The 144,179-nt window shown below is 43.4% G+C and overlaps 2 protein-coding genes across 4 annotated transcripts in view; both read right to left on the bottom strand.

The window, feature by feature from the left end:
* LOC144692972 (alpha-1-antitrypsin-like) overlaps positions 1-6,220 on the bottom strand; it is a 16,796-nt gene extending 10,576 nt beyond the window's left edge. Inside the window, exons 1-2 of the mRNA XM_078562177.1 lie at positions 6,121-6,220; positions 5,241-5,917 (exon numbers count right to left, since the gene is read on the bottom strand). Of these exons, the coding sequence (XP_078418303.1) occupies positions 5,241-5,910 (670 nt within the window). The 5' untranslated portion in view covers positions 5,911-5,917; positions 6,121-6,220. The remainder of the gene's footprint in view (positions 1-5,240; positions 5,918-6,120) is intronic.
* A 36,952-nt stretch (positions 6,221-43,172) lies between these two features.
* Positions 43,173-106,166, bottom strand: LOC144692974 (galactocerebrosidase-like). 3 transcript variants are annotated; one of them, XM_078562182.1, is made up of 17 exons: positions 105,923-106,166; positions 102,657-102,725; positions 100,908-100,971; positions 98,382-98,495; positions 96,294-96,433; positions 90,376-90,414; positions 85,899-86,026; positions 74,146-74,301; positions 73,398-73,522; positions 62,087-62,214; positions 60,124-60,213; positions 58,461-58,550; positions 54,856-55,000; positions 50,779-50,959; positions 48,709-48,872; positions 44,996-45,072; positions 43,173-43,942 (listed from the first exon to the last, which is right to left on the bottom strand). In XM_078562182.1, exons 1-17 carry the CDS (start codon positions 106,100-106,102, stop codon positions 43,799-43,801), a joined length of 2,034 nt encoding a protein of 677 aa, XP_078418308.1. In that variant the 5' UTR covers positions 106,103-106,166; the 3' UTR covers positions 43,173-43,798. The 3 variants fall into 3 exon arrangements, with proteins under 3 accessions (XP_078418308.1, XP_078418307.1, XP_078418309.1); XM_078562181.1 differs by lacking the exon at positions 85,899-86,026 and adding an exon at positions 74,906-75,036; XM_078562183.1 differs by lacking the exons at positions 90,376-90,414; positions 96,294-96,433; positions 98,382-98,495; ... (1 more) ...; positions 102,657-102,725; positions 105,923-106,166 and adding an exon at positions 74,906-75,036.
* Between the last annotated feature and the right edge of the window lie 38,013 nt (positions 106,167-144,179).

The following is a 144,179-nucleotide window of genomic DNA, read 5'->3' as shown; positions in this document are numbered from 1 at the left end:
TTTTGAGGCAGAATGAGAAATGCCTTGGTCTGCTGTCATCTATACACCACCTGACCTCAGATTGCTTGACATAATAACAAACAGTGACCATCTCAAACAAGAGGGAATCTAACCATCTCCCCTTGAGATTCAACAGCATTACTATCACCGAATCCTGCACCATCAATATTCTGGGGGTTACCATTGACCAGAACCTTAACTGGACCAGTCATATAAATACTGTGGCTACAAGAGCAGGTCAGAGGCTGGGAATTCTTGTCGAGTAACTCATCCCCTGACTTCCCAAAGCCTATCAATCATCGATAAGGCACAAGTCAGGAATGTAATGGAATACTCTCCACTTGCCAGGATGTATGCAGTTACAACACTCAAGAAGCTTAGCACCATTGTCACGATTATGTGACTTGTGCATAAATGATATTAACTGTAATTTCATCGGCTGATCAAATATATATTAAACTGTTTAAAATGGACTTTTTAAAAGCAAGAAAGGACACTGACTTAAGATGGCTGCTACAAGTCACCTGATGTCTGGCATTACAAGTTGACCAATTTCTGGAAAGTTCCAATATGAATCACAATTTAGACATGTCTTGGCATCCTTTTATGGAATTTCTCAGCTGCTGACATCAAGGACAACTTCAAAAGACTTACTGAAACTGTACCAGACCTCATATTTGTACTTCTATAAGGCTACCTCTCAAGTGTAGATAGGAAGTCTACCTAGACAATAGCTACATGGAAAGGTTTTTTTTCCTATCTCATCAAGATGGATAATAAACTATTCAGAAGATAATGGCTGGGGCATTATAGGCCATGGACAATAGCCACAGTTGGTTCAGACATCAGCTAAGCAAAGACTTTCTGAAATCATTATGGGGAGAGAGGTCATGTGATTGGAGTAACCGTTCTTGAAATCGCTTTTAATATAGCAGGCAAGCTGCTAAAACAAGAGTAGTCCTGCCAGAGGGGCAGTAATACCTTTCCCCTCCCTTTGTACCTCAAGTGAAGGCCCTATCTCTATTCAAGTTTAAAATCCAGCACAGAGATATAGAAGTTTTCATCAAAAGAAGCTTCAGGCGCAAAAAGCATTGACTTTTTGGCAAAGATTTAAAAAGGGACTATCTCCAGAAATTGCAGTCTACATGGACTTCAACTCCATTGAATTTTCAAAACCAGCATGATGAAGAATCTGCTGCAGCCACAGATACCAGCAAAGGACTCATAAACAGTGAACTCTCTTGTTTTACTTTTTGTATTGAACTTGTATGGGCTAAGAAAGTAACTACCTTCTGAATAGTTTTCAATTTTGCATGCTTGTGTGTGTGGATGAGTGGGTTGTTAAGGTCGGGCATGAATTTACCTTTTTAAATATTTTTATATCTTTACCCATGTGGGTTTTTTACTCAATACAACCTAACCTCTTATTGTTTTAAACTGAAGAAAGCCAGCCAGACTAGTTTGATCAGCACATAAATGGTTAAGCACAGACATTCATCCTTATAATTCACAAAAAAATCCTGTTATAGTCAGACTGGAAGTGGTAGAATAGGGGAATCATTTTTACCCCTCCTCATGTGGCCGCAACACCATCTTGGACAAAATAGCCCACTTGATCGGTACACTATCCGCCCCCTTAAACATTCACTCTTTCCACCACCAATGCAGAATGGCAGCATCGTATGCCATCTGAAAGGCACACTACTGAAATTCATCAAGCCTCTTTCGACAGCACCTTCCAAACCCGCGACTGCTACCATCGAGAAGAACCACAGCAACAGACGTATGGGAGCACCACCACCTACAAATTCCCCTCCAAGCCACACACCATCTTGACTTGGAAATATGGCCTGGATTTTATGGAGCACTGTATTCCCTGCCCTCCCCACCGACCAAAAAGTCAGTCATCAGCCCAGCCACCCAAAACCCAGCTGCCTCACCATGATATTACACTGGGAACAGCCTTAATTGTTTCCGCCCCCAATCTGTGGTGAAGTCCCACTCTGGAGAGCAGCCGACCAATCTGACTGGCCAGCAGCTTTGTTGAACCAGCAGCGCCAGTATCGAGCGGTGGCCACCGCTGGCACTACAGGCAGTCCCCGAGGAAGACGACTGATGGAGCCTGGACTTGGTAAGTTTGGGATTTTGGATGGGCCTGTCTGGCAGACCCCAGTTAGGGGTAGGGAGCTGAGTTTGACGGGCCGGGAGGGAGGGTTAAAGAGGAGGGAATATAACCTTGTCAGGGACCCCACCACACCCCCCAGCAAAGGAGTTACTCTCACTTCCTGTCCCTCAGCAACCTGCACAGTGAAAGCTGCCAGGCTACCCACCTTGCCTCTGGCTTCCCTTGCCACATGCAAAATAGTGGTGGAGACAGAATGAGGTCCTTAAGTGGCAATTAATTGGCCACTTAAGGGCCTCAATGGGCCTGGGGGCGGCTGGGCTGCCTGCTTTTCCCATCCACCGTAATATGAGAGACAGATTGGGGGTGGGCAGGAAGGTGATTGGAAGGCCACCTGCTTTACTTTACCAGCCTCCACTGCCTTCAAATACACCAACATTGAGCGGGGGGGGGGGAGGGGGGAAGAGGAGATGGGAGTGGTGGCTGGTGGTGTTGCTGTAAAATCCAGCCCTATATCGCCATTCCTTCACTGACGCTGGGACAAAATCTCGGAAACCCCTTCCTTACAGCACTGTGGGCGTACCCACACCAGGTAAACTATAATGGTTCAAGAAGGTGGCACACCATCTTCTCAAGAGCAATTATAGGGCTGGGCAATAAAAGAGTTTTTAAAAAACTGGAAAAGCAAGATGGAAAATGTTCCAATCCCCAGCACTTTGTCACCAACATTCTGAAATGAACAAAATTCCCATTTACTAAAAAAAACTGACTTTCTGTCTTTTTAAGTGAGACTGCTATTGAATAGCTGAATAATGGATAGATTTGTGTTGTAGACAAACACCTTCTAAGAATTAAGTCAAGGCTGGTTAAATTCACTTTGCTCTGGATCACTAAACTGAACGGACAGGTGAGGTTTTTAATCATAACTCGTCTTGGTCAAGTTTTAAACAGATACCGATGGTAAAACTCTGCTTTGTATTAAATACTTGCTGCATTTTTTCACATGTTAGACTGCAAAGCATGGGAAACTCAAAGCAACAATAACCTAATGCTAGAATATCATTTGGAGGACTACCTCTTGGAATATAATTTTAAAAATAGTCAGGGAATAAATTCTGAAATTATATATATTTGTTAACAAAATATGAAATAAAAGATAATTACGAGGATTTTTAAAAAAAGTTTGTTGTTGATACAAATTTAGGGTCAGCCTTAGATATTCTTTCGAGTTAGCGATTTTTTTCTGCTGACAAACCATCATCCATATCACAACCAGGAATTTGCTTTTGCAAGCCAGTATCTAATTGACCTTTCATGACCTGGGGTATAACAGTGTTATAAGAATTGGATATCGTGATTCTTTCACAAGTGTTCCTTTGTTCTTCAGCAATTTTCTGGAAGGTGGTCTTTAATGAGTTGAGGTTGGATGTCGATTTTGCAATTGTCAGATGAGAAACTCAATAAATATTTGAAGCAATTTTCAAACTTGATGTTGTATTCCTTTTCCAAAAACAAAATAATAACTTGCGCCACACTGGCACTTTTAGCTGCCTAAATAAACTTTCACTCTTTGGTAATAGCACCTTTATTCAGAAATTTGACCAATTGGCTAAGCCTACTGCTGTAGGCTGGTTTTCTTTTAAAAGCAGCCATAGGGCCTTATTTTACGTGTCCCCACTGGGTGGGTGGGTTTTGGGCAGGAGTGGCACCTAAAATAGGGTGTGTGCCCAGTCCTTCACACCCACCCCCCCGAACTCACCCCCCGTAAAATTGGGAGGCGGGGGGCGGTGGCGGGAGTCAGGCGCTGAAATTGGCAGCCCACCCACCATATTTAAATAAATAATCAAGGGTCAATTAGTCTTGTTACCAAACCCTTTGACCCTGATAATGCGCTACCCATGCCGTAAAACATTTGGCGTGGGCAGTCAGGCGGGCAGCCCGATTTTAAAAATAAGTTCTTCAAAGTTCGGGAAGGAAGCGGCTGCCCTATGCTTATTGGGGCGTGGTCCCCCAAAGGTGGAACCACCCCTTTCTTCCTACTTGCCTGCAGCCTTAAATCCAACCCCTACCCCCCTGCCCCCTTCCACCCCCGTCCCTGACCTTCCCAAGCTCTCCCTGCCCAAGACCCCAGGCTTACTTGCTCCAGGGATCTGTGGGCCTTCTTTCTTCTTTGCTTGCAGTCCCAGCAGCAGCCATTGGCGCGTTCTTGGCACTGCTGGGACTGATGAAGCAGCAAGCCAATTTAGGTTGATTGGCAGCTCCAGTGAGGGGCGGAAGTCCTACTTAGCCCATTTAGTCAGCCTGCAGCGCGTACTTTGCTTCTGGGGGTGGGTGGGGAGGGGGCTCGGTGGTTGGGGGGGCGGGGGGTGAGCCATTGGCCCCTCCCACCAACCCCTCTCATTCCTGTATCATTCAGCCCATGCCTTCTTCCTCAGTCCCTATTAACTAACGTAGAAGTTGAGTTTAATTCTCCACAGGAAGCTCGACTTCCAATCACTCCCCTCCCCAGTTGGTTGGTCAGTAGAGCTGGCAGTCGAATTGTCTATAGCCTTATTCACCCCACCCACTCACGTCCTCATTCAGTTTGGGCTCTTTTAGAACTAACTAGAGTGAAAACACGACTTTCCAATCCTAATGATGCATGTGTTTGCTTGGAATTTGTTTTTAATAAGTGACATGTCCCTTCAATTTAACCCCTTGAAAGCAAACTTTACCTTAAAAACACATTTTGAGTGAAGTTACACCAAAACCATCCTGCCCCATTCCCCGCCATTTTGTGGTTAATTGGTTGAAAGTATCAAACCTGTCAGAGATTAATTCATCTGTGTACATTTATTAACAATATGTTACAGCACTAAAGTTCACAAGATAGCTTTGATGGAAAAAATGTATTTTGTTCTGTTTCAACCAGTTTAATAGATTAATATTTCACCAAAACAACTTAACTTGGATTAAATTTCCCTTTATATTACCAATCCTCAAATGACAATATTATTAAATGTTCTATCCCTGATGATATTAAATTAAATTAAGAGATTTTCCTTCCTGAAATGTAAAAGCGACACCTTTGTTTTAAAAATGCTTTATATGTGTATACAACCTACAAAAGACTTCTTACCTTTGAACAAGACATAATTGAGAAGTATCATCAAAGTGTTCCGATTAAGGGTTTTAATAAATTCTTGAATTTTGCCATTCGTTTGCTTCCTCACATAAGTGTTGATCTTTTTTTTTGCTTTGTCCACTGCTTTGAAATCAACACCAATTGCCTCTGCGTTATAAAATTGCCTTGTGTCCTCAAGGAATTTCTTTTGAAGGTTTAATCCCTGCTGGATGTGCAGAGAGCTCCCCATCGTCAAATGCAGTTCACTCTTTTCACTGGTTAGCTCTTGAAGGAGGTACTTGAATGCTACATGCACCTCGGCTGCATCATTCTTTGACATATTGTAGTACCCAAGAACCCGTAGAAGCTGATCTCGAGTGTTATGTTTTGCACCCAGTGACAACATGGCCAGGCTGGAAGAGATGCTTACTGGAGAGAAGAAAATATTCTTGGCAGTTGCGCTTGGCTGAGAGGCAATCTGTCTGTAGAGACGCAAGGCAAAATCTATATTTGCAGCTGAAAGTTTGAGTACAGACAGTTGTCTAACTAGATCGTTTTTAGATCTTGAACCAGTATGAGCTTGCAGAGTTGTAGCTTTCAATGCAGAAACCTTTCCATTATCACCGGCTATTCCACTGTAGAGCACAGTGATGAGTAACAAAGCCACAGGAATCAGTTTCCCCATCTTTAACCTGCAAAGGAAAGAACAAACTTGTTTTGCAGTGCTTTGAGATTGTTCAAAATCTGCGCTGTATTCATCTAATTCAAGCTGAGGAACTGTACAACCTTAATGCTGATGTTTCATTACACATAGCAAGCAAACTGAGTTCTAAAGAGGTTCAAATATTGTCAACTGAATTCCTAAGACAAGTCCATTTAGTAAGCAGCTTCTTACTTGATGCCTGACTGTAGTTTTAAGTCCTTTTGCCTGAAATGAAGCAGACTGTTCTTACTGTGGTTTTCTTCTTCCTTCTACATGGTCTTTTGTGTTTAATGCCAATTTATACCCGCAGAAAGTGCAAACAGATCTGTTATGCATTAATCAGTAAACTGACCTTCGGTCTGATGGTCAACATTGCTATACAATGGCATTTGGGTTGCAAATACGATTCATGCAGCTTCTATAAGCTTCAAAATATGTGACAAAATTGTTTTGTAACATTCCGTTTGTCTGGGGAATTATTCATTCAAAAGAGGAGCATGTCAATTCTTTTATCACCTCCTCCCTGTGACTTCCTCCGAGCTGCAGCTCTTCTCAGTAAATTTTGGTTACTTTATCACCAGATAATGTCTTAGATTAATTGTTAATTCCCACCATCCTACTCAATTTATCCTTGTCAATAAATACCCAATATTGCAGTTGCAATTAATACTTTACAGATAACTCTCATTTTGATTTTTCCAGAGGATAATATGAGGAGTGAACATTGAAAAATAGACCAATTGTAAAATTCATTTGTTAAGTTTCATAATATTATTATGGTTTATTGTAAAATAGGTTTATGGGTGTGAGTGTGGATGGTTCTGTCTGTGTGATTTCATTAAATTAAAGTCAGATAGACTGCAAGCTTGAAATTATCAAAATAAGTTAGGGATAAAAGGCATTTGAAATGCTAATGAGTAAACATGGGTGAAGTCTTAGCATGTAGGGTGTGAATGAAATTTGCATTTTTAGATAAGTGAAGGAGTTGTTTGGGTTTTAAAGGGATGATAGGATGTTTACAACTAACAAGGTAAATAAGGCAAGGCTAATATGTTTATTTTTCCCAAAAGGTACTGACCATATTGGCAACATGAAAGATTTTTATATTATGGGAAAAGCATATTTCCAAAGACAAGGAGAACAATGGAATTTATAGATTAAAGAGAGCGAAACACAGGAAAAAGGAAGGAAGGTGATGTCGTGGGGCACTTGTAAGAACTAAAAGGAGTGTATAAAACAGCTTTGGGGAAGCCTCCAGCCATCTTTGCAGAAGTCTGCTGCATCCAGTAACTAAAGTTGGAGAAAAGTCTTTGGAATTCCACTGTTGTGTGGGTGCTGTGGTAAATCTGCTGGCTTGCTATTTAAATTTAAAATATATTTTGGTCTTAAAGGGGGTGTATAGTTGAGAGTCAGTTTAATTAAGAATTTTGGGATTTATTATAATATTAAGTAACTGTAATCTTATGTATGTGCTTGAAATCCTTTCTTTTGTTAATAAATGTTTTAATTTAGTTTTTAAAATCTCTAAATGTGTTAGTGGACTCATTACTTCTGAATTCAGTACCCAAATCTTCTTGCAATAAGTACAAATTGCAAAACCATTGTGATAGCGTGGCCAAGTTTCCCTTGTGAATTTGATCTGCCTGGCACACATCACCTGCCATGTCATAACAAAATATTTACTAAACATGTAGCCACCCTAACTTGGCAGCATTCCAACTTGTGAGATGAGTCAACTGTGTGAGAATTGCTGATAAAAGATATTTTGTTGAAGCCTTTTGTCTTGCACTCTTCAGGACAATCACAAGAATACCAATGTCACAGGAAGCAACAACTTTAAGAAGAGAGTGCTGATTGGTTGGAAAGTGGACTCCAGTTGATCGAGGCATTGCCATGGAGAATGCACCAGTTAATGGTGACTGACATTTAACTGTCAAGCATTGTTTGAAATTTAAACCAGGCAGCTTGACTGTGATTGGTCAAGGCATCCAAGTGTTCGTTCCTTCCTCTCAACGAGTCAGGCCAGGGCCCTCGGGCAGCTGAAGGGAGGAGGAGCGGCAGCTGGATACCCCTGGGCCATCCACTCAGTCTTGAAGGCTGACCATTCCCACCAAGTCCCCTTTGTCTGTGACCCTCTCAACCTCGTCCTCTGTCACCACAGAGGGAGCCAATGAATAATTCTGGGGAGAAGTGTGTGTGTGTGTGTGGGGCAGGGTCTTTGGGAGCCTCGTGCAAGCACTTTCCCACAGACATCGATCATCCCGTATCGCACTCATCTAAATGTCCTGAGCATTTTGAATGCTGCCTGCTGGGGTTCACTTTCAGTTGTCCATCTGAGCTGACCTGTACCTCTGCCCACCCAGTGATCACTCTCCCATGCAGCATCTGATCTCGCCCACCACTACTCTCGTTTCACTTTCAATTTTGACAGCATGGTGCTAATTCAGTTCACTTTCGCTCCCCTGTCCTTTATATCCCCCAGTCACACATTTTCCTTCCCCCATCACCACTGACCCCACTGGCATCACCTTCCACCTTCTCTCCATGACCTACCAGCCACAACCCTTTTCCTTTGGGGATGCCCCAGTGAACATATACGTTCCCTTCCTTCCCAAAAATCCCACCCCCATTACATTAACCTCCCCGGCCTCCTCCTTCCCACCCCTCAGTGTCTGTGTCTGCCTCCAAGTGCCCACCAACCACCCTCGCCGTCCCTCCTACTGCTACTGTTGAACCTTCACCCTCCCATCCTACCACCTCACTCTGCACTCGGTCATTCTGGCCATTCCCTAATACCACACTCACCCTCAGTTCGCACCCCGGGAGGCAGTCATGGACCCATAGACCCCTTCTTTGCACATTGACCTGGAAATCCCTCCTCTGGACCCCTTCCTCCCCTGGAACCCACTCCCCCCTCCGGACCCCTTACTCTGGAACCCCTCCCCCCACTTAGTCCTCCCTGCTCCCCACCTCCCTCCCTGGACTCCCCCCGCTTTGTCACTCCCCCTTCCTGACTCCTTCAGACTTACCTCTTCCACCACCCTTAGACCTCCCCACCGACTCCTTCCTCCAGCCTTACCTCTTCCTCCAGCCTTACCTCTTCCTCCAGCTTTACACCTTCCCCCTTTCCGAATCCTTCCTCCAACCTTACTTCTTCCTCCAACCTTACTTCTTCCTCCACCTTTACTCCCTCCCCTCTCCGCACTCCTTCCTCCCTGCACTCCCTCCCCTCACTGCATTCCTTCCTCCCCCTGGACGCACTCGCCTCTCCGCAACCCTTCTCCCCTCCAAACTCCTTCCATTTCACATTCCACCGCCCTTACAACTAGCTCCCCAGTTGCCATCTTTTCCCCCGTTATCCCCCTCCTCCCCTGGACTCTCACCTCCCCAACATCACCCCCCTGACACCTTCCTCCCCCACCAACCTCACCCCCCCAATACCTTCATTTCCCCCCTCACAACCTGACCCCCTTAACAGCTCTTCCTCTCCCAGTCGATCCGAGGATCTGAGACATTCTTCTCCCACCCACTCAACCATCATCCATTGTGAACATCTACAGTGACTTTCCAGCTTCCGTGAACTGCTTCGCAGCAGAGCCATGTCCATGAGAATCCACCCAGCATGCCATGGATGCTCCTCCAGGGTCCTGTTGCTGTCGGGCTCCAGCATCTTCTGCTCCAGGGATGTCCATGACGTGTGAAAGGCCCTGGCAGTAAGTCCCGACTTCTGCACGTCACACTTATCAAGTCGTGTTCTGAACTGGCGATGTGGGCGTACGAACCAGCAAGGTGGCGGGGGCATGAGTCCGGTGGGCTGGGCTTATAATGATATGCTGATGTATTACAATGAGGTTCCCCACGTCAGATGGCGGAGAATTTGGCCCACCGTCGGCAGGCTGAGCGGACGATTGCAAACTGCTTTCACAACATCGTGAAACCGATTCCTGGCCTTCTCATCATATTGCCTGCTCATGCCACCGAACGCTATTGGACATGGATGATTCCACCCTCTGTGTTAAGCATCTCAGGTCCCGGCTGCATTTGTTATAAATGAAGATAATGGACTGTCACAATCATACTAACAAGCACTAGGCCCCTTATTTGTATATGCGAAGGAGTTACCTCCTGCTTCAGGCATGGGCAAGAGTCACCAATTACTTGACCTTACCTAACATGGCAGATTGCATCCTTACAGTTAGAAGTGTGCTCACTATTTTGGGGACTTAAGAGACCACTTGGTGCCTTAAATACAAACCTTAAATAGAATTAAATAATTCTAGGCAAAGAATTTCTTTTCATGTAAGGTTACTCCAATTTTCAAAGGAAGTTGAATTTGAAGCCGACCAATTACTGAACCTGTATTCTAATGACAGTTAAAATTAGACACAGAGAGAGAGAGGGAGAGAGAGTCAGAATGAAAAACAGAAATGTGTATGTATTTTATGGCCTGAATTTTAACTGTGGCGGACCTGGGAGCAGTTGGGAAAGGATCAGCCAGTGTGAAACGCACGCTGAAATGCTCAGCATTGCCGGGGTGGGAAGAGGGTGAGCAATGACGTCACCATGGGCGCGGTTGAGTGCTGGCGAGAAAGCTCCCTCAGGGAGCTGCAGACCTGAAAATGCCCAAATAAAGCTTTTAAAAGCTGAAAAAAAGGCCATTCAATCACCTGAAAATATAGCTGATAAAATGCTGCCCACAGACATTTATTTTTATTTTATTTGATCACAGAAATGTCATCCCGCCCTTGGATGAGGTTTGATGAAAAGTGCAATGCCGCCTGGCTGATTTGCCTGTCTGCCAGCCGTAAGGTTGGATGGGCCACGCAAGATTGGAGCCGTTAATGAGAGCTTAATTGTCGGCGGGCGTACTTCCGACTTCTGTGCGCGCCTGCCGAGCGAAATATCGCGTGAGTGCGCTATGACGTTGGGACCCTCGCCCAACATCTTCTCGCGCAATTTTACGCCCAATCGGGTTGGGTGTGCGCCTGCCCATGGGATGTAAAATTCATCCCTATGTGTGTGTCCGGGTCTGTGTGTGTATTCATGAGTCTAGATATACCTAGAGTGCTTACCTGAGGACCATTCTGCATGATTGGTTTGCCCCAAGTCAGCGGCACCTTTGGTAATCTAATTTATGGATAAATGACGTAGGTGAAAATAAGGGTTATAAATAGCACATTGAGGATTGTCTTGAAACTCAAAAATGAAGGTGCAAAGTAGTGCTCTCTGGTATGTTTCTGTTATTTGGGGAAGAAGAGATCACCAATAAAACTGATGATGTAAATGAACTATTGTAAACCTGGTATCAAAAGAATAGTTCTAGCATAAATAACTAGAAGTATTTTCTGAATAAAGGGGATTGGTACAGGAGAGATGGGCTGCAAGTAAATCAAATGGGAGCAAAACAATAAAAGAGGGAGGGATAAGCAGGAATCAAAAAATAATTATATAAGAAAGCATTGTATTTATACAGCATCTTTCATGACTCCAGGGCATCCCAAAGCACTTTACAGCCAATAAAGTACTTTTGAAGTGCAGAACGGTTGTAATTGAGGGGATTTAAATTAGATAGATGCCTGTCGGAGTGTGGAGTGGGGGGAATTGCAGTGGTTTAACTGGATTTTAAATAGGATAGATCATAGGATAGAATGTGGTTAATAGATGTATTGCATTCAGAAATCCCAGAGAGATGGACTGGAGTCCAGGAAAATCAATCACCAGCAAACATGAAAGGAGGCTAATCTAGTTGTATACACAAATGGCAGAAGCATTAGAGCTAAAATACTGGAACATGAAAACAGTTGTGGCAGTGGGGAATATGTGCTGGGAATAGCAAAAACAAGGCTAAATGCAGAGGATGGAAATGAATTTAGCATTTGGGTGTCTAGAGTGTTCATAAAGACCTGAGTGTACAAAGAAGGAAGTGGTATAGCCGCGTACATCAGGGATAGCTGGAAAATAACTGAAGTTAATCCTGTGGGGTCGACACCCCTTGTAAAAAAATCCAAGTTAACACAAGGGGGAGAATTTTACGATTGCCGCGTGGGCACGTGGAAGGCCTGACCCTTCGTGAAATGGGGCGCGAGTTGAGGATCCTTATGGGAGGCAGAGGGAGCGGGGAGGCCTTCATTCAGAGGACTTTCAGTTAGGACTCCAAAGCATGGAGTCAATATGGTGGGAAGAGATGCACCACCTTAATGATGGGTGCTGATGAGGCACTCCTGTCCCTACCTCTGAAATAAACTTTGCAGCCCATTATATGTGTGATACACGACTCCCAGGCCTCTTCCCTAACAATTGCATGAAGCACACTAAAGCCATTATAAATGATCTCACATTTTAATAGTGAAGTGTGAGATATCCATAACACCATTACACATGTGTCAATGAAAAATTATTCACCCATCAGACCCCTTACACGATCACAGTGACTTAAATTTCTGCTTACGAGTGCTACATCTCGGTGCTTCCCCTTCACTGGCAGCTGCATTGGACGCACGTTGCCAACTCTGATACCCTATTGGCCTTGATGGTTTTTATGGCTGTCCTCAGGTTACCGTGGCCTGTATGGGCCCTGGCAGGGCGGGAGAGTCCTGTGCGATGGCTGGGCACTACTCAGTTGTCGCGGTGTCCTCAGATACGATGGTCACTGGCAGAGAGGTGGAGGAGCTGCTGTCATCATTAGGAGCCCCCCGGATGCATGGAGCTGCAGGTCATCCACCAACATGAGATTTTTTTGAACCTCCCTACTCACCAGAGGTGGACGGAACAGCAGCAGAGTCATTAGGTGCCTCATCCATCTCTCACACCGGCAGTGACCCGCTGAGGTCACTGCCAGTGTGTGGGCTCCAAGGTCTGAATGCAACACCAGAAATCCCTGATTGAGTTCCTGGAGCTGCCTTTCTATGAGAGTCGCCACTCTCTATGGAGGAACTCTCTATGTGCGTTCAGAGCTCTGGGCCGATGTAGTGCTCATGTTCCACATGGACTCCTCCAAAACAAAGACCATAGCACGTGGACCCTCAGGGGTCTCTGTCAGATCTTCACGTGCATCCTGCTGGGCATCCAGCGTCTGCTGCCTAATAGACAACTCCAAAGGCTCATTTACCTCAGCCTCAGCATTGTCTTGGTCTCCAGCAATCCTCTGACTGCCGGCGCCCTGGGACCTCTCTGCCTCTGCCAGCTCCTCAGGCGAGTGTGACATGCCTTCCCCAGCATCGCCGTGCCTTCACTGTCGCTGGGTCAAAATCCTGGAACTCCCTCCCTAACAGCACTGTGGGTGTACCTACACCACATGAACTGCAACGGTTCAAGGAGGCAGCTCACCATCACCTTCTCAAGGGCCACTTGGGATGGGCAATAAATGCTGGCCCAGCCAGTGAAGCCCACATCCCAAGAATGAATTTTAAAAAAAGAATGCATTTTACAATTTTAGTTGAGTTATCTTTATTTAAAATTAAATTAGCTGCTCGTGAAAACTCAGAACATTGTTCACAATGATCAATAATTAATTCAACCTGAAATAGAGCACAAATTGTGAATCCTTGTTAATGGCTATCAAGTGGATCAGGAATCGAATTAAGGTCAACTTTGATAAGATTTAATTTATCATAGGTAATCCAAGACCACCTCAAATAGTTAGTCTCACACTTCAACGGATACAAGTGTTTCAAACTTTGAAATGTTTGCAGGTGGTCTTCAGTACTGTTGTTACAATCTTAACATTAAAGTGAAGAGTTGTAATAGGGCAGCTTGTTCCTCAAGCAATTTTTAAAATTTCCATTTAGACTGGGCTATTCATTGCTACTAGTATGCATGGTAAGGAAGAACTTACATTTACAGTGCCTTTCAGATCTCAGGATGTTCTGATATGCTTCACATATGTATACGAAGCACTTATGTGGTGTAGTTATTGTTTGTTATGTAGGTGAAAGTGACAGTCAATTTGTGCATAGCAAGGCCCGACAAACAGTAATGAGGTAACTACCTAGATAATCAGTGGCATTGGTTGGGGGATTAATATTGCCTAAGGTTGAGAAGAAGCTGCCAAAGCGGGTATTGGCGTAATCTGTATGTACAGTATAATGGCAGTACAATGACTGCTGCAAAACAAGCCCATTTTTCACTCAGTAAAAAGGCACAGTATTATCACGCCAGGCTATACACTCTCACTTAGACGGCTAAAAAGGGTTGGACATCTCTGCAGCTCAGCACCAGACTGGGGAAACAAGAATTGCTTTCCCAATATGTTGCTAAGTCAACAGCCACAAACACCTTTTGTTCTTTTACATATAGTCAAATAAAAGGGTGTGCATATTTTGGTTCAAGAGATGGGCACATCTGAACTCAAAATCCAACTTCACAAATAGGTTAGGATTTCTCAATAAACCTGAAAACCTGGTCAGCTAAAGTTGCAAATTCAGTTCTGTTGCTATCGTGAGCAAATTGTAATTTAAAATGTAATCAGAACACTGTACAATCGTTATAGAATCATCCAATTGTAGGATGGCTGCAGCACAGATGGAGGCCATTTAGCCCATCTTGTCCCTGCTGGCTCTCTGTAAGAGCAACTCAGTTAGTGCCACTCCCCATCCATTCCTCAAAGCCCTGCATTGTTTTACTCTTACCAGTTGCCCTTTCAAAAGCCGCGATTGAACCTACCTCCACCGCACTCTCAGGTAATGCATTCCAGAATCTAACCTCTTACTGTGTAAAAAGATTTCCTTATAGAAACATAGAAAATAAGAGCAGGAGTAGGCCATTTGGCCCTTCAAGCCTGCTCCGCCCTTCATTATGATCATGGCTGATCAATCAACCCAATAGCCTGCTCCTTCTTTCTCCCCATATCCCTTGGTCCCCTTTGCTCCAAGAGCTATATCTAACTCCTTCTTGAAAACATACAATGTTTTGGCCTCAACTACTTTCTGTGGTAGCGAATTCCACAGGCTCACCATTCTCTGGGTGAAGAAATTTCTCCTCATCTTAGTCCTAAATGGTCTACCCTGTATCCTCAGACTGTGACCCCTGGTTCTGGACTCTCCCACCATCGAGAACATCCTTCCTGAATATACCCTGTCTAGTCCTGTTAGAATTTTATAGGTTTCTATGAGATCCCCCCTCTTTCTTCTGAACTCCAGTAAATATAATCCTAACCGACTCAATCTCTCCTCAGATGTCAGTCCCGCTATCCCAGGAATCAGTCTGGTAAACCTTCGCTGCACTCTCTCTATAGCAAGTACATCCTTCCTCAGATAAGGAGACCAAAACTGCACACAATATTCCAGGTGTGGTCTCACCAAGGCCCTGTATAAAAAGTGTTGAGTTGAGCTGAATGTACACGAACTCAGACTTTGTCTTTACAGATCACAAGTGTTAAGAAATAACAGATAAATTCCTTGAACTTTGTTCATGGGGTGAACTAGATGATTAGATACTGCGCCAAATTATTGTTGGACTTGCCTTAGACTACATAAAATGAGCAATCTATTTGCTCCAAACAGATCAATCGAAATATGCATATAGACAGCACTCCGTCTACTGGCACAAGTGACCTTGCCTACATTCAAATATTTATACTAACAAAATATCTATGCCACTTTTGAATAACACTAAACTAGCATCCCATAATACACAAATTGATCACAAAATCAAAATGGAAATATCAATTGATCTGTCTCATCGGGTGGTGGTGGTGGTGGGGTTGCAAGGGATGGGATGGATGTTGCCTTCAGCTCTTTGGCGAAGTCTTGTCAAAGTGTCCCAGGAAGTCTCCCAATGTGTTTCACAGTGCCAACAGTCCATGAAATAGTGAGCATCTCTACAAAAAAACACTGTGTTTACTCTAAAGCAGCTAGTTGCTGTTAGGAGAGGGCGTTAGTTCAAGTGTTGGCCACCAGAATGCTAAGCAGCCTCTTCAATGAGCAGAAGTAAACATTTTAAAAAGCAATCAGCTGCTAACAAGCCTCTAGGTCATGTTCTTGTTGCTGGCTTCAATCGCTTTACCAAAGGGGCATCCTGCGTTAAAAGTGCACTACACCGGCATTTCCATTTAAGACCTCATCTTGTCAAACTCTTTATCCTTTAGCACCGAAAGTATTTGATGAAAATTGCCCCCCCCAAAGTGTATAAAACAATGCAATGCGCAACTCACACTTTTCACAAAATACCACCAAGTGCTTTTTACATCTGCAGTAGACTATATGACAAAACAGTTAGCCAGTTTTAAAAAAAATATTAAACATTAAAAACCATGATTAGGCCACCACATTTCCCTCTGCATATGATGCAGATTCAGGAGCAAAATTGCCTCAGGACATAAAGAAAGTTCTTGTGTCTGAACATATGCAAAACTTGCAATGGCATCTCTGTACCCACCTGTCCATCGGTAGGGGCATATTAAAATCATCTTTATATCAGATAAAGTGAATTCTTTAGGAAACATCAGTAATCTAACAAAAGCAGGAGACTGAAAATGGCAGAGTAAAAGCGTGAAGTCAAAATTAGATCCTTAAACAGGCAATTTACATATTCATGAGAGGCCTTTATTTTTACCCCACAAATAACCCCATGAACTTCAATATAGCTAAGTGTGAGATGGTAGACAGAGTGGGGAGGCCACATGCAGCTTGGAAAATAGATGCCTGAGTGGGATAGAGAAGCGGAAGGAGCTAGGGGTACATATACCTAAATCACTACAAGTAGTGAGGCTGGTTAATAGGTGCATAAAAAATCAAACAAAGCACTGGGGTTCATTTCTAAAGGGATAGGATTGAAAAACAGATATGCTAAACTTGCATGGAACCTTTGTCAAACCATAGTTGGAGTATAGCAAGCAGGAGTTATGGTCTCCATATTATAATTAGGACATAGAGACAAGTGGAGAAGGTACAAAAAATGATTTACTGGAATTATACTAAAATTGAGAGGTCACATCTATTAGGAAAGATTGAACGGTCTTTTCTATGGAAATGAGAAGACCGAGAGGCGATATAATAGCGGTCTTTAAGATTATGAGAAGGTTTGATAGGGTAGATGTAGAGAAGATGTTGTCACATGTAGACAAGGCACAATTAGGAATCATAAGTGGACGATTGTCACCAATATATCTAACAGGAAATTCAGGATAAACATCTTTACCCAGAGAGTGGCTAGAATGTAGAAATCACTACCACAAGGACAGGGCCAATGCAAGCGTATTAGGAGCCCTAGATGAACCTTCAGCCTTGCGCCTCCACCACCAACAATTAACTTTTGAAATGAATAATATGCATTAGTATGAATAAAAATACTGTATTTATAATTATTGACTTATTTTAGAAAAAAAAGGAGAATCTTATGATACTGATTGTATATTCTCATTGTTCTACCCTTTTCACAGGATATGTACTCGACAAAATGCACATTATATGTGGCTTACATGATGTGATATGATGTGTTCTACAATAGTTACTAGATGATTTTATGTTCTTTGATTTTATTTACTGGTTCATAGCTTTGGAATAGGCATGTAGATGTCTAAATTTGTAAAACTGTTGCATTAACAGAATGAGGAATGTAATTTAAAATTTTGGGAAAGACTGCAATATAAATACATGGAATTCTATATGTATGTCAATATATGTGGATGTACATTAGTAGATCCAGACCTTTCACTCCCACTGCTGAAATCTGTTTGCTTACTTATGTAGTTTCATGAATATTTCATTCGGTTTTTTGCTATCCCCCCTGAAATTTCACCGCTCTAGGCATAGTTTGCCTAGCACACACGAGCATACAAATTAGGAGCAGGAGTAGGCCATTCAGCCCCTCAAGCCTGTTCCACCCTTCAATAAGATCATGGTTAATCTAATGGTGGCCTCAACTCCATATTCCACTTACCCCCGATAACCTTTGACTCCCTTGGTAGTCAAGAATCTATCTACCTCTGCTCTAAAAGTATTCATTGGATAACTCTCTGGGGAAGAGAATACCAAAGATTCATAACCCTCTGAGAGAAAAAAAATTCTTCTCATCTCCATCTTAAATGGGAGATCCATTATTTTGAAACTGTCTCCCCTGGTTCTCGTCTCCCCCAGAAGGGGAAACATCTTTTCAGCATCCACCCTGTCAGGTTCCCTTAGGATCTTATATGTTTCAATAAGATCACCTCCAAATCTTCTAAACTCCAATGGATAGAGGCCCAACCGGCCCAACCTTTCCTTGTGCGATAACTCCCTCATCCCAGGTATCAGTTGAGTGAACCTTCTCTGAACTGCTTCTAAAACATTTATATCCTTTCTTAAATAAGGAGAACAAAACTGTACATAGTACTCTAGATGTGGTCTCACCAATGCCCTGTACAACTGTAGCAAAACATCCATGCTTTTATATTCCATTCCTCTTGCAATAATCGACAACATTTCATTTGCCTTCCTAATCACTTGCTGCAGCTGTATATTAACATTTTGTGATTCATATGCAGGACACCCAGATTCCTCTGTACTGCAGAGTGGTTGCACTGATCCTGCACAAGAAATAGTTGAAGTGGCTAGCATTGATGCATTTAAGGGAGGGCTTGAGGGAGAAAGGAATAGAAGGATACATTGAGAAAGATTGGAGAAGACGTGTGTAGCATGTGCTGCAAATATTTTGTAATATTTAAAATTATTTCACTCAGGAAATGAACTCAACAGGAGAAAGTAAGGGGAGTATGTTGGTGGCATAGTGATATTGTCACTAGACTAGTATTCTAGAGGACAGGGTAATGCTTTGGGGACCCAGGTTTGAATCACACCACAGAAGATGGTGAAATTTGAATTCAGTACAACAAATCTGGAATTAAACCATTGCTGATTGTTGTAAAAACCCATCTGGTTCACTACTGTCCTTTAGGGAAGGAAATCTGTTGTCCTTATCTGGTCTGGCCTACGTGTGACTCCAGACCCACAGCAATGTGGTTGACTCTTAAAATGCCCTTTGAACAAGGGCAATAACTGCTGACCTAGCCAGCAACGCCCACATCCCGTGAACAAATTTTTAAAAATCCTTTTGGGGAAAATGACTTGTATTTATATAATGCCTTATCATGTCTGAGAAATATTTCCAAATGCATCATACAAATTACTTTTAAAAAGTAAATTAGGCACTGTTATTATGTCCCAGGTGAAATTATTCTAGAGAGATGGGAGAATTGTTAAGATTGTGAGATGATAGTGGTTTGGAAACTCCCTGTCTTTGATTCCTAAAAGTATATTTTTTCACAGAGAAATGTGTTTGTACACAAATGAAAATATGAACTAGTTCATGAATCCAGTATTATGCAAAGGAAATTGTGAAAAGGAAAGGAGGGTAAAATTTTGAAAGATCAGAAGTTCTTTAATGGTTATAGAAAACAAGGAAAACTTTGGGTTGGTTTAGAATTGAAAGGCAGGTGGTTACCATATTGGCTATATTCCAGGCAGAGGGTTCTTAGATCAGTCAGAAGAAGCACCCTCTCCAGATACAGTAGAATATTGGGCGCCGGAATAAGTTAGATGTTGTCATGGATAATCTATCCAAGTGCAAAGTTCAGTTTAGTCACCCCCTTCTTCAAGCTCCTACATAGACTTATCAGAGCTTGGAATAGGTACCCATCCATTTCGACTGGATCATTCCTTGTCATGCTGCTGTACCCTAGAGTCTGAAAAAGCTGCTCTCAAGATTTTTTCATCCAGATGATTGGAAAGAAGTGGATTTGACCAGTTTACAACATGTTTTTAGAGTTTAGAGAAGCTAAGGGCCTGGTCCCTTTATTTGACCTTACTGAAGACTAGTCACCATTCCCAAGAACGATCTTGAGTGAATCATTACATTAATGGGCCACATGCTTTCAGTGATTAAACTGCTTAATTCTTTTAGCCTGTCATCCAAAGCAGTTCCAGACTATATGTAAAAATCTGGCCTATCATTGTGAGAGCTTTCTTTTGTTGTGAGGATGCATTTCTTGGATAATACTGATATTGTGCACCGACTGTGTAAACTTCCCTTTAATCTCTGAATTCACATGAACCATTTATGCTATCACTACCTAGTTTATTCAGAAAACTAAATATCATTATTTAAGATTATTTTCCTCCACTGAGCTATTTATTTTCTGCATAGCCTGTTGATTATTAAAATTTTATCACATTTTATCACATACTCACATTTTATCTGCTAACTACACTAAGTAATAAATAATATCTCATTTAGGGTTAATATAGTGGCTATTATAATCTTTTGCTGATCTACTTTGTTTATAAAACCCTGATAGAAGACCTCTATTTAAAGTGAAGCTTGTTTACCTTTCGTGGATGATATTCATTTACTTGTGGTTGCAAGACAGGTTGGATATGTGTTAGCTTAGAAAAATATTTTTATTGCCAACAGACATCATTTTGCTTGGACTTACCAGTTTAACTTGCTCATCAGTTTTACTTACTACCAAACAAAAATGCTTGTTCCACAAACCACGACAAAGTCCATGAATAAAATCAAATATTAACTAAAAACAATCACTGGAATGTGTATGAGCTCTATTTGTTGGGAATTCTCAGTGTAACAGAAAAATATTTAGCAAATGGCACATTCAGATAGCAATTTCTTCACACGAGGTTAACTTGCAAAAGGCGTCTTCTGTGATTGAAATTAATGTGTTGTTTTGGAAAAATTGCAAAACTACAATAAAGGATTATGCAAACGTTCGTTCTTTTATAAGCAATCTTCCGTAGGCTATCCTTCCTGACATTGTCAAGGTCACAATATGTTTCACTTTTCTAGTGTATGACATCTTAAAAAAATCTTCAAGTGTTTCACAAAGAAACGGATAAATCATAACATCATTAGATCATGAGAAATAGGAGCAGGAGTGCCATTTGGCCCATTGAGTCTGCTCTGCCATTTCATGTTTGATCTGACTGTGGTCTTAAGTCCACTTTCCTGTGTACCTCCACATAACCATTGACTTCCTACAGATCAAAAATGCACAGCTTATGGGAGGTAACTAAAACATGGGGCCAGATTTTGCTGTCCTAGCCTGGAGCTGAATTGGGCGGGCAAAGAAAAAGGTGGGTGGGACCCGGATCCAGAATTCCTGCCCCCATTTCCAGCACTGGTCATTTTCAGCAGTGCAGGCAGGTTGGGAGCCAACACACACAGTGAGGGAATTGAAAAGACGGTTGAAGCAGTCATTTAGCAATTTTCAGGGAGTCGTGGGAGCTTCAGAAGACTGCATAATCCCTGCCAGCTCAGTGCAGTTGGGAACATAGTGGGAGGCCCTTCAGAAGTGCGGGAAAGTTCTGAAAAGTGTGCAAGCCAAGGATACTTTCTCTGTACTTTGAGCAGAAAGGCCTCAGGGAAGGTTCTGCATTTGCACCAGGAAAAGTGGGGAGGAGGCAGGAGTGGTTCTCCTTGAAAAATCAGGGCCTGGACTAAAATCTGCCACCAATGGGACATCAATCCATTTAGCCAGGCTTGCTACCCAAGCAAGGAAGTCTCCCAAGGGACATGGATGCAGCTACCTCACACCTGTAGGCCACTCAAGCATAGCAACTTCAGCAGAAGCAGCATCGCACCCCACGAGGAAGGGTCTCCAGGCAGCAAGAAGAACAACTTCAGCAACCAGTACTGAGGCAGAGAAAGAGCTTAGAATACCCTAAACACCACATCTTCTTCAACAGGATCACTACATGTATGTCAGTATATGTATGTCAATGGCTACTTTGCAAATTTGGGCGCGATACATCCGAGAGGGGAGACAGAGAGGGCAAACAGCGTCAGCTGCCTGTTTCAGTGCAGCACTGCCCTTGATCACTCTCCTGCTTGTTAAACAGTCTGCTGGCTGTATATTCTGGGGAAATTCTATTAGTCCATGTCTGCTGCAGCCATTATTTCTGAACAGGGAATTGCATTTTGATGTCTCATCTCAGAAACATTTGCAAAGTTTCAGGATAGTGTAAAGCCAACAGGAGATGGGGTTGGGCGGTGGTGGTGGTGGTGGTGGTGGGGGTGCGGAATTGTCCCAGATTTGCACTAAGCGTGTTAGTGGGTGAGAAAAAGGATGGTTTACCCGCCGGCCACCGTGGCAGCTTTTCACACTGTATTGTCCCAATTCATTAATGATGCATTCCCGGGAAACACACCGTTTCCATGGTGGGCGGGCCCTCCTTCGCCTGCCACACCGTCACCTCGCCGCTTCCTCGCGCCGGGTGCCATGTATGCAGTACAGCTGCGCGCGCGCCTCTCAGTGTTTCCAGCCCACAACTGCTGCACAGAGGACATGACCCCAAAAGGCAAGAAGACTGCAGCCCCCCCCCCCACCCCCCCCCCCCGCATTAATGACGCATCCCTTGAGCGCATTTAGGTTGCAGTGGAGGTCCGCTGTGATGTCCTCTATCCCCGTTCTGGCTGCAGGAGGAGCAGAAACATCACTAACCCAGCATGAGAGGTGGTGGCAGTGGTGATCAGCAGCAACGCCCTGCAAAAGAGGACAGCCACCCAGTGCCAAAAAGAAGACAAACGATCTCCTCCGTTCCGCCAGGGTGAGTCACTCTTCTCATCACTCTCAACTCACGCACTCACTAACCCATCACACATCCACAGGGCCCTCACTCACTGCCAGTTCAAATGACATCACCATTCACTCTCTCACACTCACCTTCATTGTCCTCATCTCATGAATGGGACCACTTGTCATCCACACATGCCAGGCATACTTATCATTTGGCCTGGCAGGCATCCTGCTTACACTCTCTCTCCATCCCTATTCATACGGGTCAAGCTGGCACACAACAAGAGGGAGAGGTCGCAGACTGGTGGAGGAATGCCTGAAATCAAGTCTTCACGGAGTTTGAAAACAGAGCCATCCAGCTGGCCGGCGAGGATCTGGACCGGACCTGTGCTGACAGTGAGGTCGGCGGTGCTCTACCAAGTGAGGATCCAGCAGTGCAACATCCATCAGCCAACCGTGCTGTGAGTGATGTGTCCTGTTTCACAGGCCACTGCCATGCAATAATTATCTCCCCTTGCTTCCGCAGATACATCTACAAAGCAGCCGATGGAGTCCACGACCCAGGGCCTCCAATGAAGCCCTGAAGAAACCTCTGAAGAGGAATCTGAAGGCACCTCCATTGAAGTCACGTTACAGCGCTCACCCATACCCTCCACCCGCGCAGAGACACACGCCTCTGTGGGACCTAGCTTTAGAGTAGACTCGGGATCACAATCTGGTGAGCACATTGCGCAGTCTGATCCACAGCAGCTGGGGGCAGGGACTTCGCAGGTCTACAGCAGGACTGATGGGGGCCATAAATCTGCTGAGTCCAAGTCAGATGAAGAGCCTCTGGACTCGATCATGTCTCAGTTGCTGGAGCTGTAAAGGCAAGCTCAGGAACATCAGGAAGGGATGTCCGCTGCACTCCTCAGATTGCAAGGCATGATGGAAGAGTCCGTCCGCCTTCAGGCTGAGGTGATAGTGGCGGCATGCCAATGCACTGAGGTCAACACTGGTAGGATGGCAGCTGCAATGGAGACCTTGGCCCAGGACATTGATCCTGCGCTGCTGCGTGGGTTGAACTCCATCACTGATGCCATAGTTGGCTTCCAACAGTATGTACGCGAGAGGGGTGTGGGGCAGCTTGATCTCACTCCAGCCTCCCCTTCTCCTCAAGGAGTCAGCCAGGGGCCCTCGGGCACCAATAGGGAGGAGGATCAGCAGGGTCACACCCTGCAGCCATACACCCAGGTGACTCCAGGAGTGCCCAGCCCATCCAAATCCCATCTTCCTGTGAACCCAGCAGCTCCAGCTCCACAGGCCGAGGATAGTGTCACTGCCACACCGCAGGACCCCGAAAGCAGGCCAGGGCCCAACAGGATTTGGACCTCTAGAGGATGCCCACCAAGGTCATCACAGACAGCAGTCTGCTTTCACCTCCGCTGTGGATGTTCGAGGAGCACTAAATCGTAGCAGCAGGGTTAGGAAGGTTAAGAAGATGGAGTTGCACAGCCTGGGCACAGGCGTTAATCACTTGCACATAATGTTAACTATTGCCAAGAATCTCTCCCTGCCTATGCTGCTTGTTCTGATGAGCAGTGTTTGTGTCACTCAGATGTGAAACCTTGGTTCCTGCACAAGCTAAAGGCAGGTGTCTCAGTCCAGGGCCTCTTCCCTGTGCTTTGTGCAGCCTTCAGACCAAAGTGATGGTCCGGCCTCACATTCCCTGGAAACATTACCGATGCCGGCACCTCGATGGTGCTTGTCATTGCTGCCAGAATGTTGTGGGCAGGCGCCACAAAGTTCCATCATTCTCTCTGTGTGCTCTCGGCACCTTTAAGGTGGGGCTGGCCCCATCTCTTCAGCATCTGTGACCCATGATGCCTTGCTCCTGGAGGGGTCAGGCGCTGAAGGTTGACAAAAGATCAGATGTTTTAAAAGTTTCATGGCTGCGTCTCCATGATATGACCCTGATCACAGAGCGCAAGTGAGCTGCCCTCAGCCAGACAGGAGTCAGACATTCACAGAGGCTATGTGAAGATCTATGGAGTATCCTCACTGCATGTCGTCATCATCTTCCTACAATCGAGCGACTATTAGGGCCTCTGCTATGTTTCCATGACAGGAGCATTGTCCACAGAGGTTATGTGCGCTACCATCAGTCAGACTGGAGTCAAACATTTACAGGTGCAATGTGAGGATCTATGGTGTCTCCTCACTGTATGTCGTCATCATCCTCTACAAATCTAGTAGCTATGAGGGCCTCCTGAGCATGCCTGCCTGGTCTGGTCAGTGCGAGGGCCTCATCGCTGGCATCATCAACTTCGAGGACCTTCTCACCCTCACCACCGTTGACGTCCTCCTCATTGGAGGAGATGTCTAGCTGCTCCATCCCCTCCTCAACCAGCTCCTCTCCACAGTGCAGCGCCAGGTTATGACATGTACAATCTCTGTGGACTATATTGCAGGAACCCCATTTTCAGCATCCCGATGGTTTACTCCACCAAGTTGCGAGTTGCAGCAAGAGCCTCGTTATACCTTCGCTCTGCTGCAGTCTGAGGCCACCGCACGGGTGTCATCAGCCACAGCCTCTGCGGGTAGCCCTTGTGCTTGAGAAGACATCCCTGCAGCCTCTGTGGACCCTGGAAGACTTCAGGGATCTGAGACTGACTGAGAACGTAGGAGTCGTAGACACTCCCTGGGAACTGTGCGCAGCCCTGCAGGATGCGTTTATGGTGGTCGCACACCTGCTAAACATTCAGTGAATGGAAGCTCTTGCGATTGACACACTTGACTGCTTGTTACAATGGAGATCTGAGCACCATCGCTGGCACCCTGCACCTGTGGGAAACCTGAGTTATGGGAAAATCCCAGAGTCCTTGCGTCGTGGCTTTCTTGGTCCCAGGCAAAATGCACAAAGTTGTGTGCCTCCGTGAAGATGACATCTGTGACCTCATGGATGCACTTGTGGGTAGAGGCTTGCTATATCCCACAGAGGTCACCTGTGGATCTCTGAGGGGAGTCACTGGCGTAGAAATTGAGCATCGTGGTCACTTTCATGACCACCTCCATGTCCCCGTAGCATCAAATCCTGCAGCAGCTGGCAGATGTGACTGGCCAGTTCCCTAGACATGCACAGTCTTCAGTGACATTGGTTCTCGGTCATTTGCAGGAATGAAAGGAGTCATCTATAGATCCTAGGTCGAGCTAGGCACTGACCAGCATCGGCTCACTGTGGCTCTTCAGCAGTGTGTGCAGGAGCCCCACCCGTCCCTTTTTCCTGAGGTGCTGCTCCTCCCTCTGCCCAGCCAGCCACCTCTGTTGCTCTTTTCTCCTTCGTCTCCGCTCTCTGTATGCCATGAGGCATACAGTTAGGTCACCAGGCTCCATGCTCCTGATGTACTCCTCCTGAAGGGTGAAAGAGAAAGACGCGTGGTTTAGCATGGGTGTACTAAGAACCTCTCTTGGTTAAGTCTGAAGGCCCCTTTATGCATCCCGGAGAGTGCTGGCCACCACTTGGATAGCCAGAGATTAGTGCGCTTCTTGGCTGCCCGAAACCCCACCTTCCTCTGCCTCACTCCACCTGACCGATTGGTGGCAGTTCCACCCACTGGACTGCAAGCTGTGCTCTCAGCTCAGGCACAGGCATTCTCCTAACCCACGCTGCAAGGCTGCCCTGTTAGCTTGAACCATGGGGGAGACTGGTCCAAACCAGGGTGATGACATTGCAAGGAGCTGTGAGCATCTCCACCAGTGACAGCTTCATGGCCAGCTTTAGCAAGGATATTGTACAACGTGCCCAGTCGTCCAACTGTTCTGCAGTCCACTAAAACGATTATTAGTTTTCAGTGTGTGCCCAAGGGGTGAAAAGTTCAGGAGAACTAGGTGGCACTTTGATGCCTCTGCATTGCATGAGTGGGCAGATGAGCTAGAGGTTCGACTCCAAGCATGTCAATGTGGCTGCATCTGAACTGTCTCAGCTTTATACTTTATACAAAATTTCCCTGATGCATGGCCGCTTCCCTCCCTACCCTGTACATTCTTGTGCTCTACCAGCCCTTGCCCCCACCACCCACCCAAGTTGCCTCAGCCTTGAAGTCCAACAGGCGAGCCTGGTGAGCACTGTGTAACCTTACTGTGCACTCACTCTGAGTTCCCCTCAAAGTGCAGTGTGCCAAGTGCATGCCTTATAAATGCTGTTGTGAAACATGACAGTGTGCAATCATGCCGAAATGCTCGGATGATCCAGTATTAGTGGATGATTCTGGTGGTCTGGGCTTATAATGATACGCAGATGTATTACCATGAGGTTCCCGATGTCCGACAGCAGGAAACGTGGCCCGTCATTGACAGGCAGGGCGGACGATTGCAAACTGGTTTCACAATGCTGTGAAACTGATGTTTGGCCTTCTTGCCATATTGTCCGCTCACGCCACCAATCACGCCCAACACCAGCAGGCACGAAAAATTCCATCCGTATTCTGTCAAGGTGCTTTGTTTCACAGCAAGTGATCATACAGAAGAACAGTTATAATCAGGTTCATTTCATTCAATCAGTTGAACATGCTATGCTTCCCCGCATTGTTAGGCTGTCTTCAATAATTAACTTCCAACTCTGACCTCAAGCATAGTGAAAGCTTGCATTGAAAGTCTAGTAATTGTACGTTATGCCAATTTAATTCAACACTGTAAGTGGTCATCATTAAATTCATATGAAATTATGTACAGTAATGAAACCATACCAAGATGTTTACAAGCTAATTTTTCTTTGTCTTGAAAAATAACCCATCCATCATTTAATCTCTTAGGTTAATAAATTGCCTGGTTCAGGAATGCTCTCTTCATAGGTAACAACGAATAGTTACGGTAGCATATTGCATATGCCTTAAACTTCTACTGAAGAACTAAAGATGAGTATTGAAAGAGGTTGCAAAATCTGTGTTTCCATCAGCTTTATCATTGGTGAATGTCATGATGGAATGACAGATTAAAGGGGATAATTGCAAAGAAGCTTATGATAATTGTCAATCTTAGTTCATGATGTAAAACACACAATTGGTGACTCTTGAACTTTATTTTACTATAACATTTGTACATGTAAAATTGTTTAGATATCTATGCAAGAAATGCATTAAAATGCAACCTCTGTTGTGTGTCGCATGTGAAAGCAAATTGCATTGTTACGATTCCTATTGCTGCTTGGCAGTGCTTTCAAATAACTATTCAATCTTAACTGTAAGAGACATATTTATATAGTATTTTAGTCACAGCTCAAAACATTTCACATACAGTGAATTACCTCGGTGTATAATAACTTTGTAGCAGGTGCTGCAGCTTTTAAAAGCACAGCAAGGTCCCATAAATGCAATAAAATGAATAAATCTTGTTTTCTTTTGGTGCTGCTGATTGAAGAAACAGTGACTATGACTCCCTGCTCTTTAAATGGAATCTTTAATATTCATCACGAAAAGCAGATGGGCCCTCAGATTATTTTCGTTCTTAAAACATGGCACCTCCAAAACTTCAGTCGACCTTCAGCATTGCACCTGAGTGTCAGCCTAGCCTGTATGTTCAAGTGTTGTGTGATGGTTGAGTCATTTGTTGCAAGTTTAGTGTTGAGTGTTTCATCAATTATTTGGATAAGTGTTATATACTTCAGCACTGCAATTTTTTCTCACCACAGAATTTATTACCTACTGTACAATTAACAACTGCATCATGTTATCTTTCCTCACAAGGTCTTGCAGGCAGTTGAAAACTTTGTCTATACCTGACCATATTAGAGCCACTCAGGCCTCATAGAACCTGCTCTAAAGTCTTGTATGCAGGGTTGGTAAAGCCAGGGTACAGCGAGTAGAAAAAGTACATTTTTAGTCCCTCTGTAGAGATTGTAACAGTTTATCGAGTGCAAGCTAACCACTCATTGGTGTGCTGACGATGGGGATAGGTATAAAGAAAGAAAGACTAGCATTTATATAGTGCCTTTCATGATGTCAGGGCATCCTAAAGTGCATTACAGTTAATTAAGTACTTTTGAAAATTTTGAAGCGCTGTAGGAAACAGAGCAGCTAATTTATGCACGGCAAGGTCCCACAAATAACAATGAAATGGTGATCAGATAATCTGTTTTAATGATGTTGTTTTAGGGATATATATGGTGGGGACACCAGGGAGAACTCCCCTGCTGTTTTTTTTTTCAAAATAGTGCCATGGGACTTTTTATGTTCACCTGAGGGTGAACGGGACCTGAGTTAAACAATTCTTCCTAGGATTGCCCATCGACAGTGCAGCACTCCCACAGTACTGCATTAGGTGTGCCAGCTGAAATACTTGGCATGGAACCTGAACCGACATCCTTCAGACTCGGAGGCAAGAATGCTACCAACTGAACCAAGGCTGACATGAGAGTTTATAGAAACAGATTTAGCATTGCATAGTGCAACAGTTAATAGAAAACAGCAGGATTAGTGAATGAAAGACAGCACAGATTTGTTAAAGGCAAATCAATGATTGAACAACTTGAATACATTTTCTGTTGAAGAGGATGGGCGTTTTGTAATTGGACTTTCAAAAGACTTTTGATGAAGTACCACATATTGGACTTGTTAGCACAATCAAAACCCATGGGATAAAAGGGACAATGGCAGTATAAAATTGGTCAAAGGATGGAAAGAACATAGAGTGGTGGTGAAAGGTTGTTTTTTTGACTGGAGGGCAGTATATAGGCATGTTCCATTGGGGTTGGTATTAGCACCACTGCTCTTTTCGATACGTATTAACAACCTGGACTTGACTACGCAGGGCACAATTTCAAACTTTGCAGATGTTACTAAACTCAGAAATGTAGTGATCAACGAGGAGGATGGTCAGAGACTTCAGGAGAAAGTGGACAGGTTGGTGAAACGGGCAAAGTTGTGACAGGTGAAATTTGATGCAAAGATGTGTGAAGTGATACATTTTGATCAGAAGAATGAAGACAGGCGAAATATGCCAAATGATACAATTTCAAAGGAGGTGCAGGAACACAAAAGAATGCATTTCCACAAATCATTGAAGTGGTATGACAAGTTGAGAAGGTTGTTTAAAAAAGCAGAAGGGATCATTGGCTTTATAAATAAGGTACAAAAGTGAGGAAGTAATGCTAAACCTTTAATTACCGTGTGATAAGTTTAAACTCAAAGTTTCCATTATAAATGTGGAGTTTGGAACTTGTACTGAAGGTTAACAGTAAGTGTGAGCAGACAGGATTTTAAATATTAGTCGATCTCCCATGGTATTGCATAAGGTAACTCCGAAAACATGACCTCAAACCCATCTGTGTTTTCTTCATGCTTCTGTTCCTCCTTTCTACTTCTCTATCCTCAATTCTTCTTGTTTATCTTTCTTTCTCTTTAGTTTTGAGCTGGTGGGTGGCAGAAAGAGCCAAAGACTGCAGACTAACTGTGTGGTGTGGATTGTGGGGAAAATGGGGCCTTTTCCAGTTCCTTGCCACCATGCTCCACACTTTCTTCTTACCAGCTCCTCAGTCCCATCACTACCGCTTGCTCCTTCCCTCTAAAATACATTCCTACCCCCATTATTCTCACTTTTGCCTTGTTACTCATCTTACCCTTAATCACTCTCCTCAAAGCGCAGGCTTCAAGAGGACAGAGGGCTCTTAATTGTCATAAAGCTTGCCTGTACCCTACCTTTGTATCTGCTATCAAAGTGGTTGTTTGCTTTCAAAGCACAACTTCATAATTCAAATGAGAATGAGGAAAGAAAATGCTTGTTTAGCTTTCTTATTCCTTCCAATTCAAAGGTTGTGTGAATTGGAGTCTCAGGCTTGCTGGGGCTTTAATACACCAGTGTTAGTTACTGCCCATGTCCTAGTTAAGAGATGCCATCCCAAATCAAACAGTTGTTTGCTTAGGTGGGGCAGGCTGTTGACAACTACAAGGTCACATTAATGATGGCCACCCGGACCCAATTAACCTTCTGAGGCAGAAACTCCTGGAGATCCGAAGAGACCAATGAAAAGGCCTTTTTCTTTATAAAGGTTTTTCTTTTGCTATTGGCACTATTCTGACTAGAGCAGATAGTCAACCCCCTCAATGATTGCAAGAGTAAAATATTGCTTATGCTGGAAATCTAAAATAAAAACAAAAATGCTGGTAAAACTCAGCAGGTCAGGCAAAATCCATGGAGAGAAACAGAGTTAACATTTCATCAGAACTGATCCTCAATGATTGATTGCCTTATTCCATTACCTTGGGTCCTTCAGAGGCTGCGAAATGGTGCACACAATACATTTTGGCCTTTAAAGTGTGTAAAGGGGAAAAACTTTTGAGGAACACCCAGGAACTCCCCCTGAATAGGCCACTTGAAGTTCAGGGACAGGTGAATGACCTACACATAGTATCTTGCCCAAAGTTTGAAAGGTCTTGTCTAAATGGGGTGGAATTATTTTCCAGCTAAAATGGCTAAGAGCAAGAGAAAAGTAATTCTCTCCATATAGTTGAATGAATGGCACTGATGTGCCCTGGGAAATATGATAAACTGTACACGCTCAGCCTGCTCACTCTAAATTTAGTTCGTAACAACAGGGGTCTTGGCAAAAATATCAACTCTAAAGCCAGGCTTTTGGGAGGAACTCCAGCCTCAAATAAAAAGTTAAATAAAGGCATCAGAATACAAATAACAATCTACTCAATAAATGCAACCCTGTTATTGTGATTCTTTATTCATTATGGTAAAACCTTTCCTTTGGGCAATAGAAATTTCAGTTTATGAAGAAAAAGTGGCAAAAGAAATTTCAAAGCATTTCTGAAAACTGGAAAAATCCAATATGAGTAATCTAGCCACTGGCTTGCACAGTGACATGTTTGCGGAGTAATATTCCATTACAAGAGTGGACATAGAAATGGAAAATGTTAACAAAAATATGACAACAGGATGTCAAGTGGCATGGGCAGCAAGTGCACATGGATGTAAGATAGATATAGATTCAGAATTCTGAAATATTAATTCTCGTCTATTAAATACGTGCACATTTACAAGAGTGGGCTTGTCACCTCCACCTGCTATGTTTCACAGATTCCTATTCCCAGCAAGGAATGTGTGTGGACTAATATATTGCCACGGCTTTTTAATCTTCAATCATGATATCAACCAAAAAGAGCTCAATTTCATTATGCCTATTTGTAACTCTTGCTCTGGGTGCATCAAAAACAGATGAGTGAACATTTTGAAATATATTGATTAAATGCTAAATAACCTTGCTCTTTTAGTTAAACATTGATGTGAAATGATGTCTATATTTCTTCCATTTTGCAACCCGGTTAACCCATATGTAGACAGAGCCATAGATCATGAAGGAAACTCATCAGCTGGAATCACAAAAATATCCCAAAGATCTCAAAAAAGGTGATTAACTTCCCCTCTCCTCCTTTCCTGTCACACAACACAGGATTCATTCACTAACCCTAGCCCTAGCCCCTAACCCTAATCCTAACAGAACAAAGAGTTGGCCTGTTCCTAAATCCTTCAATATCACTCAGAGGTTAAGACATTGTTTAATGCGAACGAGTATATGGGCAGGATTTTATGTTCACTGGGCGGGAGCGTGCCTGACCCGATCAGGTGTAAAATCATGTGCGATGACGTTGTGTGAGCGTCCCGACGTCATCGTGCACTCGTGATCTTTCAGTCGACTGGTGCGCGCGAGAGTCAGCACAATTAAAAGGCCTGTTAAGGCCCTTAAGTGATTAATTAAGTTGTATATTTTGCTGCCCGCTCAACTGTTCGGTTGGTAGGCAGGCGAATAGGCCAGGCAGCCTTTGCATTTTTTATGAAACCTCATCCACGGGTGAGATGAGGTTTCCAATGGTAAGTAAAACACGCAAAAAAACTTTTCCACTTCATTTTAAACATGTTCCTTTTCATGTGACTAAGTCACATGTGGGGGACATGTTTATATCATTTATTAAATCTTCACTTTCCTTTGTCCAAATCTTCAGCTCCCTGAGGCAGCTCTGTGCCCTCAGGAAGCTGTCAGCGCGCGCTCCCCCACGCATGCGCAGACTTCAGCGCTCACCCTCTTCCTGCCCCCACTCCGGCAACGCTGAGCCTTTCAGCGCACGTTTCACGCTGGCTGCCTGCTGATTGGCCAGCCAGCACGAAATCACGGTTGGGGCCTGATCGCGGGCAGCTGTCCGTTTCGTGGCCCTTCCCGAGCCCACTCGACGAAGGGAAAATCCTGCCCTATGAATTTGAATCATCAGTCCACTTTCTTCCAGCACAGCTTTCATTTTGTGTCCAAGATGACAAGGGCTTCAAATCCAGTATATTGCAAATCATAGGTACCCATCTGTAATGAAATTTATGTCCTATAAAATCTGCTGAAAATTGGGAACTCTTAACTTATTCCATAGTAAACCAACATAAGGTGAAAATGTAAGTGCATCTCACGAAAGAATTTTGGCCTGAACAATAATGTCCAAGAGCCTGATTCATTCTGCTTTTGTTTACCAGCATCCTCAGGCTTGGATGCAGTGGGAAGGATGCTGAATTATGTAAAAGATCGTTTTTAGACCATCTATGGTCCAGCCCTTTTGCACGGGGGTCCATTTTCTTTCTCACTCGAGGGGCTGTTGAGCAAATTTCAGAAAGATACATGAATTTAAAGCAAAAAAGTTGAGTAAGAAGAAAAGAAACAGCTTGCTAAGCAAGAACAAAGCAGTGTCAGAGCGATACATTGATAGTATTAAAAAAGTAATTTCTGAAGATGATGGTTAGAGTGTGAGAGGGTCAGAGTGTCTGTGTCTAAATCACGGTCAGCCTCAGGGTGCTCACTCGCTCACACTCACCCACTGGGTGGAATTGTCCCAGATGTACGGTAGGGGGTGGGTGAAACGACGTTTTACCCGTCGGCTGTGATGGCGGGTTTTCACGCTGTATCATGCCAAACCTGCTGTATTATTTATGCATTCCCGGGAAACACGCCGTTTACATGGCGGGTGGGCGGGCGGGCTCTCACTTGCCCGCCCACCATCGCGTTGCCACTTCATCACGCTGGGCACCGTATTTAAAGTCAGGCTGCACGCGCCACACATCAATGCTTCCAGCTCCATGACTGCTGCAGAGAAGATGTTCATGAAAGGCAAAAAGACTGCAGCTCCCAGGTTTAGTGAAATGTCACTGGAATGGCTTTTGGATGTTGTGGAGTCCTGCTGGGATGTCCTGTACCCCTGCTCTGGCTGCAGGATGGGCAGCAGCCTGACCAGCCAGGCTTGGGAGGTGGTGGCAGCGGCGGTCAGCGCCAACGCCCTACAAAAGAGGACAGCCACCCAATGCCACAAGAGGATGAGTGATCTCCTCCGTTCTGCCAGGGTGAGTCAAGGGAGGTCAGGGTAAGTCAGGGTAAGTCAAAGTAAGCAAGGCAAGGGAGGCGGTGGCATAGTGGTATTGTCACTGGATTGGTAATCCAGAGACTCAGGGATAATGCTCTGGGGACCTGGATTCAAATCCATGGCAAATGGTGGAATTTGAGTTCAATAAATATCTGGAATTAAAAGTCTAATGATGACCGTGAAACGATTGTCATAAAAACCCATCTGGTTCACTAATGTCTTTTAGGGAAGGAAATCTGCCGTCCTTACCTGGTCTGGCCTACATGTGACTCTAGGTCTGCAGCAATGTGGTTGACTCTTTATAAAAAAAATTCCCTCTGAACAAGGGCAATTAGGGATGGGCAATAAATGCTGGCCTGGACAGCAATGCCCACATCCCACAAACAAAAAAAAATCATCACTCTCAACTCACAAAGCTATCACATATCCACAAGACCCTCACGCACTGCCAGTGCAAGGGACATCATCATTCACTCTCTCACAATCACCATCACTGTCCTCATCCCATACATGGGACCGCTCACCACCCACACATGCCAGGCTTACGTATCATCTGGCCTGGCAGGTAACTTGGTAACACTTTCTCCATCTCTATTCATGCAGGACAAGCTGGCACACAACAAGAGGGAGAGGTCGCAGACTGGTGGAGGAATGCCTGAAATCAAGGTCCTCACGGACTTTGAAAACAGGGCCATCCAGCTGGCCGGCGACAATCTGGACCAGTTCTGTGCTGATGGTGTGGTCGGTGGTGCTCTACAGAGTGAGGATCCAGCAGTGCAACATCCATCAGACAAGCATGCTGTGAGTGATGTGTCCTGTTTCACAGGCCACTGCCATGCACTAATTATCTCCCCTTGCTTCCGCAGGGACATCTGAGAAACAGCCGATGGAGTCCATAGCCCAGGGCCCCCGATCAAGCCCTGAAGAAACCTCTGAAGAGGAATTTGAAAGCACCCTCCTTGAAGTCCCATCACTGCGCTCACCCACACCCTCCACCAGCGCAGGATCTAGCTTTAGAATAGCCTCAGGATCACAATCTGGTGAGCACATCACACTGTCTGAGCTACAGCAGGCGTTAGCAGGGACTTCCCAGATGTCTGGCACTCAGAGGGCTGCTGGAGGCTAGAAACTTTCTGAGTCCGAGTCAGGTGATGAGCCTCTGGACTCAGTCATGTCACAGTTGCTGGAACTGCAAAGGCAAGCTCGAGAACATCAGGAAGGGATGTCTGCTGTACTCCTCAGATTGCAAGGCACGATGGAGGAGTCTGTCCGCCTTCAGTCTGAGATGATAACACTAGCGTGCCAATGCACCGAGGTCAACACTGGTAGGATGGCAGTCGCCATGGAGACCTTGGTCCAGGACGATGCTCCTGCACTGCTGCATGGGTTCAACTCCATGATGCCATAGTTGGCCTCCAACACTGTGTATGCAAGAGGGGTGCCCGGCAGCTCGATCTCACTCCAGCTACCTCTTCTCCTCAAGGAGTAAGTCTGGGGTTTCCGGGCACCCATAGGGAGGAGGATCAGCAGCTGCACACTTGGGCCCATCCATCCAGGTGACTCCGAGAGTGTCCTGCCCATCCGATTCCCCTCTTCCTGTGACCTCAGCAGCTTCGGCTCCACAGGCCGAGGAGCGTGCCACTGCCACACAGCAGGACCCTGAAAGCAGATCAGGGCCCTCCATGTCTTGGCCCTCTGGAGGATGCCCACCAAGGTCATTACAGACAGGGCATAGCAGTCAACAGGCTGCCTCCACCTCTGTTGTGGATGTCCGGGGAGCACCAAGACGTAGCGGGAGAGTTAGGAAAATTAAAAAGAATTAGTTGCACAGCCTGGGCACGGGTATTAATCACTTGTATATACTGTTTGCTATTGCCAATAAACTCCCAAGAATGTCTCCCTGCCTGTGGCTCCTTGTTCTGATGAGCAGTGTTCATGTCACTCAGATGTGAAACCTTTCTGCACAAGATAAAGGCAGGTGTCTCAGTCCAGGGCCCCTTCCCTGTGCTTTGTACAGCCTTCAGACCAATGTGATGGTCCAGCCTCACACTCCCAGACACATTACTGATGCCTGCACCACGGCAATGCTTGTCATTGCTGCCAGAAAGTTTTGGGCAGGTGTCACAGAGTTCCGTCATTCTCTCTGTGTGCTCTCAGCATCTTTAAGATGGGGCTGGCCCCCATCTCCTCAGCATCTGTGACCAGTGATGCTGTGCTCCTGTAGGGCTCAGGTGTTGAAGGCAAAGCATCAGACGCTTCTCAAATTTCATGACTGTGTCTCTATGATCTGACCCTGATCACAGAGTGCAAGTGAACAGCCCTTGGCCAGACAGGAGTCAGACATTCTCAGAGGCTATGTGAAGATCTATGGAGTGTCCTCACTGCATGTCATCATCATCCTTTCCTGCAATTGCATGACTATTAGGGCCTCCACGGCGTCTCCATGACAGGAGTGTTAACACAGAGGGTACGCGTGCTGCCATAAGCCAGGCTGGAGTCAAACGTTCATAGATGCAGTGTGAGGATCTATGGGGTCTCTCACTGCATGTCGTCATCATCCTGCACAAATCTAGCAGCTGTGAGGGCCTCCCGAGCACGTCTGCCTCATCTAGCCAATGCGAGGGCCTCATCCCTGTGTTTGTCACCTTCGTGGACCTCCTCACCCTCATCCCCATCAGCATCCTCCTCATTGGAGGATACACCCAGATCCTCCGACTCCTCCTCAGCCAGCTCCTCTCCCCATTGCAGCGCCAGGTTGTAAAGGGCGCAGCAGACGACGATGATGCGTGACACCTTCTGCGGACTGTATTGCAGGGCTCCGGTCCAGGTCCCGAAACCTCATTCTCAGCATTCTGATGGTTTGCTCCACCAAGTTGCGAGCTGCTGCATAAGCCTCATTATACCATTGCTCTGCTGCAGCCTGAGGCCGCCGCATGGGTGTCATCAGGCACGGCCTCTAGCCCTTGTCCCCGAGGAGCCATCCCTGCAGCTTCTGTGGACCTTGGAAGATTTCTGGAATCTGTGACCAACTGAGGACATAGGAGTCATGCACATCCCCTGGAAACTGTGCGAACTCCTGCAGGATGCATTTCTGGTGGTTGCACATTCAGCAAATGGAATCCCTTGTGGTTGATGTTATTGACTGTGTGTTGCCATGGAAACCCGAGCACCACGTGAGTGCAATCCAATTGCTCTTGCATCCTGGCTGTCCTGGTTCCAGGTGTACTAAGAACCTGTCCTGGTTCAGTGCGACTGCCCCTTAACGCTTCCCGGAGAGTGCTGGCCACCACTCAGATGGCCAGAGATTAGCGCGCTGCATGGCTGCCCGAAACCCCACCCATCTCCTTGACCCGGCCGATTGGCTGCAGCTTTGCCTATTGGACTGCTTTCTGGCAGCACTGTTAGCTCGAACCATGGGGGAGGCTGTTTTAAACGGGGATGATGACATTGCAAAGAGTTGTGAGTGCCTCCTGCAGTGACTACTCCATGACCAGCTTGAACAAGAAGACTGTACACCGTGTGCTTTCGTACAACTGTTCTGCAGCCCACTAAAATGCTCATCACTTTGCAGTCTGTGCCTGAAAACCTCTGGAGCACTTGGTGGCACTTTGATGCCTCTGTGTTGCTTGAGTGGGCAGATGAGCTAGGATAAAAGCAAAATACAGCGGATGCTGGAAATCTGAAACAAAAACAAAAACTGCTGGAAAAACTCAGCAGGTCCGACAGCATCTGTGGAGATGCCGCCTCCACAGATAAGCTAGAAGCCTGACTCCAATCATGTTAATGGCTATGCTCCAACTGTCTCAGTTGCAGAGGAATGGTCACTTTATTTAAAGCTGCCCCTAATGCCTGGCTGCTTCCCTTGCCCACCCCGAATGCTTGTGCGCTATGTTCAACCACAAGGCAGCCCTTGCCCCCCCCACCCCTCAATACAAGTCACCTCAACGGCAGGGCTGCCCTTTGCCCATCCCCCCGCCACAAGTTGCCTCAACTGCAAGGCAGCCGTTGACCACCGCCCCCCGCCACCCCCACCCCCACCTCCCCCAACAACGTGCCTCAAGCTTGAAGTCCAACAGGTGACCCTGGCAAGCGCTGCACAACGTTACTGTGCACTCACCTCCAAGCTCCCCTCAAAGTGCAGCCTGCCAAGTTCACGCGCCTTTTATATGCTGGACCATTCCGTTGGCGGGCTGAGTGGACGATTGCAAACTGGTTTTACGCCGTTGTGAAAGTGATCGCACCATATCGCCTGCTCATGCCACCAAACACACCCGACCCCGGCGGGCACAGGAAATCCCGGCCACTGTGTGAGTCGGTATGAATACCTGTTGGTGTGTGGGATGCGCGTGCATGAGACTGGGACTGGGACAGGGACAGGGACAGGGACACACACGCGCGCATGCACACGTCAGCCTCTCCCCCCACCCCTTTCCCCCTGGCCCCAGCAGACACTCTCTCCTTCCCCAGTGGCCCCGGCAGTCTGTCCCTACTTCCCCCAAAACCCACACACGTCATGGATATTATGTGATTTTGCATGGCTTGTCTATTCATTGGTTGCAATGTAGATTGAACCATGATCTGATCGCCAGCAGAGGAGCTGGTTTAAAGTTTGCCACTGTGCTTTACAAGGAGTGACATTTCTTGAAATCCTTTAATTTCCAGCTTCCGCAGAAACCTTTCATTGACGATGCTTCCAATCACACAACAAAGACCGAATAATATTGTCACCACTGACTGACTACTTGCTCATTTGTTCATGTTTGAGGAGGCTGGGTGACCACTTTCATAGTAATGTTTGGGTTTGTCACTTTTGAAGTACTTCATGAATCTGCTTATGCTTGCAAGAGAAAGATACCAATAATTTAAGGGAGAATCTGAAGCCCTTATCCCACACAGAGAAAATTATCCCTTGTATTGATGGTTGGAAAATGTTGGTGACATTGGTGGGAGTCATGCAGGAGAACATCTATAGGTTAGTACCCGTAAATACTGCTACTTCCTTCCCAATATCATAGCAGTGCGTGGCTTGGCATGTCACCTTTGTTAGAAGAGGTGTTGCTGCTATCATTCTAAGGCCTGCTCCTCTTTTTCTCTTGGTATCTCCAAGAAACAAGTTTCAGTCAAGAGGATGCTAATCCTACCACTTCACAACACACAACTCCATTCACATCACTTGCAGTGAGCTCCTGCTTATTGGCTTTGACTATTCCAATTCAGATTGTGGGCTGACAGGACCAAGTGAAACACATACTAAGCAGGGTGCCAGCAGAGGAACAGGAAGGAATTGGACATAAAATAAGCTTCAGGGTGCCTTCAGCTGAACAGGCAGGTGTTCTGAGAATTTCATAGTGTGTGAAGCATCCTGCAAGGTAGTTCAGCTAGTATTGAGGAATCCACATTTCAGTGCAATAGTATTTCCTTCAGCAAAACTGACAACTCCAGCAAGGTGAGGACAACCTCAGACAGCCACAAAGAGTACAGTGTTTCCTCCCAGTCCCAAAGCTCTCTCCTACTCCGGATCAGCATGCCCGCCTGAGATCTGACCAGCATCTCACAAGGTCGGGCTTGGAATTACCTAATATTACAGCCTCTTCTCCAATGTTCTCCGTCATAGTGGAAGCCAAGCCCGCCATTCAGACTGACTTCCGGGAGGGGAACCTGTCTGTGTCATCACACGCATACTGGGGAGCTAAAATTACAAATAGCATCTCCCTAAACACTTTAGTGGCAGAAAACCCGGACTTCCAGCTCTCCCATGCACTACCAAGCTCGTCCGCCATGCTCCTGGCTAGTCCCAAGGTTAAAATTCCCTCTTTGAACTTCAACATCTGTGAGTCTGCCCTGCCGTCATTGGGGAGAATCAGCTAGACAGTACGCTGATGCAGGGCAGCCCTGTGTCTGTTCTGATGCAGATGACAGGGCGTGTTGAGGAAGTGTCAAACAAGAGGGGTATGGCATAACTAGGTAAACATGAGGGAGCTGTTTCTCAGACATTATCCAAACTGACCAGCTGCTAGTTATCAGATAGCTCACACAGAACCAAAAAAAAGAGGACAGATTAATCAAGCACCTCGATATCAGCTGGCACCAGCAATGGTGCAGTCGTGTAAAGGATTCAGCAAAGAACCACCACAGGTACATCCAGAATCCAGCTCATTTTTTCCTCCCTACGACAGCACTAGAAAGAACTGCAGGCCACGTTGTAGGCTATTCTCACCACTGCTGCTCCTCCTGTGATTTGCAAGGGTACAAGCATAGACAACACACTCAAGAAACTGGAGAAAAATGGCTAGTTTGACTGACTGTAAAAGAGTGCCACCTAGTGCCAAGAATCCATAGTTACCTTGCAATAGGCAACAGGTTTATATACAAAAGCAAAATATTGTAGATGCTGGAAATTTGAAATAAAAACAGGGAATTCTGGAAAATGCTCAGCATGTCAGGCAGCATCTGTGGAGGAGAAACAGAGCTAACGCTTCAGGTCAATGATGTTTTTTCAGAACTGGTGTGAGGCAAATGACGATAGTAATGGAATAAGAAACAAAAGATGGGTCTAGAAGAGGCGTAAACAGTGTTACCACCAGGTGAGAAGTGGTAGAATGGCTCCCCTCACTTCCTGCCTCTCGGTTGACCACAACAGGTTATTTTTTTAAAATACTTTTTTAAACAGTTTTTTTTTAATTGCTTGCCAATTTTGTGAGTATTGATCTTTTAAAATGGTGTGGCTGTAAAAGACACACACAGGCAGGTAGGGAATCGTGTTTATTGTCGCTAACACCCCACAGATAAAAAATAATAAAAGCACTCCAACTCATACATGCATCCAAGATATTCACATGCACAGATGCAGGTTACAAGGAGGGAGGTTAAGTTAAATTGTTTGAGTGTCCAAAATAAAGATAATTATACCCTGTGGGTTGACGCATCAGTTGATTTCAAGCTGCGTTCAGTAATTTTTTTCCAGATTTTGTAGAGAGGGGAATAAACTCTTGACAGTCTATCTTGGTCTTTTCTTCTGAAGTCAGCAGCTGTTTGCTTTATGTTGAAGATGCTGCTTGCAGTGTTTGGCTGGTCATATACAGGCAGGGCACACACTTGCAGAATGGTTGGAGAAAGAGGGACCGTGAGCTCTCTTCTCACTGTTACCCTCTCATGGTGTCTGTCTCTGGACAAGCACTGTCTTTTTTAACACAAAAGGGTTAGCTTACTATCGCATGAACCCCATTCATAAACTAGCCAGTTACCAATATGGTCATAGCAAGCTGGGGATTCCTCATTACAGGTCAGCGGAGTCCTCTCCTCAGCTGGGGTCCATTGTCCAAAGTGATTTGAGTTTAACAGCTCGATTCGCACCCACCTGAATAAACTGATTATATCTAGATGTCTGTGAATAGTTCAGGGGGTGAGCCATTCATTCTCGTTTAAACTGATTATCCTAATGGGCCACTTCTAGACAGCATAACTTCTTCTGATAGATTTGTAATTTGCAGGGTAAATTGTAATTTGTTATGTAAATATTCAGCCATTTTGAGAATTGCTGTTTAGGTCACTTAAAAATACTGTTGCCAGTCTTTTAAAAACTTACCCTATGGTTTCATCCCATTGAATAAATAGCCATTTTTCATATTAAACATGGTTTTATAACAATGGGTGTAGCTGAATCATTACTAATAGCTGTTGTCTGTAAAAGTGGGGAGGGGGGAAAAAAGAGGTTAAAATACTAGTCTTGGATCCATTCCTTTCTCCCTCAAACTGAATGTAAAATTCAATCATATTATGATTGCTGCTACCTAGCGGTGCCTTCAGTATGAGGTTATCAATTAATCCCATCTCGTTGCACAGTACCAGGTCAAGTATAACCTGCTCTCTGGTTGGCTCGAGAATGTGCTGCTCCAAAAAACTATCCTGAAGACATTCTATGAACTCCTTATCTAGGCTACCTTTGCCCATCTGATTTTTCCAGTCTATATGTAGATTAAAATTCCCCATGATTATTCCTGTATCTTTCTGACAAGCTCTCATTATCTCTTCCTTTATACTCTGTCCTACCATGTAGTTACAATTAGGGGGCCTATACACCACTCTCGCAAGTGACTTTTTGCCTGTATCATTTCTCATTTCGACCCAAACTGCTTCTACATTCTGGTTTCTTGAACTTAGGCCATCCCTCTCTAATGTGTTAATACCATCATTTACTGTACTTAGATTTCCAGAAGGTATTTGATAAGGTGCCATATCAAACATTATTGTGGAAAATAAAAGCTTATGGTGTAGGGGTTAACATATTGGCATGGATAGAAGATTGGCTAGCCAACAGGAAACAGAAAGTAGCCATAAATGGGCCATTTTCTGGTTGGTGGGATGCAACGAGTGGTGTGCCACAGGGATCAGTGCTGGGCCTCAACTTTTTACAATTTATAAAAATTAGTTAGATGAAGGTACAGATGGTATGGTTGCTAAATTTGCTGATAACTTACTTTCCTACCTATTTACGTGTTATGAAGAGGATGCAAGGAGGCTACAAAGTGGCAAACCTGGCAAATGGAGCATAATGTAGGCAGATGTGGAATTGTCCATTTTAGGAGGAAGAATAAAAAGAAGCATATTATCTAAATGGTGAGATCGCAGAGCTCAGGGGGATCTGGATGTCCTAGTGCATGAATCACAAAAGGCTAGTATGCAGGTACAGCAAGTAATTAGGACAGCTAATAGAACGTTATCGTTTATTATGAGGTGAATTGAATACAAAAGTAAGGAAGTTATGCTTCAGTTGTCCAAGGCACTGGTGAGAGCACACCTGGAATGCTGTGTATAGTATTGGTCTCCTTATTTAAGGAAAGATGTAAATATGTTAGCAGTTGAGTGAATGTTTACTAGAATACCAGGAATGGGCGGGTTGTCTTATGAGGAAAGGTTGGACAGGTTAGGCTTGTATCCACTGAAGTTTAGAAGAGTAAGAGGTGACTTGATCGAAATCTTTAACACCCTGAAGGTCTTGACGGAGTGGATGTGGAGAGGATGTTTCCCCTTGTAGGAGAATCTAGTACTAGGGGTCACTGTTTAAAAATACGGGGTCACTCATTTAAGACAGAGATGAGAATTTTTTTTCTCTCAGAGGGTCGTGAGTCTTTTGAAATTTCCTCAAGAGAACACCACCAAGCCCAAGCTGGGGCGAGGGTACAAGGGAAGTAAATCTAAGCCAAATTACTCGGCGATGACAAGTGCAACACTCAAAGGCCCCATCTCCCATAAAATACAGAACTGTTGGGCTATTGGGATATACTTCAACTTCAGGCATAAAATTAAAATGTGTCAGATCAGAAAAAAATCAAAACCAAGCACTATAAACAAAAAACACGCTGCAAGAGTTATATCAAGGTATTTTTATTGGTTGGAGGAAAATCAGTTTAAATAAAGTGATTGGAAGATCTATATCTTCATCGTTGAGCATCAGTATGCTACGTTTGCATTAGAAAATCAAAGTTGGAAATCCAGAAATAGGCCAGATTTAAAACATAGAATTGAAAAGAAATGACAAGCATTAAGACGTTAATGTGAACAAAGGAATTACCAATTCCATCTTGTAAACTGAGTTCCTGTAACAAGGAAGTACCATCCCATTGTTTTGCTGAATTTCATTCTCAGTAGACACTTCAGATAGTTGCATTACATATCTAACCAGAAACATTTGGTTGAAATACAGCTTTTTTTTAAAGTTGGATTCCATTGGTCATAGCAGCATGTGTTTTGCAACAGTTATCAGTATTGATTACAATATTGATAACAGAATATTAAATTTTAGAATTTTTAAAAGAAGAAATATTTATGCACCCTGTTAAGCTTAATTAAGTTACCCTCCACTGGAATATTTAACTGTACAATAGCAGAGAAACTTAATTGAATGTTGTTCATTTAAGGCACTTCAAAATTACAAATGGAGCAAATAGCTGATTTATCACATGCTTAGGATTTGTAGGAATGAATTTATTTGTAGTTAACTAGCCTGTATGTGAAAATTATCAAACTGAGCCAGTTCAAAGGTACGTGTTCCAATAGCTGCCCAGCCATTGTGTGGTTTGAGCACACGAACACCCTTCCACAGTGGATAGCCATTCAATAGTCCATATGCTACATTGTCCTGAAAGAGAATGAAATTAAAGGTGAATTACTGCCTTAAAATAGTTCTCTTCACAGCAACCTGATATAGTTGTATATACAATTTCTGGTTCTTCATAAATATTGGTGATTCACTTTACAAATGTTTAATATTTGATTTAAAATGTAAGTAGAATCCCTCAAATACTTCAAATTTAAACTTAAAAATTATGATGATTTATTTCCTGCCAGAATAGCTCCAGATCTCTCCGTGTTTATATCCTATTTTCATTGAACTATTATGGCAGCATCTGCAAAATCACCCAATGACAGTAAATATACAAATATCTCCAGAATGAAAGAAAAAAAATTGCTTAACTACTTTGACCAGATAGGAACATAGGGGGATTTGCAATATTATTAACTGCATTAGATTTGGCTACAAGGTTTCTACCAGCAATTGCTTAAACTGGAAAAGAGTTTCTAGGATTTGCTAATAGGAGAAAGTAAATCACATTTAAAAAGCTTTCTTTTTAACCTTCTCTCTTCCCCTCTATGCAATTTATGAATCACATTAAATTGTGCAAAGTTTAACAAACTAAAAAGGTATCATGGGTGATAGCAACCATGGAAACCCAAGCAAGATCTGGGGTGGGGGTAGCAATGCTGCCACTTTGACCAAAGAATCCCTTTAACAACTATTAAACTTGGCTGCTTAGAAATGTTAAAGCCTTAATGTTCTTCATTGCAAATGTAACTTTGGTTATTAGATTGTAATTTTCAGTTTATAAGTAGAGAAGCGGTTAGAGAACGTCTGTATTGAAAGTGATAAACTAGAATTTTAAAGATGCTTAACAATGGTAAGTCACCTCAAAATACCAAACATATGGGCTTCGTGTTACTAAGATTCTGCAAATTCTTCAGGATAATTCTTAAAGATTGGAGAATTAAAAAAACAAATCAGTATTCTGCTCATCAGCCAGAAATTTCCTGTGTTTAATTTTCCTTTGAAAGACAAATAAAATTTGAAGTTGTGTATCTGAATTCCATAAAGAAACAAGCTTATTTAAAAAAAAATAAACTATACCACACTCACCTTAATGCTAAGAGTGAGAGTATGCCATTTTCCTGCACGTGTACCCGACTGACCTGAAGCCAACACAATTTTACCAGCTGCAAGATAAAAGTCATTTATTAACTGCTGCAAGAATGAAGCAATTGCCAGATATTAGTCTGCAGACAGTTCTGAAACACAAGTTTTACTTTTGAAAATGTTTCTTGTTAATATTTCAATTAAATAATGCTCACAGAAAGGCCTTTCAACTTGGGATGAAGATCATTTGAATGAAAAGGGAAGTATGCCCATTTTTCTCTTCATTAAAGGTCAATGATACAATTGCATGTTTTACTTCCATGCTTTTGTTAGTGGATCATTACTAATGGAGGGGATAATTAGGGCACTTTAATTTTGTTAAAACGGAAAATCATTGCTTTAGTTCCATTGCCAGTCAGCAGCACTTAAAATGTAACAGTGCGACAAAATTTCTCAGTAAATTAGAAATATCCTTTCGCCTCTTGGAGTTAGGATCTAATCTAACTCAGATTGAAAAGGTAAATGCATGTAGTCCCAGATATTTTAAGAATTTTAAAATAAATTGTGCGAATGAGAGGTCACCTAATCAGTTGAGTCCCTCAGTAAATGAAATTATAGGCCACAATAATGGCTGGTGGAGTAAATGGAAGCATTTCATTGATGTAAGTAGGTGGTGTGAAAAGTTGTGAAGGTTGTGTGAAAACATGTTGCTCAGGCATTGTATACAGACTTTTACTCTCTCAGAACCTGTATTATACCTGACCTGGGATTGTTTATGGAGGACAGAATATTTTAAAAAATGCCGAAAGAAACTGCTTGATAAACATATCTTTGGTACATATTTGTTCTTTAAATGTAATTCAACCTCGATCTGGGGAAACTCTCCATTTCAGCATACTACAGAGTACAGCATACTCTCCATTTCAGAATATGATCCTCAAAAGCCACACAAGATATTTCTCTATCATGTGATGTCTTATTTCTACAAAAGCCAGATCTTTTTTGAAGAAAATTGGAGGGCAAACAACTCACACATAGAAGCAAGAAAAGGCCCCTTCTACCCAAGATGAACTTTACAGCTGGACGCTGAAAACATTTTATAATATGAGCAAAATCATACTGTCTTCTGAAAACTATCATGGTTGGCAAAACTGTTTGATCTTATATGGAGTCCTTATATGGAGATCTGGAGGTCAAGGAGGGCCTAAATTTAGAAACATTAATGCAATTATAGTCAAATACAGGTGGAATCACAGGAATTATTTTTCTCCTCAAGCCAGGAAATGTTCCTCAATGCCTCCTCATTTGTTTTTTTTATTCATTCGTGGGATGTGGGTGTCGCTGGCTAGGCCAGCATTTATTGCCCATCCCTAATTGCCTTGGTGGTGAGCCGCCTTCTTGAACCGCTACAGTCCATGTGGTGTAGGTTCTGGGCATTTAAGAATCAATTACATTGTGGGTCTGGAGTCACATGTAGGCCAGACCGGTAAGGACAGCAGGTTTCCTGTCTGATGACAGCTGACATAGAAAATCTATAAATTGTTCAGGCGAGAATCTACATTGCTGCTAAAGCTTAGTGCAACTCACGTAGCTGCCCGGGCTGAATGATTAACAGTCTCACCAGATAATGATATCTTACAAACTGAACCAAGTTCAATGTTCCTTTATAAAGTTTCTCAGACAAGCTTCTTTTACTGATTTAGTGTTGCAGCATTTTTGAGAGCCTTTATTGAGTGTCCTGTGTTCATATTGTTAAGGAAGTTTGTTGATGTCAAATACTAAATTCTAATTTCATCTGCTGGATTCACATTTGCAAGATTTTTAAAAGGCAGTTTCAACTGTTAAAAACAAAGACACTGACTTAAGATGGCTACCACAGGTCACCTGACATTTGGGACTGCAAGCTGGCCAAGCTTCTGGAAGTTTCTCAAAGGTAGATTACCACGGACATGCCTAGATGACATCCTTATGGAATGTTACACCTACCTTTGTTAGGACTTACCCCAAAACAGCAAGGACCATAAGGCCTCAGACTTTGTCTCCAGGCAACAGGCTGCCAGGTAACAAAGGAAAACTAACAAAACTGATTATTGATACATTTGGAAATGAAAACTGATTATGCACAAGGGGAATGTGATGCTAAGGACCACTGTCTGCCTCTGTTGTATGTCGATGGTTCTGACCATGGGAGGCAGAAATTCCTCTGTTAGCATGAATAGGCTGTTGATTATTTTCCGTTGTGTATCAATGGCTAGTCATCACAAGACCAAAACTCTGATTTTTGAAAGTCTTTGATTACAAAAGCCCTGCTGGCTTTGGGCAGGCTGGAGAAGGAACACCTTAAAATAGCAAAAAAGCTGCTTGCCTCTCTCTCAACTAAAGTGAACCCTGCCTGCTAATATCATTCAATGGACAGCATACAGAGAAATTCTAAAGAAGACTTCAAATTCCAAAGCAGTGATTCCAAGGGGGAAAAAAAACCAATGATTAGTTTTATTTCTTTTATAATTTATTCACGGGATGTGGGTGTCACTGGCTAGGCCAGCATTTATTGCCCATCCCTAATTGCTCTTGAGAAGGTAGTGGTGAGAATTGCCTCAGCCACAAACAACAGTGAAGGATTCATAATCAGTGAACTCTTTATATCTTTGCCTTTTATTGTTGAATCCTAATTTAGCCAACGGTTAACCTCCTCTACTTTGTAACTTGTATGTTTGCATGCTTGTGTGTGTTGCAACGGTCAGGATGTTTTTACCTTTTTTAATACTTTAATATATCTTTACCTGGCTGGATTTTTAGCAAATAAAAATATCTCGTTAGATTTTATTGTTGAAGTAGTTGGTCAGGTGCTTAAAGTTGCAATTACCAACAGATAACAATGCCAATAATAAAGAAAATGATGAGATTGTTGCTGTAGAATTACTTCCATGTTCCACACAAGATTCTCATTCTAATACAAATCATTTTTACTTTGATTTTGTAGAGGAACTGGACTCAGATGTCATTGGTTTGTGCAAGATTGAATAATTTCATTCTATCAAGTTCACTTTCTAGCAGCTCTAGCATTTATAATGATCCCTCGAACAGACAGTTGGGAGATAAGTACAGATTATCTGATGTTAAAAAAGCTCTAGAGCAGAATTAGATGTCCCGAATTTAGCAGCTATCACTAACATCAAAAAAATCTTTAAATAAATGAATCGTCGAAGTATGAGAGAAATAAAAATACTCCCTGAAGCCAGAAAACATTGGTAACAGCTGTTTGAAAATAAAGCAAGAGAATTAAAAGTAGCCAAAAAAAAAGGACCACGCAGACATTAAAAAACAACTAATTGGCATCACGACGTTAACATACTACCTTTGCTTCAGATATGCTGCTGGACCTGCTTTGCATTGCTAGTATTTTCTGAGTTGTGATTTTAAATCTTTTTTTGGGAGCTGCAACTGATTATGGGAGAAAAAGGTGGCCAAGATGTCACAAATAAAAATGGTCTGAAATGTAATGGCAAACTGAGGTGAAAAAAATTACATTCTTTTCTGGCTACAGCAGGCACCACTAAAAAAATCAGAATACTGCTTTCTTAGCCTTACGGATTATGGCCTATTTATTTATCGATGGAAAGTGTACGAACAGGGAAGCAATTTTCTTGATGAAGTAATGAGGAATATAAAAAAGCCCAACTATACAAGAAGTTATAATGAAAAAAATGACTTACGGAGATCATTTGTAACTTTATATTTCCCGTCTGCAAAGATCCAGAAGAATAAGCCTTCAGCATGACGAATATCTTGACCTCCTTTGTTCACCCTTCCAGCAATAAACACACCTCCAGTGTTGGCTTTCTCAATGAATACGTCACAAATTATATTCAGATCTTTCCTAGAAAAAAAGCTTGGAGTTAGCACGTCAACTAAATAAACAAGGTCTCTGATTGCCACAACACTGCACTCGGTTTAAAGATGCATACCAGTCATGGTTGTATCAAGGACACAAACTATTATTGATACAGATTCTCTCTCAAGTACATCAGCATTTTAAAAAATCATTAATGCAATTCTGGCATCACTTCAAACATATGCAGCTTTATATAGCTGCATACATACATCTTAGTATTTTCAGTGCTTTTAAAAATAGTAATAAGCAGACCATAATTTTTTTTTTATATATAAGTATCAGGCCAAAAATCAAGTTGTACATGCTGTGGTAGTTTATTGTGCTTATTTATTGGACTCTTTTCTCGTTATTCACAGGATATGCAGGGTTAAAAATGGTCACTTTGGCTATTTCTGCAGGCTGCAGAGAATACATTGTCATGAGCTGAAGTTTGCTCCTGTGGACAACAGGTTTGTTTAATAAGCTGTCTGTTGGGTGCAGAGTCATTGGTGTAACTTCGTCTATCAATGTCCCTGATGGAAGGCTGGGCAATGCTAATTTTCTGCAAACACAATTTGATGAAAGTTATTGGAACAGATCAAAGGGTCAATTCAATTACAAACACTCTGTGGGACAATTTACAGTACCAATTTGACAGCAATATTTAAGTAATACAATTTTCAATCCTGCAAATGGCTGACTACCCAAATGCAGTTTTGAGAAATATTTTCATTCTGATGTATATATTGGATGAATTACAGGCAGAAAGCAGTCAGTCTGAGGCCTTTAGGGATTAAAATCTAATCACATTCATTCCAATAAACCAGAGGGCAGTTAAGAAATTGTCCGTTTGATTTTTATGCCCTGCTACATTTAACTTGATTTAGGGCAGGTAAAAGAACATAGGTCATAAGGGATCGGAGGCTGGTTTACACGAATGACCAATTAAGAAACCTAAGGAAATAACGAGTGCATGAATCCAAATACATAAATGATCAAATGTTTAAAAAATAATTCCCAGTATTTAAATCGCAGGTTTCAAATACTGCCTCCCATTACAATGGATTTGAGTGTGCAAGCCCTTGGGGAGAAAAAGGTACAAATTACATCAACTAGTTATTCTTCTCTGCCCCATCCAGCCCTAATATGCTACTTGCTGTGCATGCTGCAAAAAGACAACACCATAATGTTCTTCTCTACCCGTATGTTATAACGGACATTCAAGGACCTCAATTTTTTTCATCCATCAAGTCTGAGATTTAATTTACTGAATAGGTCCAGTGTACTACAAGTAACAGCACATATTATCCTCCAATACTACTGTAATTCAATTTTACTACAATCACTTAACTGAGGTTTATCTGACAGATGGTATCCTCAATTCACGTAATTCATGATAGGTCATAAGTGGTTATTTTATAATTGATTGAAAAACGATGGCGTTTACCACAAATACTGAAAACATGTCACAGATGTAAATCAACTTTACTGTCAGTAGAAGCTGCTTTATCAATGGAAAATAAATTTGAACCTACAAATATTTAAAAATTAAGTTTTAACATCGAGGCTACTTTTTCTTGCTCACCCTTTCTTCCCAATTTTTTAACCCACTTTTTTTCTATTTAACCTATGCCTTTTCTCTTAGGCAAACATCTCTTAAGCTTTCTTTGATACATTTAAGAATTGGTTTGTAACTAAAAGCTGCTTCTTAAATGCATTACCTTTTAAAATAAACTAATTGATAAAATTGTCAAGGTCGACATCGTGGCAAATGGTTGATAAATAAGTAAAACCTCTGACCCTTCATTGCATCAGAGCAAGTCACCTCACTGAGACAGTGTGAGGCTTAAAAATTTTGTACAGTAATTGGAGTGCAACGAAAAGTTTAAGTGTCAATAAAATGAAGCCTTACCAATTGTAGTCACCAATAATACTAATTGTTTGGTCAGCATCACTTGCCCAAGTTATAGGTCGCTCTGTTATGACCTGGCGCAAGGTAAACACATGGTCACCAGGGTCGTTGTAGTTTACGAAGTATTCAAACACTCCAGTCTGGTCAGCAAAATTAGATGCTTCACTGAATGGTGGAACTGCTATATCACAGGTAATTTGAACACAAGATTAGGTTTATTTTTGAAACACCATCCATATCAACCTTCAGCATTTCTAAACCATACCAACTTAAACCAATTGAAAATTGATATTATAATTACTTGAAAGAAATAAAACAAAAAGCACAAAACACTGGCCTAAGCTCTGTAGCATCTCATATAGGTTTAGGACGTTAAACTGTTAAATATATTAGACCACTAGTCACACAAACAAGTTTTGTTAAACTTTTCACTATCACCAACTTGTTAACATTAATTTCTGTGGCAAGTCCAGTCTCCATGTTTAAAAACAGTTTACTGAGTTCAGCCTCCAAGTTCCTCATGCTTTTCTCAGTTGGATTGATAAAACCAGGTATTCATTTTAATAAAATTATAGTGGGATAAACTGCATGGGGAGGTGTAAACATAATGGGTTAAATTTTGCAATGGTTTCCATAAGTGCAGAATGATGAAGCAATAGGTTACTTACTGTTATTACTTAAAAAATAGCAATAGGCAATTTTCTATTTGCATTATCTATTCAAATAAACTGTTTCAACCTACTTATATACGTGAACCTATAGTAAAAATTCTATTTCATTTATAGTTAAAAAATTCTTCCAAGATATCACACTGCAACATAATTAGTTACTTGCTGCTGTAACTAAGTTTCTGATCCATTGTGGCAATTTAGTAAGCCTAAATCTCAATAAACATTGAAAAGCTGGATGCAAACACTTCTGAGCATTTAACCCCAATGGAAATGAAACGTTAGGATGCTGAATTCTACAAGCTGATGAAAAAATAAAGGGCTCGATTGCCTATTCATCATTAACTGCTTTTTAACAAGATTTGTGAATTAGGCAACTGGGCAAGTTTGGCACTAGATTTAATATTTAGCAGTCTTACAAAATTAATTTGAAGTAGGTGAAAAGTCAGACACCAGTGCCTTAGTATGGCTGGATTTTACAGGGTACAAACTTAATTTCTCTGTTCTTGACCACAGGGATCGCGATTTGCAATTAGCTCCCACGTGGTCCCATTGAGGCGGGCAGCATTTAAACTTTGTGCTGCTTCCTCATTTCGCTGATATCAGTCTGCAGCCCAGCACTAAATGTACTGCTGGCGAGCTGCACGTTCAACAGAATACTCAGCAGTGTGTGTGGCTGACATGCATTTTAGTTAGTCTGCACCTCTTGAAGGCACCCTCCTCCATGCTCACTCCTCTGAGAGGGTCCTTGTATGCCTGGTAGCAAGAGCTACGCCCTGATGATAGCGAGGATGTGGAGGATGCAGCAAATTATGATGAACTTGGACACCCAATCTGATGCATACTAGAGCCCTAAGCAGTCCGGGCAGAAGAACAGTTGCTTCAGTGCTCTGATAGTCTGCTGCACAACATTGCTTCTGCCTGCATGACTCCCATTATAGGCACATTGTCCTTGTGTGGTTGGGAGCCAGAAAGAAATCATCCCCTATATGTAGAGACGCTAATCCTTGTTTCCAAGTAGATAGCCTCTGGTTTGTTGTGGTGGCCCAAAGAAGGTGGGATTGCCTGTCTGTCCCAGAATGTAGGCATTGTGGCTGCTGCCAGGTTTGCAGGTATTTATTAACATGATGATCTGGGCATGGTTGCACACCAACAGTAAATTGATGGAGTGGTAGCTCTTGTGGTTCCTCTATCTCTCCCCAGTTACATGTGGGGCCTGAAAAGTGTACACAGTCGGTTTCCTGAAAAGTTGGAAATTTTGCTATCCTGGCAAAGCCACATGCTTGCTCATTCTGTTTCTCTTGGGTAACAGAGATGATGAAACCCTCTCTCCTGGCTTTCACAGCTCCATGATGCAGCAATGAACAGCAAGCTAAGAAATGTTGGTTACGTTGCCTCTCCCACCTAGAAGGATTCACTTCCATAGAAGTTAATAGCAATGGTGACATTGATGGCCACTATATGAGGCTGTATGTGTTGTTGACAGAGGTGTCACAACTTAGTAACTACCTTCTCGCTGAATCATAAGCACCTCAAACATTGTTCCCAGCTGAGATGGAGGTAGTGTTATGAACAATGTATAATTTTAAGTTATATGTACATTTGTGTGTAAAGAAATAAAGCAATGTTTTCAGTTTCATTTAGGTTTTATGAACCTTGGTGCCTAGCAGTCTGGATAGAATTGTCACTAAAAGGTCAGGTTTTTTGGTCTTGTTTGTATATAAACATGTTTAATGAGGTCTCAACCCCCTGAAGTGAAAAAGAGATGGCTTAAAAGGGGTTGAAAGCTCAGTGATTCTGGAAACAAAACACAAAGTAGAAAGGCTTTACTGTTGCCTTGCGACAGAGATCCAGTGAAAGACACAGAAAAGATGGGAGTTAAAAGGGGGGAGTTCAAAGTGTGTGTCAGAGAGAAGACATGGATTCTGAGAAGAAAAGCTGAAAGGGTAATGGGACAGTAGTTAACTGAATAATTGGTTATGGGACTCAGTAAAGTGATCAGTTTAATGGAAGTGCTCCTGGAACACTGAGTTTAGGTAACTTATTTATTTGCTCTGCAGTTGAAGAAAGAGTTAGTTGAAGAAAGTTTAGGGTGCAGTTTCTGGGAATCTTGGGGAGAGAAATTAGTTGGGTGAGAAGCATCAAGTGAATGCTTAGGAATTCACTGGAAGAAAACCATTTGCAACTGTGCCAACCCCAAGCCAGATGCCTTTGTGTTAAGCTAGTGGTAACTCTTCACTGGTTTGCGCGTCTGTAAAGATATTGCTGGGGTAAAGGAATAGTGGGAATTTGAATCGTCTCCTTGTGTTTGTATTGAGATCTTTCCAACCTTTTTGTCTAGTGTAATATAGTTCATTTTTCTTGTTTTAATAATTAGTTCAGTAACTTTCCTCCACAGTTCCTTAAAAAAAAGTCAGGATCTATTAAGCCAGGTTTCATTCTGGGATCTGACTTGTCCAGTATTAACAGCAGCTAGAATTGTAACAGTAGGACCAATGCTTCCTGAAGGTGCTTGGCGGGTGGGGCCTTCTGCAAGAACCCTCCTCCTTCACTGTGCGCACAGCTTCCCCTCTTTGCAGCCTGTGCTCCTTGTCCTGTCATGCTGCAGTCTAAGAGCAACTACAACTATAGCTCCTACAACTCGCGCAGCCTTTCTGTTGCCAGGGCAGGAAACTCCTCTGAAACCCCTATGAGAAAGCAACAAAACTCCCTTCAAAATACAGGTCACCAATATGCCTCCAAGAACTCATTGCAGTAATTCTATAAACTTGCAAAAGAAAGTCAAAAGCATCTCACCTACAGGTAGGATAACTGACCCTTGAAATAATGCTATTGGATTCCTCATGTAGCTGACACATGTTTAGCTGGGAGTGATTGAGAGGAGTTAACTGGACCACCATGATCCAAATTGGCAGAACGTGCACCAAATCAGGTAAAGAGACTGTCTGACATGACAATCTCCATACACTACATGCTTTCGGCACCAATCCTAGCATCCTCACACACATGGTATGCTGCACAGGCTATGCCAGTGGTGTCCAGAAGCAGTGGTGTACCTGCGATTTCATCTCCTCTGGCTTCTACAGCACTGGCTCCAGTGAATTTTGCAGCCTCTGTTCCAAACTTTGGCAAAGAGAGAGAAACCCATGCCAAGAACAAAGACCCTTAAGCTGGGGAAGAAAACAAATGTTCACAACTGTATTGATCGTGCAACTTTATGTGGAGTGCTGGAAGTGTGTGTATTTAGTATCAGGTTTCCTTAGAAACTACCAAAATATGTTTCACTCTTAAAGTGTGCAGAGTACAAAATACTTTAAATGTTGTGGTAATTGTACTTATCTTACTATACCCAAGTTGGGCACATGCAACAATTTATGCTTGTTTAAAGTCTTATTAAATGCTCACTTACCAACATTAAAATCATCTTTATACTCTTTGGGAAATGACTTAGAGGCTGGGGGCTTAGGAAAATTGCCTCGATTTCCTGTACTGATGGTGGTTATAGTGCATATTTCATCCAACTTTAATTGCAGTGAAAATGATCCATTGACTAGCTGTAGGATTAGAATAATCAATTTTAAAATCAAGAATTTCCCCAATTTGCAGCAAGTCTTAAAAAAAAGAAAGCAGGATTCGGAGGCTCAACTTTTCACTTGTCCCAGATTCTAGAAGGTAGGCTGCTGAATATTTAGCAAAATAAAATCCAATGAAAGCCAGCAAGTTTTTTTTTAAAGACATATGAAAGAACAAAGTACACAATGAATTTTTATCCATTTCATAATGTACTTCATAACATAATATAATGAAACATGCGCTCTGTTAGTGAGCAAAATTAATTTTACTGATGAGAAAAATCTCTGAAATGACTTGGTGCTAACCTTAAGGAGAGCTCTCTCTCAATGTATTTGGCTTCCACTGAAGATTGCTGGAGACTGAGTTGCGGTCCAATTAGAAATGAGGCTCAAGATTTGACCTTTAATCTCCCAGCAGTTCTCTGGCCTGGGAATTAGTCAGTCACAAACCTTTAAGTGTAGACTACTAGCAGTCACCCAACACTGGACCCGAATGAAAGAGGCCATTGCAACAGGATGCTGGAAAAAATGTTTCAAGCTTTTGTGGTATGAGTGACACACCAACTAAAAAGACACTTTGGGTAGAATTTTTCATTTGGCATGCGGGCATGCAGCCAACATGCTCGAGCGTAAAATGGCAAGTGATGACGTTGGGTGAGCATCCTGACGTTATCGTGCACTCACACCATATTTCGGTCTGCGGGTGCGCGCGGGTGCCAGAGCTGAACCCACCATTAATTAAGAGGCCAATTAAGGCCATTAAAATTGATGCTGATTTTTAGTTGCCCGTGCAATTTCACATTCGTCACATGGGCAAAACGGCCAGCTGACAATTTCAGAAACCTCATCCATGAGCGGGATAAAAAAGTGTCAGCAGCATTGCCAGTGTGAGTAGTGAGGAGTTTGGTAGATAATTTGCTTCTGGTGACTTACTGATACATGGCAACTTCATCTCCGTTTGGGGCTTCATTGTTAGCTTTCCCAGGCTTCATTTCAGGACTCATTGGTGTCTCCAAGGATCCTGGAGAATTCAGACCTTGTGGACCCTTCCAGGTATCAGACAGCCTTCTGTTACCCTGGTAATGGGGATGGATTGTGGTCTCCGCTGGTGGCATCTCCTCTGAGAAATAAGAAGGGCAGAAGGGAGGGGAGGCCAAGTGTGCCTAAGCAGCTTCCAGGGGAGCAACTTGTGGGAGGAGAGTGCAGGCACAAGTGGCGCAGGGCCAGCTGGCAGTCCAAGGTGTTAGCAGCTGCAGAAGATGCCACTATCCTGCTGCCAGGGTTTACCGGCAGCAATGCACCTTGGACATATTGAGGTGGCTGCAGTGCTGAAGGAGGCTCCACCTCTCAAGGGAGACAGTGATGTCCATCTGTCAGATGATTGGGCCTGAGATCACCTCTGGCTGTGTGGGTAGGCACCCCATGCCAGTGGCTCTGAAGGTTACAGTGGCCCTCAACTTCTAAGCATCTGGCTCTTTCCAGGGGTCAGTGGGGGATCCTTGTGGAGTCTCCCAGTCAGCTGTTCATAGCTGTATCAAATTGGTGACAGAAGCAGGTATTGACTTTCATTTATTTCCGTATGGATGAGGCCAGCCAAGCTGAGCTAGCCAGAGGCTTTGCAACAATTGCTGGGTTCCAGGATGCAATTGACTATACACAAGTAGCCATCAAGGTGCCAGTGGGTCAGCCAGATGCCTTTGTTAACAGGAAAGGATTCCACTCCATGAACGTGCAGATAGTGTGTGACCATAGGGTGCATAATCTGCAAGTCTGTGCAACGTACCCTGGCAGCTCCCATGACACTTACATCCTTAGACACTCCTAGGTGCTGAGGCTCTTCAGTGCTCCAGCCCGACTGGATGGATGGTTGCAGGGTGACAAGAGCTATCCCTTGAACAAGAGCAGAGCAGCGATATAACAGGAGCCATGCCTCCACAAGGGCGGTGATGGAGAGAACTGTAGGTCTTCTGAAGATTGCTTCCGATGTCTGGACCATTTGGGGGAGCACTACAATACTCCCCAGAGCAGGTGTCACTGATCATGGTCGCATGCTGCACTCTCCACAATCTTGCACTGGCAAGGGGAGACCTAATGGAGGAAGAGGATGTTGACGCAGCTGCACAGACGATGAATCCAATAGTGAGTCAGAAAAGGAGCATGGTGAGGAGAATGCTGAGGGCTTGGAGGCAGACCTCTGTAACCTCCAGGGAGGCAGGGACACCAGAGAGACCTTAATCCAACGCTCCTTCAGCTAGGCTGCCAAATAAGTGCTACCACTTCATGCCAGGGCTGCCACCTCCATCCCAGATGTCTGAAATGATCCTTTTTCTTTGACCCCAAAGTCCACTCTCTGCATGTGCAATAAAGTTTCAAGCCACCCATGTCCAGCATTACATACTGGCTTACCCTGCACCACATTAAATAAAAAATGTGAAGCATATTCAGGCCATTACGACAAAAGAAAATTCTCATGCTGACAGTCAAAACAAATTAACAGAACCTTCTCTGATCTTCAATCCCAGACCAGTTAAAATACTCAAAACATTACACAACAGAAGATCATCAGTGACCAGTTCCTCTTGTGCTCATGGTGCCTTAAGCTTACGTTTGCAAGTGCCAAGTCTTGGTGCTCCCCCGTCGCTGGCATCAGCATTGGAGACAGCCTGCTGACTTGTTGACCTTGGCAGTTGTCCTCTGGAAGGGAGCGGCCAGTTCCACAGCTGGCATCTCCCCAGTTGCCACCAGCCTCATCAGATGCATGGTCACTGGCAGATGGGCGGAGGAGCTGCTACTGTCATCTACAGCAGCCTGAGAGGGTTCCACAGAGACGACAGACAGCTCGTGCATCAATGCGAGATCGCTTTGGGCCTCCCTGCTCACCATTGATGGACGGGCACCTAGCTGGGATACTGGGTGCCTCATCCATCTCCTACACAGACACTGACCACCAGTTATGTGAAGAAAGTAGGGAAGATTAAGCAGATAATTAGAGGCATTCTAAACTATAATGGAGTTGGATAGAGTAAATAAGTAGCATTTGTTTTCACTGGTGGGTGAACTAATAACTAGCTTACCAGACAGAGGTGACTTACATTTCTAATAATTCAGAAACAAAACAAGGACAGGTGAGAAGTCAAGTAATTCTTTGCACAACTCTGAAAAGGTAGCAAAAATAGACCTGGGAGGTGGTGGTCCGGTCATTACTCAGTTAATAGGAGTGATAAAGGGAAGAGGGGCATCAGTAATAATTTGATAGCTTGAATCAGTAAATTCTTGAGAAACCCTAACAGATTCAAAAGTGTAATGAGGGCTATAAATGATGATGTACTGGTTCAAATTCACCTTACGCATTCCTAATCTTTTTAGCATAAAATACAATGCCTAAAATCAGAATTTAAAAGTCTAGTAGTAACTGTTCAAGAAGATCAAAGACATGAATTACCTTGATTTCAGACAGCTGGGTAAAAAAATTTGACGAATTCTTGACAAAGTCAAATTTCGAATGCCATACTTTCAAAGTTTCAATGTGCTTCTGAAGAAACAGTTACACATATGTTTAAATATAAATGTAAAGGTTAATAACCTCACACAGAAACACCGCAGGGGAAAAAAAAGACATTTTTAAACCTACGAATACAGGATCTCTCAATGTTGTTACCACAATCCCAGCAAAACTATCTTAAAACAAGTGTTCCAATGCAAATCCAATAAGCGATATGGGTTTAGGTCATTCCTTAGCTATGCCCATTTGCCTTCCTAATTGCTTGGTGCACCTGCATGCTAATTTCTGCACTCCTTGTACGAGCGCACCCAAGTCTTTTTGAACATCAACACTTACAAGTTTCACACCTTTTAAAAAATATTCCGCTCTTCTATTGTTACAACCAAAGTGAATAACTTCTCTATACTTCATGTGCCATCCTGTTGTCCACTCATTTAACCTATTTCTTTTGCAGCCTCTCGGAGTCTGTCCCACAGCTTCCCTTCCCACCTAGCTTGGTATCAACAGCAAACTTTGATAAATTACTTTGTCTCTTCATCCTAGTGATTAACATTGATTGTAAATGTCTGAGGGCCCAGCACTGACCCTTGCAGCACTCCACTATTCACTGTCTGCTGACTTGAAAAAGCCCTATTTATAGCCACTCTGTACTTTCTGTTTACCAATCCTCTATCCATGCTAATATGTTACCCCCAACTCCATGAGCCCTTATTTTGCCTATTAACCTTTTGTGAGGCACCTGTTCGAATGCCTTTTGGAAATCCAGGGTCTACTACATCTATTTGCTCCCCTCCATCTACCCTACTAGTTACATCCTCAAAAAACTCTAATAAATTTGTCAGGCAGGACTTCCCTTTAGTAAAACCATGTTGACTTGTTCTAATCATCCTATGCTTTTCTATAACTAGGGGGGTCACTGTTTAAAAATAAGGGGTTGCTCATTTAAGACAGATACGAGGAGAAATTTTTTTCACTCAGAGGGTCACGAGTCTTTGGAACTCTCTTCCTCAAAAGGCAGTGGGAGAAGATTCCTTCAATATTTTTTAAGGCAGAGGTAGATAGATTCTTGATTAACAAATGAGTGAAAGGTTATTGGGGGTAGGTGGGAATATGAAAATGAGATTACAATCAGATCAGCCATGATCTTATTGAATGGAGGAGCAGGCTCGAGGGGCCTACTCCTGCTCCTAATTCGTATGTTCATATGATTTAATTGCATTTTTATGACTTCCTTACTAATAGATTCCAGAATTTTCCCAATAACGGATGTTAGACAATCTGGCCTATAGTTCAATAGATTAGGAGTACTTTTCAGTAACATTTGTGACTGTGACAGCAGAGGGGAAAAAGTAATACTTAACATTGACACATATAAGCAGTGAGAGAGGGGTCTCAATAGACTTTTGGCACAAGTATATTGAATTAGAGTATTGCTCTATACTCCAACTCACATTATTGTGTCACTTTCTCACAATAAAGATTTTCTACATCTCACTTATGACTATTATTTCTGGTAATGACAAAGTAACTATAAAATAATTTCCACTCTCTCCTTTACATACACAAAACCAAAAACATGCAGTGATTAACTATTCGTACTTACAAATGACCCTTGCAACTTAAAAGTCACATTTTGCTGAAAGACATCGAAAGGTGGTAGTGGTGGCCGGATACATATTGAATGATCATGGGTCTAAATTTAGAAAAAACAGCTTTAAGAATGTTAAAATGTACCGATTACATAAATGAGTCAATCTGCAATGCAATGGCAGTGGGGTTTCTGAAAATTTACTGAAATCAAGGAATCTAAATGCAGATTTCTGAAGTGATCTCTATTATAAACTCAGTTACTTAATTGTACATTATTAACAACACAGAAACAGGTCATTCAACCCAACAATTCTCTGCGTGCAGTCCAACATATCCATGCCAATGGTCATGCTCCAACTGAGCATCCTCCTTCATCTAACCTCATCAAAGTATCCTTCTGTTTCTTTCTCCCTCATATTTTTATTTAGCTTCCCCTTAAAAGCATCTATGCTAGTTACCTCAACCACCCCTTGTGGCTCAGTTCCACATTCTAACCATTGTCTGGGTAAATAAATTTCTCCCAAATTCCCTATTGGTTTTATTAATGATTATCTTACATTTATGGCCTCAAGTTCTGATCTCCTCCGCAAGGGGAAGCATCTTGTCTACATCCACCCAAGGAAACCTTTTAGTAGTCTAACATCCACATATCTAACATCTACATATCTAACATCCTCAGCCTTCTCTTTTCTACAAGAGAAGAGTGCTAACCTGTTCAGTATTTCCTGGTAAGCATAATCTTTCAGTTCTGGTATCATCCTAGTTAATCATTTTTGTACCTTTTTCAGGGCCCCTAAAGCCTTTTTGTAACATGGAGATCAGATCTGTTCAGAATACTGTGACTATGATTGAACCAAGGTTTTGTAGAAGCTTAATTTTTCTCTGCTTTTCAATTCAATCCCTCTAGAAGTTATCAACAATGTTTTGTTTACATTTTTTAATGTGTTTATTAATCTGTGACACTACCTTCTGTGACGTGTGCATCTGTACCTCCAGATTGTTCTGCTCCTCTACCCCATTTAAACACTTATTATTCAAAGAATATGTGGTCTCCTTATTCTTTCCAAAGTTTTAAATGAAAATCAAACCACCTCAATTAGACATGTTAAATTGAGATCAAACATACTAAATGAAACAGACAGTCAGGTTCCAATTCATTTCAATCTGTAGAAAATGGATTCTGATTTTAAAGTAGCACCCTGATAAATGTTTACAATTTCTACAATGTGAAATTTCTATTTCCAGTGGCAGGTCCTCTCAAGTCTTGACACCATCTAAACTTTACAAACTATTTCAACTATTCACATAAATATGTCTATATCTGCTGTTGTCTCCTCGTTACCCTTCAGACGTTAACATTGCCACCACTTGCTAGTGCGTAGAATGAGAAGTGGACTCACCATAAGAAATTTAAATACAAATCTCAGTTTGAAAAAAAGTAAAATGTAATCTTGAATATAGCCTAGTCAAAAATTACAGCTCAGATTTAAATACCCGTTTGCTTGAAGTAATTTTGTATCGTGGTACAAGAAAAAGTTTGGAGACAAGGTTTACACAAATAATTTTTAAATAAGTATAGGTAAAAAGTAGAATCATCCTCTTAGATATTCTAAAAGAAAGTTTAAAGCAAACGCTATCCGAGAAGAAAATCTTAATACTTGCTCATGCCACTCTTGTATCATTGGATAGACACAAATACAGTTAATGAGCAGCTTCATAGAATCAGCAATGTTTTGACTCCAGATGCTGATCAGCAGCTGTTAGTTGCTACTGAATTTCAAAATGGCTCAGTACATTCAGCAGCATTGCTCTGTCAATTCTCTGTGTGGAGGAAAACAACCAGAAATAGAAAAAGTGGAGCGAAAGGAGATGTGCGATTACGGTGCCAGAGCAATGAATATGTAAAGATTCATACAAGAATATGCAGTCTGAGACCAGAAAACAGTATGCTATGTAACATGATGAAATGTAGATACCATAGTTTCTATGATAATGGTGATGTTTCCCTTCCCATCAGTAAGGGCCACATAACTGCCACCCTTCTGCAAGTGACCAACAGTCTTCAGGTAATGCCATCCTGGCTGAGTGAACTGTGTGGTGTGTGCTGCAAAAGACAAAAATGAGTTTAGATAGCACTTCACACACTCAGTCCTGTTTCTTCAAGCTAACCAGGGAATTCAGAATGAACATGCTTAATTCTGACAATGCAACGCGTCACTTTTGAAATCCAGTGTTTAGTACATGGAATTTAGCTACTCATTGTCAAAATAAGTTGTTCCTCTCTATTTTGATAAACGTTGCAAAGGAATGATATAATAGATTGAACAGCTAACACATGGTTCATGCCAACAATAGAAGCGTAGATGTGACTAATCACATTTGTCAGGGATTTGTTCTGGGGTGTCAGATTTTCACTACGTTAATAAATGACTTGGCCGAATGGGGAGAGCCACTTATCAATGCTTGCTGATGACACAAAGTTAGGTAGCACAGTGACTAGCACAGATGTGAGCAGAAAGTTACAAAGACAGATTGATAGACTGAATAAGTGGGCGTAACTGTGGCAGGCAGATTTCAGCACGGAGAAGTATTGGCCTATCGAAGGTTGATGAGGGCATACAGTCGATGTGGTGTACATGAACTTCCAAAAGGCATTTGATATGGTGCTGCATAACAGGCTTGAGAATAAAGTTACAGCTCATGCAATAAAAGGGACAGTAGCAACATGTATACAGAATTGATTGTGTGGTAGGAAACAGTAGTGGTTAATAGATGTTTTGCAGGCTGGATGAAAGTTTGTAGTGTAGTTCCCCAGGGGTCAGTGTTGACACCTTTGCTTTTCCTGATATATATTAATGACCTAGATCTTGGTATGCAGGGCACAATTTCAAAGATGATACAAAACTCAGAAGCATTGCGAACTTTGAGGAGGATAGTGTAGAACTTCAAAAGGGCATAGATAAATTGGTGGGATAGGCGGACAGATGGCAGATGACGTTTAATGCAAAGAAATGTGAAGTGACTCATTTTGGTAGAGAGAACATGGAGAGACAGTGCAAAATAGGGGGTACAGGAGCAGTGGGGCCTGGGTGTATGTGTGCATAAGTCATTGAAAGTGCCAGGATAAGTTGAGAGAGCAGTTAACAAAGCATACAGTTTCCTAGGTTTTATTAACAGGACCATAGAGTACAAGGGCAAGGAGGAGGAGATGGTATAATAGTATTGTCACTGGACTAGTAATCCAGAGACCTAGGGTAATGCTCTGGGGACCCGGGTTCAGATCTTTAATTTGAATTCAATAAAAATCTGGAATTAGAAGTCTAATGATGACCATGAAACCATTGTCGATTGTTGTAAAAACCCATCTAAAGGAACAATGTTCTTTAGGGAAGGAAATCTGTTGTCCTCACCTGGTCTGGCCTGCATGTGACTCCAGACACACAGCAATGTGGTTGACTCTTAAATAGCCTAGCAAGCCACTCAGTTGTATCAAACCACTACAAAGTCACAAAAAAGGAATGAAACTGGACGGACCACTCAGCATTGACCTAGGCACTGGAAACGACAGTGGCAATCTCAGCCCTATCAACCCTGAAAGGTCCTCCTTACTAACATCTGGGGGATAGTGCCAAAATTGGGAGAGCTGTCTCACAGACTAGTCAAGCAACAGCCTGACATAGTCATCCTCTTACCTTACAGATAATGTCCCAGACACCACCATCACCATCCCTGGGTAAGCCCTGTCCCACCAGCAGGACAGACGCAGCAGAGATGGCAGCACAGTGGTATACAGGTCAGATGGGAGTTGCCCTGGGAATCCTCATCGACTCCGGACCCCATGAAGTCTCATGGCATCAGGTCAAACATAGGCAAGGAAACCTCCTGCTGATTACCACGTACTGCCTTCCCTCAGCTGATGAATCAGTGCTCCTCCATGTTGAACACCACGTGGAGGAAGCAAGGGCACAGCATGTACTCTGGGTGGGGGACATCAATGTCCATCATCAAGAATGGCTCAGCAGCACCACTACTGACCGAGTTGGTAGAGTCCTGAGGGAACCAACAAGAGGGAAAAACATACTTGACCTCATCAACTTGCCTGCCGCAGATGCATCTGTCCTGATAGTATCGGTAGGAGTGACCACCGTATGAGACGAAGGCGGAACTTCACATTGAGGATACCCTCCATTGTGTTGTGTGGCACTACTGCCGTGCTAAATGGGATAGATTTCGAACAGATCTAGCAACTCAAGACAGGGCATCCATGAGGCGCTGTGGGCCATCAGCAGCAGCAGAATTGCACTCAAACACAATCTGTAACCTCATGGCCCAGCATATCCCCTACTCCACCATTCCCATCAAGCCAGGGGATCAATCCCAGTTCAATGATGAGTGCAGGTGGGCATGCCAGGAGCTGCACCAGGCATATCTAAAAATTAGGTGTCAACCTGGTGAAGCTATAACACAGGAATACTTGTGTGCCAAACAGCAAAAGCAAAGTAATCATCAGGGCTAAGTGATCCCACAACCAACGGATCAGATCGAAGCTCTGCAGTCCTGCCACATCCAGTCATGAATGGTGGTGGACAATTAAACAACTCACTGGAGGAAGAGGCCCCATAAATATCCCCATCTTCAATGATGGAGGAGCCCAGCAGAGCAGTGCAAAAGATAAGGCTGAAGCACTTGCTACAATCTTCAGCCAGAAGTGCTGAGTGGATGATCCATCTCAGCCTCCTCCAGAGGTCCCCAGCATCACAGATGCCAGTCTTCAGTCAATTTAATTCACTCCACGTGACATCAAGAAATGGCTGAAGGCACTGGATACTGCAAAGGCTATGGGCCCTGACAATATCCCAGCAATAGTACTGAAGACTTGTGCTCCAGAACTTGCCACACCCCTAGCCAAGCTGTTACAGTACTGCTACAACACTGGCATTTACCCGGCAATGTGGAAAATTGCTTAGGTATGTTCTGTACACACAAAGGACAAATCCAACACGGCCAGTTACCGTCCCATCAGGCTACTCTCCATCATCATTACAGTAATGGAAGGGGTCATCAACAGTGCTATCGAGCAGCACTCGCTTAGCAATAGCCTGCTCACTGACTCCCAGTTTGGGTGCCTCCAGGGCCTCTCAACTCCTGACCTCATTACAGCCTTGGTTCAAACATGGAGAAAAGAGCTGAACTCCAGAGGTGAGGTGAAAGTGACTGCCCTTGACATCAAGGCAGCATTTGACTGAGTGTGGCATCAAGGGGCCCTAGCAAAACTGGAGTCAATGGGAATCAGGGGGGGAACTCTCTGCTGGTTGGACTCATACCTAGTGCAAAGGAAGGTGTGGTTGTGGTTGTTGGAGGTCGGTCATCTCAGCTCCAGAACATTATTGCAGGAGCTCCTCAGGGTAGTGTCCTCGGCCCAAACATCTTCAGCTGCTTCATCAATTACCTTCCTTCCATCATAAGGTCAGACGTGGGGATGTTCGCTGATGATTACACAGTGTTCAGCACCATTCGCGACACCTCAGATATTGAAGCAGCCCAAGTCGATATACAGCAAGACCTGGACAATATCCAGGCTTGGGCTGACAAGTGGCAAGTAACATTCGCGCCACACAAGTGTCAGGCAACGACCATCTCCAACAAGAGAGAATCCAACCATTGCCCCATTATGTTCAATGGCATTACCATCACTGAATCCCCCCCAATCAATATCCTGGGGGGGGGGGGGGGGGGGGTTACCATTGACCAGAAACTGAACTGGACTAGCCATATAAATACTGTGGCCACAAGAGCAGGTCAGAGGCTAGGAATAATGCAATGAGCAGCTCACCTCCTGACTCCCCAGAGCCTATCCACCATCTTCAAGGCACAGGTCAGGAGTGTGATAGAATACTTTCCACTTTCCTGGATAAGTACAGCTCCCACAACGTTGACACCATCCAGGACAAAGTAGCCCTCTTGATTGGCACCACATCCACATACATTCACTCCCTCCACCGCAGACACACAGTAGCAGTGACGTGTACCATCTACAAGATGCACTGCAGGAATTCACCAAGGTTCCTTCGACAGCACCTTCCAAACCCACAGCCACTACCATCTAGAAGGACAAGGGCAGCAGATAGATAGGAACATCACCACCTGCAAGTTCCCCTTCAAGTCACTCACCGTCCTGACTTGGAAATATATTGCCGTTCCTTCACTGTCATTGGGTCAAAATCCTGGAACTCTCTTCCTAACAGCACTGTGGGTGTTCCTACACCACATGGACTGCAGTGGTTCAAGAGGGCAGCTCACCACCACCTTCTCAAGGGTAACTAAGGCTGAGCAATAAGTGCTGGCCCAGCCAGTGAAGCCCACATCCCGTGAATGAACAAAGAAAAAAATGGTTATGATGAATTTGTAGAAGTCTCTACTTGGCCTCAGCTATTGCATCCAGTTCTTGATGCTGCACTTTAGGAAGGATGGTAAAACATTAGAGCGAGTGCAAAAAAGGATCACGAGAATGGATCAGGAACTTCAGTTATGAAGAGAAATTGGAGAAGTTTGGGCTGTTTTCCTTAGAGAGAAGATGGCTGACAGGAGATTTTATGGAGGTATTCAAAATTGTGAGGGGTCTGGACAGAGTAGATAGGGAGAAATTGTGCCGACTAGTGAAAGAATCAAGAATGAAGGGGCACAGATTTAAAGTGATTAGTAAAAGAAGCAACTGTGATAGGAGGAAAAACCTTTTCACGCAGCTGTGTGAAGAAGTTTTTCATGGGCTGAATTGTACACTCTGGGTGCGCCTGAAGTTGGCACGGCTGGAAGCGAATGTAAAATCCGCTCCCAGCCAAGATTTTGGTCAGCCAGTGTGAAATGTGCCCGGACAAAGGCTCAGCACTGCTGGTGGCGGCGGGAAGAGGGTGGGCGCCGATGTTACCATGGATGCTGGTGAGCACCTCCACTGAGTTCCCTGAAGGCAGACAGATGCCCCAGGAAGCTGCAGACCTCCAAACAATAAAAACACAAAAATGCTGTAAAAAATGTCCATGCAGCACAATCAAGCACTTGAAAGCATACCTCAAAAAATACCTCAAAAAAGTCCTCACATATTTCTTTTTATTTTAAATCCTAATGGAGATTTTCATCCCGCCCTTGGATGAGGTCTCAAAAATGTAAAGCTCACCTAGCCGATTGGCCCATCCGCCAACTATGAGGTTGGACGGGCCATGAAAAATTGCTTACAATTGGGCCGTTAAGGAGCTTAATTGCCGGTGGGTGCTCTTCCTACTTTTGTGTGCGCCCGCCGAGCGAAATATTGCACTAGTGCGTGATGATGCCAGGATATCATTTCGTGCGATTTTACACCCATTCAGGCTGGGCACACGCCCACCTGCAGAACGCAAAATTCTGGCCCATGTCTCCATTCTTCTTTTACCAATTACCCTAAATCTGTGCCCTCTCATTCTCAATACTTCTACCAGTGTGAGCAGTTTTTCCCTATCTACTCTGCTCAGGCCCCTTATGATTTTGAATGCCTCTATCAAATCTCCTCTCAACCTTCTTTTCTTCAAGGAAAACAATCCCAACTTCTCCGATCTAAGTTCCTCATACCTGGAACCATTCTCATGATTTTTTTCTGCACTATTTCTAATGTCTTCACTTCATTCCTAAAGTGTCACGCCCAGAATATGACCTAATACTCCAGTTGAGGCCAAACCAGTGTTCTAAGCAATTTTAACGTCACCTTCCTTGCTCTTTTAGTCTATTAATAAAGCCTAGGATACTTAATGCTTTATTAATCACTGTCTTAATCTGTCCTGCCACTTTCAATGACTTACGCACATATACACACAGCTCCCCCTGCTTCCACACACCCTTCAGAACTGTACCCCTCATTTTATATTGTCTCTCCAGGTACCCAAGAGAGGAGAATCGAAAGGAGGCATGAGAAGGATCTAGGAGGGGCAGAGAGAACAGAAGTAAAAAGATGTTGGAAAATAATAAAGCGGAAATGGAAATGGTGGGCTAGGTTCGCACTGGCAGCCAAACTATGTACATGAGAGGACACGAGAAAACAGGCCTATGTAACTTAAGTTATGTAGCATTAATTAGGATATATATATATATCCTGTTAGTGTAGAATGAAGAGAGAAGAATGAATAGAGAAGAGACAGTAGGATAGAGTCCACAGTTAAAGTCATAAGTCCTGTAGTTGACCTAGGAAGGTGGCATCAGCATGGATCATGTTTGCCCATTTCTTAGTTAGGCCCGATTTTTCAGCTCAGCAGGTGGGCGGGATTGGTGGGCCCAGGATCAGCTAGGAAATGCAATTGGCCCCAACCACAATTTCACATTGGCTGGCCAATTAACAGCAAGCCAGTGTGAAATGCGCACTGAAAAGCTCAGCGCTGCCGGGGTGGGGGTGGGAAGGCGGCGGGCGATGACGTCAACGCGAGCACAGGTCACTGCTGACAGAAAGCTCCCTGAAGGCAGAGAGCTGCCTCAGGAGCTGAAGAAGCAAAAATAAAAGTTTCAAAAGCTGGAAAAAAAAGAGTCCATGCATCATAATCAATCACCTGAAAATTTAGCTAATTTAGCTAATGCTGTCCACAGAAACTTATTTATATTTTATTTCATCACGGAAATCCCATCCTGCCCATGGATGAGGTTTGATGAAAAATGCAAAGGCCGCCTGGCTAATTCGCCCGTCCGCCAACCGTAGGGTTGGATGGGCAACGAAGAATCAGAGTCAATTGTGCCAATAATGGGCTTAATTGCTCTCTTAATTGTCGGTGAGCGTGATTTCGACTATTGCGCGTGCACATCAACCGAAATATCGTGCTATTTTACGCCCGATTAGATCAGGCGCGTGCCCGCCTGCGAGGCATAAAATTCAGCCCTTAAAGTAATTATATCTCCCAGATGTCTTTCTGACTGGCGTCTCGTCCTAAAACATTAATTTTACTTTTTTTCAGGTGCTGACAGACTTGCTCTGTATTTTGAACAATTTTTAATCTGAGACTTTGTATTTAGCTTCAGATCAGGGACAGTGCATCACGCACATTGCTGGGTCGCTGTCGCTGGGTCAAAATGCTGGAATTCCGTTCCTAACAGCACTGTGCGTGTACCTACTTCTGGAGCGGTTCAAGAAGGCAGCTCATGACCGCCTTCTCAAGGGCAACTAGGGATGGGTAATAAATGCTGGCCTAGCCAGTGAAGCCCACATCCCATGAAAGAATTAAAAAAAAATTGCAAACAATAGAAACATTTACAAAAAATTAGCTTCTATTTGTAAATTCAAGCACGTTTGCAGCCTGTGCTAATTTTTGAACTAATCTTTCATACACATGGCTGGAATTTCCTGGCCCCTTTGGTGTCAGGTGTCATGGCAGGTGGTGGGGGGGGGGGGGGGGGGGGGTGTGTGTGTGTGTGTGTGTGTGTGTGTGTGGTGGGGTAAGCAATATGGTGCGAAAGCCAAATATCGGTTTTACACTGTCATGAAACCAGTTTGCATTCATCTGCTCCACCCGTCAAAGGCAGCCTGCATTTCCCGCCACTGCATGTTGGGAACAACATTTTAATGCACTTGCATCTAATTAGAAGCCCTGCTTGCCAGAATCAACCCCCTCCACGTCAAATTTACCATCCATGTTGGTGTGACTTCAGAACGGTGTGCTTCACTACTGCCTTTAAAAAGCACGTGACGACCTGAACTTTGAGGGAAAATCGGAAGCGAGTGCACACAACCTTGTGCCATGCCCGCAAGCATTGCCTGTAGGACATCAAGGAAGAGGCACCATGCATCCGTGGGGGACACAGGCAAGACGCTTTTTCCCGACTGGCTTTCAGTGTGGTTCCGGGGCAAGGGCTCTAGTGCAGGTCAGGCCTGGTGGTGGGAGGGCAAAGCAGCACAGACTGAAGAAAGTACACAAGCACATGCCGGGAAAGGGTGGGGGGTGCGGTAAGAGAAGCGGCCACACACTTAGAAAAGATTGTCAAAAGTGAATATTCTTCTGCTGCCAAGACTGTTCAGCTGCAGCTCCACTGACATGCTTGGAATCGGGACTCTGAAGCTTTAGTGCCCACTCATGCAACACGAAAGCATGAAAGTGCCACCAATGCTCCAGAACTTTTTACCCATCGGGCACAGACTGCAAATTAATGTGCGTTTTAGGGGGCAGCAGAGCAATTGGCCAACTGGGCAAGTTGCAGAATCCCCTTGCGGAAGAAGGTGGCCATGGCACAGTCACTGGTGGAGATGCTCACAGCCCCTTGCAATGTCTTTATTAAGGCTTGGACCAGTATCCATTATGGTTCAAGCTGAAAGCGCAGCCTTGCAGTGTGGGTTAGGAGAATGGCTGCAGCTGAGCTGAGAGCACAGCACGCAGTCCAGTGGCCGAAGCTGCTGCCAATTGGTCATGTGGAGTGGGGCAGAAGTGGGTGGGGTTTCGGACAGCCAATGAGCATACTACACACTGGCCATTTAAAATGAGGTTCCGTTGCCTCGACAGGTCGGGCGGAGCACTGCAATACAGTCCTAGAGGGTGTTGCACATCATCATCGCTTGCTGTGTGTTCCACATCCTGGAGCTGCAACACAGGGGGTGGGGAAGGACCTTGCTGAGGACATGGAGGAGCTACACGTATCCTCCGATGAGGAGTATGTTGAAGGGGATGACGATGAGGAGGTTCTGGAAGGCAAGGATGCTGGCGATGAGGCCATCGCACTGGCCAGACGAGGCAGACACTTGGGAGGCTCTCATAGCCACAAGATTCGTGGGAGATGATGACAAGATGCAGTGAGGACAGTCCTGACATCCTCACCTTGCATCTTTGAACGTTTGGCTCCAGTCTGGCTGATGGCAGCGTACTTACCCGCAGTGCTAAGGCTCATTTCATGGAGATGCAGCGAAGGACCTTAACAGTCACTAGATTCCAGGAGGATGATGACGACATGCAGTGAGGATATTCCACAGATCTTCACATTGCCTCTGTGAATGTCTGACTCCTGTCTGGCTGAGGGCAACTCGCTTGCGCTCTGTGATCAGGGTCATATCATGGAGATGTAGTCGTGTAACTTTAAATGTACCTAATCCTTTGTCTGCCTTCAGCACCTGACTCCTTGGAGCACAGCGTCACCGGTCACAGATGCTGAAGAGTTGTGGGGCCAGTCCCACCTCAAAAAGGTGCTAAGAGCACAAAGAGAATGACAAAACTCTGACGCCTGCCCACGACATTCTGGCAGCAATGACAAGCATCATTGAGGTGCAGACATCACTAATGTATCCAGTGAGTGTGAAGCCACACCATCACTTTGGTCTGAAGGTTACACATGGCACAGAGAAGAGTGAGTTGGTGAGGCCACATCTCGAATATCATATGCAGTTTAGGTCTCCTTATTTAACGAAGGATGTTAATGCATTAGAAGCGGTTGAGGAGGTTTATTAGATTGATACCTGGAATGAGTAGGTTGTCATATGAGGAAAGGTTAGACAGACTGGGCTTGTTTCCACTGGAATTTAGAAGAGCGAGGGGTGACTTGATTGATATGAGATCCTGAACGGTCTTAACAAGTTGGACGTGGGGATGATGTTTCCTCTTGTGGGCGAGTCCAGAACTAGGGGGCACTGCTTTGAAATTAGGGGGTGCCCTTTTAGGACAGGGATGAGGGGAATTTTTTTCTCTCAGAGGGTTGTGTGACTTTAGAACTCTGCCTCAGAAGGCAGTGGAGGCGGAGTCATTGAATATCTTTACGACAGAGGCAGATAGATTCTTGTTAGGCAAGGAAATCAAAGGTTAATCGGGCGTAGATGGGAATGTAGAATTAGTAATACAAACAGATCAGCCATGATCATATTTAATGGCAGAGCAGGCTTGACAGGCCGAATGGCCTACTTCTGCTCCTATTTCAAATGTTTATAGGCCGTGGACTGAGTCACCTGCCTTTATCTTGTGTAGGAACCAAGGTTTCACATATGAGGGTCATGAACGCTGCTCATCATAACAAGGAGCTATAGACAAGGAAACATTCTTGGGAGTTTATTTGCAATAGTGAACATTAAGTACAAGTGATTAACACTTGTGCCCAGGCTGTCCAACTACATTTTCTTAACCTTCCTAACCCTGCTGCTACGCCTTGGTGTGAATCAGAGGGCAGTGATCTGGCGCGTTTCCCTGGAATGCTTATTAATGGGGCGGGACACACTAGGAATGGGATCGTAAGGCGCGAAAAACCCATCATTGCAGCCGGCGGGTAAAACGTCCTGTTTCCCGCCTACTATCGCATTTTGTGCAAACATGGGACGATTCCACCCCATGTCAACATAATGCACACAGACACAGAGACACATTCAAAATATACAGTCAGACTTGTTATGGCATTGACATATTTAAGGGCTAGTTAAGTAAGCACAAAGAAGAAAATATGTTACTCGAGTTAGATGAAAAGGGTAGAAGGAAGCTTGTGTAGAGCATAAACACTGGCCTGTCGGGCCAAATGGCTTGTTTCTCTGCTGTAAATGCTACATAGTTGATGACTAGGTATGATTAAAGCTTGTTGTTTGTCAGACCACCTACCCTGCGATGGCATTATTTGGTATACTGAGGACCTATGGCACATGCATAACTGCTCCATTATTGTTGCAGCTCCCACGTGCCACTGGGAACTCAGTGAGCTGTATAAATGTTTTGTTTAATGTCAGTTATCTTGACCTTTGATGACAAAGTTCTAACAGTATAATTAACATAACTTGCACATACGAGTTAAAATCTGAAGAAATGTAGCTTTTAACATCTCATTTAACAATTTCCCTGTGACCAAATGGTTTTTCCAAAACAAGTTACATGATAAAGCATGTTCAACCAGCTAATAATCACCAACTGATGCCTTTAGATCTAAGCGAGGAACAAGAAATGACAGCATTAGCACCAACTTCACAAATTGGCAAATGCGGCTTACTAAAAAAGAGAATTGAAGACTTAGGAAATATGTTTCTACGGAATATGCAGAAAATTTATAACTAAATGTACTGATATATGTTAATTCAGTTATGGGGAAAAGGTAATGAGTGGCACAGATGTGTGCCAGCGCAGACACAGTGGGCTGAATGGCCTCTTTTCGCACCATAACTTTTCTGTGGTTCTACGGCACCAGGTAAATTGCTCCTACAGAGAGCTGGCACAGACTCAATAGGCCGAACAGCCCCTTTCTGTGCTGGAACAATTCTGTGATTAGTGGAATATGCAGGGTGTACAATTTTTGGAGCACATGAAGTTTGAATTTTAATGAATATTTATTTACCTGTAATCCAAATAGGTGACTGAACTTCATAATGTCCACTCCATGGTTCATCTGCAGTCATCAGTCCATCCTGACCAAATGGTAGATCTTTATAGTAACTTGCCACCAAGTTCCATGAGATAGTACTAGCAGTGGAAAAGTAATGCAGTGGAGAATGAATTTACAACAGAGTAAAATTTACCACCACAATGAACACTGATTAAATTTTAACCTTATGAGATATTGCCACCTCTTTTAGTCTGCATATAGGCAACATCATAGGTTGTATAGCAGGTATTAGAGATGAAAACTGCAAAGCTCAGGCAGTTTAAGAATATGCAAAAAGCAGTTTGCTTATTTGATGTCCCTGCTAATGTATGCAGTACCCACTTCTCCAAAACTGGTACACACTGACAGAAATTTATATGAACTATGGCATACATTGCAGCAACTCATCAAGATTACTTCAATAGCACCTCTCTCCTTGCAACTCGTGCTACTGATAGGGACAGGAGAGCGAATGTCATGGGAACACATCAGTTCCAAGTTCCCCTCCAAAATGACATACCATCCTGATCTGGACATATATTGCCATTCTGTCATTGTCATTGGGTCAAACTCCCTACGTAACAGCATTGTGGGAGAACCATCATCCCAAGAATTGCAATAGTTCAAGATCTTTCAGATCCCAAGAACCAAGTTTGTTTTAGAATACTGCTCAGGGATGTATGTTTGGATTTCTATTAACTATATCATGCTTAGTACTTACGAAGTAATATTGCCATTGATGTAATTCTGGTTAAGTATACGAGCCCAGCAGCCTCCTCCAACATTATTGTTAACAGTACTGTAGTCTTCAGATGACCATAGCTTCTTCCGAGTCTTCTTAGCATTAGGGCTTGAAAATGTTCCAGGATAATGGGCTCTTAAGATATAAAAAGAAACATTCACAATAAACCCAAAAAGTTTGTATTTCATTATTCATCCAGTAAGTCTTCTAATTTACTTTAAGTCGTCGGGAAACACAAACTATTTTAAAAACTAATGACAATGGTAGTGTGCTATGAAAATCATGTCCAATCCCATCAATTGCAACTTGAGGGCTAAACATTAACAGCAAAACATGAAAACTCTAGTAAAACCATAAGGAGTTAGTCTCAAACTTAAGCAAGTCAGTATCCTATATAGAAGAATTAAATATGTATGGATCAACATATAATTTGGATTGGATTTACCACATTAAAAGGACAAAAACATTGACCTGCTCACTTATCCTGTTTTCCATTTCTTCCCATTTCAGGTGTTGACTGACACGTATAACCCAGCCAGGAGGATGTATAGTTGGACAGCAGATGCCTCCACAGCTGAACAAATGTGGGATAATTCAAATGTCATATTTCAAATTCCAATATCAAGACAAGGACCATACAAGCGCAAAAGGCCTGGCTGTAATTTTCTTCTTCCCCAAAGAAGTATTGCACTAACATTGTAAACCTAATAATTTTTAACGCCATGTGAGAAATGCCTACCCTATAATGTCGACCACATCATATAGTTCAGTATCGTGAAGCACAGACCAAGATATTGGTTCCCAAAGATTATCGCTGGCTATGATTTTCACCTGCTCTAGACCCATTTTGTCCATGGTGTATCTCAGCAGCTTGGCAGAAAAAGACAGAGAAAGTCATAGGAAATGTTAGCATTTTAGTTATCCTGGTGTAATGCAGTTAAAGTTAAGAGTGAAGAAAACAAGCTTCTAAGGCAGAAACTACAATTAGGAAGTGTCTGTAGATAATGGACTGTCATACATAGCAGCATCCATCTTTCAGAAATGTTTCAAAGATGTGACTTTTTAAATAACAATAAGAGTAGCTTGAAGGTGCAATGTTCTCCTACAAATTGATTACAATCCCTGTATAATTCCCTGCACAGATAACTTGCTTTCACCCTTCTAATTTCAAGCAAAACTGCAAGCTGGTGCATAAGTGAAACATTACAAACAGCCTGAGGACAGGCATGTTTTCATACTGCAGCATACAGAACACATCAGCACAGAGACAACAGATTAATTATAGCTGAAAAAAAGAGACGTGCTGTCAAAGCTTTTTGTATTGCACTCATCAGGGAAGACACAAGAATGCCAAATTTAATAGGGAACAACAATTTATACTGCATGAGAAAAGGGGTGCAGATTAGTTGGCAAGTCAGCTCTGATTGGTTGAGACATCGGCATGGCAAATGGCATTGGCATGGCTATTGTTCCCCATGCTTTTGATTATTCAAAAGGGCAATATCTGGATATATTCATTTTGCCTGCAGAGGACAGCATATGCAGCTTCTAGCAAGTGTAATTGAGCTACATTGAGAGCATGACTGTCTTGAATTTGTTGTTAGTATAATTATCAGCCGGGTTCATAATGTAACTCACTTTTTTATTATGCTTGCTAGGAGGTACATATATTCATATGCCGGGACCTGTCCTGTACAGGCTAAAGGAATATGTCTGGACACTGCACTTTTTATGAACAAAAAAGCATGGGGCCAATAGCTCCCTGGTGTATTCACCGTGGCAACGTCTTGAACAATCACAAATCAACTTGCCAAACAATTAGCACCCCTTTTCTCATGTAGTATAAACTGTTGTTCCCTTTGAAGTATGGCATTCTTGCGTCTGTCCTGATGAGTGCAAGATAAAAAGCTTTAACAACATGTCTCTTCTCTTTTTAGCAATACTCAAGTTCTGTACTGCAAGTGACTAAATCAATTATAGAAAATTGAAAGTTATAAACTTAGCTGATGTTGAACAAAGGCCTCAAATTGTTAAGCTGAATTTGAGAGTTCACATTTTACAATTCTGTCAACTTCTGTCACAACAGTAGGAACAGGATATGAAAAGGAGCAACTTACTTCTCCAAGTTGCTTGCTATGTCAAAAGTGTTTAGTTACTGAAGAATATTTCTAAGTGCAGTACCCTGGCAAGCTTTCACTGAAAATAGTCAGTGTTAAAAAATAAGCCTTAACGTGAATGGAGCTATGAGGTTTAGTAGTACATGACATATGCGGATCTTGAACTGAACTTTACTGTAAAACTATTGGCTAAGTCACTTGATGGGGGCAAAAGTTAGTGAATCAATGCTGCACTGTTGTATTCCTATCTGCCCTCCATTTAAGTGTGAGGTTGAAGAATTGACTTTTATATGCAAAAGGGGAGCAGGACAGAGCTAGAGATGCAAGCCATTTTCCCCAAATTCAGTGCTGAAAGAAATCTTAAAGATAGTCCTGTCACTCTTGGCATGATACAAGGCAGCACACAGGCCAAAAACAAGGGAGGACAGGGAGGAAACATTAATGGCAATTCTTGGCCTCGGTATTAATAACTGAAATAATTTAGAAATGAACAGGAAACCTGCATGTCATGTTGAGCAGCAGGTCCAATGGATATGAATTTGGACCAGTCATTAAGAATGGTGTGCATTTTGTTGATATAGTCACTCTTGTTAAGGATGACTATTCCCGTCCCTTTGTCAGGTTTACTGATGTGTATATCTGGGTTGGTCTTAAGGCCTTGCAACGCTTTAAAACATTCGCATTACATGTGAAAATCTGACAGGTCGTTCAGAATCCCAAAACATGTGCGCACTAGATCAGCTATGCACCCTTTCAAGGATTCAGAGTCTTCAGTGGACCCTGGTTTGTGGCAGGATAGTTGGGAGTACAGGAGTTCCAACTCAGCAAATACCTTTTCTCTTTTGATTTGGGGTGAAACCATACCAAAATTGAAACCATGTGCAAGAACAAATTCCTTGCATTCTGACAATACACGGTCAGAGATTTGTTACCTGTTATGTGTTTGTTATGTGATCTGTTTATGCTGCTATATCGCTTCAATAGATGACTGCACCATAAACAATATTCATTGAACTTATGAAGTCGGCAACTCATGCAGTTGAATAGGGCTTAAATGACAACATGTAGGTTCAAATAAGATGGTGTTGTCATGGAATCCCCTCTAGGCCCAGCACTCGCAAACATCTTTATTGGGTTCCATGAGAAACATGTCATTGATGGAATGACACTCAACCTCTTAGCCCTTGCATATTTCCGATCTGTGGACGATACGTTTACTATATTTAAATTCGCAGCTGCATGTAGTAATTTCCTTGCATGTCTTAATGCATTCCATCCTCTGCTCAAATTCACCTATGAAATGGAACAGTCAAATGAACACCTTTTCCTTGATGTACCAGTTGAGAAATCTGCCAGAGGATTCTCTACCACAGTCTACCGCAAGCCTACCTTCACTGGTCAATACATGCATTGGGACTTATAAAGTTCCACGTGCTATAAGATTGGCAACCTTGTAAATAGTGCCCAGCCATTTGCTCACCTTGCAAACTTGATGTTGAAATGGGATGCAAAGACATCCTGTGGGATAATGGCTACCCTGATCAGATCATTTCGCACTGTATATCGTGCAATGTCATGAATGGGCCTAGGGCCATCACTTTTGTCTCTGAAAAGTGCCCGGTCTATCCCAGATTATCCTGGAAGGGGAAGGTATCTCAAAAATTTGAGCAACAGGTGAAGCTAGCAGTTTCACACTGCTACTATGCAGTAGCAACACGAGTGGTAGTCGCCATTAACAGGATGCTGCCATCAAGCCAAAAAGGCGTTCTGCCTATCACACAAATGAGTCATGTGGTGTATAAATTTCAGTGCCAGTGTGATGCTAGGCATGCCATACCTCCCAAAGGCTGGCGGATCATATCAAACAGCATGTCTCTTCCGCTGCTTGCAATGGGCAAGGTATGGACCATATCCAACCAGCCTGTGCTTGCAAAACTCAAACAGTGTCCAACATCAGATGTGATTCCGCAATTGGACAACACTTACTAAATAACCCTCAGTGTGCTAAGAATTATGCTGACAACCAATTTAACATTGTCAGTTGGGCTCGCAGTCTGGCGCATTTGCATTTACTGGAAGCTACATCACAGAATTGTTACGGTGTAGGAGGAGGCCGTTCAGCCCATTGTGTCTACACCGGCTCGCTAAATGAGCATTATGACTTAGTGCCATTCTCCTGCCTTTTCCCCATACCTTTGCACATGATTTGAATAGAAACAATCATCTAATGCCCTCTTGAATGCCTTGATTGAACCTGCCTCTATCACCCTTCCATGCAGTGCATTTCAGACTCGAAACGCTTGCTGTGTGAAAAAGTTTTTCTCACATCACATTTGCCTCACATCACATATTAATACACAGGGCCCTGTTCTTTGCAGACAGAAAGAACACGTATACACATTGTGCCTGTTTCAGCTAAACAAAATAAGCGACAGCCATTCACTGATTCATTCCCCAGGACAATGTCTTGACCAGAGTCAAGCTGCCTGGTTTAAATTTCCAAACAATGCTTGGCAGTTAACTGTTGGTCCTAATCAACTGGTGCATTCTCCAGGGCAATGCCTCTACTAATCAGAGTCCACTTGCCAACCAATCAGCACTCTCTTCTCATACAGTATGTTATTTCCCCTGACATTGGTATTTTCTTGCGAATTGTCCTGATGAATGCAAAACAAAAAGCTTTGACAAAAAATGTCTCTTTTTTTCAAGCAATGCTCAAGTTCTGTACTACCAAATGATTAAAAAATACATTTTACTTTAAAAAAAATTGCTAAGTAGAGAAATCTAAAAGCTTCATAACATAGGCCTAACTCTATAGTTTTTTTAAACTGTAGGTCACAAAGTTTCAACTATCTTGTTACATGCAAGGGAGATGGTGGTGTAGTGGTAATGTCACTGGACTAGTAATCCAGAGACCCCCAGGCTATTGTTCTGGGGACAAGCGTTCAAACTGGTGGAATTTAAATTTAATTAATAAAATCTGGAATTGAAAGCTAATTTCAGTAACAGTGACCATGAAACGATCATCGATTGTCATAAAAACCTATCTGGTTCACTAAAGGCCTTTAGGGAAGGTAATCTGCTGACTTACCTGGTCTGGCCTACAAGTAACTTCAGACTCAGTGACGTGGATGACTCTTAACTGCCCTCTGAAATGGCCTAGTAAGCTGCTCACTTCAAAAGGCAATTAGGAATTGGCAACAAATGCTAGTCTTGCCAGCGAAGCCAACATCCTATCAAAGGATGAAAAAAAAGTTGGCAGAAACCACAACTACTCTCATTTGAGAATATTAATCTAGAATGTTTAACTCGGATTTTGTAGTCTGTGGCAATGGTACAGCGCATTCCACCGACCTCAAAAAAGTTGCCCACAAAGATTTAGCGGGTTCTAGAGTGTTAAATTTCACATCCAGCATGACTTTGAAACTGACACCATCTATAGGAGATCTGTGGCATCCAGCAAGAATGAAATTATCAAACAGGCTGATCAGCCATTCAGAATGAAGAATTCTCACTATCAGCAAACCAAGAGGTAAAAAGCAGAGATTATAATTTAGTTTTTAATCATTTTACAGGAAGCAAAATTAAATTATTGGGACATAGACTAGGCATTAAGATAGAAGCTGCAATATGAAAAAAACTTAAAAATAATGGAACTTTTAAATATTATGACTGAATAATTCTTCACGATTGTAAAACTGGTTGTTCAGGGCCAGAAAGGTTGTACAGCATTAATTATGACCAAGTTCACCTTTAAAAACTCGATTACGCTCAATGAGGTTTAACATTTTCAATAATTTTTACAATGAGAAACATGTGTACAGTGATTAAGTTCAGGTAAACTTCAGTGATTGTGTGTTGATTGCACTTGTAAAGATTGCAACAGCGTACCCTGTGGAGAAGCAGGACAACACCACTGGCATCTTCCAGATTTTCACATGTGGGAACACCAAAATCTGCTGTCACTTTTACAAAGTAATGATGGCAGTTTCGCTGTCATAATTGTAAATTCCAGGCCATTGGCATATTGAATAAAACTTGTACAACAAAGGCTGCTTGCAGCCATTTCCATTCATAAAACTCAAAATTCTTATCCTACATTTTCCAATAAGGTGATGCAGGTAGAAGTGCTACTGTAATCTCATGGGACCAGTTATAGTGACATAACCACAATATGTGTTAACTTGAAGTTATATATAATGACTTAGTGGCATTGTCCAGTAATTAGTTAAGCCATATGGATGAGAAGGTTCCTGGTTCAATCCTTGGTCTGTGTTAACTTAATCAATCTCAGCCGGGCCAGTGATGGACCTCAACATTCTTCAGCTTGGAGTGGAAAATTGTTCCTCATCAAAAGCTAGCCATCGTGGAAATGCTCACAATTTGACAGGGTAGCAAGAACAGATACAAGGATCAGCTGTAATACTAGTGAGTTAATAACCTGTTGATGCCCATTACTGAGGTTCACATACAAAGAATGGCCATTAGGCAAGTAGGCACCTGTAGAAATACTCTCCATCAAGAGGTCAATGGCCTTCATAACAACTGTCAGGTAGGATGGAAGGGTTTGCTGCCAGGAAATCCTGATGTACAGATTCTTCGCAGGCCACTCTGAATTAATGGCAGGGTCAGTTTTAAATGTTTTCCACAGATTTCCTGGTTGCAGCCAGCAAATTTATGGTTTGGTTGGTTATCGATTGGGAAAGCAGCCAGAGAGCAGAGCTGCAATAAGTCCAATCAAGTGGAGGCAAGTTTGGTTCGCTAGAAGTGATGCACTTGTGGCTCTCCTGGCCCACAAGCACTGGCTGGCCAATAATCCATCTAAAAGGTTATGAGAAATAGGAGCAGTAGATCATTTTTCCTATCAAGTCAGCTCCGTCATTGGATAAGATCATGGCTAATCTGACTGTGGCCTTAACTCCATGTAACTGTCTGTCCCCAATAGCCCTAACTCCCTTGATGATCAAAAATCTGTCTATCTCAGCCTTGAATGTATTCAATAACCCAGCCTCCACTGCTCTCTGGGGAAGAGAATTACATAGACTAACAATCCTCTGAGAGAAGCAATTTCTCCTCATCTCAGTCTTAAATGGGAGACTCCTTATTTTCAAACTGTGGCCCCAGTTCTAGAATCTCCCACGAGAGGAAACATGCTCTCAACATCTCCCTGTCGAGTCCCCTCCAAATCTTATACACCTCAATAAGATCACCTCTCATTCTTCTAAACTCCAAACAGGTATAGGTCCATCTGCTCAATTTTTACTCATAAGGCAACTCCTTCATTCCAGGAATCAGCCTAGTGAACCTTCGTTGAACTGCTTCCAACGTATGGAAATCCCTCAAGCCCTTTGGCATTTTTTCTTGGACAAAGATTTTTGGAAGGTTGTATTTTTCTTCTCATCGGTTGCAGACCCACAGGTGGCTAATCAGGCCTATCCATGACTGGCAGTTTCTCCCACAGCGGGTGCAGGCAAAAGTGCAGTCATTGCTAAGGACAATAGGATCTATCCTCTTCTCCTTCATGCTGGCTCTTCGCTCAGTCTCAAAGCCATCTGTAGCACTCCTGATGTGGCAATTCCAGGTGTCACAATCTGCAGCTTGCACTTCCCACTAGTGGTGGCTGATGTGACACACAGAGGGGGACTTCTTCAGGGAGTTCTTGAATAGTTTGTGTGGGGCTCCTCTGTTCCGTTTACCAGTGGTCAGCTCTCTGTACAACACGATCTTGGACAGATGAGTGTCGTCCTTCTGGGCAACGTGACCCACCCAATACAGTTGGCTTTGCAGGAAGATGGCCTCAACACTGGTGAAGTTGACTGTTTCCAGGACTTCATTGTTTGTGATGGGGTCCTGCCAGCAGATCTTAAATATTCTGCAGAGGCAGCTCTGATGGAAGTGGTTTAGAAGGCATACATGGTGGCAGTGCAGGGCCGATGAGCCGCACCTTGCAGGAGAGCGGTGAGGACTACGACTTTGTATACTTTGTGTTTCGTTTGTGCTCTGAGGCTATACTCATTTGTAGAGTCTGCCAAATGCATTGTTTACTTTTGAAAGCCTATTGTCCACTTGCTCATATATGGTGGCATCAAATGAGATGATGCACTCCAAATAGGTAAATTACTTGACGGCATTCAGTTCGGTTCCCATGATGTCAATGCTTGGGGTCCAGGATGATGCAGGACTTCAGTTTTCTATAAACTGATTTTTAGCCCAAAGAGTTGTGCTACCTAGGAAATGTGCTATACGTTACAGGCCTGACTGACTGACTGTGGGTCAGGAGAGTGCAATCGCCAGTGAAAAGTTCACAGATGAGTTTTTCTTGTGTCTTTATGTGAGCGTGAAGATGTCCAAGGTGGAAAAGACCTTCATCAGTTTGGAAGTGTACGTTAATTCCTTCCTCAAGGTCTTCCATTGCCTGTTGCAGCATCATGCTGAAGAAGATGGTGAGACAGTGAATAAAGTCAAGGCCGGTGCACATCTCTGCTTCATGCCATTGGAGAGATTCGGAAGGGACTCGAGAGGTTGCTGTTGTGCTTGACTTGTCTGTACTGATTTTCATGAAACTGCTTCAATATGCCCAGAATCTTCTCTGTAGTTGCCTTTATGAGTTCTAATTTCCATCCACCCACCCACCCCCGCCTCTCAAAGTTTGGATGGTAACAATAATAACCAGAAAACACCTGAACACCTTACATTTATAAATCAGCAAAAAATTGACTTAAAAAAAGGCTGCAAATAAAGCAGTATCTATCTCAATCTCATCTCTAACCCCTATAGTCAATTCAATACAGTCAATATACATATTCTTATGTATATGCCTTCACTGAGCATGACATATCCTATTCATAACTTTAATTATAGACCGTGTTCGTATAGAAGTTTCGGGAACCGATTTTTATTTAAAATGTACACTGATGAACTGTTATGATGGACACCAACTTTGCAATTTGAACAAGGGCTGTCTGGAGCTTTCAGAAAGTTCCCAATTAAATTACAGTGGGCAGGAGCCTCCCATTGGAATGGTCATATACTAATCTGTGGAATTCACACTGCTATTGTTTTGGGATTTACCCAAAACACAAGTCCAGACTCCAAGTCTCTGGTTGGAACCCCAACAATGAGAGCTGGGCAGAAATCAATTCATCCTGAGTAAATGTGAATAACTCATCCATTATCTTGTTGGGTCCCTATGACATGAGAAGAAATCCAGAGCTTTATTCTTCTACCATTTATATATAAAAAAATGGACTTGCTGCCAAAGCAAAAAAAAGGCTGCTACAAGTCACATAACCCCAGGACTGGCCCTTTGTTCTGGGAGCTACCATCAGGAGATACAAGAACAAATAAATTCCTCTCTCAACCTGTGGAATCTCACACCTCATTGTACAGACCTCTTGTAATCAATCAAAGCAGAGATGTGTAGACGAATTGGCTCCCCAAACTAAACTATCCCAAAGGAGAGAGAGATCAAAACTTATAACGTTGGAAGTGATGCTAATAACCACCTCGTCTCTCTCCTAAGGAGGGACAATAGAATTCTGGCCAGAAGCACAGAAACCGATCGTCAAGCTGCAATTAACCATTAATGGGCCATGTCACATGACCCAAGCCTCTGGCCTTCTGGACAGTTTTAACATTGTATCTGTGGGCCTCAGCTACAGTTTGCAGTTTAACAGCCAACCAGTGAACACCTCCCAGGAAACAGAACTCTAGGCAGAACAGGCTGCTCCTCAAAGCTGGAAGATTTCCTACCATCACCTGCAGAACCAACCCAGTCTCTGTGTATCTACTTTATCTGCGGTATCAGCAACAACTCTGATCTTCAGCCAGCTGAACTTGTGCTCCTATGTGAAAGAGTTCTTCATTGGCCTCTGGAAATTGTGTGAATTAATGTCCAATTCTGTGGTTCTTGAACTGTTACTATCCATAGGTGTAAAACCCTTTTTTCTATCCCCCACTTTACTGTGAATGTGTAGTGGAGTGGGAAGTTGCGAACACTCCTCCCCGGGTTTTAAAAAGACTAACTTTCTGAGTTAATAATAATGTGAGTTTGCTGCAGGTTATTGGTAAATTGGATCTCATGCACCAAGGGTTTGGGAAAACGCACCACCACATACTTATAAAAATAATTCAAAACACCTTCTGCTTATCAACAGGTGGTTAGAAGAAATAAGTACAGTTTGCCTGTCTCTCTACTGCCCTTAACAATCTCCATTGTATAGCAATGGCTTTCAGTTCAGTCATTCCAGGTGGGCAATTCCAGTATTGGTCATGTGGCTAAAACCAGCTGGAAATAATGAGTTTTTAATCTGGAGATCCAGGAAAATCCAGACAGTCTGCAGAAGAACACTGAAAGAAATAGGAGCTGCAGCAAAGGGCTGTGCCAATTTTGCCTTTAAGGGCCTGGAGACTATACATCTTAAAACAGCCTTCCCGTAAATTCCAAAACTCCACATCCACCTGTAAAGAAATTTGACTTCCTCTTGCTGATACAAAAACCACAAGTGCCTAGCTTTCTGACCTGCTGAAAATTCTTATATTTGAGGGAATTCTGTAACAATCTGAATATCTGATTGCAGCTTTTTGACCCTATGGAAAATGGCTCTTTTGTTTAACGGGCCTGTAACAACAGTTCTCTTACAAGGAGACAAACATGTGAATGGTTTACTATTCTTTTGGTTTAACACTTGTAGAAGTGCACCATCTTCTTTAATTGCAGCATTCTTGAGAGTGATGTGTGTGAATGACATAGCATTTAGATTTTCGGGTTGTGAGAATAAATAATCCTCTTTATGAAAACTCTCAAAATTCTGCTACTGGCTCTTTACACTGGCTACACGCTAAAGGGAGCTTAGAAATACACAAAACTATCTTTCCAAAAAAACATACTGATTGTGGACAGTAAGGGAAGGGAATTAAGGGTTTCAGTTTATCTCTCCTCCCTTGTCCGTGACAGATAGGTGACAAAAGGATGCAACACAAGTGTAACTTATTCGTGCATACACGTATGATCAAGTATTTGTCGCATAGCTTCTGATCTTGTGCACATATATGCTGAATGGTAAAGTTTTGTGGGATATTTGGTGCTTCAATAACTAATTAGAAATCAGAACTAGGTGAATTATACCAAGAGTAAGGAGGGAGATGCGAGCTCAGTTTGAAAATGAACAGAGAGACAGAGAGAGACAATGCCTCTTTGCAGCTGCTAGCCAATTACTAATCTAGCTCCATTAAAAGAGGCAAAAGATTCACATCCATGTCAGAAACTTTAGCTGATTTGGAAGAGAGCCATACAAGGCCAATACACCACGTACACCATGGAGTTAGGTGAAAAAAAAATCACAATTTAACAATGAAACCATGAGGCCACTCCTTTAATATTCATTCTGGTTTTTAATTTTTGATCCACAGGTTGGTGTGTTTTTTAATCCCTTCCTATTCACTAAAATAGTACAATATTGAAAATGAAATGAGATATCCCAGATGCAGCCAATTCAAAATAGGTTTTCATTTGTATCCCGCACAGTTTTATATAGAATTGGACGAAAGGGTATATGAAAAAGATAAATAGCAAGAGTTTAAGATTTTTTATGCAATTCAGCCCCAAAAACTTACCCTATAATTTCAACTGCACCATTTAGGTAGGGATCAATTAACATATCATTTGCGATCCCCCAATTTCCATCAGAAGCAATAATACCAACATTCTTTAAACCAACTTTATCCAGAAACCGGCGCAGCACCTTTGTAACAGATAAAGACATAAATCACTGGACTAAATAAGAAAATACACTAAACAACCATCCTAAAAATTCACAGAGTGTTAGTGTTAATGTTAGAACCACAAGCATGCCAGTTCACTGTAAAAAGGACAATAATTTCCCCGTTGCCCACTGAGCTTTTGCTGTGTCCTGTGGTTTGCATTAACATTCTTTAACATGAAAAATATTTAATTAGGTTACAAAACTATACTTGACAAAGTGTCTATTGCACTTTACTGGGGACAACAGCAGAAAACATTTTGTATTTAATTAGATAGTATTGAATGCTAATAAAACATTTCTGCATTATATAATCAAATGAGATATTCTCTGCAGATCTTAATAAATATATGGGAAAATAGCTTCACAACCAGTTAATGTTGTGCTAACTGTGCTTTTTTTTTGTAAAGCAATCAAGAGTGAAGAGCCAAGACAGGACACCACCATGGATATGAGGAAAACACATGGTAAATTAGGAAATAACGATTAGGTGAGACCTGGGACCCTAAAAGGCTGAAGATTATAGGAGGAAGTAAAAATAGGAGCTAAGGAGTCCTATAATAATGAGATAGCAGGTGCAACAAAAAATTTCAATGATTGTTTAATTCAATATGATGAGGATGAAGGGAAAAGCCTGGCATGATAAATTTAGGAATGAGGGAAACTTGAGAATAATTAACCAAAGTAAAAAGTAAGAAAGATGGAGATACAATGGAGATATCCTGGAAGCCAGAGACAAGTGTAGCATGACCTATCAGACAACGTTTTTCCTTGTATTTTGCAGTAGCGCAGGGAGGTTTTATTTAAAAGAGTTTCCACAGATACAACAGCAGTATTCAAGACTTTTACACTCTTAATTTTTATAGTGAGCTAAGAGTGGTTGAGGAAGAAAAGGGAATGTTTGGCATAGGGCAGCTTTTAACAGTGGAGACATGGGCGCTCTGCTTGGGAAGATTGCAAGGCCAGGAGAGTTGCTAGACAATGTTACAATGAAGGCCAATAGGCCTGACAGCAACCCAGCTGTTATGCTGAAGACATGTTCCAGAACTAGCCGAACCTCCAGCCAAGCTGTTCCAGTAAAACTATAACACTGGCACTTACTCAACAAAGTGGAAAATTGCTCAGGTATGTTCTGGTCAATTACCTCTCATCAGCATACTCTGAATCATCAGCAAAGGTGATGAAAGGTGTCAGTGACGGAGTGATAATGTGGCACTTACTCACCAGCGACTTTCTCAATTTGGAATCTGCCAAAAACACTTGGCTTCAGACCTCATTACAGCCTTGGTCCAAACATAGATAAAAGTACTAAATTCCAAAGGTGAGCTGAGGGAACAGTGACTAGGTTAGAGTGACTGCCCTCAACATGAAGGCAGCATTTGAGAGAGTGGCATCAAGCAACTGAAGTACAATCGAAGTCAATGAGAATTGGTAGAAAATGCACCACTGACTGGAGTCATGCTTAGCACAGAAGGAAGACAGTTGTGGTTGCTGGAGGCTAATCACCTCAGCCCCACATTGCTGCAGGAGTTCAGCAACTGTGTGCGCTAGTCCCAACCATTCCCATTGCTTCATCAATGACCATTATATGGTCAGAAGTGGGGATGTTCACTAAAGATCGCACATTGCTTAGTTCCATTTGCAATTCCTCAGACAATGAAACAATCTGTGGTGGCCTGGAGCAATAATCAAGCAATAACCGTCTCCAACAACAGAGAAGTTCACCACCGCAATCAATGGCATTGTCAAAAAACCCCACCATCAACATCTTGATAGACACCATTGACCAAAAAATTAACTGGACCAGACATATAAATACTGTGGCTATGAGAGCAGTTCAGAAGCTGTGGTAAGCCACTCACCGCCTGACTCCCCAAAGCCCTTCCCTCACCTACGAGGCAAAGTGAGCTTGCCTGGATGAGTGTAGCTCCAGCAGCACTCAAGAGACATGACACCATCCAAGGCAAAGCAGTTTGATTGATTGGCACACCAATTGATCATCCACCACCTGAAACATTCACTCCCTCCATCTCCAGTGCAAGACAGCTGCAGTGCATACTATCTGCAAGATGTACAGCAGCAATTCTCCAAGGCTTCTTCAATAGTATCTTACGAACCTGCACCCCATTATCGCCTAGAAAGACAAAGGCAGTACAGCAACCAAGTTCCCCCTCTCAAGTCACATACCCTCCTGTCTTAAAAATATACTGCTGTTCCTTCATCATTGCTGGGTCAAATTTCTGTAATTTACTACCAAACAGCACTGCGGGTGTACCTCCACCGCACAGGCTGCTGCAATTTAAGAAGGCAGCTCACCAAGCCTAATTGCCCTTCAAAAAGTGGTGGATAATAAATGCTGTCTTTCGAGTGATTCACACATATGGTGAATGAGTGAATTATAAAAATGAAATACTGGTGACATGAAGACATGGCCAATGAAGATTTGAAAGATTTTCACTGCCCCAAAAAGCACCGAGGTCAAGGTGTAGGGATTCAGCAAGAAACAAGAGTTTCAACAGAACTCTGACGAACAATCACCAATATGAGACGTTAATTCCGTTTCTCTCTCTACAGGTGCTGCCAGACAAGTGGAGTATTTCCAGCATTTTCTGTGCTAGTTTTAGCACTGCAACTATAGGAATTCAGCCATTGTTTGATGTACATAGAATGATATTATCCCAAAAACCTGGAGAGGATTAAATAATGAGCAGACGTCACCATTCATGTGAAAAAGAGAAGGGTATGAGAGACCTCGCACCCTTGCATAACGAGAAAAGGTTCAAAGACTGAACCATCACATGCAACGGTTAAAAGCAGGTAAAGTAGCCACGAACATAGCTTTGATGGGAAGCTGCATGAAGGTAACTTGTTTAGAAACATGCTGTGAAATGCTTTGAAGGTGTCCAACATGATGAATGATTCACAAAAGTGTTCAAGAGCAGAATCACAGAAGTGTTACATTGTCAGGGTTTTCACAAAGGAAAAATAATTAGCAGTGGGTCACTGTTTTAGTCAGTGCCCTTTGAAAAATGTGGCATAGTAATACAGCATTAGAAAGTTATCCAGTGAATTTCATGAACCATACAACAACTTTGGAACTTACTTGTGACGTAGATCATCATTTGTAAGCATGACCAAGTTCAAAAGATGGTACCATAGCCAATAAAATAACAAGAATAGAGGACTTTAGTTAATAATTATAGCGTTCTAAGTGCTATGTTTGCAACACAAAAAATAGTCACTGATTCTAAATCAAATTAGGGTTTCTGTTATGGCACAAAGCCAAACCAATATCAAATAATTAGGCACCTGATTCCATTACAATTCCAAATCAAGTACAGAGCTATAATGTGGTAAGTCACTTCCTTTTATAGCTGCATACCCACTAAAGGCACAGAAATGGTCCAATTTGTTTTGAATTCATCATACATGGTACATTCAATCAAGGGCTTTAGCTGAAATTTTAGTTATTCCGAAAGCAAGGATCAAAAAAGATAAATAAGTTGCCTTACTTATTCCACTAATCTTCACTGAGTTTTTGATGAATGAAAATTCAACAAGTTATTTACTTATAATATTCATGCCTTTTCTCTTGGAAACATCAGTGTAATATTTCACCTGAGATTCCTAGCAAATTATACCAACTTTTATTTTTTGCCACATTGATGCATAAACATGCAAAGGAAGGAAAAAACCATGGGATATCTAGAGAGTACAAAAGGTAATGAAGACTCAAGGTAAGGTTTCTTCTCATGAAGACAGCATGCACATTTTGTCTCTGTTTATTCAAACTCAAATTTTACCCTAAGACAAATTGTATTAGGTCTCAAAAAGCATCATGTCTTTCTAAGCATATTGAAAATTCCTCACTTTAGGAACAAAGAATTAAGTTCAATGAGACATTTCAACATGTTGCTTTGAGTTCACAAAACAAGCTTGTGCGTTTCAACAATAATTCTAAAAAAGACACATTTCAATGATGAAAAAAGAGCACAAGCAACAGTTCTGCCACCTCAAAACAGAAATTGGAGTGAAGCTAGTTCTAGTCACAATTTTATCACACCAATGACAATTTTGCCACACTTAAATTCAAAGCCAGTTTTATTAATTTATATAATAAATGTTAAGATTAATTATATATTTTGTTTACTGAGCCTAAATACTACAATTATTAAAAATCCTTACCAGAAAATCTCAATAGGTAAATCTTACACAGTTGCTGGGTGCTTTGTGAAGTTATATTCTACGTTAAATTTCAAAACCTAATATATTACTTATAAAATGAAGCTGAAGCTATGAAAGTTTTCCACTAAAAATTGTTCTACACGTACCTGGATGTACTTTTTGTTATAAGCTCTCTCATTCCAAATCTAGAACAGAAATGCAAATAAGTTTCATTTTTATCTATAAATATTTTTCAAAGTCAAAGTAACAAGATGTTCTTAGAAACAAATTGGTGCAAAGTCTCCTAACAGGAGCAAAAACATTTGTTAAGAATTGCAGACAAAACGAAAACCAATGATTATGTACAATTGGCTAAATCCTGTAAACCAGAAGGAACATGCTAGATACTTTGTATTCCAGAATTAAAAAGTAGAAGCTTTGTTATATCTGCAGCTTACTAGGAATAGGATATGATGTGTAATGTCAGGACTCTTCCAAGGAGAACTGTTAAAAACATAATTTTTGCTCAATGATGTTCCTAGAAGGCAGCACTGATACTTCCAACAGCAAGGGCAGTCTCTAATAAAACAACAGGCAATCTCTCTGCCTCATAACCTTACATGGTAGAATTAAGTTCTAAGGAACATAAAGTACATAAAATCACAACATTAATAGCACAGGAGGCAGCTATTTGACCCATTGCTCCTCTGTCAAATCTAGCTCTTTAGCCAGATATTTCCCTGCCCTTTCTCAGTATCCTCTTATATTTTTCCTTTTCAAATACATACAACTGTTGCCAATGGTCCTCTAGGGGGTACCATATGGACAGAAAAACACTGGCAACAATGCTTAAGTCCCAGGTTTTTGAATGCCACTCTCAGGGTCCAAGCTTGTTTTCATTACCAACCCAGTAATCCACTGATTTGCAGATTACTTCTCCTTCCCTCCCTCGTTATCCCCTTTCCCAAAAAAAGCTTCCATTTATTGTTAATTATGGCAAATAATGAGTGCAGGAGTAAAGAGGGAGAGAAAAAAAAAAACAGACCAAGGTTCTGACTTATTGGAATACTGTCCTGTGCTGGACCAAACTGAACATATGTCAATATGGAAAGGATAGACAGGGAATGGCCAGCTGGTCCATCAATCCTTCTTCACAACTATGATGTCTTATGTACAATGCTACCCCTCCCCAATTCCCCAGTCACCAGCAGCCCATGTAATAGTAAATGAGAAGACCAGGGCCAATTTTTGGCCCAAAAAAAAAGCTAGAAAATTCCTCTCCGCTCTTAGATGTTCAAAACTAGTCCAGGGACCACATTGACCATGATTTATATTACTTAGTATTCCACCTCTTCCCCTACTAGGAACTGGGTCTAATATTGCTAGGTGGAAGAATGGATTGTTCAGCAAAAACATTGTTCTGTGTTCCTTTATATTTCAGTTTTCCGTGACAGAATTATTTGTTAAGTGTTTATTCAATATAGAGAGCAGCCAATGGTGTTGATACTGGGGAGTAAAAAGAGAAGGCAATGAAACATTTAAAGTTCATAGAATGGTACAGCACAGGAGACTGAAAGAGCTGTCCAACTTAGTTCCACATCCCAGTGTTTTCCCCATAACTTTGAAATGAGTTCTCTTCAAATATACGCTCAATTGCATTTTGAAAGTTTGTTCGGAATCTAATTCCATCACCCTTTTCAGATGGTGTGTTCCAGATTATAACAACCTTGTGTGAAAAATCTCATCTCCCCTCTAGTTCTTTGCCAATTATTTTAAATCCATGATCTCTAGTTATTGAACCACTTGTCAAGGGAAATAGTTTCTCTCATCCAGGTCTAACAAAATCCCTCAGAATTTTAAATACTTCTTTTAGGTTTCCCTTAACTGTCTCTACTATGAGGAGAACAATCCCAGTTTCTCCAAATTGTCCATTTAATTGAAGTCCCTCATCCCTGGTATCATTTTGGTGAACTTCCTCTATACCTTATTTGAGGCCATGACTTCTTTCCTAAGGAGCGGAACCCAGAACAGTACACAAAACTCCAACTGAGGCTTAACCTGTGATTTACAAAGGTTTAGCATGTCATCTTTATTTTTGCATTCAGTGCACCAATGCAGAAAGCCAATATCTTAACTTTATCAACTTGCCCTGTCACCTTCAAGGATGTGTGAATATGCAACCCCAGGTATCTCTGTTCTTGCACCCACGCCCCCCAAAATGGTACCGTTTAGATTATTCTTCCTCTCTACATTGTTTTGTCCAAGATGCATCACTTCACAGTTACCTGTAATAAATTGTATTTGCTCTGAGTATCCATTTCACCAGCCTGTCCTTCTGAAGTCTGCTACTATCCTGATCACTGTTTACTATGTTGCTAAGAAAGACTTGCATTTATACAGAACCTTTAATGACCACCAGATGTCCCAGATGATTTACAGCCAATGAAGTGTAGACACAGTGGCCCAAAACTTCCGATATGAGGAGAGGCCTCCAACTCAACTTACATCACTGATGCGCCTCAGGGCCCTGAGAAAGTCCCAGCAGGCACACATCCACAGTGTTCCAATTTACGGTTTTACTCTGCCCAGATTGCGCCACGATTCCTACGACAGTGGGATCAGATGGCCAGAGCCACGGAGACTTGGACTGTTTTCACTACACTTACCCTGGTTTTAACATGGGTTTACTCAGGTTTTTCATAGCAGGTATAAAAGCAGCAAAATTCTAAGTAAATCAGCTGGAATGTCAGAGAACTCCAGAACACATGGCAATGTTCAGCTCCTCTCCTGCAATGTTCACCCTCACCACCTCCATCCTAGTAATGTGCACCTACCCACCACCCTCCCAGCAATGTTTACCCCATCTCCCAGCAATGTTCCACACCTCTCGCCACCCCCGCGGACAGTGCTCACCAATTTTGGGGGTGAGAGGTGGTGAACATAGTCAGCGGGTGAGGCTGTGCAGTGTTGGGGTTGACAGCTCCATTTAAAACAATGTAAGCCAATGATCTGAAACGATACCTTAAGGGGCGTGTCTTCAGTTCACAATGAGGAAGGGGAGTGGCTGTGCTGGCATTATGCTCGACAACTGGTCGCCCAACTGTGTTTGCCCCGCAGCTTTGCTGGAGCTAGTATCGGAAGGTACAAAGGCTCTAGTGTAAAATGGTAAGTGGGCAGTTTAAATGGCAGTCAGCATCAGACTCTGTCACTGACCAGAAGATCTGGGCCTTTGTAATGGAAGAAATGTAGCAGCCAATTTGCACACAGTAAGCTCCCACAAATAGAAATGTGATAATGGCCAGACTCTGTTTTCCATGATGTTGATGGAGGAATAAATATTACCCAGGACAGAGGATAATTCCCTTGCTCTTCTTTGAAATAGTGCCATGGGAACTTTTACATCTGCCTGAGAGTGTGTGGACAGAGCTTCGGTTTAACGCCTCATCCAAAGAATGGCACCTCCAACAGTGCAACACTCCCTCAGTATTGCACTGCAGTTATATTATCCACAAGCTTCAAAGTTGTACTTCCTATGTCCAACTGCAGATTATTTATACAGAAGAGGAAAAGCAATGGTTCTAATATATACCCTTGGGGGGTTCCATTTCACTTTGATCAGAAAGATGTCTGTTCATCACTAATCGCTGCCTCCTTTATCAATTATGCACCCAATATATCACTGACCCTTTAATGTCATTTGCTTCTATCATCTGGCAACTTCGTTAAGTTGTACTTTATCAAATCCCTTTTGAAAGTTCATATTCATGCATAGCACTATTGCATTCCATCAACTCTCTATCTTAATCATATAACCTATGACTTTATCATTACCAAGAGTTTTAGAATGAAATGTGAAGTATAAACTTCATTAGCAGATAATGGAGGCCCATGAACTGAGTAAATAATCAAGGTCGTCATTAATGTTAATTGTGTCTTTTTATGTCCCTTTTAGTTTCATGATGTGCCAAATAAAAACTGATATTCACTGATTTTTTTTTCTGAATTTACCCTAGGCTTTTTGGTGTCCTATACCCTCCCTCCTCCCAACCATATTCTGCAGAATCTGAAAAAAAGAGTTTTTATTGCCAATCTAAAAATCTAAGTTTAATGATCCTTAACTGTATCTTGTATCCATCTGCCTGGTTCATGTTTCAAAGTGACTCACTGGAACTTTGAATTACAACAATGACAAAAATTACATTTATATAAAGCCTGTAATATAATAAAATGCTCCAGGCACTTCACAGAAGCATTAAGAAACCAAGTATGACACCAAGCCACATAAGGAGTTATTAGGACATATGACTAAAAGCTTGGCCAAAGAAGTATCTTAAAGGAGGGAAGCAAAGTAGTAAGGCAGAGAGGTGAAGGGAGGACATTCCAGAGCTTCGTGGTTAGGAAACTGAAGATGTGGCCAACTGGTGGAGACAAGAGTCAGGATTAGACGAGTGTAGATATCTTGGGGTTGTGGTGCTAAAAGAAATTACAGAGATAGGGAGGAGTAAGGCTATGGAGGGATTTGAAAACAAGGATGAGAATTTTAAAATAAAGGTGTTGCTTACACGGGAGCTAATGTAGGCCAGCAAGCGCAGGTGAGGGGGGAATGGGACGTGGTGCGACTTATGACAATGGCAGCAGAGATTTCTGTGACCTCAAGTTTATATGGGGGAGACCAACCAGCTTGGAATAGTCAAATATAGGAGGTAACAAAGGCACGATTGAGGGTTTCGGCAGCAGGTGAGCTAAGATAAGAGCAAAGTTGGGCGATGTTACAGAGGTGGAAATAGCCTGTCTTAGCGATGGTAAGAATATGAGGTTGGAAGCTCATCTTGGGGTCAAATGTGACACCAAGGTTGCAAACAGACTGTCTTAAGCTCAGACTGTTGCAGGGAGAAGGTTGGAGTCAGTAGTTAAGGAGTGGAATTTGGTGTGGGGCACTGAAAACAATGGCTTCAAATCTTCCTAAAATTTAATTGGAAGAAATTTCTGCTCATCCAGTAGTGGATGTCAGATAAGCAATCTGATAATTTAGCAACAGTGGAAGAATCAAGAGAGGTGGTGGTTAGGTAAAGCAGAGTATCTTGAGCATACATGTGAAAACTAATGCTGATCTTTTGGATTATGTTGTTGAGGGGCAGCATGTAGGTGAGAAATAGGAGGGGGCCAAGGAAAGATCCTTGGGGTGCAGCTGAGGTAATTGTGTGGGAGTGGAAAGAGAAGCCATTGCAAGTAATTATTTGATTGCGATTAGATAGGTAAGAACGGAACCAGGCGAGAAGAGTCCCACTCAGCTGGACGACAGTGGAGGGGCATTGGAGAAGGACAATGTGATCGACGTGTCAAAGGTTACAGGCAAGTCAAGAAGGGAAAGTTTATCTTTGTCACAGTCACAAAGGATGTAACTTGTATAAGAACTGCTACAGTACTGTGGCAGGGACATAAACTTAATTGGAGGGATTCAAACAGGGAATTCGAGAAAGGAGACAACAAATTTGGGAGGCAACAACACATTTAAGGACTTTGGAAAGAAAAAGGAGTTTGGAAATGAGATGGTAGTTTGCAATGATGGTGGGGTCAAGGGTTGGCTTTTTGAGGAGAGGGATGATGATGGCAGATTTATAGTAGAGAGGGACAACACCTGAACAACATCTGCTAACATGGGACCAGGAGAAGTTAGGTGATTAGCACCTTGGTGGGAATAGGATCAAGGGAATGAGTGGTGGCTCTCATGGACAAGTTAAGCTCAGGCATGAGGGGAGAAAGGGGAGGAACTAGAAGAAGATGCAAGTTCAGGGTTAGGGCAGTTGGGGGCGGTGGAGCCGTGTTGGTGGGGGGATATGCATTAGGGGAAGTTTGGCTAGGTGGGCTCGTGAGAGAGACGTGACAGAGGCATGTAATTAGATGGTTTTGATCTTAATGAAAAGAAGCCCATGAGTTTCTTGCTCTTATTGTTCAAGGTGGGGTTGGAGGGACAGGAAAGATTTAATTATTCTAACTACTGTAACATTATTTATAACGGATTATGATTTCAACAATTCATTAACACAAGTCAAAAGACATCGTTTTGTTAAATATTTGTACTAACCCCAACATAATCAATATCGAGATTATGATAGACTTTTGCACCACGAATCCACGAAGCAATATAATAGGCCGTTTTGTCTGGGGAGGTATAAGGCCAGTTGTCCCCACAACCAATCCAACCAGGAAAGGCCCAAGGTAGCCCTGACAAGAAAATAAACACTCACTGAAAATGCAGTTTATAATTAAAGCAATTTTAAGTCTTTCAAGTTCATTTTCGTTGAGTTTAAATTTTAGAATTTCTCCTGAATGTGGTGACATGTTGGGATAAACTTCCAAGGCTCCAGTAGGCCTCATTTAAGCGTTATGTTCTTCATGCTTGAGTCTAGCTGGCAATGGGCTATGCCTTGCCTACCATACATTCCCAATTTCCAGCAAATATCATGAAATAGTCTTTGGTAACAGAATTCATTTTAACCATCTGCCTTAGCCCCACCCAGGAGTCCAGACGTAAACTGCAAAACCAACAATACCATTATAGTCGTAACCAGCTAACTCACCCTAAAGCATGGAATCAAAGAAATTCTTGTTTTTCTGTGACTCAGCACCATGGGAGGTCAGTGTGTATGTCTATGATGGAAGTGATTAGAAAGGTTACTCACTAATTTCCTCTACTCACTAATAGATGGTTGCTTTTATGGAGCCTAAGTGGCTGTGTATATAGCATAAGAAATGACAACTGAACTGTTAAGATCACAAAAAAAACCAATCAATTTGTTTTTGCATTGCCTGAATTCTTTGCATCAGTGGGGAAGGAGCGGGAAGGTGTACTTTACACTGAAAGCACTCTGGCTATTCTTACCTTCTACGAGTTTACTCATAATTTATGTTGTATAGATATGTGCATTATGTACTACTTTGTATTTTTATTGAATAATGGCTATCACCTTTCTCTTTACGTTCCAAGTTCTTAGTTCACTGACCAGTGCTTTTTTTTTTAAACCCTTTACAATGCTGAAAATATTTTTTCTAATTTTCCTGATTAGAAGGGAAATGGACACTCCAATAAGTTTTGAATGCTGATCATAAGGATAAAGCATTTAAGAGCAATTTTTTTAAGAGCTTAGCATTTCTGCAACCAAAGTGTTAAATCCTATCAGGAAGATTGAGTTACAAATATAGAGAGAGAAACTGGAACAGTGATATTCTGTAATTTAAAATTCAAATAATTTAGGAACATTCAATAAAAGAAGATTTTCTCTTCTTAAAAGGTCCATCTGATCTTCAACTACAGAATTTTCAAAAAGATGCCAATTTTCAGTTTGGCTTCACTTTAATGTTTAGGTTAGATGGTAATACGTTTAAGTCCCACATTTTGTGCAAATAATCTAGGCTGTCACACCAGTACCGTACAAAGGAAGCGATGCTTTGTTGGAGGTGAAGTTTTTCAGATGAGATATTAAATCAAATCCTGTCTGTCTGCTCAGGTGCATGTTAAAAATTCCATAATGCTATTTAAAAAAGGAACAAACAGCCCTATGTAACTTGGCCAACAGATACTTATTGTGTATATGGTGTACTGTAAGCTGTAGTCTTTGTTCGGCATTTATATCATATATAGTTGTAAATGAAGGTCACTGTCATACATGTGCCAGGCAGCCCCATTTTATGAACAAGGATGTTCACTATAATCACCAGAAAGTAATCTAGTTTTACCAAAAATTCCAAAGCCTAAAGGCACCACCTGATTTAGCACTAATCCATATAGGAAGGAAAATCTCAGGATTAATTATCGTTATGTCGAATCTGTTTCTCTCAGGTAAAATCACTTCAGGTCTTAACATTGGCCTTAGTGTTGCTCGGTTAGGGAGAGAGGAAACAAATGACAACATAAACAGAACGGCCAACTGGTATCCAACACACTGCAAGAAGGCACATGGCAGTTCAAGAAATGGTCCTAGCCAAAATAACTTACATAATAAATAGCCTACCAAAAATTTGGTCTAGATTCCTACATAAAGAATTGTCACATGGGCATGGTACTGAAAGTCTGCTGGCCTTCACTATCTACATGGAAAGAGGAAAAATGGAATAAATAGATTTCAGAACAAAAGGGGTAAACAGTTGAGAAGTACAGTTGTTAAATATATACCTATTAGTTTAATATTAGGATTCCTTTTCTTAGCTTCTTTCATCAGCCACCACTCATATCCTCGGAAATAATTTTCATCATTTTCATAGCGCATGTGTGAAGGTTCTGTCCCATCTATTAAAGTAAGAAAACTCATGCAAATATCTGTTAGATATTACGGACATATGAAATAGGAGCAGAAACAAGCCAGTCAGCTCCTCGAGCCTGCTCTGCCATTCAATAGATAATGGATGATCTGTTTGTGATTTGAATTCCACATTCCCATCTACCTCTGATAACTTTTAATTCTCTTGCCTAACTAGAATCTATCTACTTCTGCCTTAAATCGCCTTCGAAGACAGAGTTCCAAAGTTACACAACTTTGAGAGAAAAAATTTCTGTTCATCTCTGTTCCAAAAGGGTGACTCCTAATTTTAAAACAGTGCCCCCCTAGTTCTGGACTCACTCACAAGAGGAAACATTCTTTCCACGTCCATCTTGTCAATACCGTTCAGGATCTTGTATACTTCAATTATGTCACCCCTTCACTCTTCTAAACTCTGGTGGAAACAAGCCCAGTCTGCCTAACCTTTCCTCATAAGACAACCCGCTCATTCCAAGTATCAATCTAGTAAACTACCTCTGAACCACCTCCAATGCATTTACATCCTTCCTTAAATAAGGAGACCAAAACTGCACATAATATTCGAGATGTGGTCTCAGCAATGTCCTGTATAACTGAAGCTTTTATGTTCAATTTCTCTCATAATAAAGGATAGCATTCCATTAGCTTTCTTGTCAATAGTCTAATTACCAAGATGTCTAAAACAGATGGAACTATAAGTGTGACAGATGGAAAACAATTAGGTTCAATGACAGCCCCAACACGACCCTTAGTGAAAGACAGACTACACGATAGAGAGAAATCATAGCCTCCCAACTGAATAAAACTTGTTAAAACTGCCCACTATTCAGAGATCATTAAGGAATGTGAAGATAATCCTTGACTTCTCTTCACCACTTCTTAAAATTACTTTCCCCTGTCTCTTCCACCCTTACCTCTGACAATAGGTTCGAGGACCTAATGGACTTTCTTGTTGCAAAGATCAAGACCAATCTACCTGCTGCATCCTCATGCTCTTTGTGATAAACTTCCCCAAAAGTCCCTGAAGTCCTAGCCCTGAACTCATGGCCAGAATTTTTCCATTGGCGATTTGGGGGTGGGGCTTGCTCGCCGACAGGAAAATGACACGGGATTACGTCTGGAGGAACCCCTGACATCATCCCGGTCCTTTTAAAATATTCAGGAAGGCGGGCGGACAGCGAAATCAGCCCGCTGACCTGTCCATGGCCAATTAAGGCCATTGACAGGCTAATTAAGATCATTAAAGACCTGTCTGTCCGACCTTAAGGCTGGCGGGCAGGCCAGGAGCTCCAGCGGGCTCCTGATAATACATGAAAATTCATCCACTGGCGGGATGAGGTTTCATGTCCGTTTTTAAAAAGTGTAATAAAGTTTACGTCGTTTTTATTAACATGTCCCATTTCATGTGACATTGTCACATGAGGGGGACATGTTAATAATATTTTTAATTTTCTATTTTTTAAACTTTTGTACACTGTCACTAATCTCCCTGAGACAGCACTTTGTCTCAGGGAGCAGTGCGCTCTTTCGCGCGCAATCGTGAAAGGGTGCACTTTGACAGCTGGGGATTCCCTCCCCCCCCCACTCAAAATGGCGGCGGGCCCCGTTTCGGTGGTGGGGGTCGGCTGTCCGCCCGCCGCCGAGCCGGTGGGGCCTGCACGCCCACCAAGGGCAAAATTCTGCCCCATGTCTTTCTCCAGATTCTATTCTGCATCTCCTGCAATGCTCTCTCCAACTTCAAGGCATCCAGAAGACCCACTTCCTACTCCCTCAATCCTATCTCAAACAAATTGTTGACCACTCAACTTTGCTTCCTGTGAGGAAACCACCATGAAGGAAAATGATTAGCAAAGGCATAGCAGTTGTTGAAGGAAACCATCAACCCCTATAAAATTGTCACAACCTCTTTCCATGGTCAATAACCTGCATCAGCCCTGTAATTTCTATTTGTTTGAGTAGCCCACCCCAGCATGTACTAACAGCAAGTTTCATCCTCTCTCCTGCCCCCCGTACTTTGCTCCTCCTCCTCGCCCCCTCGTTTCTCTTCCCTACTTGTCTCTTCCCTTGCTACACCCTTCCATCTGCCTGCTTCTTCCCTCCCATTTCTGCTCTAATTAAATTATTTCTTACACTTTAACCCTGCTTGACCTGAATTCTACCATATGGTCTTGACTACCAAAGTGCAAAGTCATGCAAGATCGATGGGTATTGTAAAAATTTGTGGCACAACAACCAAACATAAGATCTCACAAACAGTTTACTATATTTAGTCATAAATGTTTATATGTAAAGATTTAAATGATATGAGGTTAAGTTACTGAGGGGATACTCCACTATGACCTTTTTAAATCAGTGAATTCCAAAGTTAAATTATTCGACATTTGAAAGATAAGGCTTCCTACCTGTTGTTTGTGCGTCACCACCAATCTCCACTTTCAAGATATGCAAGGAGGCACCAAAGTTTGGCTGATAACATAAGGGAGATAATATCAACAAGCGACTGTGACTATGTTACAAACTGCCACATGGTGGGCAAGAACAGAAACATTCATTTCACTCATCACTGTCATTTTTCATTAATTAATGAAGGTTGCTGCAAAATAACTTGCATTTATAGTGTCTTTAATAGATAAAAATGCTTCATAAATAACCGTGGAGAAGACATTATTAGTGACTTGGGTGGGTTTTCAGGCAGCTTTTAAAAAGGAGGAAAATGTAATGGGGAAGTGAAGGGATTAGGGGAAAATGTACTACTGCATAAAGTACAAGAACACCAATAACTGCCAGATTAATTTCTTGGTAGTAAAAACCACTTCTCCGAAACTAAAATGAATAAAAAAAAATATACACAGGAGATTCATACAGATTGCATGATTTGCAGTTAAAAGCAGTTAGCAAAAGCCCTTATATGAAACACCCAATACTCAGGACCACATGCAGTAGAGCTGATAGTCACTTTTTAATCTTCTCGCTGTTAAAAACAAATCTAAAGCTTCCATTTAAAAGGAGGTTCTGATCACAATAAGGCTTAGAAAAGACAGCTACACACTCTACAGTATAATTGTGGGAAGAGAAAGAAAGTCGAGTTTTACTTGGTTGATCATTGTCAATTCACTGATAACATTTATTACAGAATTATAGATGTTGCATCAATATGCAAGGCCACTGGTTTGCTATCTTTATAGAAAAATGAATGGAATTCAAGAAAAAAAAACCCAGAATCTCACATCATAATATTGAATTTTACTTATTTAGTTATAGTAAACAATGGCTTGCCAACATAGATTAATAGCTATAAGCTCCTTTACTATACATTCCAAACCTTATTGTTTTCTATTCCAAAATTATAAACACTTCAAAAGGGTGAAAGTTTCTAGTCAAATATGAAGTAAATTTCATTTTAATTTTTCAACTTCTAATATGCTGCAGCTATCTTGCAATTAACACAGCAGGCAAAGATTGATTTGAATGTCAGAAGATGTAAATTTACAAATGCTCAAATATGGTTTACGCAATGACAACTGCAGACAAAAAAAAAATGGTTTCAACACACAATATTATGATAAAATGTTCGTTTCGGTGACACGGGATGCTTAAAGCAGTGTGTACCAAAACTCACCACTTTACATTTTCTGCGAGAGCAAGTCAACTGACCTCATGGGTTACGTTGACTAATACCGCGAGCTCTCACATTTCTCAAAAGAAAGGTACACATAAACAGATTTGAGACATCCACCAATCGTTTACCAGAAGCCACTTAGCACATGTTGTAGTATTGCTAACAGTTGGTCCATTATAGCTTTGAATCAGGCAGTATCTTGTCCAGTGAATTCAAGCCTGAAATATCAACTCCTTTGTTCACACAGCAAGGAGGGATGTGTGTGCACACATATGAATACACATGAGCAGAGTGTCATTATAAATGTAACAAATACGTAGGTGGGACCCTTACTTGGTTTGACGCTGCACCCTAGTTATGCTCTGTCAAAGCAAACTAAAGCAGCATAAATACATCCTTCCTGTACCAAAGGGAAAAGTGACCCATAACATGGCTGTTCTCAACAATAGATTATTAAATATTGGAAACATTGTTATGCCCTCAATAACAATACTAATACATTTCAATGTATTAATTTGCATGTCATTTCTACCTTGAATAAGTAGTCCAAGATCTGGCTGCGAAATGGCTCTGGGTAGTTCACAAGAAGCCGGGAAGTTGCCTAAATAAAAGAAGTGTACAATTCTCAATGAATATTCGAAATTTAAAAAAAAATCACTGAAATTTACTGCGCACACAATTTAATGTCCAGCTAAGTGCAACTAGAACACTTAACAGCACATACTTACTCAACATATAGTCAAAGCAAGCAGCACTGAATAGACAATATCTGGGGTCATTTGTATAATGCCACTCAGCTGCTGTTCTAAAAATGTTCCAAATCCAAGAGTTGTTGATAGCTGCTTTTCCAGCATTTTCCATTTTTATTTCAGGTTTCCAGCACTTACAATATTTTGTGTAATTAGGTGCCATTAGCTTAAGTGCTGCATCCAAATTAAAGCTATTAAGTACTGGCCGGATAGGAACTGACAGGATATAGGAGTCACTGCCACGTCTTGCTGGGTTTTAATACTCATATTTCTCCCTCATGAGACTGTCACTTTAATAGGCTTTCAGTTGTCTTCAAAATCAGTTATTATAACCAGTTTTCTACGTTAAAAAGCAAAATATAACCAAAATATGCAATAAGAAAAAGAAACCATCTTACATACGAGCATACGAATTAGGAGCAGGAGTAGGCCATTTGGCCTTTCGAGGTGCTCCACCATTCAATAAGTTCACAGTTGATCTGATTAGAACCTTAACTCCATATTCCTGCCCACCGATAACCTTTCACCCCCTTGCTTATCAAGAATCTAGCTAACTCTGCCTAAAAATATTCAGAGACTCTGCTTCCACCACTTTTTGAGGAAGAGCTCCAAAGACTCACGACCCTCAGAAAAAAATTCTCCTCAACTCTGTCTTAAATGGGCGACCCCTTATTTTTAAACAGTGGCCCCCAGTACTAGATTCTCCCACAAGAGGAAACATCCTCTCCACATCCACCCTGACAAGACCCCTCAGGGTCTTATATATTTCAATCAAGTTGCCTTTTACTCTTCTCAACTCAATGGATACAAGCCTAGCATGTCCAACCTTTCCTCATAAGACAGCCTGCCCAATCCAGATACTAGTTTAGTAAACCTTCTCTGAAACGCTTCCAACACACTTATGCCCTTCCTTAAATAAGGAGACCAATACTGTATGCAGTACTCCAGATGTGGTCTCACCAATGCCCTGTAAAACTGAAACATATCGTCCCTACTTTTGTATTCAATTCCCCATGTAATAAATTATAACATTCTATTAGCTTTGATAATTACTTGCTGTACCTGTATACTAGCCTTTTGCGATTCATGTACTAGAACCCCCAGATCACTCTGCAATCAGAGTTCAATAATCTCTCACCATTTAGATAATATGCTTCTTTTTATTTTTCCTGCCGGAATGGACATTTTCAAACTTTCCCACATTATACTCCATTTGTCAGGTCTTTGCCCATTCACTTAACCTATCTATATCCCTTTGTAGCCCCCCGCGTCCTCCTCAGATCTTACTATCCTACCTATCTTTTGTGTCATCAGCAAATTTAGCAACCATACCTTCAGTCCCTTCATCCAAGTCATTTATATAAACAGTAAGAGGTTGAGGCCCGAGTACTGATCCCTGTGGCACACCACTTGTTACATCTTGCCAATTAGAAAAAGACCCATTTATGCCTACCCTCTGTTTCCTGGTAGCTAGCCAATCTTCTATCCATGCCAATGTTACCTGCTTAACCATGAGCTTTTATTTTTCACAATAACCTTTAATGTGACACCTTAATAAATGCCTTATGGAAATCTAAATATAGTATATCCACCGGTTCCCCTTTATCCACAGGATATGTTATTTCTTCAAAGAACTCCAATAAATTGGTTAAACATGATCTTCTTTTCACAAAACCTTGTTGGCTCTGCCTGATTACCTTGAAATTTTCCAAGTGCCCTGCTATAACATCTGACATTTTCCCTATGACAGATGTTAAGCTAACTGGCCTGTAGTTTCCTGCTTTCTGTCTCCCTCCCTTTTTGAATAAAGGAGTTACATTCATTATTTTCCAATCTAATGGAACCTTCCCTGAATCTAGGGAATTTTGGAAAATTAAAACCAACGCATCAACTAACTCACGAGCCATTTTTTTAAGACTCTAGGATGAAGTCCATCAGGATCTGGGGACTTGTTAGCCTGCAACTCCATTTCCCTGGTGATTGTAATTTTCCTGAGTTCCTCCCTCCCTTCCATTTCTTGATTGTGGGCTAAAGGCTTTTCTGACATAGGTAGTGGATATACAGTGGGTAAGTGCCAGTAGTCCACACCCTACATCTATTTCGATACCAAATCTTTAGGTAAGATAGCATTATAGCAAAGTTTGTGGAGTGGCAGGGTAGCAACATCCGGATCTCTACCTTTAAGCACATATGTCCAGTCACTGGAAACTCTTTCGAGTTACCAACAGTCACAGATTGCAACTTCTTTCGAGTACAATCACAGTTCTTGGTTTTTCCAGGAGTGGGACATGAACCCACAACCCTCTGATTCAAAGGCGAGGGTGCCATGAACTGAGCCACAGCTGACACCTCTGCTGTCTGATTTTGTTCCTTAATAACGGTGAACGCTGATAACCTCACCACTATTCCCGCCACAAAAACCTGGGACAATAATTCAGCATTGCAGTGCAGGGGTTAAAACTTCTGAAAGGAACAACCTGCCCTGGGCAATTGGTAAAAGTGCTAGGAGGAGCTCAGAATCACAGTGCAGAAGAGGCCCTTCAGCTCATCGATTCTGCACTGACACGTGAGAAACACCTGACCTACATACCTAATCCCATTTACCAGCACTTGGCCCATAGCCTTGAATGTTATGACATGCCAAGTGCTCATCCAGGTACTTTTTAAAGGATGTGAGGCAACCTGCCTCCACCACCCTCCCAGGCAGCGCATTCCAGACCGTCACCACCCTCTGGGTAAAAAAGCTTTTCCTCACATCCCCCCTAAACTTCCTGCCCCTCACCTTGAACTTATGCTCCCTTGTGACTGACCCTTCAGCTCAGCATATAGAAACATTTAATTTTATGCTGCAAATTGAAAGCAAATTCATTGGTATTCGGAAGAGATCTGGATAGAGACTTGTAAGGGGGAAAAACAGCAGGGGAGTGGAACTAATTGGATGAGTCTACCAGTGGGCCAGCAAAGGCTTGCCGGGCCGAATGGCCTCCTGCGCTGCCCCACACTGTGAAAATTCCACCCACCCATCAGAATATGAAGCCCCGATACTCACCCCGCCGCCGCTCAGGCCGCCGATGCCGTCAAACTCCGAGCCCAGGCCCCTTTCATCATCTAGGACGTAGACGGCGGCCCCCAGCAGCGGCAGCCCGGCGGCGAGGCAAGCCCAGGAGAGGAGCAGAGGCCCGGCCTGGAGCTGCACCACTCCGCCAGTCCAAACCTCCGTTGCAGCCATGGTTACAGAACTCTGCTGACAGCCGGTCAGCTGATCGCTGCCGTCACAATGGGGTGGGGTGCACGAGCCGCCAGGGGCGGGGCTTCATTCAGAAGAGTGGAGTCCGAGTGTCCTGGGTGAAGTGCAGTCACAATGAATAAACTTTGCTTTTATTTTTCCGGTGATGGTTGCACTGCAATCAGCTTATTTTTTTCAGACTAACTTCCGGGTACCTGCTGCACTCGCAACTTCTTTTCCGCAATAGAAGCAGTCCATTGTTGTAAAAGGTTCACATTGGATCTTTCTTCTTAGGCAGTCCCTGGGGAAAGAGGATGACTTGTCTCATAAGAAATAGGAACGTAAGGCATAGAAAAGGAGTAGACCATTCGGCCCCTCGAGCCTGATCCGCCATTCAATAAGATCATGGCTGAGCATCTTGTGTTTCGATCTCCACATTCCCATCTAACCCCGATAACCTTCGATTCCCTTGCCTAACGAGAATCTACCTCTGCCTTAAAAATATCCAATGACCCCCACCTCCATCACCTTCTGAGGCAGAGAGATCCAACCCTCAGAGAAAATTTCTCCTCATCTGGGCCCTAAAAGGGCGACCCCTAATTTTAAAACTAGTTTTGGACTCACCCACAAGAGGAAACATCCTCTCCACGTCCACCTTGTGAAGACTGTTCAGGATCTTATGTACTTCAATCAAATCACCCCTTACTCTTCTAAACTCCAGTGGAAATGAGCCCAGTCTGTCCAACCTTTCCTCATAAGATAACCCACTCATTCCAGGTATCAATCTAGTAAACCTCCTTTGAACCACCTCCAATGCATTTACATCCTTCCTTAAATAAGGAGACCAAAACTGCACATAGTATTCGAGGTGCGGTCTCACCAATGCCCTGTATAACTGAAGCACAACATCCTTACTTTTATGTTCAAACCCTCTTGTAATAAAGGCTGGCATTCCATTAGCCTTCTTAATTATTTGCTGTACCTGCATACTAACTTTTTGTGACTCGTACTAGAACACCTAGATCCCTCTGCACCTCAGGATTTTGCAGTTGTTCTGCACTTAAGTAACACTCCACTCGGGGTTCTGAGATGTTCGATAAATCCAATGTTCAAGACTCTGCTGCATGCCGGGCAGGTGGTATTTTGAGTGGGTGGGTGGGTTGTTTGGAGATTTGTGCACTCCCTCCAATGCCTTGATTTTACCTCTGCATATTCCCATCAAAGTCTCAGTGTGGCGTATTTCCCAACCCCTCAGTTTTGGTGTGATCCAATTTTCTATCAATAACCCTACAGCAAACTTGAGATTGAATTCATCCTATGGGTTAGTTTATTTGCACACGTTCAAACTGTGGGAAAAAGGTAGCACCATTACCTCTTTTGCCTTCATGCAGTAAAAGATGGATAGAGAAGAGAAAGATTTACATTGCAGAGACCACAGAGAAAATAAATATTGTTTCACTTGGGTCCAGATTCCAGAATCAAAGCCCAATGAGGTAGTCCTTCATGGGAGGTTGGCGGACTGAAGACCGATGCTGTATAATTCACTTTTCTGGGGGTGTTGATTTCACACGATGAGATAGGCATGCAAAGATGAGTCAGTCTTGTTGGTGATGGTGCAGAAGTTCCAGTAAATGGGGCCAGGTATCCAATCTGGGCAGAGTTCCTATACTGTAATGCTGCTACTTAGATGGGAAATGGCAGACTGAGATTTTGCAGTATAGCAAGACAATGTTACCAGTTACACAAGCTGGAGGTCCATGTCACATGACTCCTATCTCTCCACATTGTCTTTGATGAGGGATGTGTATCCCTTGTCTGGGTCCCCAAAATGGTTAAATTTCATAACTATGAAGAATTGAAAAGAAGGTTGTGGGGCCGTTTGTCCTTGCGGATGAGTAGACTCCGGTTGGCCAACCTGGATTATGAAATGCAGATAGCCTTTGTATAGTTACCTATGAATTTGGCCTGCGCAGCTCACAGGGGGGTCATTAGTGACTCTGCAGAGATAACGAGGTGAAAGTTTCTTTATTATTGCCAGGTAGCTCGTTTTGTTCAGGGGTCACAGACAAACATAGCTTTGGCCATTTTAAAAGGTCTTTGCCCAAATTTAAACATTTTAGAGATAGCCATGAGGATATCTATATATATTTAATAAAAATATACTGTGTGATGTCTTAGGTCCCTCACAAATGACATGTTCTGTCCACCAGAGCTGGTATTGAGTGATTAGTGCCTTGACGCTGGGCATGTTTGCTTGTGAGAGGACACTGCTGTTGGACAGCCTTTCTTGCCATTGGATTTGGAGGATCTTGTGAAGGCATCTCTGGATGTAATTCTGCAGTGCTTTGAAGTTTCTGTTGTATGTTGCCGAGGTCTTTGAAGCATATAGGAGTGCGGGGATCTCTGCTGCCCAGTAAAGCATGCCCCTAGTCTTGTGTTTGACATCCAGGCCTTCAAATACTTTTTTCCTAAGTAGCCCAAAGGCTGGGCTGGCACATTGAAGGCAATATCTATGTCTGTCTTCATTGATGGCTCCCAAGATATGGAAAATGGTCCACATATTCCAGGATCTCACTGCTGACCTGAATCGATGGGGTAGGTGCTTTACCATTGGAGCTGGTGGGAACAGGAATTTTGTTTTCTAGCATTTAGTGAAAGGCCCATTTTCTCTTATGCTTCAGAGAAGGAGTCAACAATGACCTCTAGCTCAGTTTCTGAGTGAAAGCATGCACAAGCATCAGCTGCATACTGAAGCTCCATGACAGAGGTTGGAGTGGTTTTGGATTGAAGGCAGCATAGGTTGAACAGTTTGCTATCTATTCTGTAGACAATCTCCATGACTATGGGTAATTTGCTGAATGAGGGGTTCAGTATTGCAGCAAGGAAAATGGAGAAGAGAATTGGTGCAAAGACACAGCCTTGTCTGACCCCCAATTTTCACTGAGATAGGGTTTGTGGTGGATCTGTTGGTGAGGATCACATTGTGGAGTAATTTCTGAGTGCAGCCAAATTTGAGGAGAATGTTCCATAAGCCTTCATGGTTGACGGAGTCAGTCTTCTATGAGGTCAAGAAAGGCCATTTTAGCTCATTGGTACATATAAATTAGGAGCAGGAGTAGGCTATTTGACCCCTGGAACTTGCTCTGCCATTCAATAAGATCATGGCTGATCTGACTGTGGACTCATCTCCATATTCCGTCTACCCCGATAACCTTTGATTACCTTGTTGGTCAAGAGTTTATCTACCTCTGCCTTCAAAATATTCAATGACCCTGCCTCTGCCTCTCTGTGGGGAAGAGAATTCCGAAGACTCACGACCCTCTTGAGAGAAAAAATTTCTTCTCATCTCCGTCTTAAATGGGAGACCACTTATTTTTAAATTGTGTCCCCTAGTTCTAGTCTCTCCCACAAGGGGAAAACATCCTTTCAGCATCCACGCTGTCAAGTCCTCTCAGTATCTTATGTTTCAATAAGGTCACTTCTCATTCTTCTAAACTCCAATGGATACAGGCCCAGCTTGTCCAACCTTTCTTTATAAGATAACCACCCCACTGATCACAGGAATGTCGAATGAACATTCTCTGAACTGCTTCTAATGTATTTATACCTTTCCTTAAATAAGGAGACCAAAATTGTACGCAGTACTCCAGATGTGGTGTTACCAACATCCTATACAACTGTAGCAAAAATATCCCTACTTTTATATTCCATTCCCCTTGCAATAAACAACACTACTTGCCTTCTTAATCACTTGCTGTACCTGCACACTAACTTTTTGTGATTCATGTACCAAGATGCCCAGACTCCTCTGTACCTCAGTGTTGCAATCTCTCTCCATTTAAACAATATGCCACTTTTCTATTTTTGCCAAAGTGGGACAAATTCACATTTTGTTACATTATATTCCATCTGCTAAATTTTTGCCCACTCATGTAACCTATGTCCCTTTGCAGACTCCTTATGCCCACAACACATTTGCAGTCCAGCCAAACTGAAGAACACTTCATATTAAAAGCTGAACCATGAGCACTAGAATTGCAACAGCACAGGAACAGATCATTCTGTGCAACTGTGTTTCTACTTCACCCAGCATCCTCCAAACTCTACCACCCCACCCCACCCCTCCACCCTCCACCCTCATAACCCTCTATATTTCTCTCTCCTTCATGTTTGCATCGAGCCTCCCCTTAAATGCATCAATGCTATCTGCCTCTACCATTCCATGTCAGTGAATTTTACATTCTCAACACACTGTAAAGAAATTTCTCTATTTTTTTATAATTCTATTTAAACTAATGTTAATGCCCCCTTGTTCAATCCCCTGACTCCATCAACTCCATCCCACCCTTTTCACACTTTCTTCATTGCTTCAATATGATTTTTGCAGTTTGAAGACCAGCATACAATATTCCCAACTATGGCCTAACATAGTTTCAATATATATTTAATGATACCTCCCTGCTTTTATATTCTATTTAGAAATTAATCTCAGTATTCTTTCTAACCCTATCAACTTTTTTTGACTACTTGTAGCAATTTATGTATCTGCATTCTCATGTCTCTTTACTTCTCTACCCCATTTAGTTTCTTAACTTCCAATGAACAGGTAGCCTCCTTAATCCTTTTACAAAAATGTACAACCTCACACTTCGCTATATTGAATTTCATTTGCCATTTATATGCTCACTGTGCAAGCCTGTCTGCCCCTCCTTTTGGTCTGTCCCCCACATTATTAGCTTTATTACACAATTTGGAATGGTCTGCAACCTTTGACACCAATATTTGCTTCTATTTACCTGAGTCTATATCATTTATGTATGATGAACAACACTGGTCCCAGCAGATATACCAATGGAACACTTCTTCCCACTTTCTATCAGATGCAGAACTTCTTTCAATACCTACCCTCTGTTTTATAGCCATCTTTCAATCCATTCTTCCATTTGGCCTTGACTGCCACATGCATTGACCATGAGAGTATTATGTGGTACCTTATCAAAGGCATACAATACTGGAACTATATCGCTGTTCCTTCACTGTCGCTGGATCAAAATCCAGTAACTCCCTTCCTAAGGGTGTACCTACACCACATGGACTGCAGCAGTTCAAGAAGGCAGCTCACCATCACCATTTCAAGGTCAATTTAGGGGTGGACAATACATGCTGGACTAGCCAGTGAAGCCCATGTGAAAGAATAACAAAAAACACTTAAAATCCATTTACTCCATATTGACTGCATTGCCTTTCTGTTATTTACTCAAAGAAATCAGTCAGGCTGGTTAACATTACTTTCTTGTAGAAACTCACATTGCCTATTTTTTAATATCTTCCAGAAGTTTTGTTCATTGATCTTCTAGGAGAACTTTGCATAAACTTGCAGTCTTTGTCAAATCAACAAAATAGGATGAAATTCCTAAATGGAAATTGAAGGTTTTCATCTGGAGTTACTTCGTCAAAGTCAAAACTTTGAAAAAAAGTGGTACCATAGAGTGTTATTTGCCAATATTCTTTGTGGCTGCTAGCGTCAATATGTCACCACACCTGACAACTCTTACTTCTTATGTAATCCTGTAACATTACATAAATGTACAGCATAGAAACAGGTCATTCTGCCCAACCAGTCTATGCCTGTGTTTGTGCTTCACAAGAATCTCCTCCCACCCTACTTCATCTAATATTATTAGCATATCCTTCTATTCCTTACTGCCTCATGATCTTATTCAATTACCCCTTAAATACATCTGTTAGCCTCAACTATTCCATGTGGTAGCAAGTTCCACACTCTAACCACTCTTTGGGCAAAGACATTCCTCCTGAATTCCCTATTCAGTTTATTAGTGACTGTCTTATATTTATGACCTACCACCCCCCTCCCCCCACCCCTGCCGCACCCTGCCCTTCAAGTGGAAACAGCCTCTTTACATTCACCCTATCAAACCCATTCATCATATAAAAGACGTCTATTAGGGTACCCCTCAGCCTTTTCTGGAGAAAAGAACCCCAGCCTGTTCAATATTTCCTGATAGTTGTTCAATACTTCACAAATTCTGCTGTACTTCTTTCACTATATCAACATTTCAACAGCTTTGATGTTGCTAAATTAATATTCATAATTTTACATTCTGTATGGCATTCAATTACTGTGATCTGTCGAGAGGAGTAGCCTGAGATGGAGACCTACTATTCTGAAGAAATCAGTTCTTCAGATGCCAAAAGATATTCAACATTTGTCTGTCATGTGCCATGTTCTGGATCACATGTACATATGTTTTCACATTTTATCCCTTTGTTTTTGGTTGACCATGCTATTTCAATGCCGTGTTGAGTGTTGGCCTTCAACCAGACATTAATGAGATCATTTATTTTTGGCTAATGTAATTTCACAATCCTTCTTCTGACTTGGCTCATTTTGGGAGGCATCCCAAAAGTAGTATGGCTGGAATCAAAAGTTGATGGAGTCAGGGGATTGAATCTACATCCTTTTGCTCCTTGATGCTGCATACTTATGCTCCAACAAGTTTTATGTCACCGCTTTCAGGTTTCTAATTATTCAAAAAAAAAACACACATGACCTGTTTGTGGGTTCCAGTGTAAACTGAATCCTAAACTATGCTGATAAAGGCAAAATACTGCGGATGCTGGAAATCTGAAACAAAACAAAAAATGCTGGAAAAACTCAAGCAGGTCTGACAGCATCTGTGGAGAGAAAGAGATAATGTTTCAAGTCCACATGACTCTTCTTCAGGGCTAAAGGGAAATAGAAATGTGGTGAAATATATGATGTTTCACATATACATATATTTCACCACATTTCTACCTCCCTTTAGCTCTGAAGAAGTCATATGGACTTGAAACGTTAAAGGTCTTTCTTTCCACAAATGCAATCAGACCTGCTGAGTTTTTCCAGCATTTTTTGCCGAAACTATGCTGTCTCTGTTATCTGTTTCATGTTCTTGCTTCTCCTTGAATATCTTCATTATCTTCTTGCTAACTTGATACTTTGAGAAGCCAGAGTACAAGATGTTTCTTTTCCTTGAATAGCTTAATTACCTGTAATTTTGGGGATGGTTTCCTCAGTGTTCCTTCTTGCTCGTTTGGTATTTTGATAAACCAGAGTACAAGATAGAATTCTTGGCTGTGTAGTTGCGTGGCTGTTCTGACAAGTTCCCACCATAAATCCAACAGCTGTCCACCAGCATAGCCACATATTTGGCTAGGCCTAACAGAATACTGATAAGACAAACATCATTGCAACAATGTTTCCCTAAAAGTCACACACCATGCTGAGGTAATGTTCCTGTGGGGCACTTGGAAAATTTTACCTGAGTAAAGGTACTATATAAATACAAGTTGTTATTGTTGTAATTGGGTCAATATCCTGGAACACTAGTGTTCTGACTCACCCATGAATTACTGTCAGTCAGGCAGTCTGACACACGGAGGTGATAGTTGAATCAAATAAGCAGCTAGGGTTGCTTTGTTGTCAACATACATGTGGACACGGAGCCAATATTTATGGATGGTGTTACCAATGGACAGCTGACAGATGAGGAAGATAATTAAGGGAACCTAGTTTAGGATTTTTGTGGAATCTAGAGTGCAGGGGCTGGTGGGGAAGCCATTTCTGGAGGTGTGCTAGCGGTTTGTAACTGGTAGGAGTGGAACCATGTGAGGGCAGTCCTAGAGGAGAGATGATGGAGTTGGGTGGCTGGATTCATTAAGCTGAACATTGCAGGCACGCTGAGGAAGTTAATATGAGACAATGTTTGAAATTAATGAAAACAGCATTGGTGATTTTGACCAGGGCATTGTCTGGACAGTCGGGGGTGTATAATGGGCTGGAGAAGTTTGAACAGGCAGTTGTGGGAGGAATGAGCATGTAGCTGAAAGGTGACTATACATTTACTGAGGGTAGACAAGAAGAAATAAATGGCTGAATACTGTAAATATAGTTAAGTAGTTATACCTGTAACAAGCAAAGAAACAACAAATAGGCTGCAACACAGTTCATAGAATAACACAGCACAGATAGAGGCACTCGTGGCAGTATCTTGTTAGATGACAAGGTGAAGTTATATATTTTGGGGCCTCTACAAGTACATCACTTCCAATTAATATTTTTTATTGCCACTTCTTTTTCTATTATCTGCTATTATTAGACAGAGTCAGAGCCCAAATAGCAGAGATCACCCAGCTGAATTATTTCTTCATTAGGCAATAATGGTTCCCCCATTTGATCATTCTGACTGAGCTGGTGGCATCAGGAGTGTATAAATATTTGTTATGATCCTGGGCCAGACCCCAGGACTTGGGGGGAGAACAGGTTAGCGACAATTATGTTTTGTTTAAAGTAGATGAAAGTTGAAATTCAAGACACCTGCTTTTGGAAGAAAGCCACAAGATTCCATGGGCTTTGAACAAATAAAAATAAACTTTACTATACAGGCTTGGAAAGATAAAACAATTTACAAGATATTTTTTATAGTCTAACATTCAGGGTATGTATGAGGTACATGCAAATTGACAGGCAAACTGTGGTCAGACACACCACACTCCAGAATAAATGACAGATGCAACCAAAGCAGAGTCCATGCATTTCTCAACAAGCCACCGAGATATTAATCCCACTGGGAGTCAACCAACATCTCCGAAACTTTCTCTCTCATATGAGGGTTTCCAATCTCCACATTTGAACATCCTACCTTGGAATTCTCTCCGAATGTTGCTCCCACTCAAGCAGCTTTAACAATAGCCCACCTCACTGTGTTTCAATCTCACCTTCTGAGATTTGTTCTCCTTGGATTCCCAAGTACAGTCAACACTAACTAACAAGCACACTTTCAGATCTATGGCTGTGCCAAGCAGAACACCACTGCTCCAAAGGGGTATCTTTTCCCAATGGCCCTCTTTACTTCAAGTCAGCTTCCTATAGCCCTTTCCCTAACTTTTTTACTCAACTTAACTGGGACCTCTGCCTGTCCCTGTCTCCATGGCACATTCTGGATGTCAGACTTCCCAAAACTGACTGCCTCTAGAGGAGCTGTTCATTGACCCTTCAACTGATCTGGTGACCTATCAAAACACTCCCAGAATGCCCCACCCTTATTACTAGGCAGGAACCAATCTAACAAGCATTGGAGCATCCTGTACCTTAAATGTTACCATCTCCACAGACTGCTGATTTACCACCCAGGGCCACAAAGATCAATGGATTTAATGACATATTAAAGATTCAAACTTGGGAACATTTCAATTTATCCATTACTCATTGCTACGGTGATGTAACTAAAGTGCAGCTGTGTTTTCACCAAATTGCTCTATTGTAATATCACCACAGAGTGATTTTCTAATTTTAGTACACGGTACTATTGTGACCCTATTGCAGATTTATAGCTGTGATGTCTCTTACTGTTTGAATCAACCCTGCTTAACTGGAACATTGATGCTCTCTTTTATCCCCAGGAGCTTGATAGTGCCATTCAGACAATATTAAGCAGCATTTTTAATAGGGTGTAACCCAAGACCCCAAAGGTGAAAACCATTAAGTGAAGTGCAGCAGCAGATTAACATTTACGTTTCAGCCAATGTGGATTCTGTGAGTAAAGCATTCAAGCACTCACATCTGCTAATGCAGTAATGGGTCAGAAGTAACTTCGATTAAATGGTGCTTATAATGTAGTAATTGTAGTCCCACAAGCCAGCAGTTTCTCAATTAAAGTAAGTATAGGAGGAGGAATCAATGCCTAAGGGGAACATTATGTTTGAATAGATCGTCCCTCTATACAAATATCATTTGAATAGCTTATTTGATATGTGCCATGTAACAGAAACAAAAGTAAATAAAATTATATCATGATTGTACAGGCTGTAATTTATACACAAGTATATATTAATTTTTTCCCTAAGGGTGATCTCTTTGGTAGCCTCTGATCAATATTACACGTCCTTTGAGTATATTTATTACAACATATCTCATTATTTGGATTGATATGGGAATATATATATATATGCACAATGAAATATTTTGATATTGGTAATTTGTAGGTTAATCTGTGAAACACAACTTTTCTACATTTCCTAACTTCTTTATGATGTACTTGAATCTGATGTTTGTTCAGACATTGTTCAGCTGGAATATAGATCAAATTCCTGTTCTGATGAATAATCATTGACCTGAAATGGTATAGCTCTATTTTTCTCTCCACAGATTCTACTTGATCTGCTTTGCTTGGTTGTCCACCACTGGAACAGCACATTATAAGTCTGGAGGTCCCTCAATGTGGAGTATTGTAAAAGCTGTATGGAATAAATGTAAGGAATTTTAACTAACAATTCTTAGTCTTAAACAATAATCTTCATAATTTTGCCAGTGGATTCTCCCTTTGTTGTAATAAGATTGTGGATCCTTCTGATAGTTACTGTATCCAAGATACCATCTCTACCATATATACCCATGTGATGTAAAGATGCACTTATTTCAAACAGTGATTTTTTAAAATCCATTGGCTAGGAACTTGGACTTGAACTGGTAGGTGGCAGATGAAGTTCAATGCTGAGAAGTGTGAGGTGATGCATTTTGGTAGGAAGAACATGGAAGAACATAGACAGATAATACAAAATTTTGAAGGGGTGCAGGAGCAGAAAGACTTAGGTGTATATGTGCATAGATCATTGAAGGTGGCAGGGCAGGCAGAGAGAGCAGTTAATAAAGCACATAGTATCCTGAGCTTTATTAATAAGGGCATAGAGTACAAGCAAGGAGGTTATGCTCAATTTATATAAGAGACTTGTTAGACCTCAGCTGGAATATTCTGTTCTGGGCGCCACATTATAGGAAGGTGTGAAGACATTTGAAAGAGTGCAGAAGAGGTTTACAAGAATGGTTCCAGAGCTGGAGAGGGTCCCAAGGAGGTTCACGAGAACGATCCCAGGAATGAAAGGCTTAACATATGAGGAATGTTAGAGGACTCTGGGTCTATACTCAATGGAGTTTAGAAGGATGAGGGGGGATCTGATTGCTGAAAGGCCTGGATAGAGTGGACGTGGGGAAGATGTTTCCATTAGTAGGAGAGACTAGGACCCGAGGGCACAGCCTCAGAGTAAAGGGAAGACCTTTTAGAACAGAGATGAGGAGAAACTTCTTTAGCCAGAGAGTGGTGAATCTATGGAATTCATTGCCACAGAAGGCTGTGGAGGCCAGGTCATTGAGTGTATTTAAAACTGAGATAGATAGGTTCTTGATTGGTAAGGTGATCAAACGTTACGGGGAGAAGGCGGGAGAATGGGGTTGAGAAACATATCAGTCATGATTGCATGGCGGAGCAGACTCAATGGGCTGAATGGCCTAATTTCTGCTCCTATGTCTTATGGTCTTATGAGAAACTTCAGATATGAGGATAGATTGGAGAGGTTGGGACTGTTCTCCTTGGAGAGAAGAAGGGTGAAAAGAGATTTGATAGAGATGTTCAAAATCATGAGGGGGCTGGACAGAGGAGATAAGGTGAAGCTGCTCCCACTCATAAAAGGATCAAGAATGAGAGGGCACAGATTTAAAGTGATTTGCAAAAGAAGCAAATGTGATGTGAGAAAAAAACTTTTTCACACGACGAGTGGTTCGGGCCTGGAATGCATTGCCCGGAAGTATAGTGGAGGCAGGTTCAATTGAGGCATTCAAGAGTGCATTAGATGATTATTTGAATAGAAACAATGTGCAAGGATGCGGGGAAAAGGCAGGACAAATGACACAAGGCCATAATATTCATTTGGAGAGTCAAATGGGCTGAATGGCCTCCTTCTGTGCCATTAAAATTCTGCGATTCTGTGAACTTTTAAGAACAGACTTTTTAAACAACAGGCTTAAAAGGATGATTAGAAATCAGAGCCAAAATGGCTACTCAATTTGCATCACTATGCATTCCACATTCAATTTATTTGGGATGGAGACCCTGGGTCTGCAAAGACCCCACCAGAGACAATAAACCCCTGAGGAATATGAAAGACACTCTCTGCTGTGCCATTAACAAGGCATTAAGATAAGCACCTGAGATTCAACTGTTGGAGATGGGATAATTAATCTGATCACTTGGGCCATGAGACAATGACAAAGCTAACTTTACAGGCATGAACTAATCAAGCTAACTATTGGAATAAACAAACAACAGCCTTATGTGGATCAAAAACAAAACTAGCTGGAAAACTCAGCAGGTCTGACAGCATCTGCGGAGAGGAAGACAGCTAATGTTTCGAGTCCGTATGACTCTTCTAAGTTCTGATTTCCAGCATCCACAGTATTTTGCTTTTAGCCTTGTGTGGATTCTGCCCCTCTGACAGTGGCGAGAACAAGTCACATGACAAACAAAACCTCTTGAGTGTTAAAAAAGACACATTTTGCAGAGAGTTGACCAGCAGAATCACTTGACCAGCAAAATCACCAAGCCACTGAACAATACAATACTTTTACTTAGGGACTCTAATTTGATCAACCTATCCTTCCTCACTGTGTAATATGTATTTGTGTGCGGGCCCTCTGAGTGTGTGAATGCATGTGCAGATTGGAGCTGTTGGGTTCCATACGCCATGAAAAGAAATCCAAAACTTTGTTCTTTTGCTATTTTTAAGAATTGACTTTCTGCTGAACGAAAAAGAGATGGCTGCTACAAATCACATGACCACAGGGTTGGCCTTTGTTCTGGGAGTTACCACCAAGGGTTACAAGAACAAACAAATTCTTTTCTCAGCTGATGGTATCTCACTCCTTATTGCACAGATCCCTTGTAATTATGAAAACCAGGAGACTTACACATCGAAATTAGTTTTGCCTGCAGAGCTACTAACAGGCCCATCTCACACCTGGGACTATCCAGGCCCATTTCAAAAGGGAACCAAGGGGACATCATTTGCATCTGATGCTAGCCAGTGGGTCTGCCTAGACAATGGCATCCCAACACCAAACACTCAACATGGATGGTAACTCTTTCAACAACTAACGACAGGGTATTATCAGATCTGAAATCAAAGCCAATTCCAAACACTGGATAAACATAAACACAAAAAATGCTGGAAAAACTCAGCAGGTCTGACAGCATCTGTGGAGAGAAAGGCAGAGTTAACGTTTCAAGTCTGTATGACACTTCTTCAGAGCACGGAATGGCTGGACTATCTAGATGAGCGCACTGATTGTCTGGCTGGCTCAGGCCTGTTGCTATGACATGGATGGGTATACCCTGGCGAAGGCTGGTCTGCCACAGTCCAACAAGTTGTTTAGTTCCGAGCCCCAGTGCGGCGGCGTGACATCAGCTGATTGTTCGTTCACGGCTGTGCCTCTTTGGGGAGTGATGTCATTTGAGCTATCCCTGATGGCGATGTTAGCAAAGCGTCAGTTCAAGCAGCTCCCAGCAGAAAAGCAGAGCGACACCAGGGCATTCCTGCCAGAGTCAACCCACCGCAATGTCCTTTACCACCATTCTAGATGCACAACAACAAGCATGTTGACCAATCCAGCTTGGGAAGCGGTGGCAATGGTAGTCAGTGCCAATGCACTGTAAAAAAAGGTCAGCCACCCAGTGCAGGAAGAGGAGGAATGACCTCCTCCTCTTCCTGCACTGGGTGGCTGACTTTGTTTGCAGTATATTGGTGCTAACCACCGCATCACTCTCAACTCACACACTCACAAGCCCAACACACAGTCACAAGGATCTCACTCGCTGCCACCTCAAGGGATATCACCACTCACTCTCACACACCATCACATCTCCATCTGGCCTCATCTCCCCTGGAGCTTGTGTCCTTATCCTGTCCAGGTCTCCACTCGCCACGCACATATGCCAGGCATCCTTGTCATCTACAGTCGCATGTGTCTTCCTCACACTCTCTCCATCTGTCTTCAGCAGGACAAGCTGGCTCACATTATAAAAGAGGTCCCAAATGGGCAGAGGAGTCAGCGAGAACAAGGTCCACTTTGACTTTGTGAATAGAGCCATCCATCTGGCCAGTGAGCCTGGGACTGTGCCTGTGCTGATGGTGAGGGCAGCGACGTACAACCAAGTGAGGATCCTGCACTGCAACATCCATCAGACAATCATAATGTGAGATATGTCTCCTGTTTCACAGTCCCCTGCCATGCACTAATTATCTGTCCTTTCTTTCACAGGGCCCTCTGGAAAACTGCAAAGGTTAGGCACAAGACAGGCCATCGACTCCAGCCCTGATGAAACATTGGATGAGGAAACCACATTGAAGACCTGTTGCAGTGCTCACTCACATACTCCACCAGTGCAGAAACACACACCTCGGTGGAGCCTAGTTCTAGAGTAGCCTCGGGGGTCACAGCCTGATGAACACAGCACACTGCCTGACCCACAGCAGGCGGAGGCAGGGATATCCCAGGTTGGCAGCACTGTGAGGACTGCTGGAGACCAGGAATCTGCTAAGTCTGAGTCAGAGTCACTCCACGTGATATCAAGAAATGGCAGAAGGCACTGGATACTGTAAAGGCTATGGACCCTGACAACATTCCAGCAATAATACTGAAGACTTGTGCTCTAGAACTTGCTGCACCCCTAGCCAAGCTGTTCTAGTAGTTCTTGAGCACTGGCATCTCTCTGGCAATGTGGAAAATTGCCTAGGTATGCCCTGGACACAAAAAGCAGGACAAATCCAACCCAGCCAATTACCACCCAATCAGTCTACTCTCGATCATCAGTAAAGTGATGGAAGGGGTCATCAACAATGCTATCAAGTGGCACTTGCTTAGCAATAACCTGTTCATTGATGCCCAGTTTGGGTTCTGCAAGGGTCACTCAGGTCCTGACCTCATTGTAGCCTTGGTTCAAACATGGGCAAAAGAGCTGAATTCCAGAAGTGAGGTGAGAGTGACTGCCCTTAACCTCAAGGCAGCATTTGACCGAGTGTGGCATCAAGGAGCCCTAGCAAAACTGGAGTCAAGGGGAATCAGGGGGAAAGCTTTCTGCTGGTTGGAGACATACCTAGCACAAAGGAAGATTGTTGTGATTGTTGGAGGTCAATCATCTTAGTTCCAGGACATCACTGAAGGTGTTCCTCAGGGTAGTGTTCTCGGGCCAGCCATCTTCAGCTGCTTCATCAATGACCTTCCTTCCATCTTAAGGTCAGAAGTGGGAATGTTCGCTGATGATTGCATAATGTTCAGCACCATTCGCGACTCCTCCGATAATGAAGCAGTCCATATCCAAATGGAGCATTACCTGGACAATATACAGGCTTGGTCTGATAAGTGGCAAGTAACATTTGCTCCACACATGTGCCTGGCAATGACCATCTCCAACAAGAGAGAATCTAACCATCGCCCTTGACATTCAATGGCATTACCATTGCTGAATCCCCTATTATCAACATCCTGGTAGTTGCCATTGACCAGAAACTGAACTGGGCTAGCTATATAAATACTGTGACTACAAGAGCAGGTCAGAGACTAGGAATCCTACGGCAAGTAACTCACCTAATGACTCCCCAAAGCCTGTCCACCATGTACAAGGCACAAGCCAGGAGTGTGATGGAATACTCTCCACTTGCCTGGCTTAGTGCAGCTCTGACAACACTCAAGAACCTTGCCAACATCCAGAACAAAGCAGCACACTTGATTGGCACCCCATCCATAAACATTCACTCTCCCCACCACCGACGCACAGTGGCTGCAGTGTGTGCTATCTACAAGATGCACTGCAGGAACTCACTAAGCCTCCTTAGGCAGCACCTTTCAAACCTACAATTGCTCCCATCTAGGACAAGTGCAGCAGACACATGAGAACTCCACCACCTAGAAGTTCCCTCCAAGCCACTCACCATCCTGACTTGGAAATATATCACCGTTGCTTAGCTGTCGTTGGGTCAAAATCCTGGAACTCCCTTCCTGACAGTGCTGTGGATATACCTGTGGGTTACGGTGGTTCAAGAAGGCAGCTCACCACCACCTTCTCAAGGGCAATTAGGGATGGGAAATAAATGCTGGCCCAGCCAGTGATGCCCACCAACCCATTAATGAATAAGAAAAGATGACAAACCTCCGGACTTAGTCCTAAATCGATTGTTGGAGCTTCAGCGACAATCAAGGCAGTATCAGGAATGGATGTCAACTGCAGTCCTCAGATTGCAAGGCATGATGGAGGAGCCCGTCTGCCTTCAGTCCAAGGTGGTAGTGTCGGCATGTCAACGCACTGAGGTCAACACTGGTAGGATGGTGGCCACCATGGAAACCTTGGTCCAGGACATCAGTCCTGCACTGCTGCATGAGCTGCACTCCATCGCTGAGGCACTTGCTGACATCCATCAGTGTCAATACAGGAGGGGGGCAGGGCATCTTGTTCCCACTCCAGCTACCCCTTCTCCTCAAAGAGTTAGCCAGGAGACCGCAGGCACGCATAGGGAGGAGGACCAGCAGCTCGATACCCCAGAGCCATCCACCCAGGTGACTCCAGGAGTGACTGGCCGACCAGCAACCCCTCTTCCTGTGACCCCATCGGCTCTAGCTCCACAGGCCAAGGAGGGTGCAACTGCCACACAGGTGGACCCTAAAAGCAGGCTGGGGTCCTCCTGGTCTCAGCCCTCCAGAGGACGCCCACCAAGATCAACACAGACAACAGGGCATAGCAGTTAGCGGGCCACATTCACCTCCCCTTTGGGTGTCCAGGGAGCACCAAGGCTTGGTGGCAGGGTTAGAAAGGTTAAGAAGGTGTAATTGCACAATGTGGACATGGGTGTTCATCACTTGTACAGAATGTTGACAAGTGTAAATACACTCCTAATCATGCCTCCTTGTTATGATGAGCAGTGTCCATGGAAATCAGGTGTAAAACGCTGGTTCCTGCACAGGCTGAAGATAAGTGTCGCAGTCCAGGGCCTCTCCTTTGTGCAGTGTTCTGACCACAGTGATTGTCCCATTTCAAAGGCATTCTCCAGATCAGTGATATCTGCACCTTGATGTGGATTGCGTTTGTTGCAAGAATCTCATACCCAAAGCGTCACAGGGCTTCATAATGTTCTTTGTGCTCTCAGCACCTTTGAAGTGGGGCTGCCCTCCCATCTTGTCAACATTCCTGACAGGTGAAGCTGTGGTGCTGAAGGGAACAGGGGATGATGCCTGCCAAAGGATCAAGTACTCTTAATTTCTATGTGCCTCCTATGTCTTGGAAGCATCTCTATGATACAAGCCTCCTCTCTATGGGTGCCTGCGGGCTCAGCCAGAGAGGTGTCAGACCTTCCCAGATGCAATGTGAAGATGCCAGGAGTGTCCTCGCTGCATCTCATCAGCCTTCTCATGGATTCTTGTGGTAATGAGGGCCTCACAAGCATGCCTGCCACGTCTGGCCAGTGCAATGGCTTCTTTGCATCCTCAACTTCCAGGACCTCATCACGTTCATACCCTTCTGCTTCCTCCTCATTGCAGGAGACGTGCAGCTCGGCCATCTCCTCGTCATCCAGGTCCTTCCCCCTTTGCATCACTAGGTTGTGTGGCACACAGCAAGCCACGGTGATGCATGACACCCTGTGGAGAGTGTACTTCAGTGCTCCTCCAGATCTGTTGAGGCACCGGAACCTCATTTTCAGAATCCCAATGGTGTGCTCCACCAAAGTCCAGGTTGCGGCATGAGCCTCATTATACCTTCTCTCAGCAGGAATTCGAGGCTGCTGCACGGGTGTCATCAGCCACGTCCATTGTGGATAGCCCTTGTCCAGGAGGAGCCAACCCTGCAGCTTGTGTGGACCCTTGAAGATGTCAGGGATCTGAGACCTGCTGAGGATGTATGAGTCGTGGATGCTCCCGGGGTATTTTGTGCAAACCTGCATGATCCATTTGTTATGGTCGCAGACCAGCTGAACATTGAGCAAATGGAAGTCTTTGTGGGTTCTTAGTGCCAGGGAGATTTTAGAGTTGCGTGAGTGCAGTCGATGGCACCCTGCACCTGTGGGAGATGGAAATCTCAGCAAATCCCAGAGTTGTTTCTTCCTGGCTCGCTTGATCTCTGTCGACGTTGACAAAGTTGTGTGCCTTGGGAAAAATTATGTCCGTGAGCTCCTGGATGCATTTATTGGTGGAGACATGCGAGATCCTGGTCCCCAGTGGAGCCCTGGAAGAAGCCACTTCCATAGAAATTGAGCACAGTGGTTACTTTCACTGCCACTGGCAGTGGACGCCCTCCAAGTCCCCGTGGGGCCAAATCCTGCAGAAGGCGACATATGTGAGTGACCAGTTCCCTTGACATGCGTAAGCAACAACAACACTGGTTCTCGCTCATCTGCAGGTAATGCATGCAACGTCTATAGACCCTGATCTAGCGCGGTGCCTATGAGTCACAGCTCTCTAGGATCACCCTCTGCATGCGGAGGAGGCCCTGCTATCCCTTTGTCTTGAGAGTGCTGCTCCTCCCTTTGTAGAGCCAGGTGCCTCCGTCACATCCTTCTCCTTCTTCTCCCTTGCCTATAAGCAATGAGGCAGGTAGCGAGATAACCAGGCTGTATCTTCCTGATATTCTCCTCACGGGAGTATCAAAGAGAGGGACAGGAGGGTCAGCAATTGTCTTTTAAGGGCTACTGTTGGTCAAATCATTGCCTGTGGCTGCCTCTCAAGGCCCCTTTACGCATGCCGGAGAGTCCTGGCCACAAAATGATGCCCAGTGTTTAGCACGCATGAAGGTTCGCCATGACCCCACCAACCTCTGCCCCACACCACATGACCAAGTGACAACAGCTTTGGCCACTTGACTGCACCCTCAGATCTCTCCTCAGGCACAGGCATTATTCTAACTTGCACTCCAAGGCTTTGCGGTTTCATTGGACCATGAGGGTGAATGTTCAATGCCTACATAACAACAATGGTAGGGGTTTGAAGTGCTACCCTCAGTGAATGTTCCATGCCCACTTCTCCCAACGGGATCTTCAGGCTTGCCCATTCACCCAATGGTTCTGCTGCTCCATAACACTCTGTTGATTTTGAAGTCTGTGCCCGAGGTGTTAAACTAGAGGAGCAATCATTAGCATGCTAAGGAATTAGTGTTGCTTGAGTGGGCATAATTGCTTCACTAGGCTGACTCCAGGCATGTCAATTAAACTGATGCTAACCAGTCTCAGCTGCGGCAGAGTCTGTATTTTTGAACTGTTTCGCCATTTGTGTGGCCACTTTATTCCCACCCACCCCCATCCCACCCCCCGCAGTCATGTGTTTGTGTGCAACCTTCCTTGCTCTTCGCACACACTGGGGCCCTTGCCCTGAGGTTCTCTTCCTACAGTCTGTGCTGCCTTGCCCCCTCACCTTGCACTGGAGCCCTTGCCGTGGCCGACCACGCTAAAAGCCAGCTGTGAAGAAGCCGCTGTGGAAACTTGCATGTGACCCTCCCCTCCCCAGAAATCCTTGGTGCCACTTCCTTGCATTCCTATCGGGATCCTCACGAGTGCTGCGCTGAGTTGTCTGTACTCACCTCTGAGTTCCCCTATAAGTTCAGGTTGCCAGCTGCACGTGTTGTAAATCACGCTTTTCTGCATTTACGCTGACGTGGCATTTAAATTTTATGTTGGGGTGCTAGTCCGACTAATTGGTGTGGCCACAATAAGGAGATGCAAATGCATGCTAACGAGATTCCTGATGTTTGGCAGTGGGAAGTGTGGCCCGCCATTGACGAGTGAAGGGGACAATCTTTTCCTGGTTTTATGTCATTGGGAAACGCGCCTATCTCACGATATTTTGTGATCTTGCAACCGAACATGCCCGCCCCGATTGGGCGCGGAAAATCCGGACCATAGTTTCTCTAAAGTAACTGTGCTCATTGGTCAGTGTGTTTGTATCAGATCTCCTGCCCTGAATGGGATAAGCCAATTTATTTTTAAAAGGTAAAGTAAAATCTTTAAACCATGACTATGCTGTTCCATTAAAAATCTACATATAAATTCTTAGATTCTTAAAGATTGCTAGAAAGTTTGTTACATTTGCGGTTACCTCTGAATAAAAGCACAAGGGTCCACTCTGCTCGAGGCAGAATGGATTCATTCAACAGCCTGAAAGTTGAAGCTGCTGGTGGAAAGAGTTACTCCCTGTTCATCTGGAAGCTGCTTTAGTTTATTTAGAATATCTTAGAAATGTGATTTTTGGCCAGAAATCTCAACTGAACCTTATAATTTCACGCACACAAGTGACAGTTTAGAGGAGAAAACACATTAAAGCTCACACACAATTTCTTCATTGCATGCAAACACCCGTATATAAAGATATTTATTTCCCATTCTTATAACATTTATCTTAACAACCTAAAACTTTCATACTCTAAACGGACCTTCATGTAGCAATGCGGGGGAGGGGGAAAGGGTCTCAAGGCTCTCTCTCCCCAGGGCAAAAGCTTTAGTGACTTAGATCAATTTAAGTATTTTCCTTTCACCTTTTAAGTTATTTGCCAAAACATTAGTGGGGGACCCTTGGGTTCCTAATCTAAATTTTTGTTTGCCATGGCTGATGTTACATTTATAGTCTGACTACAACTAAACACTGGACACTAGAAGAAGAGGAACCCCACCAACAGGCAACACCACATGGAAGTTCCCCTCCAAGTCACTCACCATCCTGACTTGGAAATATATCGCTGTTCCTTCACTGTCGCTGGGTCAAAATCCTGGAACCCCCTTCCTAATAGCACTGTGGGTGTACCTACGCAAGATGGACTGTCGGTGTTCAAGAAGGCAGTTCAACACCACCTTCTCAAGGGCAACTAGGGATGGGCAATAAATGCTGGCCCAGCCAGCGAAGCCCACATCCCACGAGTGAATTAAAAAAACTGTCCTTTCCGTTTTACTGCACCTGTTATCTCGCCACACTGGACGCTAGGAATGGTTTTTCCCTTTTACCGCACCGATTCTCTCAGAGCTCTCAATAGGAAACGGTCTGTACCATTTTACCGCACAGCCGCTGGTTAATTGGTGCCACATTGTCCTCAGTTACTCCACTCACAGACCTGTACTATGGTTCAGATCCTCAAACCGGCCCACTGGCTTCCCATCCTGAATGCTGACCACCTTATCTCATGGGTGGTAAATGAACGTACTCACCCATCCTCTGTTGTCAACATTCGGTCAGGTGCCAGTGACTGATACTGCAAGGATCCTGCCGACTACTGTGGTGAAAATATTACCACCCTCGAGTCTTGCAAGATTCAAGCAAGCAAGGGATTTATTACAAGAATATACTGGGAGGATACGGCCTGATTCTACAGGGTGTCTTTCTGATAAAAAGGCTGCGTGACATATTTACACCTTTCAGTTATCACATTTCACTGTACTGCCTAGTACAACATTCAGTTACATACCTAATGAGCAGAATTACTCAGGCTGCAGATGTCCTCTGTTACCTCATTGGGAGGCTGCGAATGCCTTGGATTTAACGCCTCTCATCTGTGCTCTTATCACCCAAACATTTGTTTACCCATGTGTGAAGGCCATTAAGTTTTATGACTTGTGATTGTTAGCTGGGTTCCCACAGTACTGGTTATGTACCCATCATGCCTATGTGTTGGCTATATTTCCCATCATGCTTAAAAACAGTTCTCATAACTACATTTCTCTATTCTAAAGCTATGAACACAATGTCTGTCCTAATCAGTTATCCCTCTTCAGGCACAAGGAGTTGGGGTAGTGTATTAGCATGCATAGAGGATTGGCTGTTAGACAGGAAGCAAAGAGAAGGCAAAACTGCGGCATTTCCAAGCTGGCAGGCTGTGACTTGGGGATTGCTGGGGCCCCAGCTACTTACAATCTATATTGATGATTTAGACAAAAAATACAGAGGGCGGAATCACCCACTAGATTCGTGGAGGGTAATGATGACATGAAGTGAGGAGACACCATAGATCCTCACATTGCATCTGTGAACAGTTAACTCCAGTCTGGCTGATGGCAGCACACCCTCTGTGATAAGGCTCCTGTCATGGAGATGCGGCGGAGGCCCTAATACTCATTAGATTCCAGGAGGAATGCAGTGAGGACACTTCTTAGATCATCAAATAGCCTCTGTGAATGTCTGACTCCTGTCTGGCCGAGGGCAGCGTGTTTGCACTCTGTGATCAGCGTTATATCATGGAGATGCAGCCGTGAGACTTCAAATGCCCCTGGTCCTTTGTCAGCCTTCAGCACCTGTCCCTTTCAGGAGCACAGCTTCACCGGACACAGATGCTGAATAAATTGGGGGGGGGGGGGGGGGGGGGTGGGGGAGGGAGGTCCCAGCCCCACCTCAAAGGTGCTGAGAGCACACAGAGAGAATGACGGAACTACTTGATGCCAGCCCACGACATTCTGGCAGCAATGAAAAGCACCATTGAGGTGCAGGCATCGCTAATGTGTTCAGTGGGAGTGAAGCCGGACCATCACTTTGGTCTGAAGGTTACACACTGCACAGGGAAGAGGCCCTGGACTGAGACACCTGCCTTTATCTTGTACAGGAACCAAGGTTTCATATCTGAGTGACACAAACACTGATCGTCATAACAAGGAGCCATAGGCAAGGAGACATTCTTGGCAGTTTATATACAATAGTCAACATTATGTACATGTGATTAACACCCATGCCCAGGCTGTGCAACAACGTCTTCTTAACCTCCCTAACCCTGCTGCTTCATCTTGGTGCTCGCCCAACATCCACAGCGGAGGTGCAGGCGGACTGCTGATGGCTATGCCCTATCTGTGATGGCCTTGGTTGTCTTCCTCTGCAGGCCTGAGACCTGGAAGGCCCCGGCCTGCTTTTGGGGTCCTGCTGTGCGGCAGTGGCACCCTCCTTGGCCTGTGAGGCCGGAGCTGCTGGGGTCATAGGAAGAGGGGATTTGGATGTGCTGCACATTCCCGGAGTCACATGGGTGGATGGCTCCGGGATGTGCACCTGCTGCTCCTCTCCCTATTGGTGCCCGAAGGCCCCTGGCTGACTCCTTGAGGAGAAGGGGAAGCTGGAGTGAAATTGAGCTGCCCGCACCAGTCTTACATTGGCAATGTTGGAGGCCAATTATGTCGTCAGTGATGGAGTTCAGCCCACGCAGCAGTGTAGGAACGATGTCCTGGATCAAGGTCTCCATGGCGGCCGCCATCCTACCAGTGTTGACCTCGGTGCATTGGCATGCTGGGGCTATCACCTCAGCCTGAAGGCAGACGGATTTCTCCATTGTGCCCTGCAATCTGAGGAGTGCAGCGGACATCCCTTCCTGATATTCCGGGGCTTGCCTTTGCAGCTCCAGCAACTGTGACATGACCGAGTTCAGAGGCTCCTCATCTGACTCGGACTCAGCAGATTCCTGGCCTCCAGCAGTCCCGAGTGCCAGAAGCCTGGGAAGTCCCTGCTGCCGCCTGCTGTTGAGGATCAGACAGTGCAATGTGCTCACCAAATTGTGACCCCGAGGCTACTCTAGAACCAGGTCCCACCGAGGTGTGTGTCTCTGTGTCGGTGGAGGGTGTGAGCGAGCGCTGTGGCAGTTCTTCAATTGGGGTTTCAGCAGATTCCTTTTCCGAGGTGTCTTCAGGGCTTGAGACGAGGACCTGGGTTGTAGACTCCCTCAGCTGGTTCCCATATGTGCCTGTAAAAGCAAGTTGATATAATTAGTGCATGGCAGTGGTCTGTGAAACAGGACACATCACACACAACATTGTTGTCTGATGGATGTTGAACTGTTGGATCCTCATGTGGTAGAGCACCGCCGACTTCACTGTCAGCACAGGAGTGGTCCAGATCTTTGCCGGCCAGCTGTCTGACTCTATTTTCAAAGTCTGCGAGAACCTTGATTTTCAGGCATTCCTCCACCAGTCTGCGACTTCTCTCTTTCCTTGTGTGCCAGCTTGTTCTGCATGAAGACAGATGGAGAGAATGTAAGCAGGAAGCCTGCCAGGCCAGATGATAAAGATGCCTGGTATGTGTGGGTGGTGAGTGGTGCCATGGACGGGATGAGGACAATGATAGTGTGTGATAGACTGAATGGTGATGTCCCTTGAACCGACAGTGAGTGAGATCTCTCTGAATATGTGACGGGTTTGTGAGTGTGTGAGTTGAGAGTGATGAGCAGAGTGACTTACTCTGGCAGAACGGAGGAGATTCTCTTTTGGCACTGGGTGGCTGTCCTCCTTGCTGGGTGTTGGTATTGGCCACCGCTGCCACCTCCTCCCAAGCCGGATTGGTGACATTGCTGCCTCGCCTGCGGCCAGAGTGGGGGTAGAGGGCATCACAGCGGCCCTCCATGGTGCCTAAAAGGTGTTCCAGAGGGCTGCAGTCTTCTTGTGCTTCGTGGCCATGTCTTCTGTGAGCAGTCCTGGACTGAAGCATGGAGAAGTGTACACGCGGCTACACTTTTAATATAACGCCCGGTGTGAGGAAGTGGCAAGGTGACGGCATGGCAGGTGAACATTCCATCATTGGAACGGCTTGTTTCCCAGGAATGTATAATTAATGAGGCGGGATTGGGACGATATGGCGTGAAAACCCGCCAATGTGGCTGGCGGGTAAAATGTCCTTTTCCCCACCCACTACCACACTTAAAGCAAATCTTGGATGATTCCACCCAGAGAGTAATGCTAACTTTGCTAATGGTACAAAGTTGGTGGAAATGTAAGTTGTGAGGAAGACACACAGTGGCTGGGAAGAGATATAGACAGGTTAAGAACTGGGAACAAGATGGCAGGTGGAGTATAACATGGGTAAGTGTGAGGTTATTCAATTTGGTCATAAGAATAGAAAAGCAAAATCTTTTTTAAAAGACGTGATATTTCTAAATGTTGAGAAACTTGGGTATGCCCGTACAAGGAATCAAAAAGTTAGCATACAGGTACAGCAAACATTTATGAACACAAATGGTATGTTGGCCTTTATTGGAAGAGGATTGGAGTACTTAAGGAAGTCTTGCTACAATTGTTGAGGACTTTGAGACCACACCCAAAGTACTTTGTGCAACTTAGGTCTCCACATATACTGAAGGATATACTTGCATTGGAGGCAGTACAGTGAAGGTCCACTAGATTGGTACATGAGATGAGAGGGTTATCCTATGTTAAGAGGCTTTGTAAATTGGGCCTGTATTCTCTGGAGTTTGGAAGAATGAGAGGCGATCTCATTGAAGCATACAAGATTCTGAAGGCACTGGGCAGGGTAGGTACTGAAAGGTTGTTTTGCTGGCTGGAAAGTCTACAGCACAGTCTTAGGATAAGGGGAGGACCATTTAGGACTGAGATGAGGAGAAATTTCTTCACTCAAAGGGTTGTGAGTCTTTGGAACTCTCTGCCCCAGAGAGTTATAGATGCTTCATCATTGACTACATCTAAGGCTAGGATAGACAGATTTCTGGTCTCTCAGGGAATCAAGGGATATTGGAAGCAGGCAGGAAAGTGGAATTGAAGCCCAAGATTAACCATGATCATATTCAATGGTGGAACAAGCTCAATGGGCCATATGGTCTACTTCTGTTCCTATCTCTTGTGTTTTTGTGAAAGAAGAGAGAAAGAGAGGCAGACATTAATGGATGGTATTTCAGAGTTTAGGTCCTAGGCAGCTAAAGGCATGGACACCAATTGTGAAGCAACTAAATTGGGGATATGCAAGAGGCTAGAATTGGAGAAGTGTAGTGTCCTTTGTACAAAATCTAAAATTGGTTGGTAATCAAACAATACGTTTTACATGTACTATCAAGTTGTTTTCATAGAATGTTTTTGATAAAACCCCTTCTCTCACTATGTTCATTGTTTGGCCACAAATGTTTCAACCCCTTTATAATATTTTTAAATGCTGTGCATGGGTTATTGGAAACACATTTACTGATGGAGGTTTAAATGTGTATTTGATGTATGTCACCTGCTCAACTGTTCAGAAAATTCCTCACAAACTTCATGCAATTGTAATTCCAGGAGTCCAAACAACTTAAACAGAATATTTCACAAAGTAAAATACTGTTTCTGAGCATTTCTTTAGTGCTCTTTGGGAATGATATGATGAGTTTTATGTAATCCGCAAGCACCTCTATTTGAACAGTTTGATTTTTATCACAACTCACTGATTGTGACTGACATGATGTTGAAACCCCAGTAGCTGAAATTGAGGTTTCTTCATTCTGACAGTAGAAAACCTATTGTTGAAAGCAAGTCAGATAGAGAAAAATCTATATGGCGATAACTCAGAGATGGATCTTGAATTGAAAATATCTGCCAGACAGAAGCATCAAGATTTTTTATTGTTGACATGATGCAATCTATCTCTCTATATAATAAAAAGTTTGGTGCTCGGAGTGGACTTGGTAACTGTGTCTGTTGTGTCTGTAATGTCTGCTTCAAACGTTCATCAGATTTCTTTGTGCTTGTTGGTTGAGTGCCTATTTTTCTTTTTCATTGATTGGGTCTTTTCTACCTTTTAAATGGGTTATTTTCTACTTTTGCTGTTCATCAGTCATTTTATACAAAACCTTTCCATTTTCTTCATGACCATATTCCACAAAAATATCTTTTTCTTGGAATTACAGTCATCAATGTCTCCTCATGCATCTCCGAAAATTGTAAAAGAACTTTTGTGCCCGGGTCCGGTTGGTGGGCATGGCATGGGAGCAGGAAGAAAGTTTGGTGATAAGGGGTGGCAAACCAAAAATTCAAAAGCAATCACAGGTCATGCTCACTCACAAACCAGATAGAGTGCCATTTAAAAAACTTAATACTGAAAGTCAGGAAGTGAGTTTGGAAGTACACCCATTTTATCAATGTATTGCCCTGAATCTGCATTGGTTGTGCACTGAACATTTTCCCATTAAGGCCGTGTTTGAGTGGTGGAAGTTTGTGCTTCCCTCCCTTGCAGTTTTCTTGGTTTGCTCTTAGAATCTAATCTTATTGTTGAACACTGATAAAATGGGTACACTTCCAAACTCACTCCCTGACTTTCAGCACCAAGTTTTTTAAATGCATCTCTATCTGGTTTCTGAGCAAGCCTGAAATTGCTTTCGCATTTTTGATTTGTGTCTGTTGCATTTAGTTTCGTGCGTTGTTAGGTGTTGGCTGTTAAAAGTATAACGTCTCATTTCCTTTCTTTTTTTCATCTCCCACTCCTTAAAGAAATTTGTCCTTCAGCCTGAAAGTCTTACCTGAACCAGAGGTGAGATGCAAAGGTCCACCATTACCCTTGTATGTGTCCACAAATATGTCTGGAGATTGGTATGTTTACAAAACGTTTTCACCATCTATATCTCACCACAGAGGCCTTTCTCTGGATCAGGGTTGTATCTTTGATGTGCCATCTTGTGGTATAAGCAGAAATAGTCTTGAGATGTACAAAGTTTTTTTAAAATTAATTTATGGGATGTGGGCATTTATTGCCCATCCCTAATTGCCCTTGAGAATATGGTGGTGAGCTGCCTTCTTGAACTGCTGCAGCCCATGTGGTGTAGGTACACCCACAGTGCTGCTAGGGAAGGAGTTCCAGGATTTTGACCCAGTGACAGTGAAGGAACGGTGGTATATTTCTAAGTCAGGATGGTGAGTGGCTTGGAGGGGAACATCCAGGTATTGGAGTTCCCATGTGTCTCCTGCCATTGTCCTTCCAGATGGTAGTCGTCGTGGGTTTGGAATGTGCTGCCTAGGGAGCCTTGGTGAGTTTCTGCAGTGCATCTTGTAGATGGTACACACTGCTGCTACTGTTCGTTGGTGATGGAGGGGGTGAATGTTTGTGGAAGGGGCACCAATCTGTCGTGCTTCTTTGTCCTGGATGGTGGCAAACTTCTTGAGTGTTGTTGGAGCTGCAGTGGAGAGTATTCCATCACATTCCTGACTTGTGCCTTGTAGATGGTGGACAGGCTTTGGGGAGTCAGGAGGTGAGTTACTTGCTGCAGGATTCCTGGCCTCTGACCTGCTCTTATAGCCACAGTATTTATATGGCTAGTCCGGTTAAGTTTCTAGACAGTGGTAACCCCAGGATGTTGATAATGGGGGATTCAGCGATGGTAATGCCATTGAATGTCAAGGGCCGATGATTAGATTCTCTCTTGTTGGAGGTGGTGATTGCCTCACACTTGTGTGGCGCAAATGTTACTTGCCACTTGTCAGCCCAAAGCTGGATATTGTCCAGGTTTTGCTACATTTGGACATTGACTGCTTTAGTGTCTGAGGAGTCGCAAATGGTGCTGAACATTGTGTAATCATCGCCGAACGTTGCCACTTCTGACCTTATGATGGAAGGAAGGTCATTGATGAAGCAGCTGAAGATGGTTGGGTCTAGGACACTACCCTGAGGAACTCCTGTAGTGATGTCCTAGAACTGAGACAATTGACCTCCAACAACCACAACCATCTTCCTTTGTGCTAGGCATGACTCTAACCAGCAGAGGGTTTCCCCCTGATTTCCATTGACTCCAGTTTTGCTCGGGCTGCTTGATGCCACAGTCAGTCAAATGCTGCCTTGATGTCAAGGGCAGTCACTCAGACCTCACCTCTGGATTTCAGCTCTTTTGTCCATGTTTGAACCAAGGTTGTAATGAAGCCAGGAGCTGAGTGACCCTGGCAGAACCCAAACTGAGCGTCAGTGAGCAGGTTATTGCTAAGCAAGTGCTGTTTGATAGCACTGTTGATGACCCCTCCATCACTTTACTGATGATCGAGATAGACTGATGGGGCAGTAATTGGATGGGTTGGATTTGTCCTGCTTTTTGTGTACAGGACATACCTGGGCAAGTTTTCACATTGCTGGGTAGATGCCAGTGTTGTAGCTGTACTGGAACAGCTTGTCTAGGGGCGCAGCAAGTTCTGGAGCAGAAGTCTTCAGTATTATTGCCGGAATATTGTATGGGCCCATAGCTTTTGCAGCATCCAGTGCCTTCGGCCATTTTGTGATATCACGTGGAGTGACTCCAATTGGCTGAAGACCAATCTGTGATGGTAGGGATATCTTGAGGCGGCTGAGATGGATCATCCACTCGGCACTTCTGACTGAATATTGTTGTAAATGCTTCAGCCTTATCTTTTGCACTGATGTGCTGGGCTCCTCCATCTTTGACGATGAGGATATTTGTGGAGTCACCTCTTCCAGTGAGTTGTTTAATTGTCCACCACCATTAATGACTTGATGTCGCAGGACTGCAAAGCTTAGATCTGATTCGTTGACTGTGGGATCACTTAGCTCTGTCTATCACTTGCTTGCTATGCTGTTTGGCATGCAAGTAGTCCTGTTTTTTAGCTTCACCAAATTGACACCTCATTTTTAGGTATGCCTGGTGCTGCTCCTGGCATGCCCTCCTGCACTCTTCATTGAACATCAGTTGAAACAGTCTATGCACAATGATGGATATGTGCATAACCTGACTTCCAACCTGGGGTGTCAGTAAATAGTTAGATATCATGAAGCTAGGTTTGTTTATAATAACTTGAGGTGTGAAGATCCTGGATGAATTAAATTTGGAAATTATATGTTGCATCATGAAGATGTGATATACTGAAGTATGGGTATAACTGAGATGCAATAGATAAGTTTGTGTGGAGTGTTGACATTGGTGAGCAGTAAATTTGGGAAGGATTAACAGACAATGCTATGTGGGGCGTAATCTTAGAGCACATTGTCTATACTGTCACATTGTTCTTTCCTTGGGAGGCTTCTTAAGAATGTGCCACCTTCTTATACAGTTGCTCTCAGGTCTTGCAAGTAATGTGCACAGCATTGGGTCAGGTCACTATCTGTTGTAGCATTCAGGGGGGTACCAAAATGGGGTGACCCTAGTAACAGTCACTCCATTCATGTAGCTGAATGTCCATTTTGTTAGCTATGAAATAGGTACTCTACCAAAACGTCATTTAACTGCAATCCATTTGATCTCATTTTGATTTATCTGCACCCCCATTCCCCCAACAACTGTCTCTGAAACCTGTTGGTGTACCCACTGGCCGCAGTTCAGGTTTTTGCACCATATCATCCCATTCCCGGTGCATGCCACTTCATAGTACACTCTGGATTTGTGGTGGGGTGGCCCCTGATTCACCCACTCCCTCGGTCACCTCAGACCTTCAACAATCCGTGCGTTATAATTAAAGGGCGGCTCTGCACAGAGCTAGCACTCTCTAAGAGATCGAAAGCTGTTGCAAAGTCATAGCTGCCAATGGGAGGAAACATGCTGCCCTCAAATTTAGCGCCGCCTCCCTTGGGTGCCTACTGGGCACAGTGGAGGGCCGACGCGAAGTCCTCAATCCCCGATCTGGGCAAAGACCAGTAAGCAAGGTCACTAATCCAGCATGGGAGGTGGTGACAGCGGTGGTCAGTGCCAGCACCCTGCAAAAGAGGACAGCCACCCAATGCCGAAAGAGGATGAATGATCTCCTCTGTTCTGCCAGGGTAAGTCACTCTTCTCATCATTCTCAACTCACACACTCACGAACCTATCACACATCCACAGGGATCTCTCTCACTGCCACTCCAAGGGGCATCACCATTCCCTCTCTCACACATGCCTTCATCTGCCTCGCGGATTGTATCCTCACCCCATCCAAGGCACCACTCACCACCCACACACACCAGGCATCCTTCTCATCTGGCTTGGGAGGCATCCTGCTCACACTCTCTCCTCCATCTGTCTCCATGCAGGACAAGCTGGCACACAAGGAAAGGGAGAGGTCACAGACTGGTGGAGGAATGCCTGACATCAAGGTCCTCACATTGTTAGGACATAGAGATAGTTTTAAGTAAGTTACATTTTATTTGTGGGGGTTAGGAATGAGCTTTAGCTTTAATGTTTAAGTTTGATTTGTGGTTCCATATTTGTGTGTTAAGAAAATGAGAAGTTGTTTTAGTTTTACTTTAAAAGATGCCTTCATTCTAATGAAGATATTATGACTCTTGAAGGGGAGTGAAGCAAACAAGAGTAGGAAAAAACTGTGCTGTTGCCTAGCAACAGGGGTTTAGAGAAAAGAGTTCCCACAGAGACAGAAAAGTGTTTTCAGTTCAGTTTAAAGGAGTTTGAGTTCAGTTGGAAGCAGTTGCCAGCATAGGAGGGACAGAAGAGGGACAGACAGCAAGCCTCAAACTAAAATTGAAGCCAGGTTTCCAGAGAGGCTGGACAGCAGAGGGTCATAGAAGCAAGTCCCAAACTGAAGTTGAAGCCACCTCCAGGGGAAACTGGACAGGGGAGGAAACTGTAGAAGCAGGTTCCAGAAACTAAAGAAGAAAGTCTCCAAATACAGGGGAGTTGAACAGGAATTTCCAAAGAGGGCGGTCTAGTCAAAGGACAAGAACAGGAATGTGGAAAGGTCCTGTTCTGTGGAAGTGAAAGTAAGGAGCAGAGAGGAAGGCTTCAAGCTTCATGCTTAAAAAGAAGAAAGCTGCAGGACACAGACTTAAAGCAACGTAGGCGTACGAGAAGATGAAAGATCCAAGGGGACAGTTGAAGGTCTGTAACTCTTTACTATGGGCCTGTGAAGCAGCGGTGTTCTGTTGGCATGGCTGGGACAGTGAGGCAGCGTGTGTAGAAGGAAGCTTGAATGCACATGGTGATCCAGGAGAATTTGAAACCCTGGAGTTGGAACCTTGTGGAAGGTGTCTGAGAGAAAACATCATATGGGAGAAGATTCCGGAGTGAGTTCTTGGAGAGTGGAGGTTGGAAATCCTCATGTGAAAGTAGGAGTTCAGTGAGACTGGTTGGCTCACAGTGTGACAAGTGTCCAGGGGGACTTGAGGAGAGATCCATAGTATCTGTTTGGGGTGACATCTGACACTTGGTTTCAGAGTGGGGTGTGTCACCTATTGGTTTACATGGACTGTGTACTTACTGTGAACATTAGAATATAAGATATCTTTTGTAACTTGTGTCATCCTTACAAATCTGTATATATATGTAAAGAGTATTGTAATATAGTTCATCTTTTTGTCTTTAATAAATGTTATATTCTTTCGTTAAACGTTCATCATCTGAATTCTGTGACTCTGTTCGGTAGCAACTCTCAACAAAAAATAAAAGTTAGGATCTATCAATGCGGGTTCCAACCTGAGATCGGGTTTATCCAGCAGTAACATCAGCTGGGATCATAACAACAGACTTTGAAAATAGAGTCATCCATCTGGCTGGTGACTATCTGGACCGTTCCTGTGCTGACGGTGTTGTCGGTGGTGCTCATCCAAGTGAGGATCCAGCGCAGTGCAACACCATCAGACAACCATGCTGTAAGTGAGTTCCCCTGTTCCACAGTCCCCTGCCATGCACTAATTATCTCTCCTTACTTTTGCAGGTACATCTGGGAAGCAGCTGAGGGGGTCCACAAGCCAGGTCCTCGACTCAAACCCTGAGGAAGAAGAATCAACTCAAGCCCCGGAAGAAGAATCTGATGACACCCTAATTGAATTCCCATCACAGCGCTCACCCACACCCTCCACTAGCACAGAGACACACACTTCGGTGGGACCTAGTTCTAGAGTAGCCTCGGGGTCACAATCTGATGAGCACATCGCACTGTCTGATCCACAACAGGTGGAGGCAAGGACTTTCCAGGTTTCCAGCATTCGGAGGACTGCTGGAGGCCAGAAGTCTGCTGAGTCTGAGTCATTTGAGGAGCCTCTGAACTTGGTCATACCTCAGTTGCTGGAGCTGCAAAGGCAAGCTCAGGAACATCAAGAAGTGATGTCCGCTGCACTCCTCAGATTGCAAGGCACAATGGAGGAACCCATCTACCTTCTGTCTGAGGCGATAGCGCTGGCATGCCAGCGCACCGAGGTCAACACTGGTAGGATGATGGCTGCCATGGAGACCTTGGTCCAGGACATCGGTCTTACGTGGCTGCGTGGGCTGAACTCCATCGCTGGCACCATTGTTGGCCTCCAACAGTGTCAACATGAGAGGGGTGTGGGGCAGCTCGATCTCACTCCAGCTTCCCCTTCTCCTTAAGGAGTCAGCCTGGGGGCGTTGGGCACCTATAGGGAGAAGGATCTGCAGCTCGATACCCTGGGGCCATCAACACAGGTGACTTTAGGAATGTCCAGCCAATCCAAATCCTCTCTTTCTGTGATCCCGCAGCTCCAGTTCAACAGGTCAAGGAGGGTGTAACTAACCCACAGGAGGACATCCAAAGCAGGCTGGAGCCCTTCAGGCCTTGGCCCTCTGGAGGATGCCCACCAAGGCCATCACAGACAGGGTGAAGCAGTCAGCAGGCTGCCTGCACCTCCGCTGTGGACGTTAGGGGAGCACCAAGACGTAGTAGCAGAGTTAAGAAGGTTAAGAAGATGTAGTTGCACAGCCTGTGCATGGGTGTTAATCACTTGTACATAATGCTCACTCATGTAAATAAACTGCCAAGAACTACTTCTTGCCTATGGCTCCTTGTTATGACGGTCAGTGTTTGTGTCACTCAGATATGAAACCTTGGTTACTGTACAAGATATAGGCAGGTGTCTCAGTCCAGGGCCTCTTCCCTGTGCAGTGTGTAACCTTCAGACCAGAGTGATGGTCCGGTTTCACACTGACTGGATATTAGTGATGCCTGCACCTCGATGGTGCTTGTCTTTGCTGCCAGAATGTCGTGGGCAGGTATCAAGTAGTTCCGTTATTCTCTCGGTGTGCTCTCAGCACCTATGAGGTGGGGCTGGCCCCCGTCTCATCAGCATCTGTGACCAGTGACACTGTGCTCCTGAGGGGATCAGGTGCTGAAAACTGACAAAGGAACAGGTCCATTTAAAGTTTCACGGCTGCGCCTCCATGATCTGACCTTGATCACAAAGCGCAAGCGAGCTGCCCTCGGCCAGACAGGAGTCAGACATTCATGGAGGCAATGTGAAGATCTATGCAGTGTCCTCACTGCATGTCATCATCATCCTCCTAGAACCTAGTGACTATTAGGGCCTCTGCTGCATTCCCATGACATGAGCCTGAGCACTGAGGGTATGTGTGCTGCCATCAGCCACACAGGAGTCAAATGTTCACAGATGCAAGGTGAGGATGTCAGGACTGTCCTCACTGCATCTTGTCATCATCCTCTACGAATCTTGCGGCTATGAGGGCCTCCCGAGCGCCTGCCTCATTTGGCCAGTGCAATGGCTTCATTGCCAGCATCCTCGCCTCCGAGGGCCTCATCATCATCATTCCCTTCGATGTCCTCCTCATCGGAGGAGACCTGCAGCTCTTCCATCTCCTCTTCAGCCAGGTCCTCTCCCCCTTGCAGAGCCAGGTTGTGGAGTGCGCAGCAAGTGACGATGATGTGCGACGCCCTCGGTGGACTATATTACAGCGGTCCACCCTCCGGTTGAGGCACTGAAACCTCATTTTCAAAATTCCTATTGTTTACCCAATCAAAGACCAGGTCACTGCATGAGCCCCGGAATATTGTCACTCTGTTGCTGTCTGAGGCCGCTGCACAGGCGTCATTAGCCATGTCCTCTGTGGGTAGCCCTTGTCCCCAAGGAGTCAGCCCTGCAGGAGGAGATAGAAAGATTTTTAATTAGTAACGAGTTGAAAGGTTATGGGGATAGGGTGGGAAATTGGAGTTGAGGCTGAAATGAGATCAGCCATGATCGATTTGAATGGTGGGGCAGGCTCGAGGGGCTGAATTGTCTACTCCTGCTCCTAGTTCTTATGTTCTCTTTGGACTCTGGGAGATGTCAGGGATCTGAGACCTGTTAAGGATGTGGGAGTCATGGACACTCCCTGGGGTCCATGCGCAGACCTGTATGATGTGTTTGTGGTGGTCGCACACCAGCTGAACATACAGTGAACGGAACCCCTTGCGGTTGACATAGTTGACTGCTTGTTGCCACAGAGATCTAAGCATCATGTGAGTGCAGTTGATGGCACCGTGCACCTGTGGAGCATCTGAGATCTGCGCAAATCCCAGCGCTCTTGCTTCCTGACTTTCCTGATCCTGGGTGAAATACACAAAGTTCTGTGCCTTTGTGAAGGTAGCATCTGTGATCTCCTGGGTACACTTGTACATGAAGGCTTGCGAGATCCCAAACAGGTCAGTTGTTGAGCCCTGGAAGAAGCCACTGGCGTAAAAATTGAGCACCGCAGTCACTTTCATCGCCACTGGCAGTGGATGCCCTCCATGTTCCCCATGGTGCCAAATCCTGCAGCAGGTGGCATATGTGACCGACCAGTTCTCTAGAGATGCGCAGTCTTCGGCGACACTGGTTCTCAATCATCTGCAGGAATGACAAGCGCCGTCTGTAGACCCTGGGTCTAGCGAGGCACCTATGAGTGAAGACTCTCTGTGGATCTTCAGCTGCATGCGCAGCAGGCTCTGCCACCCCTTCATATTGAGGGAGGTGACCCTCTCTTTGCTGAACCAGGCACCTCCACTGCTCTCTTCTTCTTTTCTGCTCCCTATAAGCCATGAGGCAGACCGCTAAATCACCAGGCTCCATGATCCTGATGTTCTCCTCCTGCAGGATCAAAGAGAGAGATGCGTGGGTTAGCATATGTGTCCGAAGCACCTCTCTTGGTTAAGACTAAAGGCCCCTTCACACATGCAGGAGAGTTCTGGCTACCACTTGGATGGCCAGTGCGTAGTGCGCTCATTGGTTGTCCAAAACCCCACCCACCTCCGCCCCACTCCACTTGACCACTTGGCAGCAGCTTGGGCCACTGGACTGCATGCTGTGCTCTCAGCTCAGGGCAGGTATTCTCCTAACCCACTCTGCAAGGCTGAACTGTTCGCTTGATCCATGATGAATACTAGTCCAAACCTTAATAAAGACATTGCAAGGGGCTCTGAGCGTCTCCACCAGTGACTGTGTCATCGCCACCTTTCGCAAAGGGATTCTACAACTTTCCCAGTTGGCCAATTGTCCTGCTGCCCCCTAAAATGCACCTTAATTTGCAGTTTGCACCCAAGGGGTGAAAAGTTCTGGAGCATTTGGTGGCACTTTCATGCTTTTGCATTGCTTGAGTGGGCAGAAAAGCTTCAGATGTCCGACTCCAAGCACATCAATGGAGCTGCAGCTGAATGGTCTCTGCTGCGGAAGGCAGCTCACTTTTGACAAGCTTTTCCAAGTGTGTGCTCGCTTCCCTCACCACCCCCTCTCCCTCTACCCCTGCGGCATGTGCCTGATGACTTCCTTCAGTCTGTGCTGCCTTGACATCTACCCTCCCGCCATGTGCTTGATGACTTCCTTCGGTCTGTGCTGCCCTGCCTCCAAGCCCCCCCGGCTTGTGCTTGTGTACTTCCTTCGACCTGTGCTGCCTTGCCCCACACCAGCCCCCCCACCAGCCTCCTCCTCCCCCCACAGGCCTGGCCAGCTCTGAAGCCCACGCCCCACCACCACACTGAAAGGCAGCCGGGAAAAAGTGATTTGCCTGTATCCCCCGCGCAGCGTGGACCCTCTTCCTTGGTGTCCTATGGCCGATGCTCACATGCACTGTGCAAGGTTGTGTGAACTCACCTCCAAGTTCCCCTCAAAGTTCAGATTGCCAGGTGCATACCTTTTAAAGGCAGTTCTGAAGCACACTGTTCTGAACGATGTGGGTGGTTAATTTGACTTTGGGTCCCCGACATGCAGAGGCGGGAAATGCAGCCCGCCATTGACAGGTGGAATGGTCGATCGCAAACTGGTTTCACGATGACGTGGAACCGATTTTTGGCCTTCTCGTCATATTGTCCTTCCCTGCCTGTTATCACACCTGACGCCAATGCAGGCGGAAAATTCTGGCCCTAGTAATTGGTTTGCTGATTCTCCATAGTGACCCTGTTTAGTTCGTTAGTCAACTTCATTCCACCAGGGTACCTCAGACTTTCATTTTGGCCATAATTTTCTCCAGTCAACAATTGGATAGCCCAAGACCATTGTATTCAAGGCATATCACAACTTATGTACCCTTACCTTCCATCACCTTCCACAGCTGCTGTCTCAGGTTGTTTGCAACTTCAGCATCCTACTTGACTCTGAGTTGGACTTCCATTCCCATATGCTCTCTATAAACACTGACTTACATTGCTGTAACATGGTCTGTCTCCATCCCTGAATCAGCCCATTGGCTGCTCAAACTCTCATCCATACCTGTGTTATTGCTAAACTCAACTGTTCCAGTGCTTTTCTGGCTGAACCCCTGTCCACCACTCTTCAAACACCAGCTCATACAAAACACTGTTGCCCTTGTCTTATCCTGAACCAAGTCCCACTCACCCCTCTGCTTGCCTATCTCTGAAACCATCACCAGCTCTCCAATCCTCAGGGAACTCTGCATTCCTTTTACAATGGCCCCTGAGCATTACAAAATCCTTTCACCTCACCATTGGTGGCTGTACCTTCAGCTGTCTAGGTCCTAAGAAGGCTCTCCCTAAACTATGCCTCTCCAGCAATCTCCCCTCCTTTTAAACCATTCTGCAAACCCAACTGTTTGGCCAAACATTTAACCACTCTTCCAAATATCTCCTCAGTGTTGATTTACACCCCAATGACAACTTTGGAGTGTATTTACTTGTTAAAGGTACAATATTGTTGTTGCCTCCATTTTGATCCTCCCTAAATCTTTTCACCATCTTTGGCTGCCAGATCTTCCTTGCAAGCTTCAGAATAAGCTAAGAAATATTTCATAGTCATCCGGATGTTTTATAAAGGATGAAACAATATTTGTCTCCATACGCAAGAATTTACGTTTCGGTTGGCTGTTGGGTAACCTTGTGCCAGTAACTGAACAAACAAACCTCAATTTAGCTGGAGAGGAAAATCAGGTTTAATACTCCTGTCCTCTTAAAAGTACAAACAAGCTAAAAATGTTGCCAACCTATGTTCACCTCAATTTATGCAATGGAAACAGATAATTAAATTTCATTTCAAGCATTCTCTGGGCCACTGCCCAAGCCTTTCCAATTGCAGTTGGTCTGTTCTCCCTGGACTTCTAATGCTCTCCAGCTAGAATGCTAAAATTTAATTCTACCATCATCTGTGCAATGCATTACATAGAATTACATACAAACTACAGCACAGCAACAGGCCAATAGCTCCAAAAGGTCGATGTCAGTGTTCATGGTCCACAAGAGCTTCCTCCCATACCTCTTCATCTAACCCTATCAGCTTAACCTTCTACTGAGAATCTGATTAATACTATAGTTCAGAGGTGACTGGCACTATAACCTCCAAAATGCACTGTGCCAACGCAATGCATGATCTTTT

Source organism: Cetorhinus maximus, chromosome 18 (assembly GCF_964194155.1).
Source record: "Cetorhinus maximus chromosome 18, sCetMax3.hap1.1, whole genome shotgun sequence".
Lineage (NCBI taxonomy): Eukaryota > Metazoa > Chordata > Chondrichthyes > Lamniformes > Cetorhinidae > Cetorhinus > Cetorhinus maximus.
Note: the sequence above shows the minus strand (reverse complement) of the source record. Positions and strands in the feature narration are given on the sequence as shown.

Bases quoted from the DNA above. Each gene is read 5' to 3' on its own strand.
- LOC144692974 (XM_078562181.1), bottom strand. From the start codon at position 106,102: ATGGCTGCAACGGAGGTTTGGACTGGCGGAGTGGTGCAGCTCCAGGCC. The intron at 58,551-60,123 runs GTAAGTACGAAT...CTGTTTCTTCAG, and splicing joins TTAAGTTGCAAGGGTCATTT to AAGCACATTGAAACTTTGAA. The intron at 48,873-50,778 runs GTAAGGCTTCAT...CTTTTTTTCTAG, and splicing joins ATTATTGGTGACTACAATTG to GAAAGATCTGAATATAATTT.